The sequence below is a fragment of the Chanodichthys erythropterus genome, chromosome 12 (assembly GCF_024489055.1).
Source record: "Chanodichthys erythropterus isolate Z2021 chromosome 12, ASM2448905v1, whole genome shotgun sequence".
In the NCBI taxonomy this organism is placed as follows: domain Eukaryota; kingdom Metazoa; phylum Chordata; class Actinopteri; order Cypriniformes; family Xenocyprididae; genus Chanodichthys; species Chanodichthys erythropterus.
The window spans coordinates 56,100,723-56,244,901 of record NC_090232.1 but is presented as its reverse complement, the minus strand read 5'-3'; the positions used below and the strand labels follow the sequence as shown (position 1 = coordinate 56,244,901).

The window sequence follows — 144,179 nt, the reverse complement described above, 5'->3', positions numbered from 1 at the left end:
TGATTATCCTAAATGGCCTAGACCATGACTCTGATGCTTTTGAACAAGAATATTAGTTAGAAGTTCCTGTCTTGATGCTAAAAGTGTCTGCCCCCCCCAGGAAAACATAACCTACATAACAAAAGGGGACGTCCGAGACGCAATACTGAACCTGACTTTGACTGCTCTGGCTCCTAAATTCCCCCTCTTCCAAACGAGTGACTATGAGCTGTGGTTTCAAATCAATCTCGTGGTCCTGCTGGCCAGCTTCCGTCCTTCGGTTCTGGTGGTGATCCCCACCAACCTCACCTGCGACTCTTACAAAGCAATGTGAGAAATCTGTCTCCTTTGGTTTCACGTATTTACGCAGTCTGTAGAATTAAGCATTGAAAATCTGCATTCTGTATGCTTCTTTAGATTGAAAGGCCTGGAGAAGGCTTTGGCAGTTCTCCCATCTGACCTTAAAGAGGAGCTCAGGTCAAGCAAAGACCAACTTGGACAGTCACCACCACAAGGTATGGCATGACCAAAGTAAAACGAAAAGAATTCTGACAAAATGTATGTGAATGTAAGCCATATGCCATTGGCCGCCTCCTGACAGAAATCTCTTTTTTTCTTGCTTTCCCTTCAGGCTGCACGCCTCCTCTCCCAGTCGATTTCGTAAGTACTTTATTGTTTCAGGTGGCTTATGAGTTGAGTTGAAGCCCAAAAGAAGCTGTTCAATATTGTTTTCTCTTCTCTTCTTGCCTCATCTTTTCTCGCAATAGTGCGCCAGTTGCTCATCTTCTTTCATTTTAATAAACAGCTCCATCTCTAATAAATTCTGTCATTCATGATGTGCTACAGTTGGAATCATTGGCACTGCTGAGCCCTACCCAAGTAGCTGAACTCACACTGCGCTCTGGAGTATTGAACAACACCGATCAGATCAGCGCTGTGTTCGACCGACTGGAAAAAGGCGACGCTCGCAAGAACGTAGAGGAGTTTCTGACGGCACTGCGCGCAGCTCCTGAGGCAAGTCAACTCAAGTGAAAGTGTCGGACAGAGATCTCACTGATGCCATGGAGAACAGCCCAAAGTATGGTACTCTCTTACAGTGCCAGGTTTTGTGTTTCCGCAGATACCTGATATCACCCCTGCTGTGAGAGACGTGATGATGAACCGAACCTTCATAATCATCCAACTGAAGATCCAGGATTTTGAGGCCGCTACCTTGACTGAGTGGTTCACTGCGAAGCTCGTCCCTATCCTCCCCAGTTTCACCGCAGAAATGCTGGTTACTGCCACTGCTGACACAAGCTGCGCCAGCTACCGTGTGATGTGAGTGCCTGAACTTGGAGACAGGAAGTTTGTAGATCTGCACCAATACATCCACATAAATCACCCTCTGTGGCTTTCTGTTGCAGCGTTAAAGGACTGGGATCTGTGTTCCCTAAAATGACACTCATCAGGACGCAGGAGATAACCAAAGTCCTGGTGGAGCGCCTGAAGACATTTGCCGCCCAGTTTAGCAGTCCAGGTAGGCCTTCCAGAGCATGTTTTTGCTGCGTCCCGCTATTGCCAGGATAGAGTGCGTTGCAGTGTGTTTTTTCAGCTTACGGCTCACTGTAGTTGTGCGTCAACTTCATAACGGTGCTGGGATGCAGACTGATCTTCCTCCACCCCTGTCTTTACAAACAGATTGCAGACAGAACATTAGCAGCGATGCTAAATGGCTTGACGCCAACTTGGGCCCGTTCAGCACTGTGGCCAGTTACTCAGACCTTAAGGACTTGAACATCAGCGGGGTAAAACACCTACCTTCTGTTATGTTTCTGTTGTCACACAGCTTTAAGAGAGCCTTTGATTGGCACAGGTACTTGTGCTTAGTGTTGGACAGACAGCGGAGCGCTGACAGTCATGTGCTGTTTCCTTGGTATTTGTTCACCTTAGCTGGCAGCTCTGGAAAACCTGTCACCTGATCAGAAAGCAGAGCTGCTGTTGGATCCGTCCACCTCTGCTCTCGAAAATGTGACCGTGGTGACGGAGGTGTTGAGCAGCATCCTACAATCCCCAGATGAGAAGCAGCTTGAGGAATTCTTTGAAAAATTTGTGGAGGTCAGCAAGGAGGTGAGTCGTTTTTAGTTTTGCTTTCTTTTGTTTTCGATGAACCTGATTATCCTAAATGGCCTAGACCATGACTCTGATGCTTTTGAACAAGAATATTAGTTAGAAGTTCCTGTCTTGATGCTAAAAGTGTCTGCCCCCCCCAGGAAAACATAACCTACATAACAAAAGGGGACGTCCGAGACGCAATACTGAACCTGACTTTGACTGCTCTGGCTCCTAAATTCCCCCTCTTCCAAACGAGTGACTATGAGCTGTGGTTTCAAATCAATCTCGTGGTCCTGCTGGCCAGCTTCCGTCCTTCGGTTCTGGTGGTGATCCCCACCAACCTCACCTGCGACTCTTACAAAGCAATGTGAGAAATCTGTCTCCTTTGGTTTCACGTATTTACGCAGTCTGTAGAATTAAGCATTGAAAATCTGCATTCTGTATGCTTCTTTAGATTGAAAGGCCTGGAGAAGGCTTTGGCAGTTCTCCCATCTGACCTTAAAGAGGAGCTCAGGTCAAGCAAAGACCAACTTGGACAGTCACCACCACAAGGTATGGCATGACCAAAGTAAAACGAAAAGAATTCTGACAAAATGTATGTGAATGTAAGCCATATGCCATTGGCCGCCTCCTGACAGAAATCTCTTTTTTTCTTGCTTTCCCTTCAGGCTGCACGCCTCCTCTCCCAGTCGATTTCGTAAGTACTTTATTGTTTCAGGTGGCTTATGAGTTGAGTTGAAGCCCAAAAGAAGCTGTTCAATATTGTTTTCTCTTCTCTTCTTGCCTCATCTTTTCTCGCAATAGTGCGCCAGTTGCTCATCTTCTTTCATTTTAATAAACAGCTCCATCTCTAATAAATTCTGTCATTCATGATGTGCTACAGTTGGAATCATTGGCACTGCTGAGCCCTACCCAAGTAGCTGAACTCACACTGCGCTCTGGAGTATTGAACAACACCGATCAGATCAGCGCTGTGTTCGACCGACTGGAAAAAGGCGACGCTCGCAAGAACGTAGAGGAGTTTCTGACGGCACTGCGCGCAGCTCCTGAGGCAAGTCAACTCAAGTGAAAGTGTCGGACAGAGATCTCACTGATGCCATGGAGAACAGCCCAAAGTATGGTACTCTCTTACAGTGCCAGGTTTTGTGTTTCCGCAGATACCTGATATCACCCCTGCTGTGAGAGACGTGATGATGAACCGAACCTTCATAATCATCCAACTGAAGATCCAGGATTTTGAGGCCGCTACCTTGACTGAGTGGTTCACTGCGAAGCTCGTCCCTATCCTCCCCAGTTTCACCGCAGAAATGCTGGTTACTGCCACTGCTGACACAAGCTGCGCCAGCTACCGTGTGATGTGAGTGCCTGAACTTGGAGACAGGAAGTTTGTAGATCTGCACCAATACATCCACATAAATCACCCTCTGTGGCTTTCTGTTGCAGCGTTAAAGGACTGGGATCTGTGTTCCCTAAAATGACACTCATCAGGACGCAGGAGATAACCAAAGTCCTGGTGGAGCGCCTGAAGACATTTGCCGCCCAGTTTAGCAGTCCAGGTAGGCCTTCCAGAGCATGTTTTTGCTGCGTCCCGCTATTGCCAGGATAGAGTGCGTTGCAGTGTGTTTTTTCAGCTTACGGCTCACTGTAGTTGTGCGTCAACTTCATAACGGTGCTGGGATGCAGACTGATCTTCCTCCACCCCTGTCTTTACAAACAGATTGCAGACAGAACATTAGCAGCGATGCTAAATGGCTTGACGCCAACTTGGGCCCGTTCAGCACTGTGGCCAGTTACTCAGACCTTAAGGACTTGAACATCAGCGGGGTAAAACACCTACCTTCTGTTATGTTTCTGTTGTCACACAGCTTTAAGAGAGCCTTTGATTGGCACAGGTACTTGTGCTTAGTGTTGGACAGACAGCGGAGCGCTGACAGTCATGTGCTGTTTCCTTGGTATTTGTTCACCTTAGCTGGCAGCTCTGGAAAACCTGTCACCTGATCAGAAAGCAGAGCTGCTGTTGGATCCGTCCACCTCTGCTCTCGAAAATGTGACAGTGGTGACGGAGGTGTTGAGCAGCATCCTACAATCCCCAGATGAGAAGCAGCTTGAGGAATTCTTTGAAAAATTTGTGGAGGTCAGCAAGGAGGTGAGTCGTTTTTAGTTTTGCTTTCTTTTGTTTTCGATGAACCTGATTATCCTAAATGGCCTAGACCATGACTCTGATGCTTTTGAACAAGAATATTAGTTAGAAGTTCCTGTCTTGATGCTAAAAGTGTCTGCCCCCCCCCAGGAAAACATAACCTACATAACAAAAGGGGACGTCCGAGACGCAATACTGAACCTGACTTTGACTGCTCTGGCTCCTAAATTCCCCCTCTTCCAAACGAGTGACTATGAGCTGTGGTTTCAAATCAATCTCGTGGTCCTGCTGGCCAGCTTCCGTCCTTCGGTTCTGGTGGTGATCCCCACCAACCTCACCTGCGACTCTTACAAAGCAATGTGAGAAATCTGTCTCCTTTGGTTTCACGTATTTACGCAGTCTGTAGAATTAAGCATTGAAAATCTGCATTCTGTATGCTTCTTTAGATTGAAAGGCCTGGAGAAGGCTTTGGCAGTTCTCCCATCTGACCTTAAAGAGGAGCTCAGGTCAAGCAAAGACCAACTTGGACAGTCACCACCACAAGGTATGGCATGACCAAAGTAAAACGAAAAGAATTCTGACAAAATGTATGTGAATGTAAGCCATATGCCATTGGCCGCCTCCTGACAGAAATCTCTTTTTTTCTTGCTTTCCCTTCAGGCTGCACGCCTCCTCTCCCAGTCGATTTCGTAAGTACTTTATTGTTTCAGGTGGCTTATGAGTTGAGTTGAAGCCCAAAAGAAGCTGTTCAATATTGTTTTCTCTTCTCTTCTTGCCTCATCTTTTCTCGCAATAGTGCGCCAGTTGCTCATCTTCTTTCATTTTAATAAACAGCTCCATCTCTAATAAATTCTGTCATTCATGATGTGCTACAGTTGGAATCATTGGCACTGCTGAGCCCTACCCAAGTAGCTGAACTCACACTGCGCTCTGGAGTATTGAACAACACCGATCAGATCAGCGCTGTGTTCGACCGACTGGAAAAAGGCGACGCTCGCAAGAACGTAGAGGAGTTTCTGACGGCACTGCGCGCAGCTCCTGAGGCAAGTCAACTCAAGTGAAAGTGTCGGACAGAGATCTCACTGATGCCATGGAGAACAGCCCAAAGTATGGTACTCTCTTACAGTGCCAGGTTTTGTGTTTCCGCAGATACCTGATATCACCCCTGCTGTGAGAGACGTGATGATGAACCGAACCTTCATAATCATCCAACTGAAGATCCAGGATTTTGAGGCCGCTACCTTGACTGAGTGGTTCACTGCGAAGCTCGTCCCTATCCTCCCCAGTTTCACCGCAGAAATGCTGGTTACTGCCACTGCTGACACAAGCTGCGCCAGCTACCGTGTGATGTGAGTGCCTGAACTTGGAGACAGGAAGTTTGTAGATCTGCACCAATACATCCACATAAATCACCCTCTGTGGCTTTCTGTTGCAGCGTTAAAGGACTGGGATCTGTGTTCCCTAAAATGACACTCATCAGGACGCAGGAGATAACCAAAGTCCTGGTGGAGCGCCTGAAGACATTTGCCGCCCAGTTTAGCAGTCCAGGTAGGCCTTCCAGAGCATGTTTTTGCTGCGTCCCGCTATTGCCAGGATAGAGTGCGTTGCAGTGTGTTTTTTCAGCTTACGGCTCACTGTAGTTGTGCGTCAACTTCATAACGGTGCTGGGATGCAGACTGATCTTCCTCCACCCCTGTCTTTACAAACAGATTGCAGACAGAACATTAGCAGCGATGCTAAATGGCTTGACGCCAACTTGGGCCCGTTCAGCACTGTGGCCAGTTACTCAGACCTTAAGGACTTGAACATCAGCGGGGTAAAACACCTACCTTCTGTTATGTTTCTGTTGTCACACAGCTTTAAGAGAGCCTTTGATTGGCACAGGTACTTGTGCTTAGTGTTGGACAGACAGCGGAGCGCTGACAGTCATGTGCTGTTTCCTTGGTATTTGTTCACCTTAGCTGGCAGCTCTGGAAAACCTGTCACCTGATCAGAAAGCAGAGCTGCTGTTGGATCCGTCCACCTCTGCTCTCGAAAATGTGACAGTGGTGACGGAGGTGTTGAGCAGCATCCTACAATCCCCAGATGAGAAGCAGCTTGAGGAATTCTTTGAAAAATTTGTGGAGGTCAGCAAGGAGGTGAGTCGTTTTTAGTTTTGCTTTCTTTTGTTTTCGATGAACCTGATTATCCTAAATGGCCTAGACCATGACTCTGATGCTTTTGAACAAGAATATTAGTTAGAAGTTCCTGTCTTGATGCTAAAAGTGTCTGCCCCCCCCCCAGGAAAACATAACCTACATAACAAAAGGGGACGTCCGAGACGCAATACTGAACCTGACTTTGACTGCTCTGGCTCCTAAATTCCCCCTCTTCCAAACGAGTGACTATGAGCTGTGGTTTCAAATCAATCTCGTGGTCCTGCTGGCCAGCTTCCGTCCTTCGGTTCTGGTGGTGATCCCCACCAACCTCACCTGCGACTCTTACAAAGCAATGTGAGAAATCTGTCTCCTTTGGTTTCACGTATTTACGCAGTCTGTAGAATTAAGCATTGAAAATCTGCATTCTGTATGCTTCTTTAGATTGAAAGGCCTGGAGAAGGCTTTGGCAGTTCTCCCATCTGACCTTAAAGAGGAGCTCAGGTCAAGCAAAGACCAACTTGGACAGTCACCACCACAAGGTATGGCATGACCAAAGTAAAACGAAAAGAATTCTGACAAAATGTATGTGAATGTAAGCCATATGCCATTGGCCGCCTCCTGACAGAAATCTCTTTTTTTCTTGCTTTCCCTTCAGGCTGCACGCCTCCTCTCCCAGTCGATTTCGTAAGTACTTTATTGTTTCAGGTGGCTTATGAGTTGAGTTGAAGCCCAAAAGAAGCTGTTCAATATTGTTTTCTCTTCTCTTCTTGCCTCATCTTTTCTCGCAATAGTGCGCCAGTTGCTCATCTTCTTTCATTTTAATAAACAGCTCCATCTCTAATAAATTCTGTCATTCATGATGTGCTACAGTTGGAATCATTGGCACTGCTGAGCCCTACCCAAGTAGCTGAACTCACACTGCGCTCTGGAGTATTGAACAACACCGATCAGATCAGCGCTGTGTTCGACCGACTGGAAAAAGGCGACGCTCGCAAGAACGTAGAGGAGTTTCTGACGGCACTGCGCGCAGCTCCTGAGGCAAGTCAACTCAAGTGAAAGTGTCGGACAGAGATCTCACTGATGCCATGGAGAACAGCCCAAAGTATGGTACTCTCTTACAGTGCCAGGTTTTGTGTTTCCGCAGATACCTGATATCACCCCTGCTGTGAGAGACGTGATGATGAACCGAACCTTCATAATCATCCAACTGAAGATCCAGGATTTTGAGGCCGCTACCTTGACTGAGTGGTTCACTGCGAAGCTCGTCCCTATCCTCCCCAGTTTCACCGCAGAAATGCTGGTTACTGCCACTGCTGACACAAGCTGCGCCAGCTACCGTGTGATGTGAGTGCCTGAACTTGGAGACAGGAAGTTTGTAGATCTGCACCAATACATCCACATAAATCACCCTCTGTGGCTTTCTGTTGCAGCGTTAAAGGACTGGGATCTGTGTTCCCTAAAATGACACTCATCAGGACGCAGGAGATAACCAAAGTCCTGGTGGAGCGCCTGAAGACATTTGCCGCCCAGTTTAGCAGTCCAGGTAGGCCTTCCAGAGCATGCTTTTGCTGCGTCCCGCTATTGCCAGGATAGAGTGCGTTGCAGTGTGTTTTTTCAGCTTACGGCTCACTGTAGTTGTGCGTCAACTTCATAACGGTGCTGGGATGCAGACTGATCTTCCTCCACCCCTGTCTTTACAAACAGATTGCAGACAGAACATTAGCAGCGATGCTAAATGGCTTGACGCCAACTTGGGCCCGTTCAGCACTGTGGCCAGTTACTCAGACCTTAAGGACTTGAACATCAGCGGGGTAAAACACCTACCTTCTGTTATGTTTCTGTTGTCACACAGCTTTAAGAGAGCCTTTGATTGGCACAGGTACTTGTGCTTAGTGTTGGACAGACAGCGGAGCGCTGACAGTCATGTGCTGTTTCCTTGGTATTTGTTCACCTTAGCTGGCAGCTCTGGAAAACCTGTCACCTGATCAGAAAGCAGAGCTGCTGTTGGATCCGTCCACCTCTGCTCTCGAAAATGTGACCGTGGTGACGGAGGTGTTGAGCAGCATCCTACAATCCCCAGATGAGAAGCAGCTTGAGGAATTCTTTGAAAAATTTGTGGAGGTCAGCAAGGAGGTGAGTCGTTTTTAGTTTTGCTTTCTTTTGTTTTCGATGAACCTGATTATCCTAAATGGCCTAGACCATGACTCTGATGCTTTTGAACAAGAATATTAGTTAGAAGTTCCTGTCTTGATGCTAAAAGTGTCTGCCCCCCCCCCCAGGAAAACATAACCTACATAACAAAAGGGGACGTCCGAGACGCAATACTGAACCTGACTTTGACTGCTCTGGCTCCTAAATTCCCCCTCTTCCAAACGAGTGACTATGAGCTGTGGTTTCAAATCAATCTCGTGGTCCTGCTGGCCAGCTTCCGTCCTTCGGTTCTGGTGGTGATCCCCACCAACCTCACCTGCGACTCTTACAAAGCAATGTGAGAAATCTGTCTCCTTTGGTTTCACGTATTTACGCAGTCTGTAGAATTAAGCATTGAAAATCTGCATTCTGTATGCTTCTTTAGATTGAAAGGCCTGGAGAAGGCTTTGGCAGTTCTCCCATCTGACCTTAAAGAGGAGCTCAGGTCAAGCAAAGACCAACTTGGACAGTCACCACCACAAGGTATGGCATGACCAAAGTAAAACGAAAAGAATTCTGACAAAATGTATGTGAATGTAAGCCATATGCCATTGGCCGCCTCCTGACAGAAATCTCTTTTTTTCTTGCTTTCCCTTCAGGCTGCACGCCTCCTCTCCCAGTCGATTTCGTAAGTACTTTATTGTTTCAGGTGGCTTATGAGTTGAGTTGAAGCCCAAAAGAAGCTGTTCAATATTGTTTTCTCTTCTCTTCTTGCCTCATCTTTTCTCGCAATAGTGCGCCAGTTGCTCATCTTCTTTCATTTTAATAAACAGCTCCATCTCTAATAAATTCTGTCATTCATGATGTGCTACAGTTGGAATCATTGGCACTGCTGAGCCCTACCCAAGTAGCTGAACTCACACTGCGCTCTGGAGTATTGAACAACACCGATCAGATCAGCGCTGTGTTCGACCGACTGGAAAAAGGCGACGCTCGCAAGAACGTAGAGGAGTTTCTGACGGCACTGCGCGCAGCTCCTGAGGCAAGTCAACTCAAGTGAAAGTGTCGGACAGAGATCTCACTGATGCCATGGAGAACAGCCCAAAGTATGGTACTCTCTTACAGTGCCAGGTTTTGTGTTTCCGCAGATACCTGATATCACCCCTGCTGTGAGAGACGTGATGATGAACCGAACCTTCATAATCATCCAACTGAAGATCCAGGATTTTGAGGCCGCTACCTTGACTGAGTGGTTCACTGCGAAGCTCGTCCCTATCCTCCCCAGTTTCACCGCAGAAATGCTGGTTACTGCCACTGCTGACACAAGCTGCGCCAGCTACCGTGTGATGTGAGTGCCTGAACTTGGAGACAGGAAGTTTGTAGATCTGCACCAATACATCCACATAAATCACCCTCTGTGGCTTTCTGTTGCAGCGTTAAAGGACTGGGATCTGTGTTCCCTAAAATGACACTCATCAGGACGCAGGAGATAACCAAAGTCCTGGTGGAGCGCCTGAAGACATTTGCCGCCCAGTTTAGCAGTCCAGGTAGGCCTTCCAGAGCATGTTTTTGCTGCGTCCCGCTATTGCCAGGATAGAGTGCGTTGCAGTGTGTTTTTTCAGCTTACGGCTCACTGTAGTTGTGCGTCAACTTCATAACGGTGCTGGGATGCAGACTGATCTTCCTCCACCCCTGTCTTTACAAACAGATTGCAGACAGAACATTAGCAGCGATGCTAAATGGCTTGACGCCAACTTGGGCCCGTTCAGCACTGTGGCCAGTTACTCAGACCTTAAGGACTTGAACATCAGCGGGGTAAAACACCTACCTTCTGTTATGTTTCTGTTGTCACACAGCTTTAAGAGAGCCTTTGATTGGCACAGGTACTTGTGCTTAGTGTTGGACAGACAGCGGAGCGCTGACAGTCATGTGCTGTTTCCTTGGTATTTGTTCACCTTAGCTGGCAGCTCTGGAAAACCTGTCACCTGATCAGAAAGCAGAGCTGCTGTTGGATCCGTCCACCTCTGCTCTCGAAAATGTGACAGTGGTGACGGAGGTGTTGAGCAGCATCCTACAATCCCCAGATGAGAAGCAGCTTGAGGAATTCTTTGAAAAATTTGTGGAGGTCAGCAAGGAGGTGAGTCGTTTTTAGTTTTGCTTTCTTTTGTTTTCGATGAACCTGATTATCCTAAATGGCCTAGACCATGACTCTGATGCATTTGAACAAGAATATTAGTTAGAAGTTCCTGTCTTGATGCTAAAAGTGTCTGCCCCCCCCCCCAGGAAAACATAACCTACATAACAAAAGGGGACGTCCGAGACGCAATACTGAACCTGACTTTGACTGCTCTGGCTCCTAAATTCCCCCTCTTCCAAACGAGTGACTATGAGCTGTGGTTTCAAATCAATCTCGTGGTCCTGCTGGCCAGCTTCCGTCCTTCGGTTCTGGTGGTGATCCCCACCAACCTCACCTGCGACTCTTACAAAGCAATGTGAGAAATCTGTCTCCTTTGGTTTCACGTATTTACGCAGTCTGTAGAATTAAGCATTGAAAATCTGCATTCTGTATGCTTCTTTAGATTGAAAGGCCTGGAGAAGGCTTTGGCAGTTCTCCCATCTGACCTTAAAGAGGAGCTCAGGTCAAGCAAAGACCAACTTGGACAGTCACCACCACAAGGTATGGCATGACCAAAGTAAAACGAAAAGAATTCTGACAAAATGTATGTGAATGTAAGCCAAATGCCATTGGCCGCCTCCTGACAGAAATCTCTTTTTTTCTTGCTTTCCCTTCAGGCTGCACGCCTCCTCTCCCAGTCGATTTCGTAAGTACTTTATTGTTTCAGGTGGCTTATGAGTTGAGTTGAAGCCCAAAAGAAGCTGTTCAATATTGTTTTCTCTTCTCTTCTTGCCTCATCTTTTCTCGCAATAGTGCGCCAGTTGCTCATCTTCTTTCATTTTAATAAACAGCTCCATCTCTAATAAATTCTGTCATTCATGATGTGCTACAGTTGGAATCATTGGCACTGCTGAGCCCTACCCAAGTAGCTGAACTCACACTGCGCTCTGGAGTATTGAACAACACCGATCAGATCAGCGCTGTGTTCGACCGACTGGAAAAAGGCGACGCTCGCAAGAACGTAGAGGAGTTTCTGACGGCACTGCGCGCAGCTCCTGAGGCAAGTCAACTCAAGTGAAAGTGTCGGACAGAGATCTCACTGATGCCATGGAGAACAGCCCAAAGTATGGTACTCTCTTACAGTGCCAGGTTTTGTGTTTCCGCAGATACCTGATATCACCCCTGCTGTGAGAGACGTGATGATGAACCGAACCTTCATAATCATCCAACTGAAGATCCAGGATTTTGAGGCCACTACCTTGACTGAGTGGTTCACTGCGAAGCTCGTCCCTATCCTCCCCAGTTTCACCGCAGAAATGCTGGTTACTGCCACTGCTGACATAAGCTGCGCCAGCTACCGTGTGATGTGAGTGCCTGAACTTGGAGACAGGAAGTTTGTAGATCTGCACCAATACATCCACATAAATCACCCTCTGTGGCTTTCTGTTGCAGCGTTAAAGGACTGGGATCTGTGTTCCCTAAAATGACACTCATCAGGACGCAGGAGATAACCAAAGTCCTGGTGGAGCGCCTGAAGACATTTGCCGCCCAGTTTAGCAGTCCAGGTAGGCCTTCCAGAGCATGCTTTTGCTGCGTCCCGCTATTGCCAGGATAGAGTGCGTTGCAGTGTGTTTTTTCAGCTTACGGCTCACTGTAGTTGTGCGTCAACTTCATAACGGTGCTGGGATGCAGACTGATCTTCCTCCACCCCTGTCTTTACAAACAGATTGCAGACAGAACATTAGCATCGATGCTAAATGGCTTGACGCCAACTTGGGCCCGTTCAGCACTGTGGCCAGTTACTCAGACCTTAAGGACTTGAACATCAGCGGGGTAAAACACCTACCTTCTGTTATGTTTCTGTTGTCACACAGCTTTAAGATAGCCTTTGATTGGCACAGGTACTTGTGCTTAGTGTTGGACAGACAGCGGAGCGCTGACAGTCATGTGCTGTTTCCTTGGTATTTGTTCACCTTAGCTGGCAGCTCTGGAAAACCTGTCACCTGATCAGAAAGCAGAGCTGCTGTTGGATCCGTCCACCTCTGCTCTCGAAAATGTGACCGTGGTGACGGAGGTGTTGAGCAGCATCCTACAATCCCCAGATGAGAAGCAGCTTGAGGAATTCTTTGAAAAATTTGTGGAGGTCAGCAAGGAGGTGAGTCGTTTTTAGTTTTGCTTTCTTTTGTTTTCGATGAACCTGATTATCCTAAATGGCCTAGACCATGACTCTGATGCTTTTGAACAAGAATATTAGTTAGAAGTTCCTGTCTTGATGCTAAAAGTGTCTGCCCCCCCCCAGGAAAACATAACCTACATAACAAAAGGGGACGTCCGAGACGCAATACTGAACCTGACTTTGACTGCTCTGGCTCCTAAATTCCCCCTCTTCCAAACGAGTGACTATGAGCTGTGGTTTCAAATCAATCTCGTGGTCCTGCTGGCCAGCTTCCGTCCTTCGGTTCTGGTGGTGATCCCCACCAACCTCACCTGCGACTCTTACAAAGCAATGTGAGAAATCTGTCTCCTTTGGTTTCACGTATTTACGCAGTCTGTAGAATTAAGCATTGAAAATCTGCATTCTGTATGCTTCTTTAGATTGAAAGGCCTGGAGAAGGCTTTGGCAGTTCTCCCATCTGACCTTAAAGAGGAGCTCAGGTCAAGCAAAGACCAACTTGGACAGTCACCACCACAAGGTATGGCATGACCAAAGTAAAACGAAAAGAATTCTGACAAAATGTATGTGAATGTAAGCCATATGCCATTGGCCGCCTCCTGACAGAAATCTCTTTTTTTCTTGCCTTCCCTTCAGGCTGCACGCCTCCTCTCCCCGTCGATTTCGTAAGTACTTTATTGCTTCAGGTGGCTTATGAGTTGAGTTGAAGCCCAAGAGAAGCTGCTCAATATTGTTTTCTCTTCTCTTCTTGCCTCATCTTTTCTCGCAATAGTGCGCCAGTTGCTCATCTTCTTTCATTTTAATAAACAGCTCCATCTCTAATAAATTCTGTCATTCATGATGTGCTACAGTTGGAATCATTGGCACTGCTGAGCCCTACCCAAGTAGCTGAACTCACACTGCGCTCTGGAGTATTGAACAACACCGATCAGATCAGCGCTGTGTTCGACCGACTGGAAAAAGGCGACGCTCGCAAGAACGTAGAGGAGTTTCTGACGGCACTGCGCGCAGCTCCTGAGGCAAGTCAATTCAAGTGAAAGTGTCGGACAGAGATCTCACTGATGCCATGGAGAACAGCCCAAAGTATGGTACTCTCTTACAGTGCCAGGTTTTGTGTTTCCGCAGATACCTGATATCACCCCTGCTGTGAGAGACGTGATGATGAACCGAACCTTCATAATCATCCAACTGAAGATCCAGGATTTTGAGGCCGCTACCTTGACTGAGTGGTTCACTGCGAAGCTCGTCCCTATCCTCCCCAGTTTCACCGCAGAAATGCTGGTTACTGCCACTGCTGACACAAGCTGCGCCAGCTACCGTGTGATGTGAGTGCCTGAACTTGGAGACAGGAAGTTTGTAGATCTGCACCAATACATCCACATAAATCACCCTCTGTGGCTTTCTGTTGCAGCGTTAAAGGACTGGGATCTGTGTTCCCTAAAATGACACTCATCAGGACGCAGGAGATAACCAAAGTCCTGGTGGAGCGCCTGAAGACATTTGCCGCCCAGTTTAGCAGTCCAGGTAGGCCTTCCAGAGCATGCTTTTGCTGCGTCCCGCTATTGCCAGGATAGAGTGCGTTGCAGTGTGTTTTTTCAGCTTACGGCTCACTGTAGTTGTGCGTCAACTTCATAACGGTGCTGGGATGCAGACTGATCTTCCTCCACCCCTGTCTTTACAAACAGATTGCAGACAGAACATTAGCAGCGATGCTAAATGGCTTGACGCCAACTTGGGCCCGTTCAGCACTGTGGCCAGTTACTCAGACCTTAAGGACTTGAACATCAGCGGGGTAAAACACCTACCTTCTGTTATGTTTCTGTTGTCACACAGCTTTAAGAGAGCCTTTGATTGGCACAGGTACTTGTGCTTAGTGTTGGACAGACAGCGGAGCGCTGACAGTCATGTGCTGTTTCCTTGGTATTTGTTCACCTTAGCTGGCAGCTCTGGAAAACCTGTCACCTGATCAGAAAGCAGAGCTGCTGTTGGATCCGTCCACCTCTGCTCTCGAAAATGTGACCGTGGTGACGGAGGTGTTGAGCAGCATCCTACAATCCCCAGATGAGAAGCAGCTTGAGGAATTCTTTGAAAAATTTGTGGAGGTCAGCAAGGAGGTGAGTCGTTTTTAGTTTTGCTTTCTTTTGTTTTCGATGAACCTGATTATCCTAAATGGCCTAGACCATGACTCTGATGCTTTTGAACAAGAATATTAGTTAGAAGTTCCTGTCTTGATGCTAAAAGTGTCTGCCCCCCCCCCCCAGGAAAACATAACCTACATAACAAAAGGGGACGTCCGAGACGCAATACTGAACCTGACTTTGACTGCTCTGGCTCCTAAATTCCCCCTCTTCCAAACGAGTGACTATGAGCTGTGGTTTCAAATCAATCTCGTGGTCCTGCTGGCCAGCTTCCGTCCTTCGGTTCTGGTGGTGATCCCCACCAACCTCACCTGCGACTCTTACAAAGCAATGTGAGAAATCTGTCTCCTTTGGTTTCACGTATTTACGCAGTCTGTAGAATTAAGCATTGAAAATCTGCATTCTGTATGCTTCTTTAGATTGAAAGGCCTGGAGAAGGCTTTGGCAGTTCTCCCATCTGACCTTAAAGAGGAGCTCAGGTCAAGCAAAGACCAACTTGGACAGTCACCACCACAAGGTATGGCATGACCAAAGTAAAACGAAAAGAATTCTGACAAAATGTATGTGAATGTAAGCCATATGCCATTGGCCGCCTCCTGACAGAAATCTCTTTTTTTCTTGCCTTTCCCTTCAGGCTGCACGCCTCCTCTCCCAGTCGATTTCGTAAGTACTTTATTGTTTCAGGTGGCTTATGAGTTGAGTTGAAGCCCAAGAGAAGCTGTTCAATATTGTTTTCTCTTCTCTTCTTGCCTCATCTTTTCTCGCAATAGTGCGCCAGTTGCTCATCTTCTTTCATTTTAATAAACAGCTCCATCTCTAATAAATTCTGTCATTCATGATGTGCTACAGTTGGAATCATTGGCACTGCTGAGCCCTACCCAAGTAGCTGAACTCACACTGCGCTCTGGAGTATTGAACAACACCGATCAGATCAGCGCTGTGTTCGACCGACTGGAAAAAGGCGACGCTCGCAAGAACGTAGAGGAGTTTCTGACGGCACTGCGCGCAGCTCCTGAGGCAAGTCAACTCAAGTGAAAGTGTCGGACAGAGATCTCACTGATGCCATGGAGAACAGCCCAAAGTATGGTACTCTCTTACAGTGCCAGGTTTTGTGTTTCCGCAGATACCTGATATCACCCCTGCTGTGAGAGACGTGATGATGAACCGAACCTTCATAATCATCCAACTGAAGATCCAGGATTTTGAGGCCGCTACCTTGACTGAGTGGTTCACTGCGAAGCTCGTCCCTATCCTCCCCAGTTTCACCGCAGAAATGCTGGTTACTGCCACTGCTGACACAAGCTGCGCCAGCTACCGTGTGATGTGAGTGCCTGAACTTGGAGACAGGAAGTTTGTAGATCTGCACCAATACATCCACATAAATCACCCTCTGTGGCTTTCTGTTGCAGCGTTAAAGGACTGGGATCTGTGTTCCCTAAAATGACACTCATCAGGACGCAGGAGATAACCAAAGTCCTGGTGGAGCGCCTGAAGACATTTGCCGCCCAGTTTAGCAGTCCAGGTAGGCCTTCCAGAGCATGCTTTTGCTGCGTCCCGCTATTGCCAGGATAGAGTGCGTTGCAGTGTGTTTTTTCAGCTTACGGCTCACTGTAGTTGTGCGTCAACTTCATAACGGTGCTGGGATGCAGACTGATCTTCCTCCACCCCTGTCTTTACAAACAGATTGCAGACAGAACATTAGCAGCGATGCTAAATGGCTTGACGCCAACTTGGGCCCGTTCAGCACTGTGGCCAGTTACTCAGACCTTAAGGACTTGAACATCAGCGGGGTAAAACACCTACCTTCTGTTATGTTTCTGTTGTCACACAGCTTTAAGAGAGCCTTTGATTGGCACAGGTACTTGTGCTTAGTGTTGGACAGACAGCGGAGCGCTGACAGTCATGTGCTGTTTCCTTGGTATTTGTTCACCTTAGCTGGCAGCTCTGGAAAACCTGTCACCTGATCAGAAAGCAGAGCTGCTGTTGGATCCGTCCACCTCTGCTCTCGAAAATGTGACCGTGGTGACGGAGGTGTTGAGCAGCATCCTACAATCCCCAGATGAGAAGCAGCTTGAGGAATTCTTTGAAAAATTTGTGGAGGTCAGCAAGGAGGTGAGTCGTTTTTAGTTTTGCTTTCTTTTGTTTTCGATGAACCTGATTATCCTAAATGGCCTAGACCATGACTCTGATGCTTTTGAACAAGAATATTAGTTAGAAGTTCCTGTCTTGATGCTAAAAGTGTCTGCCCCCCCCCCAGGAAAACATAACCTACATAACAAAAGGGGACGTCCGAGACGCAATACTGAACCTGACTTTGACTGCTCTGGCTCCTAAATTCCCCCTCTTCCAAACGAGTGACTATGAGCTGTGGTTTCAAATCAATCTCGTGGTCCTGCTGGCCAGCTTCCGTCCTTCGGTTCTGGTGGTGATCCCCACCAACCTCACCTGCGACTCTTACAAAGCAATGTGAGAAATCTGTCTCCTTTGGTTTCACGTATTTACGCAGTCTGTAGAATTAAGCATTGAAAATCTGCATTCTGTATGCTTCTTTAGATTGAAAGGCCTGGAGAAGGCTTTGGCAGTTCTCCCATCTGACCTTAAAGAGGAGCTCAGGTCAAGCAAAGACCAACTTGGACAGTCACCACCACAAGGTATGGCATGACCAAAGTAAAACGAAAAGAATTCTGACAAAATGTATGTGAATGTAAGCCATATGCCATTGGCCGCCTCCTGACAGAAATCTCTTTTTTTCTTGCTTTCCCTTCAGGCTGCACGCCTCCTCTCCCAGTCGATTTCGTAAGTACTTTATTGTTTCAGGTGGCTTATGAGTTGAGTTGAAGCCCAAAAGAAGCTGTTCAATATTGTTTTCTCTTCTCTTCTTGCCTCATCTTTTCTCGCAATAGTGCGCCAGTTGCTCATCTTCTTTCATTTTAATAAACAGCTCCATCTCTAATAAATTCTGTCATTCATGATGTGCTACAGTTGGAATCATTGGCACTGCTGAGCCCTACCCAAGTAGCTGAACTCACACTGCGCTCTGGAGTATTGAACAACACCGATCAGATCAGCGCTGTGTTCGACCGACTGGAAAAAGGCGACGCTCGCAAGAACGTAGAGGAGTTTCTGACGGCACTGCGCGCAGCTCCTGAGGCAAGTCAACTCAAGTGAAAGTGTCGGACAGAGATCTCACTGATGCCATGGAGAACAGCCCAAAGTATGGTACTCTCTTACAGTGCCAGGTTTTGTGTTTCCGCAGATACCTGATATCACCCCTGCTGTGAGAGACGTGATGATGAACCGAACCTTCATAATCATCCAACTGAAGATCCAGGATTTTGAGGCCGCTACCTTGACTGAGTGGTTCACTGCGAAGCTCGTCCCTATCCTCCCCAGTTTCACCGCAGAAATGCTGGTTACTGCCACTGCTGACACAAGCTGCGCCAGCTACCGTGTGATGTGAGTGCCTGAACTTGGAGACAGGAAGTTTGTAGATCTGCACCAATACATCCACATAAATCACCCTCTGTGGCTTTCTGTTGCAGCGTTAAAGGACTGGGATCTGTGTTCCCTAAAATGACACTCATCAGGACGCAGGAGATAACCAAAGTCCTGGTGGAGCGCCTGAAGACATTTGCCGCCCAGTTTAGCAGTCCAGGTAGGCCTTCCAGAGCATGCTTTTGCTGCGTCCCGCTATTGCCAGGATAGAGTGCGTTGCAGTGTGTTTTTTCAGCTTACGGCTCACTGTAGTTGTGCGTCAACTTCATAACGGTGCTGGGATGCAGACTGATCTTCCTCCACCCCTGTCTTTACAAACAGATTGCAGACAGAACATTAGCAGCGATGCTAAATGGCTTGACGCCAACTTGGGCCCGTTCAGCACTGTGGCCAGTTACTCAGACCTTAAGGACTTGAACATCAGCGGGGTAAAACACCTACCTTCTGTTATGTTTCTGTTGTCACACAGCTTTAAGAGAGCCTTTGATTGGCACAGGTACTTGTGCTTAGTGTTGGACAGACAGCGGAGCGCTGACAGTCATGTGCTGTTTCCTTGGTATTTGTTCACCTTAGCTGGCAGCTCTGGAAAACCTGTCACCTGATCAGAAAGCAGAGCTGCTGTTGGATCCGTCCACCTCTGCTCTCGAAAATGTGACCGTGGTGACGGAGGTGTTGAGCAGCATCCTACAATCCCCAGATGAGAAGCAGCTTGAGGAATTCTTTGAAAAATTTGTGGAGGTCAGCAAGGAGGTGAGTCGTTTTTAGTTTTGCTTTCTTTTGTTTTCGATGAACCTGATTATCCTAAATGGCCTAGACCATGACTCTGATGCTTTTGAACAAGAATATTAGTTAGAAGTTCCTGTCTTGATGCTAAAAGTGTCTGCCCCCCCCCAGGAAAACATAACCTACATAACAAAAGGGGACGTCCGAGACGCAATACTGAACCTGACTTTGACTGCTCTGGCTCCTAAATTCCCCCTCTTCCAAACGAGTGACTATGAGCTGTGGTTTCAAATCAATCTCGTGGTCCTGCTGGCCAGCTTCCGTCCTTCGGTTCTGGTGGTGATCCCCACCAACCTCACCTGCGACTCTTACAAAGCAATGTGAGAAATCTGTCTCCTTTGGTTTCACGTATTTACGCAGTCTGTAGAATTAAGCATTGAAAATCTGCATTCTGTATGCTTCTTTAGATTGAAAGGCCTGGAGAAGGCTTTGGCAGTTCTCCCATCTGACCTTAAAGAGGAGCTCAGGTCAAGCAAAGACCAACTTGGACAGTCACCACCACAAGGTATGGCATGACCAAAGTAAAACGAAAAGAATTCTGACAAAATGTATGTGAATGTAAGCCATATGCCATTGGCCGCCTCCTGACAGAAATCTCTTTTTTTCTTGCTTTCCCTTCAGGCTGCACGCCTCCTCTCCCAGTCGATTTCGTAAGTACTTTATTGTTTCAGGTGGCTTATGAGTTGAGTTGAAGCCCAAAAGAAGCTGTTCAATATTGTTTTCTCTTCTCTTCTTGCCTCATCTTTTCTCGCAATAGTGCGCCAGTTGCTCATCTTCTTTCATTTTAATAAACAGCTCCATCTCTAATAAATTCTGTCATTCATGATGTGCTACAGTTGGAATCATTGGCACTGCTGAGCCCTACCCAAGTAGCTGAACTCACACTGCGCTCTGGAGTATTGAACAACACCGATCAGATCAGCGCTGTGTTCGACCGACTGGAAAAAGGCGACGCTCGCAAGAACGTAGAGGAGTTTCTGACGGCACTGCGCGCAGCTCCTGAGGCAAGTCAACTCAAGTGAAAGTGTCGGACAGAGATCTCACTGATGCCATGGAGAACAGCCCAAAGTATGGTACTCTCTTACAGTGCCAGGTTTTGTGTTTCCGCAGATACCTGATATCACCCCTGCTGTGAGAGACGTGATGATGAACCGAACCTTCATAATCATCCAACTGAAGATCCAGGATTTTGAGGCCGCTACCTTGACTGAGTGGTTCACTGCGAAGCTCGTCCCTATCCTCCCCAGTTTCACCGCAGAAATGCTGGTTACTGCCACTGCTGACACAAGCTGCGCCAGCTACCGTGTGATGTGAGTGCCTGAACTTGGAGACAGGAAGTTTGTAGATCTGCACCAATACATCCACATAAATCACCCTCTGTGGCTTTCTGTTGCAGCGTTAAAGGACTGGGATCTGTGTTCCCTAAAATGACACTCATCAGGACGCAGGAGATAACCAAAGTCCTGGTGGAGCGCCTGAAGACATTTGCCGCCCAGTTTAGCAGTCCAGGTAGGCCTTCCAGAGCATGTTTTTGCTGCGTCCCGCTATTGCCAGGATAGAGTGCGTTGCAGTGTGTTTTTTCAGCTTACGGCTCACTGTAGTTGTGCGTCAACTTCATAACGGTGCTGGGATGCAGACTGATCTTCCTCCACCCCTGTCTTTACAAACAGATTGCAGACAGAACATTAGCAGCGATGCTAAATGGCTTGACGCCAACTTGGGCCCGTTCAGCACTGTGGCCAGTTACTCAGACCTTAAGGACTTGAACATCAGCGGGGTAAAACACCTACCTTCTGTTATGTTTCTGTTGTCACACAGCTTTAAGAGAGCCTTTGATTGGCACAGGTACTTGTGCTTAGTGTTGGACAGACAGCGGAGCGCTGACAGTCATGTGCTGTTTCCTTGGTATTTGTTCACCTTAGCTGGCAGCTCTGGAAAACCTGTCACCTGATCAGAAAGCAGAGCTGCTGTTGGATCCGTCCACCTCTGCTCTCGAAAATGTGACAGTGGTGACGGAGGTGTTGAGCAGCATCCTACAATCCCCAGATGAGAAGCAGCTTGAGGAATTCTTTGAAAAATTTGTGGAGGTCAGCAAGGAGGTGAGTCGTTTTTAGTTTTGCTTTCTTTTGTTTTCGATGAACCTGATTATCCTAAATGGCCTAGACCATGACTCTGATGCTTTTGAACAAGAATATTAGTTAGAAGTTCCTGTCTTGATGCTAAAAGTGTCTGCCCCCCCCCCCCAGGAAAACATAACCTACATAACAAAAGGGGACGTCCGAGACGCAATACTGAACCTGACTTTGACTGCTCTGGCTCCTAAATTCCCCCTCTTCCAAACGAGTGACTATGAGCTGTGGTTTCAAATCAATCTCGTGGTCCTGCTGGCCAGCTTCCGTCCTTCGGTTCTGGTGGTGATCCCCACCAACCTCACCTGCGACTCTTACAAAGCAATGTGAGAAATCTGTCTCCTTTGGTTTCACGTATTTACGCAGTCTGTAGAATTAAGCATTGAAAATCTGCATTCTGTATGCTTCTTTAGATTGAAAGGCCTGGAGAAGGCTTTGGCAGTTCTCCCATCTGACCTTAAAGAGGAGCTCAGGTCAAGCAAAGACCAACTTGGACAGTCACCACCACAAGGTATGGCATGACCAAAGTAAAACGAAAAGAATTCTGACAAAATGTATGTGAATGTAAGCCATATGCCATTGGCCGCCTCCTGACAGAAATCTCTTTTTTTCTTGCTTTCCCTTCAGGCTGCACGCCTCCTCTCCCAGTCGATTTCGTAAGTACTTTATTGTTTCAGGTGGCTTATGAGTTGAGTTGAAGCCCAAAAGAAGCTGTTCAATATTGTTTTCTCTTCTCTTCTTGCCTCATCTTTTCTCGCAATAGTGCGCCAGTTGCTCATCTTCTTTCATTTTAATAAACAGCTCCATCTCTAATAAATTCTGTCATTCATGATGTGCTACAGTTGGAATCATTGGCACTGCTGAGCCCTACCCAAGTAGCTGAACTCACACTGCGCTCTGGAGTATTGAACAACACCGATCAGATCAGCGCTGTGTTCGACCGACTGGAAAAAGGCGACGCTCGCAAGAACGTAGAGGAGTTTCTGACGGCACTGCGCGCAGCTCCTGAGGCAAGTCAACTCAAGTGAAAGTGTCGGACAGAGATCTCACTGATGCCATGGAGAACAGCCCAAAGTATGGTACTCTCTTACAGTGCCAGGTTTTGTGTTTCCGCAGATACCTGATATCACCCCTGCTGTGAGAGACGTGATGATGAACCGAACCTTCATAATCATCCAACTGAAGATCCAGGATTTTGAGGCCGCTACCTTGACTGAGTGGTTCACTGCGAAGCTCGTCCCTATCCTCCCCAGTTTCACCGCAGAAATGCTGGTTACTGCCACTGCTGACACAAGCTGCGCCAGCTACCGTGTGATGTGAGTGCCTGAACTTGGAGACAGGAAGTTTGTAGATCTGCACCAATACATCCACATAAATCACCCTCTGTGGCTTTCTGTTGCAGCGTTAAAGGACTGGGATCTGTGTTCCCTAAAATGACACTCATCAGGACGCAGGAGATAACCAAAGTCCTGGTGGAGCGCCTGAAGACATTTGCCGCCCAGTTTAGCAGTCCAGGTAGGCCTTCCAGAGCATGTTTTTGCTGCGTCCCGCTATTGCCAGGATAGAGTGCGTTGCAGTGTGTTTTTTCAGCTTACGGCTCACTGTAGTTGTGCGTCAACTTCATAACGGTGCTGGGATGCAGACTGATCTTCCTCCACCCCTGTCTTTACAAACAGATTGCAGACAGAACATTAGCAGCGATGCTAAATGGCTTGACGCCAACTTGGGCCCGTTCAGCACTGTGGCCAGTTACTCAGACCTTAAGGACTTGAACATCAGCGGGGTAAAACACCTACCTTCTGTTATGTTTCTGTTGTCACACAGCTTTAAGAGAGCCTTTGATTGGCACAGGTACTTGTGCTTAGTGTTGGACAGACAGCGGAGCGCTGACAGTCATGTGCTGTTTCCTTGGTATTTGTTCACCTTAGCTGGCAGCTCTGGAAAACCTGTCACCTGATCAGAAAGCAGAGCTGCTGTTGGATCCGTCCACCTCTGCTCTCGAAAATGTGACAGTGGTGACGGAGGTGTTGAGCAGCATCCTACAATCCCCAGATGAGAAGCAGCTTGAGGAATTCTTTGAAAAATTTGTGGAGGTCAGCAAGGAGGTGAGTCGTTTTTAGTTTTGCTTTCTTTTGTTTTCGATGAACCTGATTATCCTAAATGGCCTAGACCATGACTCTGATGCTTTTGAACAAGAATATTAGTTAGAAGTTCCTGTCTTGATGCTAAAAGTGTCTGCCCCCCCCCCCCCCCAGGAAAACATAACCTACATAACAAAAGGGGACGTCCGAGACGCAATACTGAACCTGACTTTGACTGCTCTGGCTCCTAAATTCCCCCTCTTCCAAACGAGTGACTATGAGCTGTGGTTTCAAATCAATCTCGTGGTCCTGCTGGCCAGCTTCCGTCCTTCGGTTCTGGTGGTGATCCCCACCAACCTCACCTGCGACTCTTACAAAGCAATGTGAGAAATCTGTCTCCTTTGGTTTCACGTATTTACGCAGTCTGTAGAATTAAGCATTGAAAATCTGCATTCTGTATGCTTCTTTAGATTGAAAGGCCTGGAGAAGGCTTTGGCAGTTCTCCCATCTGACCTTAAAGAGGAGCTCAGGTCAAGCAAAGACCAACTTGGACAGTCACCACCACAAGGTATGGCATGACCAAAGTAAAACGAAAAGAATTCTGACAAAATGTATGTGAATGTAAGCCATATGCCATTGGCCGCCTCCTGACAGAAATCTCTTTTTTTCTTGCCTTCCCTTCAGGCTGCACGCCTCCTCTCCCCGTCGATTTCGTAAGTACTTTATTGTTTCAGGTGGCTTATGAGTTGAGTTGAAGCCCAAGAGAAGCTGCTCAATATTGTTTTCTCTTCTCTTCTTGCCTCATCTTTTCTCGCAATAGTGCGCCAGTTGCTCATCTTCTTTCATTTTAATAAACAGCTCCATCTCTAATAAATTCTGTCATTCATGATGTGCTACAGTTGGAATCATTGGCACTGCTGAGCCCTACCCAAGTAGCTGAACTCACACTGCGCTCTGGAGTATTGAACAACACCGATCAGATCAGCGCTGTGTTCGACCGACTGGAAAAAGGCGACGCTCGCAAGAACGTAGAGGAGTTTCTGACGGCACTGCGCGCAGCTCCTGAGGCAAGTCAATTCAAGTGAAAGTGTCGGACAGAGATCTCACTGATGCCATGGAGAACAGCCCAAAGTATGGTACTCTCTTACAGTGCCAGGTTTTGTGTTTCCGCAGATACCTGATATCACCCCTGCTGTGAGAGACGTGATGATGAACCGAACCTTCATAATCATCCAACTGAAGATCCAGGATTTTGAGGCCGCTACCTTGACTGAGTGGTTCACTGCGAAGCTCGTCCCTATCCTCCCCAGTTTCACCGCAGAAATGCTGGTTACTGCCACTGCTGACATAAGCTGCGCCAGCTACCGTGTGATGTGAGTGCCTGAACTTGGAGACAGGAAGTTTGTAGATCTGCACCAATACATCCACATAAATCACCCTCTGTGGCTTTCTGTTGCAGCGTTAAAGGACTGGGATCTGTGTTCCCTAAAATGACACTCATCAGGACGCAGGAGATAACCAAAGTCCTGGTGGAGCGCCTGAAAACATTTGCCGCCCAGTTTAGCAGTCCAGGTAGGCCTTCCAGAGCATGCTTTTGCTGCGTCCCGCTATTGCCAGGATAGAGTGCGTTGCAGTGTGTTTTTTCAGCTTACGGCTCACTGTAGTTGTGCGTCAACTTCATAACGGTGCTGGGATGCAGACTGATCTTCCTCCACCCCTGTCTTTACAAACAGATTGCAGACAGAACATTAGCAGCGATGCTAAATGGCTTGACGCCAACTTGGGCCCGTTCAGCACTGTGGCCAGTTACTCAGACCTTAAGGACTTGAACATCAGCGGGGTAAAACACCTACCTTCTTTTATGTTTCTGTTGTCACACAGCTTTAAGAGAGCCTTTGATTGGCACAGGTACTTGTGCTTAGTGTTGGACAGACAGCGGAGCACTGACAGTCATGTGCTGTTTCCTTGGTATTTGTTCACCTTAGCTGGCAGCTCTGGAAAACCTGTCACCTGATCAGAAAGCAGAGCTGCTGTTGGATCCGTCCACCTCTGCTCTCGAAAATGTGACCGTGGTGACGGAGGTGTTGAGCAGCATCCTACAATCCCCAGATGAGAAGCAGCTTGAGGAATTCTTTGAAAAATTTGTGGAGGTCAGCAAGGAGGTGAGTCGTTTTTAGTTTTGCTTTCTTTTGTTTTCGATGAACCTGATTATCCTAAATGGCCTAGACCATGACTCTGATGCTTTTGAACAAGAATCTTACATATTCATATAATGTGTGTGTTTTGTTTTAGTTTTTTTGGATAAATAAATGTTGATTCAGATGTACTCAGTGCCCAGTGCAGTGTCTATTAAAAAGTATATGTGAATGTGTCAACATTGTGCTTTGATTTCAGAGAAACATATCAAGCATCAACACTGCTGTTAGCAGCATCATTCTGAACATGACATTGATGGATCTGGTGACCAGATTTGACACCTTCGACCCGCAGACGTTTGCTCTGTGGTTCCAGACTTACCTGCACTTGTTCCTCCCTGGGATCGGTCCAGATAGTCTTTCTGTTATCCCTAAGAACATCAGCTGTGATTCTTACAGAGAAATGTGAGCACTACCTTTGCAACATTGAGTCCTTCCTTAGTCAAGCAGAAAAATGTCTATTTCAGAAAAATTAAGGCAGTGTTGGGCAACGGCTTTGAAATTGAGTTAGACATGAAGTTCAGACATCAGTGCAATGGACAGGGTCAGTCTGCCATTTTTAGAACTGTCACTTTCTAAAAATCTTTCATTTTTGGTCCTTTAAATTCACAAAGTGCACAGAAATAAACAGTGAGTCTTCACTGTGCTTGTCAAGTTACAACCTTCTCATTTATTTAAAGAAGTTAATTAACTAGATACATTAATGCTTCATTATTTTTTTTATTTTTTTTTAATTATGTAATGGTCATATTATTTCATAAAATTCAGGATAGTATTGGAAATGCTTGTTTAAAAAGAGAGAATGTGTCCACTGTCTTTTCTGGTCTATTTGCAGTGATACAGTACTGCTCAAAAGTTTGGGTTCATGGTGTTTTAAATGAAGTCTCTTATTCTCACCAAGGCTGCAATTATTTAATAAAAAATATTGAGAAATATTAAAATTTAAAAGAACTGTTTTCATTTTGAATATCTTTTAAATGGTAATTTATTTATGTGATGGAAAAGCTCCATTACTTGATTCTCCAGAAATCATTTAAATATGCTAATTTGCCACCCAAATAACATGTATTATTATTATTATTATCAAAGTCCCTTTAAGACAAGTCATTTCACTCGGCGGCCATGTTTGAAACGCCTCTCGGGCATCCTGGGCATCATGCAATCTCTTTGAATGGGGAAACATCAAATTCTCCAAAACTGTTCACCAACCTTACGATTAAATTTCATATTTGAAATCACCAATGAAATCTAACAACAACCAGGTCATAAATGTAGTTTCTAAACGCTCAAATCATGACAAAAAAAAAAAAACAGTATTTTTCAGGCTGGATCAAGCTAATGCATATGCGCAGACCTAAATGTGCGTCTCTTCGGAGGCGCGCGTCTGACTGTTTCTATAGAAACCGGTGATTCTAACGGCCGCTGAAGTGTCGTGAAGACTTTACCAGTCGGCGATTGGCTCTTATTTAGAAGGCGGGACTTACACTTACTCCCATTCAAAACAATACGAGTGATGCGTCTTGTTATTCTATAGTCTTTGTTATTATCAATGATGAACTGGAACACAACAAAGCCTTTGAACCTTCCTTGACTTGAGATGGCAAAAGTTCACACATCCTTCACTCAAGTAGAAGTACAGATGTTTAAAAAGACTGGTAAAAGTTGAAGTACGGACTTCACTTTTTTACTCGAGTTAAAGTAAAGAAGTATGGGCTCTGACATGTACTTAAGTAAGAAGTAAGTATTACTACTACCTGTTTTAGAGCCCGTCCACACGGAGACGCGTTCAGCTGTATATTATATCTTATCGGTGTTTCGTCCAGACAGATCTGGCGTTTTGGGAGCCTTAAACAGCTATTTTTTGAAACCAGGTAAATCTGAAAACGACACCCTTGCATTTTCGTGTCTACAGTTAATCTGTGTATTTTGTGTAATACATAAGAACTTACAATAGCTAATGAATGCATCTGAACAACCACCATGTAGAGCAGATCCGGACAGGGACAAAATTTCAGGCTGGGGAATCTCACAACCATCCAGGCTACCTCTTAACCTATTATAAAATCATGTGAATATTTGTCTGCTAAATTACTATAACTTTACAATAGAAAATAATGATGTCCTTTAGCATACAGTATTTTTTCGTGATGATAGTAATGGGCTGCTACTGCTAACAGTCGCTAGCAGTTTAATGCTTAACTAAGTAATCAGACAAAACTACAATAGAGTATTTACAGATGAAACTGACCAGCAATTGAACTCTCTGCTCCACCCGGAGTCTTCTACTCCACTCTCGAGTCTCTCGCATTAATTACTGTGATCAAAACCCTGTTAGCTGAGGCGCAGAGCGCGCGCGAAGCGAATCGTAGCGGACAGTCAAGACTAACCGATTCATGATTTATTAGAGACGCCAGCATGGTTTGAAAATGTAATAAGTAGAAAGTACAGATATTTGTGTAAAAATGTAAGGAGTGAAAGTAAATTGTGAAGTAAAGTACTGATACCAGAAAAATCAACTTAAGTACAGTGATAACGAAGTATTTGTACTTCGTTACTTCCGATCTCTGTCCTTGGCATCTTAGTCTTTGTGTTTAGCAAAATACCTTTGTGTTTCTTCCATTCATTTCTGTATTTTTGTGTTTGTAGCGTGAAAGGCTGTGATAACGTGTTCAGCAGCCTCACAGTGATTCAGACTAAGGATGTCTACCGCTTCACACGTGACTATCTCTCCCACCAGCAGGGCCAAGGTACTGTGTGTGTGTGTGTGTGTGTGTCCAAATGTCCCCACAAGAATAGTAAAACCTGTCATTTTTGTTTTTGTGGGGACATTTTTGGTCCTGTTGGGTTAGGGGCTAGAATATGCAGTTTGTACAGTATAAAAGTCATTCTATGTCTATGTAATGTCCCCATAAAACATGAAACCCAGTGTTTGTGTCTGCGTGTGAGTGTAAGTCTGTGCATCTCATGGCTTTCTGATATTTAGGTCAGTCCTGTGTCCAGAGTATGAACAATGACTCTGACTGGCTGCTGAAGAATTTCGGCCAGTTCCGCATATTTGCCTCCTTTACTGAACTGATCAACTTGAAGGGAGACTTTGATGGGGTGAGCAGAGAAACTACAGCCTGTGTGCTGGAATACTCGTCTCTCTCAGTGTTTTAATGCCCGTCTCTCTCTCTGTCAGGTGAAAGTTGCATACTTGCTGACTCCGCCCCAGCTGGCTGAGCTTTGCTCCGCCCCTTCACGGCTCCGCGGACCGCAGGATGTTCACACAGTGATGAGGGCTATTGAAACACAGCGGCTTTCAGACTTCTTTGATGTTCTTTCTCCAAACATCCAAGTGCGTAATGGGATTTTTCTCAGTGACATGCAGATATTTATGTATTTTTCTAATGAGGCATTCCCTGTCGTGTCGTACAGGTGAACGAACTGAACTACTCTGTGGAGGTGAAGCAGGCGTTCCTCCAGACGGCGTTTGTGAAAGGCCAGCTGTCGTCTCCCTCGGTCAGTGATTCAGAGGTGTCAGTTTGGCTCACGGTTCGACTCAGACCTCTGCTGTCTGCTTTGAGCTCGGCAGGCGTTACAGAGTACTTTGACGCCGTCAGGACTCGAGGCTGCGGCGTCAGACAGGATGCGTAAGAGACCGACATTGAGCTCCGTTCTAGTGAGAGTTGTCATGGGGTTTACAGATGGTTCACTCATTCACTATGTTTGTGTGTTTGTGATGCAGTGTAAGTGTGCTGGACTCTTTAAGAGCGTCTCTGGATGAAAACACACAACGTCAGATCTATAACAACATCCAACAGTTACTCACAGGTACAACACACACTCGTTTCTCCATCTGTGGGCACTTTTGGACCCTTTGAAAGTAAACTCTGTTTTTCATCTGTTCATTGAGAATCTCAATGATGCTAAAATAACACTGGCATATTTTTTTTATTGTTAAGATTATTAAAAGGTAATTTAAGATCAGTAATCAAGCCCTGGCACAGAAAAGCTGAAGTTGAAGAAGCAGCTCTCGATGTTGTTTGTCCCTGCAGATCCGGAGCCTCTTCGCTGTTATGGCAGTGGGAGTTTCTACCTTTTCCTCAAGACTTTCTTCCTTCATTTCGGATTTCCGGACCTGAGCACCTTCCTGTCTCTGGTCCCTGTGGGCAGGAGGCCTGAGGTACCGCAGCGACGCTCCTCTCTCGTTCGCTCTCTTTGCATCGCAGCCCTCCTGACCTGTTTTCCTCCTGCAGGTGTTGAGCTCCATCTCTACAGCGGAGCTGAGCGAGTTTCTGCAGGCGCCGCAGACCCTCGGCGACGGATCGGGACTCTGTGATCTGCTCAGCCAGTACAACCGGACCACACAGTATCTGGAGAAGGTAGGGCATGCCAAATGATCTCTTTAAATAATCATGCTTTTTTCACGATTCGTTTGTGGGATTTCGCTGAGGTCACTTGCTGCTTATTCCCTTTATGGATCATTTTAGGCTTGACTGAAAGTGTACTTTATGTGAAGCACCAGAGTCCTTGTGTGAATCTGTGTGTCTGTGTCCCGCAGCAGCCGCTGGGGTCCGTGGCTTTGGGCCGGCAGGTGTTGTTCTGCGTCTGGCCTCAGGTTCTGAAGGTGGAGCTCCAGTCTGAGGTGGATCAGTGGTTCGATTCTCGACTCGTTCAGTACCTGCCGCTGCTCACCTCACAGTTCATCGGTCCAGCACAACTCCGCAACGCCACCTGCCTGCCGTACAAGAAACTGTAAGCCTGCAGGGTTAAACATCACAAAATACCTCCACACGAATGTCTCACTTTATACTAAGTGTGTGTGTGTGTGTGTGTGTGTGTGTGTTTAGTGTTTCAGTTCTTGGAAACAACTACAACTTCTCCAAAACTGATTTCACCCCAGAAGATGTTTACAGCTCCATGAAGGTGTATCTCACAAACGGTACGCATATGTACTTGGTTTATGTTTCATAGCTGTTGTGTGGAAATGAGTATGTGTGTGTATGTTAAAATGGTAATTGTGTGTGTGTGTGTGTGTGTGTGTGTGTGTATAGGTGGCTCTCCGCGGTGCTATGACGCCTCCGATCCTCAGCTGAACTCCACGAACTGGCTCGTCAGCTACATTGGCGTCTTCATCAGCTACGTCACTCTGTCCGACCTCAACTCTTTCGTGTCATCTGACCAGGTAACACACTTCCACGCTTTTATCCAAAGTGACTTTCAGATGATTCATCTTCACACACACATGCATGTCTGCACTTTCAAGAGAAGTGTTTCCAGTAACGGCGCTCTTGTTATTGTGTAGATCGGCGTGTTCTTGGAGAACCCGGAGAACCTTCAGCTGCTCAACAGCACCGTAACCTTCCAGTCCAGTGTAGCGAGCTACTATATCACACAGCTGTACATCCAGAACCCGTCCTTCAACCCCATCAGGTTCGTTTCACAGCGGATCACAGACATCAAGCACGACTAAAGCAGAGCAACTGTATATTCACACGTGTGTGTGTGTGTGTGTGTGTGTGTGTGTGTGTGTGTGTGTGTGTGTGTGTGTGTTGTACAGGTTGCCAGGCCAGTTCCTGTGTGGAATCCCGTCATTTGCGTTTGAGCTTCTGGGAACATCAGACAGTTTGTTGCTCATCCAACAAATCAACGTCTTCTGCAATGGAACCGAAAGCCCTGAGGTGATCAATCGATCGATTCTTTGATCAGTTTACTGTATTTGACCTGCAGCACTGACACATTTCCCATCATCCTCTGTTCAGATCACAGCTGCTCTCGCTGCCAATCTCCCCTCCATCTCCTCCTCCACCATCCAGCTGCTCGGCAGTCAGAGCGTCGGCCTGACGGAGGGTCAGATAGGCTCCGCCTCCTCTGATGTCATCAAGGGCGCGCTGTCGACTCTCAGTGCCGCTGAAGGCTGGAATCAGGGCCAAGCTAATGCAGTCATACAAACTCTCATTGAGTCTGACTTTCCAGTGAGTCTCAGTAACACCCACATGTCCGTAGGGTAAAGTTTGTAGGGTAAAGTTTGCAAAATGCACATAAACAACAGCACACTACCAGTGATCAGAATAGGAAAGTCTAAGTACAATAACAAGTATAAGACATTCGACAATGTCTATTATTTCTTTAAGATAAATAAAATAAATTAATAAAGAATCAGTTGCAGAGCCAAATGTGAAACACAGCAGTTTGGTACATGTTATACAATGTTATGAACACTAGATGTCCACACCGTACAACGCATTGAAAAGCTTTGAGGAAAACTATATATATATATATATATTTTTTTTTTAAGTAATAAAAATGACAAAAACACACACAAGAAAATTATAAAAACTTTAACTAAAGTTCCAATGGAAAATTTACAAATAAAAACTACCGTAATTCAAAGTATTAATAGTTCAGTTTCTGATTTTCATTTAAATTTAAAGTACTAAAATTACTACTAACTAAAACAAAAATGAATAAAAACTGTCTAGACATATTTAAAAAAAAATAATAATAAAAATGACAAAAACAAAAAATACTAAAACTTTAACTAAAATTAAAATAAAAAATGGAAAATATACTAATAAAAACTAATTCAAAATATTAATAGTTCAGTTTCTGATTTTCATTTAAATTTAAAGAACTAAAATTACTAAAACTAAAAAAACAACTGAAAAACTATATAGACATTATATTTTAAAAAACTAATAAAAATGACAAAAAAACAACAAAATTACTTAAAGGATTAGTTCACTTTAAATTTTCCTGATAATTTACTCTCCTCCATGTCATCCAAGATGTTCATGTCTTTCTTTCTTCGGTGGAAAAGAAATGAAGGTTTCTGAGGAAAACATTCCAGGATTTTTCTCCATATAGTGGACTTCACTGGGGTTCAACGGGTTGAAGGTCCAAATGTCAGTTTCAGTGCAGCTTCAAAGAGCTCTACATGATCCCAGACGAGGAATAAGAGTCTTATCCAGAGAAACCATCGGACATTGAACTAAATTGTCATATTCAATATGCTAGTGCAAGTATATAACAATTAGTTCAAAGTTTGACCTGTGGAGGGCAGTAATACACTTAGCAGTGTCTACACTGCTGGAATTCGAATAGAGAAGAAGAAGAGAGCTAGTTCAAGATGAGCATTTATTGTTAAAACGCATACATTTAAAAAAAAAAAAAATTAGTAAATGTCCAATGGTTTCTCTGGATAAGACTCTTATTCCTCATCTGGGATCATGTAGAGCTCTTTGAAGCTGCACTGAAACTGACATTTGGACCTTCAACCCGTTGAACCCCAGTGAAGTCCACTATATGGAGAAACATCCTGGAATGTTTTCCTTCATTTCTTTTCCACTGAAGAAAGAAAGACATGAACATCTTGGATGACATGGAGGAGAGTAAATTATCAGGAAATTTTAATTTGAAAGTGAACTAATCCTTTAAATGTTTCTCAAAATGGAAACTAAAGAAATAAAAACGAATTCAAAGTATTAATAGAAACTATAATAGCATATTAATGATAGCAGAATCAGACATGAGGACGAGTGACTCTTGTGTTTCGGAGTAAGTCTTCGGGATGTTTTGCAGATCGACTCTGGCTCTTCCCTGCTGTCTCTCGGGACGCTCGTCAAGGGCGTTCCGTCGGAAACCATCTCCAGCATCACACCTTCAGAGCTCCTGAGCATATCCAACAATCCCACCTTCATCAGCAACATCCTCTCGGCTCCGGTCATCCTGCAGCTCGTTTACGTCATGAAGGTGCCGCTCAGACGCCTTTAACATAGTAATGCTCAGCTCTTCATCTTCAGCCGCCTCTCAGACGCTCTGTCCTTTTGTCCCCAGATCGTGTCCTTCGATGAAACTAAAGTCATTGAGAATGTCCCGGATGCGCTGGCTGGATCGATCCCGCGGGTGTTGCTGGTTCCTCAGGAGTCAGTGAATGTAACCCTGATCAACCAGAAGCAGTGGACGCAGGAGCAGGTGCGACATGTTCCTGTTTCATTTGCTTTCATGATGATGGAAGAGGAAAAACATTGTAAAATATCCCAGAGCATTGCAGTTTGTTTGTGTGTGTATGCTGATTTCCGGTCATGTGGTTGGCTCATTAGGCGGTGATGCTGTTCGGCTCTGTGGCCAGTGTCAGTACGGATGCCGAGGAGTAAGTGACTCAGAGATATGAAGAGAGTGTCAGCTCATGGTTCCTACGGCAGGCGTTTACGAGTTTGTCTCCCTCTGCAGGCTGTCCGAGGAGCTGCTGCAGGGTTTCACCTGCACCTCCATCCAGAAGCTCAGTGAAGTGAAGGTCAAGCAGCTGGTCAGAGCCTGCCGACATCGGCCTGGACGCAAGAAGGTCCAGCTGAAGGAGAGTCAGGTACCGTGAGAGCAGAGCTGGACGTTGCTCACCCCTGTGTTTGCCAGGTTTCTGACCGTCGTCTTGTTGTTTTCCAGCTGATGTGCATGTACAACTTTGTGAAAGACGAGGCCTCGCCGAGCTTCACAGATTTACCTTCAGAAACGCTGCTTTACTACAGGCGAGTGACACATTTACGTTCATCCGTTTGCTTTTGTCTAAATGAGAATGATAGGGAAACAAGCATCGCTGTCATTATAATAGCAAGGAAAATGTATTTATAAAATTTACAAAAACAAGACAGAAACACTGAGGAAGAACATCATATTGAGCAGTGTGGTGAGAACATTCAAAATGGCAAATTCATAAATGTTCTCAAACAGGATGTTTGTTCTTTTATTTGTATTCATGGTCATTTGTTTTTGTGTTTTTGTTGGTCAGCTATGAGAAGGTGGCGAAGGCAAATTGCCGCTCGTATTTCAGCGCTGTAGGAACGGCAGATTACTCTGTTCTTTCCAGCGTCCTCGACAAACAGACGACTCTGTTCAACAACGCACGAGACTGTCTGGTGAGCAGCACACACACACACACACACACACTCTCAGTATCTGTCTTTCCACACCAGACTCTTGTAATCGTGCGCGTGTGTGTGTGTGTGTGTGTGTGTGTGATGTAGGGCATCTCGGGTCAGAGTCTGAGCAAAGATCAGGTGGAGGTTCTGGGGAATCTGTCGTGCACGCTGGACCCCGTCTACATCCAGAACTCTGATCCAACCATCATTGAGAGCCTGAAGAACTGCCACGACCTGTCCGAGGCTCAGATCGGTGCGGTGGAAGCGCTGCTGCTCACGGGAAACACGGCTTACGGGTGAGAGAAGTCAGGAGACGGAGAGTCTCGTGTTCTGCGTCAGTGAGGGTGAATAACAGACGCGAGTGTGTTTCTGCTCTCAGGAACTCTTCGGTGTGGGATCAGCAGACGCTGGAGCGATTGGACATCCTGCCGCTGTACTTCACTGAGGGCTTCTGGCAGCGCTTCAGCGCCGTACGGATGATTATTCTCTTCTCCTCACCTCTCTCTCTTGTGTTCCAGGTGTGTGTACCGCTGCTTTATTTCTGTGTGTGTGTGTTACAGTCTGTGAAGAGGAAGTACATGAAGGTGTTCATGCCGTCTTTGAGGACGAGAAATACAGAGAAGCCGAAACTAAAGAAACTCTTTAAGAACTGCAACGCCGAGTTAGACGCTAAAAGCAGAATCAGGCGCTCCGCAGGTAAAACACACACAGTGACATATATGACCGTGTAGATCGCTTCTGCCACAGAATACCGAATAATAGTTGAGTTGTGATGAACTCGGCATGATGACAGCATGTTGGATGTGTGTGTCGGTCAGTCTGCACTGCAGGAAACATCACTGAAGCCACCATCACTGACGCCTCCTTCCCGTTCGGCTACACTTCGGCTCAGTTCGACGCGTGTCTGGACGTCAGGGTCCTCCGGGATAACCTGGCCGCGGTCGCAGAGAAGGTGGACGACAACGATTTCCAGAGAGTGATTCTGAACAAGCTGAAGCAGGTGAGTCGTGTGCGTCTGAAGCGCGTCGGCTCAGATCAGTGTGTAATCCAGACGTGGGCCGGATCTGGGCCACACTATGTTTGGGAGTGCTGTCGTGAGCGAGCTTGTGTGACGCTGGCTTGTGTTTCAGGTGTATCCCGGCGGTCTGGCCGACAGCGTGCTGAAGGTGCTTGCGTCTGTTTCACGACAAGCCACGGTGGACGAAATCAGGACGTGGAACGTCACCACCATCGACACGTTAACCGCTCTGATGGACAAAAGCAACGGAGAATGGGATCGAGACAAGGTGTGTGTGTTTACTTGACTGTACTCAGGGATAAACTGGCTTCAGTGACCATATAAAATAAATGTGGAAACACTTTACGGTAACATATTTTTATTAAAGATTAGTAAATGGTGTTTGTTTTAGTCTGTAGACATTATAATGAGATTTATAAATGAACTGATGGAAGAACAGCTAAATAAACCTGTGTGTGTGTGTGTTGTAGAGTAAGGAGGTGATCCTCAGGTATCTGAGCGAGGCCGGACACACTTTAGGCACTAATGAACTGAACGTGATGGGCTCGAGCCTGTGCTCACTGAACGTCTCAACACTGCAGAGCATTAAAGCTGGAGACCTGAGGTACTGCGTCACACTCGAAGCCTCGCTCGTCACACACTTATTCAAGATCAGCTCAGTTCGTTCATTCATTCATGTCCATCTCTCTCTCTCTCTTCTCATGAGCAGCAATGCAAATGTTCTGGATCTTTCCTCATGTTCATATGAGCAGAAATCAGTTCTGTACGTCACTGCAAACTCATCATACAGAGCTCAACGCAACAACGGCCCGATTTACTACCACCTCATCAACCCTTACCTCGGTAACACACACACATTTTTACCATGTATATTCATCATTCAGTGCCCAATTCCACACAAGCAAAAGTGTTCATGCTAAAGTTAAGCCGCAGCAGCAGCATGTGCAGTAGTGATTTCACTACACAAAAGGACACTTTGGTCCCCTGTTAGATGGTAAATTGCAATTAGCAATATTTCATATTCTGATTATCTCTGAATATAGCAGATATATATATATATATATATATATATATATATATATATATATATATATATATATATATATATATATATATATATATATATATATATGTAGTGATGTTAAGAATGGGCAAAGCAACCAAACATGTGTCACACTTTACCATCTAACAGGGGACCAAAGGCATTTTGTTGCCAATTTCCACACTAAACTGTGCATGCTAAATGAGCAGTTTAAGCAGACACAAGTAATTTTTCTTGCAACTCAGTTTACTGTTGTACCCTGTTGTATTACTAAATATAATGCCATCCATACAAACCCACACACTTTAAAAGCCTTCTATGTCAAGGTCAAAGTTCAAAATTATGAGTTGACTGTTTTATTGAAAATCTTCAGTTGGTTCAATCAAAGTGCTTGTGTGAAAAGACATTCAGTTCACATAATTTGATTAAAGGATTAGTTCACTTTCAAATTAAATTTTCCTGATAATTTACTCTCCTCCATCTCATCCAAGATGTTCATGTCTTTCTTTCTTCAGTGGAAAAGAAATGAAGGTTTTTGATGAAAACATTCCAGGATTTTTCTCCATATAGTGGACTTCACTGGAGTTCAACGGGTTGAAGGTCCAAATGTCAGTTTCAGTGCAGCTTCAAAGAGCTTTAAACGATACCAGACAACGAATAAGAGTCTTATCTAGAGAAACCATCGGACAAAAACAAAAAAAAAAATAAAAAAATTATACAGTTTTTAACCATAAATGTTCATCTTGAACTGGTTCTCTTCTTCTTCTTCTCTATTAGAATTCCAGCAGTGTAGACACTGCTAAGTGTATTACTGCCCTCCACAGGTCAAAGTTTGAACTAATTGTTATATACTTGCACTAGCATATTGTAAATGACAATTTAGTTCAAACTTTGACCTGTGGAGGGCAGTAATACACTTAGCAGTGTCTACACTGCCGGAATACTAATAGAGAAGAAGAAGAGAGCTAGTTCAAGATGAGCATTTATTGTTAAAACTTATATAATTTTTATTATTATTATTTTTTTTTTTAGAAAATGAGCGATGGTTTCTCTAGATAAGACTCTTATTCCTCGTCTGGGATCATGTAGAGCTCTTTGAAGCTGCACTGAAACTGACATTTGGACCTTCAACCGTTTGGTGTCCAGTGAAGTCCACTATATGGAGAAACATCCTGGAATGTTTTCATCAAAAACCTTCATTTCTTTTTGACTGAAGAAAGAAAGAAATGAACATCTTGGATGACATGGAGGAGAGTAAATTATCAGGAAATTTTAATTAGAAAGTTAACTAATCCTTTAAGCCAGCTGAACACTTTCAGTGCAGCAAGTTTTATGTTTTTTACCTCTGTTGATGACAGTTGTATTTAATTTTATACTGGATGAGTATATATTTTGAAATACTTACTGTTTAAAACTTCATTTTTAAATAAAATTTCATATTAATGCAATGCAAAGTTTGAAACTAGTAAGTTTTAGGCTTTTTGGTGTGTGTGTGTGTGCAGGTGGAGCTCCGCGTGAGGACGTGAGAGCTTTGGCTTCTTATAACATCACTATGGACGTCAGCACCTTGAGAAGCCTTAGCTTACCTGTTGTCATGGTAACACTCTCTCTCTCTCTCACACACACACACACACACACACACACACACACACACACACACACACACACACACGTACAGCTCTGTGTTGGTCTCAGTCTGACTCTAGCTGTGTGTTTCAGAGTCTGGGTGTGTCTGATGTTCGGGCTCTGATGGGTTCGGCCGTGGCGGATCTGAAGGCGTTTGAGAACGACTCTGTGGTTCAGGCCTGGATCGCCTCACAGCCGCAGTCTCAGTTAGACACGCTGAATCTGGGTCTGCGCGGAGGCCGAGCCGATCCGAGCACGTCATCCGCTCCCGTCACCGGACAGACCAACATCACCGCCAATGGCAACAGCACGCAGACGCACGCTCTCAGCCAATCAGCTACGACTGTCGCTGCACAAGGTAGAGCCACGCCCCCTCTGATCCACTGAGTCACCATTTACCCCCAGAACAAACTGTCCAACACTAACGAATGACACTAATGATGAGTGTGTGTGTGTGTGTGTTTCAGGATCTGCGTCAGCGCTCCGTCTCGGTCCAGGCGTGTGGTTCATCGCGTCCTGCGTGTGGCTTCTGACTTTAACATGATACACGATCAATGAATCCAACATTAGCAAAAATCAATGAAATCACTGTCAAAAATCAAGCACTCCATTAGATCAATACCAGTAATCGATCATGTAATATCAGAAAGAACAATGTTAGGTCTTAATATCACTAATCTATTTTTGTTGATTTTATAATCGGCTCACATTTGTTTTGAAATGATTTTTAATTTAATGTTAATGATTGTATAACAAATATATGTTTAATTTAAGATTAAGAACACATTGTGTTTAATATAATGATTTTGTTTAATTTAATAATTAATATAATGATAGAATAACAAATTATCTTGTGCCTCAACTGTCACTGTAAAATTATTCATTAATCATTCACTGTTGCTGTAAATTATTCATTATTTTTTTGTCTTCAATAAAATGAACATGCATCTTTATGATTTCTTGATCAGTGTGTGAGTTGTGTATCAAAGTACCTGCGTTCCAGTGTTTGTGTAGAAGTGTACACAGATGTGAGCTGCATCTGTCTAAACCTCATTTAGGGGACGGACTCATTTATCAATGAGTATAAAAAAGTTTGTTTGTTTGTTTTTTAAAGGCGGGAAAAACTTTATTTTAAACTTACTTTATTTTTTATTAATTACTTACAGTCAGTAGATAAAACCATCAAAATAAAGTGTTACCAAAAATGTGTTGATAAATGCATAAAGTTAAGGTGAGGGCTATAGTGTTTATAACTAGATATAAAACGACAGAAGTCTATTAAATGCCTCCATTTACACAGCAGAGTAAACCTTAGTTTGAATGAACCTTGTAAAATATAACTCTTACAGTTGTGGTTTACTCAATATTGCTACAATATCTCTTAAAAAGTTGTTCCCCTCAAGGCATCTTTTCAACAAATATGAGAATGTGATACTTTATCTTAAGAAATATATTAAAATAAGAGCATTTGTTTTACATGATTCTGGTCAGCAGATTTTTTTGTTAGGGCACTTACAGTGATTATTTTGGTCGGTAATGTTGGACACTTTTCCAGGAGGATGATCGTCTGGTGTTGAGTTACAGATGTGCAGAAATTCCTTTGAATTTCAGTTTAATAATAAAAAGCTCAATTTTTAAAATTAAGAAATGATTTATTTGACACCATCTGAGATCAGTGGTTCTCGAATGTTTGTTTGAGCGAGAGGGACTCATATCTATGTCAAAGAAAGCTCTTTCTGAGGGCTTTGTTGGTTAATAACTCACTTATTAAACATTGTGCAGTATTTCATGTTTTATTTCTCTTTATCACTGGCTGATCTGAGTTAATCATTCGGTATAATCTGTATTATTTACAAGTCAAGTCAGCTTTATTTCTATAGTTCTTTATACAAAACAGCTTGTTTCAAAGCAGCTTCACTGTAATAAACGAGAAATGATGATCAATGATGCAAACTTCATCAAATATGAGACAGAACGAAGTTCTTAATCAGGTTCTGTACTGTTCACAGTTGAATAACAAATGTCAAACATCTCCAGAGGCTTCTATCTCGTGAGTCTCTGTATCTGCGTGCCTGTATTTTCATCAGTCGTCAGTGTTCTTCCTCTCATCCTCCTCCTCAGGTGGCCTGCGTGATCGTCCTCTCACTGTCTGTAAAGTGAGAAGCTCCACAGCCTGCACTGGGAAATAAATATGGGGTGACAATTTCCTAAAATCATATTTCACTGTGGGGAAACCTGAGAATACTGTGTTGAGGCGTGAGGAAAGCTTGCTGAAATCAGGAAACGCTGAAGCCCTGGAGCGCAGTGAAAGAGTCCACAAGCGAAACCTGTGAATCTGACGGATCTGGAGAGGAACGGCCTCAGATCCTCGTCTTCAAACGTATCAGCAGATATTTTTGGGGGGAAACAAGTCAAGATTTGTTTACTGTTTTTTTCCCCTGTTTTGATTATTTTGTGAATATTTACAAACAACAAAGACATGTTTCAAGATAAAATACTTTGGCATAATGTTATGTTTGAATTTACATATGAAATAATTTCATAAATATCTGAAGATTTAAAGCTGTTGAGATCATTAAAATACAATTGCCTGGCAATTTGTATATTCTCAAATGTCAGGGTGGCACAACTGCAAATATTTCATTATCATCTGACGGGGAAATAATGTTAAACCTGATACTGATCAACATCCAGAGGACCCTGATAGATCACTGTGGTGGAGTTGATCAAAGGGCTGTAGATATCTCTCAAATACTGATAAAAACAGCTCCTTTCATATTGTACTCGATCTGATCTAATCAAATCTGCTGTTGTTGGAAAACAAAAACAAAAACAATGACAGTTTGTCACTCTTTAACTCCAGTAAAGTATATTTCCTGTTATAACCAATAGTCTTAGTTCATACTATAACATACATCATTTTAATATTTTATTAAGACTACACTATTATATTATACATGATCTAAATGAGCACAGTATAGAATATAATATAGATTTATGCTGTATAATATTAAATTAAATGTCTAATCTTCCGTTCCAGATGAGGAGAGACGTCAGACAGATCTCACAGTTCAACTGGCTGACAGTAAAGTGTGAGAAAAGAAAGATAGACATTAAATTATATGAAAGGAAGAGTAATTACAACAACATAAATTGAATCAGCACTAATCCTAACCATGGTATTTACAATATGACTGTGAATGTTTGTTATTGAGTCTCTATATTAAGATGATACTCAAGAGAGTCAGAGTGAAGCTGTCTTCCTTTAATTTGATATTTAAAAACTGGATCATTTGTATTAACATTTGATTACTAAACACTATTATATTATACATGATCTAAATGAGCACAGTATAGAATATAATATAGATTTATGCTGTATAATATTAAATTAAATGTCTAATCTTCCGTTCCAGATGAGGAGAGACGTCAGACAGATCTCACAGTTCAACTGGCTGACAGTAAAGTGTGAGAAAAGAAAGATAGACATTAAATTATATGAAAGGAAGAGTAATTACAACAACATAAATTGAATCAGCACTAATCCTAACCATGGTATTTACAATATGACTGTGAATGTTTGTTATTGAGTCTCTATATTAAGATGATACTCAAGAGAGTCAGAGTGAAGCTGTCTTCCTTTAATTTGATATTTAAAAACTGGATCATTTGTATTAACATTTGATTACTAAAATCATTGTATCTGTTAACGTTATTTAATGAACTGAACTAACATGTACTGACAATGAACAGTTGTATTTTTATTAATTAACATTAGCAAAGGTTTATAATTACGGTTTATTTCGAGTCCACTGTAGACACTGTACTAACTATAACTAATTTCATCTACATCTCATCAGAGTATTAGTGTTGGGTTAGGGTTCGGGTTAGTAGATTAAGTTGATGTAGTTACTTAAAGTCAGCAGATTGTCTAAAGTGGACTATTGAAATAAAGTTTACTGTAACATACTGTATTGATCATTAATGTTACACTCCTTGCCGGGCTTTACAGTAAAATACTGGCGACACTGTTGTAATCTACAGTATGTTACTGTAAAGATACCATGCACTAAATTAAAACTTGTGTTACCTCATTTCATTTGCAGAAACCAACAGCCTCAATCTGTCAGACTGACATTTCAGTTTACAAACTAATTTTTATTATATGCTAATAACACATGCATATTATTACTATGAACTTATTTCTTTAGAGTTCAATAAAAAACATTTTGAATAAAAAGATTTTCACTGCATCAGCAACAACACAGTCACCATCTGTTAAAGAAAACAACATGCAGCATATCACCAATGTCTCTCAATCTTCTCCTGAACTTAAGCACAGGCTCGACTCTTCAGCACAATGGTGACACACAAAACTCAATTTTACAGTAAACTACTGGCAACTTTTTACACGTCAGTTTTTGTTTTTTTCTTTTGCTGCTTAAACTATTTGTGCAAATCACGTTTATCATGGCAGGAACAAATGTGGAGAAAAAATGGTTGAGTGCTGATAGTTATGTGTTGGTGAAGACCTAACATCACATCGTCTCTTGATTCGCTGAATTCATACTGTGTTTTATCCATAGTTACATTATTAACAGACTAATATTTTTCATTATTGCCACTGTGAAACTACAGCAAGAGTTCCAACAACAATCAGCTAAAAAGAGTTTATTTTTAAACACATGCACAAAAAAACAACAACAACAACAACAAAACAGCTGCAAAATCATATAGAGACACACAGATATCAAAAATCAGTGCTTAGTCCTACGCCTTCCCTATTCTCGCCAGTTTTGTTTTTTCCATAAGTAGAATAGGGAAGGCGTAGGACATTCAGCGTAAGCGTTTTGAAGAATGTGGAAAAGGAAAGTACGTTCAAGGCGTTATTTTGTGTTTATAAAGCATAAACGGTTGAGGGTTTTTTTCGAAAATGACAGATCGTTTCGATAGATAAGACCCTTATTCCTCGTCTGGTATTGTTTAAAGCTCTTTGAAGCTGCACTGAAACTGACATTTGGACCTTCAACCTGTTGGTAACCATTGAAATCCACTATAAGGAGAAAAATCCTGGAATGTTTTCCTCAAAAACCTTCATTTATTTTCAACTGAAGAAAGAAAGACATGAACATGGGTCACATGGGGGTCAGTAAATTATCAGGAAAAGTTTATTTAAAAGTGGACTAATCCTTTAACCCGCAGTATATTCCTTTAGGCTATTTTCTCGAAAATGGCAAATATTACCCAGAATGCATTGTTTTCTACAGTATATTACTGTTTTAATGGAAAATGGTTTGTAACTGTCAGAATTTGGCCGTTTTTCTACAGTGTAGTTAATGCTCTGCTAACTAATGGAAGTAGATAGGGTTAGGGTTAATACTGGAGCTGCAATCCATAGCGAGTCTAATTTACTGAAGATCAGAGGTGTAGAAAAGAATGCAGACGGCAGCTGGATAAACCGGTCTGTGGGTGTTTATTACAAGTTACAGGGTTTATGAAGCATTTCCTCATTTGATTATTACATATTCTGCGGTACAATTCCTTTGTCAGTCCCGTCTTATATTAGGTGCTATGTACTTACATAAATAATAATAACAATGTCGGTAACACTTCAGTATAGGGAACACATATAAACTATTAACTATGAATTTTCCCTCAATAAACTCCTAATTTACTGCTTATTAATAGTTAGGTTTTGGGTATGACTGAGAATGTAGAATAAGGCATTAATATGTGCTTAATGCGTACTAATAAACAGCCAATATTCTAGTAATATGCATGCTAGTTAAAAGACCCTAAAATAAAGTGTTACCCATATGTCCAATGTGCTTTTTGTGTTGATGTTGTATTGGAAACTCTTGCGCTGCTGTTGAGGAGGATACGGTAAGGATAGGACGGGTTTGCTGGATCAAGGGAAGAGTCAACAGATGGAATTAAAGGAATTTTTACAGACATGCAGGTATTTTAAACTGTAAGTACAAACACGTATGTACACGATCAGCGCATGGATTTAAATATTAGTAGTTAAAGAGACTTCATATAAAGTGTGATTGAGATTAATCCATTATCACCTGTGACCTGATTCTCTCTCTCTCTCTCTCTCTCTCTCTCTCTCTCGCTGTGGGCGGAGTCCAGTGAATGGCATTGGCTGCAGGACAGACTCACTCAGTTCAATTCTTCAGCTCTAACACACCTGACAGGTACAGTCACTGCTTTTCTCTGTTTATATAGCTGCGCTCGTCTGTGTTTGCAGGTGTGGTGTTCTGATGTTTTAACTGTGTGTGTGTGTGTGTGTGTTGTGCTGTTACTCTGGTAATACTCCTCTGAGAGTTTAGTGTGTTTAAATGACTGTGACACAGCAGGATTGACTCTGAATCGCTGTAAAATCTCATCTGTCATTGATCTTATATTCTACACTCAATCATATGATTAATTTGATACATTTCATATTTAATGGAAATATAGTTTTTCTTCATTTTTTAATATTTTCACAGATTTTAGTAGATTTGTTAAAAATGATGTCTTGGAAAGAATTGAAACACTGACAGGTTCAACACATGAGCTGATCGTGACGTTCAGTTATCTGAGATCTCATATCTGGAGAATTACCAGTCGTGACGGAGACGTCTGTGATTTGTTTTGTAATCGTCTTTCACGTGTCATCATGGGAATACGTGTGGCGTCTCAGTTATGTAAACCGGGAGCATTAAAGCAATGGGAGTTATACTGAAATCATGGGCACTTTTTGAAACATGCATTTTATTGGTAACACTTTACAAAATAGTTAACATGATCTAATAATGAACTTACACAGCATTTATTAATCTTTGTTAATGTTAATTTCAACATTTACTAATACATTATTAAAATCTTGTTAACATTAGTTAATGCACTGTCAACTAACATGAACAAACAATGAACAACTGTATTTTCATTAACTAACATTAACGAAGATTAGTAAATACAGTATCAAATGTATTGCAGCAGTAGAAGACAGAGAATCAAAAGTTAAATAAGAACACACGTTAACCACAATTATCAAAATGATCATGGAAGTCTTTCAAGTTTTAGTTTCTTTCCATATTTTACACACTATGAGTAATTTCTAGATAATGTTGCCGAGGTATAGTGTTGAAAATCCTCTCGTACAGAAGTGTCCAGAAGTGATGCCTGGCCTAAAGGAAATCTGGTATCCTCACCCTCTGTGCAAATATCATCAAAGATTTTGTAATCATGTTGTGTAGTCGGGCTTGGAGTCGCTTGCTTAATAACACAAAGAAACATGTCGAATTGTTTAACATAATTTTTGTCCAGGCTGTCATAGAAAGAAGTTATGATCACTTGCAAAAAACAAGAGAGAAACAACCACATATTAATAACTGATGATGATGTAGTCAATGTTTGCTGTTTCCTTTGTGTATAGTAAAATAAAACCTGTAATAATAATTCAGTCAAATAAATATGGAGAGATTTCTTTTTATCTCAATGTGACCTTCATGGAAAAATTAAGGATAAATAAATAAATCAAAATAAAATTACCTTAACCAAGTTTAGTGTTTCGTTTTTCTCTCATATTTAAAATATTGATATCATGGATTAATCAGGCTTGTAGGGTCATTGAACTCCAACATGGCCTCCGGACATCATCACATTTGGACACTGCTGTACATCACTCTCTTTTCAATCCAGCAATTTATATCTCTGAATATATGATCTGTCCACATATTACAGTTAGAGTTTATAATAAACATAAGATTTACAACTCTTTCCACTCTTCCTTCAACATCTGATGTTTTATATAAAGTGATGTGTTTCCTGTCCATCAAATCTGGAGATTATTACTCTTTGTACATCAGTCATTGATAACATATTTGTAGGAAATGATAAAACACCTAATTTTCTAGTTTGTACATTTAAAGTTTCATATCTTGGTGGTTTCCTTCTATCCCAAATAAACACGGACACTTATATGACATGAGAAATCAAGAAAATCCATCAGACCTTTCAATATTTCTCAAATTATTATTATAATTGTTATTATATAGTTTCATTATTTAGATTTCATTTGTTAACATGAATTAAAAATGAGCAATACTTTTGCAGCATTTATAACTCTTGGCTAATGTTAATCTCAACATTTAATAGTACATTTTTAGATCAAATGCTTACATTACACTGACATCAGTTAATGCACTGAACTAACATGAGCTTTTCTATTAACTAACATTAACATAAAAATGTATTGCTCATTGTCAGTTCATGTTAGTAAATGCATAAACTAATGAGTCCTTGTTGTGAAGTGTAATCGATTTATTTAATGAGATCTTGAAGAGTGGACTGGGTGTGATTCATCTGCCGAGCATGTTGTTGAGCGAACACCAGCAGTGATCCGTCGATCGACCAGTCGGACCAGCCGCGGTTCCACTGGCTCTATTGTGTTGCGTGAGGAATGACAGAGATGTGTGGGAGAATCCTTTGTGTTTGAAATCCAACACATGACGCCACACCGCCCACAGCTGCAGATCACGACACACATGACTTCAGCTCTGATGGATTTCTGCCATATTTTAATTCATATAACAGCTGAAACACATGCTTTGAAAATGCCCTTCATTTCATGAGTTCATGTGATTTATTTTGCTTAACTTGTTGTGTTGGTTATTATTCAATGGATTTTAAATATATACAGTACCTGTCAAAAGTTTGGAAGCATTACAATTTTTAAATGTTTTTGAAAGAGTCTCTTTTGCTCACCAAAGCTGCATTTATTTGATCAAAAATACAGTAAAAACAGTGTACAATGTAAACCAGCTGTTTTCTATGTGAATATACAGGTGCTGGTCATATAATTAGAAAATCATCAAAAAGTTGATTTATTTCACTAATTCCATTCAAAAAGTGAAACTTGTATATTATATTCATTCATTACACACAGACTGATATATTTCAAATGTTTATTTCTTTTCATTTTGATGATTATAACTGACAACTAAGGAAAATCCCAAATTCAGTATCTCAGAAAATTTGAATATTGTGAAAAGGTTCAATATTGAAGACACCTGGTACCACACTCTAATCAGCTAATTAACTCAAAACACCTGCAAAGGCCTTTAAATGGTCTCTCAGTCTAGTTCTGTAGGCTACACAATCATGGGGAAGACTGCTGACTTTACAGTTGTCCAAAAGACGACCATTGACACCTTGCACAAGGAGGGAAAGACACAAAGGTCATTGCAAAAGAGGCTGGCTGTTCACAGAGCTCTGTGTCCAAGCACATTAAGAGAGAGGCGAAGGGAAGGAAAACATGTGGTAGAAAAAAGTGTACAAGCAATAGGGATAACCGCACCCTGGAGAGGATTGTGGAACAAAACCCATTCAAAAATGTGGGGGAGATTCACAAAGAGTGGACTGCAGCTGGAGTCAGTGCTTCAAGAACCACTACGCACAGACGCATGCAAGACATGGGTTTCAGCTGTCGCATTCCTTGTGTCAAGCCACTCTTGAACAACAGACAGCGTCAGAAGCGTCTAAGGACAAAAAGGACTGGACTGCTGCTGAGTGGTCCAAAGTTATGTTCTCTGATGAAGTAAATTTTGCATTTCCTTTGGAAATCAGGGACCCAGAGTCTGGAGGAAGAGAGGAGAGGCACACAATCCACATTGCTTGAGGTCCAGTGTAAAGTTTCCACAGTCAGTGATGGTTTGGGGTGCCATGTCATCTGCTGGTGTTGGTCCACTGTGTTTTCTGAGGTCCAAGGTCAACACAGCCGTATACCAGGAAGTTTTAGAGCACTTCATACTTCCTGCTGCTGACCAACTTTATGGAGATGCAGATTTCATTTTCCAACAGGACTTGGCGCCTGCACACAGTGCCAAAGCTACCAGTACCTGGTTTAAGGACCATGGTATCCCTGTTCTTAATTGGCCAGCAAACTCGCCTGACCTTAACCCCACAGAAAATCTATGGGGTATTGTGAAGAGGAAGATGCGATATGCCAGACCCAACAATGCAGAAGAGCTGAAGGCCACTATCAGAGCAACCTGGGCTCTCATAACACCTGAGCAGTGCCACAGACTGATCGACTCCATGCCACGCCGCATCGCTGCAGTAATTCAGGCAAAAGGAGCCCCAACTAAGTATTGAGTGCTGTACATGCTCATACTTTTCATGTTCATACTTTTCAGTTGGCCAAGATTTCTAAAAATCCTTTCTTTGTATTAGTCTTAAGTAATATTCTAATTTTCTGAAATACTGAATTTGGGATTTTCCTAAGTTGTCAGTTATAATCATCAAAATGAAAAGAAATAAACATTTGAAATATATCAGTCTGTGTGTAATGAATGAATATAATATACAAGTTTCACTTTTTGAATGGAATTAGTGAAATAAATTGAATTAGTGAATAAATAAACTTTTTGATGATATTCTAATTATATGACCAGCACCTGTATATTCACATAGAAAACAGCTGGTTTACATTGTACACTGTTTTTACTGTATTTTTGATCAAATAAATGCAGCTTTCATGCAGCTACTGTTTTCTGTGTGAATATATTGTAAAGTGTAATTTATTCCTGTGATCAAAGCTGAATTTACAGCATCATTACTCCAGTCTTCAGTGTCATGTGATCCTTCAGAAATCATTCTAATATGATGATTTGATGCATTTATAGAAATATTTATGATTATTATCAATGTTGAAACATTTGTGGTAAGATTAAAAAAAAAAGAAATGAATACTTTTATTCATTAAGGATGCATTAAATTGATGAAAAAAGTGACAGTAAAGACATTTATAATGTTACAAAATATTTCTATTTAATAAATGCTTTAATAAATGTAATAAATAAAAATAAATGCTGTTCTTTTGAACTTTCTATTTATCAAAGAATCCAGAAGAATAAAATGTATGACGGTTTTCACACAAATCTGAACTGTTTTCAACATTGATAATAATCATAAATGTTTCTTGAGCAGCAAATCATCATATCAGAATGATTTCTGAAGGATCATGTGACACTGAAGACTGGAGTAATGATGCTGAAAATTCAGCTTTGATCACTGGAGAGACTTCTTTCAAAAACAAAAAAGTTGAATGTTTATCCAAACTATTCATTAATATATCATATCCTTTTCATTTCATTTTAATTATTATATTATATTATATTATATTATATTATATTATATTATATTATATTATATTATATTATATTATATTATATTATATTATATTATATTATATTATATTATATTATATTATATTATATTATATTATATGAACTAAAGTGTATGTGTGTGTGTGTGTGTGTGTGTGTGTGTGTGTGTGTGTGTGTGTGTGTGTGTGTGTGTGTGTGTGTCAGTTCAGGGTTGTGTTTGTTTTTGTTGTTCCTTAAAACATCTGCAAAATCTTGAAAATCCTGTCTTCAGTAATTACATTCAACAATCATTCTAGAGGCAGTAAATTAGCACTACATTCATCTGGCGTTTTGTTTGTTTCTCTCAGAGTTTAATATATTTCACATGAACGTCTCAAGAGGAGGAGAACTGTCTTCATGAGAACGCCTCTTATTTTCCCACTCCTGTGTGTGGGAGTGATGGCTTTCGGTGAGTCCACAGTCATCATTTATATCTGAACTGATTAATGAAACGACACACTGATCAAACAGTGCTAGTTTCATGTGTTGTGTCGCTCATCACTCCCTTTCTTCTCACAGAATAAAATCATACAGACATGCATTAAATACAACAGTGAAGCCCTGATCTCTCCATCCGAGTGTACTTTGCTATATCACTGACACTGTCTCTCTTTATGTCTGTCTCCGTTTTCAGGCAGCATATGTTCTGCAGTACAGACGTGAGTGAAACTCTTCAGATCTGCCCATTATATAACCTAAAGAAACTTTTGGGACAAAGAGCCCACACAGAATGCAGTCTTTCTTTTGTTTTATGCAGTTGTTGTGAAATGACTTTAACATTTCTGGCTTTCATTCATCACCGTGACCTATCGCTCACTTTCCATTCACTCTCTTGTATCTCTGAATTAATCTCTTCTCATTTCACGATTCACAGTCAAACCTGCAGAACGAGTGCTGGGCTTACAGCAGAACAATGCACTGATGTGAGTTCACACACACACACACACACACACACACACACACACACACACACCTATTTTTAGATTGTTCTTTGTTCAAGAATGTTGTTTGTTTTGGTAAGACAGCAGCTAAACACAAAAACTCACGATGAACTAAGCACTAATGTAACATGAGCAAAGCAGTATAAAAAACTCGAGTAGTTTTTATTTAACATTAAAAGAGCTAAAAATGACACAGTCCAAGACTAAATGATCTCAGAGGTGATACAAAGACTCGTTACTCGACATGTAAGCACAGAGACTGAAACATGAAACCAAAGGGAACATGATGGCTCATATTTAAATAAAAACAAACAATAATACAGGCGTGTAAACTTTGGAGGAAGCTAGCGAATGTCCTAGCGAAATCCGATCCGCACACTCCACGTTATACAGAACCGAACTGTTGTAAACTCATGTTCTCGATCTGTGCTGCTTCTGTCGCCTCAGATGGACGGCCCTACGCAGAGCTTCCTGACCTGTGCTGGCGTCCCATCAGAGCCTGACGCAGACCACATCCTGAACCTGAAGGGACTCATCAGCGCTGCTCTGGACGTCTACTCATTCATGGTACGCCAGCACACACAGACACACATATCCCATGAGCCTTCGCTGCTGAGGCTCTGCTGTGATGCTGTCTCTCTCGCAGCGCTCCAGTGCGTCCGGAGTTCCGGTCTTGGATCTGTCGGGAGGTGTCAGTTTGAACGAGGATCACGTGATCAGAGCGTGGCTGGACATCAAACTCACTCCTCTGCTGTCGTCCGTCTCCAGAAACTTCCTCACATGTCTCAGCAACAGAAACTTCAGCTGCAGCGCCTACCAGACTGTGTAAGAGCACGAGAAACTAGCAGAATATAATTAATGGCTTCATTTCATCGTGTAAATCACTGTTTGTGTGTGTGTGTATAGTGTCAAGGAGTTGAGTCAGCATTTCTCCGGTCTGGATCCAGTGAGACAGAAGTGGATCTATTCTTTCTTCATGTACCCGTTTCTCTCCAGAAACACATCCTCAGGTAACACTTCTACTCTTGGATGGAGTGTTGTTTGAAAGGTTTTGGGCATGTCTGATCGTGTGTTGTTGTAGGTTGTGTGGATCCAGAGGATAGCACCGAAGACTGGCTGATGAAGAACTTCGGCTCGTTCGCTGTCGTGGCTCAAGTGCGAGACTTCACGTCCATAAACATGCTCTTCAGCGGGGTAGGAACACTCCCTCCTGCATCTGATGCTCTCCTGAGGGTCATATGATGGCACCAGTTTAACTTCAATACTATGTCAATGTCCTGGAGATGTTCTGAGGTTCTTCCCTTTCTTGTCAGTTGGAGGTTTTGCACCTCTTGAGTCCAGAACAGAAGGCAGAGCTTCTCCTTCATCCGGAGGTGGTGGGCTTGACTAACAGCTCCCTCGACCTGGTGTTTCAGAGTTTGTTGTCCTCTCTGATGCCCTCTGAGGATCCATGGACTTCAAATAACAGCACACAGTATTATATGAGCACTCTTCCATCCTCTTCACCGCAAGACCCCCTCGGACAGGCAAGAAAGACAGTCTAATGGATGTAGATGACTAAATCTGTTTCAGTGCTTTAACAACACTTGATGTTTTACTAGTAAAATGACCTAAATATGACCCAATATCTATTGCGATGATTAATGTAGTATGTCTGTTGTGTGGCTGCAGGCACTGAATGGTTTCATGACGGCTTTTAGACCTGTCGGGAGCTTTGTGAGAGAATTTGTGTCCTTGACACAGCAGGTAACACACACACACACACACACACACACATTCACATTACAAACTTAAACTGAAAGTCCGGAGTTTGAGGAATTCTGCTTTGTATATCTGCTCTCTTCCTTAAGCAAAACTTGAGCGGCATGCGGAGCGCCACACTTTTGCAGGCCGTGATAAACCTGACGCTCGCCGAGATCGCCGCTCCTTTCAAGCAGAATCCCACCCAAGAGCAGCAGGTGGTTTCTTTTGACCCCATGAACATTAATGACTGGTTCACGCATGTGGTTTCTCCCATACTCCGGCGGTTCCTTCCTGACAACCAGATAGAAATCCACCCCAACCTCACAGCTGTCTTCCATAACCAGTTGTGAGTTTTCCATGCTAGAACACAGTCACAGTTATCCACAAACACATCTCATAGAGTAAGGAGAACATTCTGATGTGGTTTGGGGTGTTTTCTTTAGCTACATCGAGACAGGGATGGGACCTGGAGCCCAGAATGAAAGTCAGGACATCTGCAGCGTCTTTATTGATAATAGAACATGTGGGGTGAGCTGAAAGAACTTATCATTCCAAGCATCTTCTCTGCTGGTATGGCATTATGTTTTCATATCATATCTCACACAATGTGTTTGTATGTCTTTCTAGCTCACTGACTTGGTGGAACATGTGGCCACTGTCCTGCACTGTGCAGCTCGATCAAACCTCACGCTCAATGAGGAGACGCTCTTGAATGTTCTCCTGCATCTCTCCCAGAACCTCAACGCTCTACTGCAGCAGCTCTCCATGACTGTAAGAGCGACCAGATTCTTATAAACCAGTGCTCTTAAGGAGGAGCATTGTTTAAACCTTATCTGCTTTTGATACCATTTCTGTTTGCATGTTGTTCCTTGCCACTTTCGCAGAACTTCAGTTCCCAGAGTTCCCCCTTCAGTGACATTCTGGACCAAATCGTTGATGACACCTTCACGATGAGCAACCTGCAGGATGAGTCGTTTGTTAGATTGTGGTTCCAGGTCAAGTTAAAGCCTCTTCTCTCCACCCTGACTCCAGAATATCTCACGTGCCTCAGTCACAAAGAGTTCAGCTGCCAAACCTTCCAGATACTGTACGTCCACCGCACGCATTCTCACCTGAACGCTGACGTCATTTGATGACCTCTATTCTCAACTGTCCTGACTTTCATTCATTACTTTCAGTATTTCAGAGCTCAGTGACAACATGTTCCTGTTGTCAGAAGGAGCGGAGAATGTTTATAAGTATTTCATCTTCTCTTTCCTGAGCCGACAAAATGTTTCAGGTACATCTGTCCATTCATCCATCCATTCATGTGTCCATCCATCGACCTATCTATCAATCCATCTAAAAATATATCAACATGTTTTCAGGTGGCTGCCCTGCTGAGAACAGCAGCATCTGGGTTACTCTGAATCTTGGTGAATTTTCACAGTTTTCAACATTGAGGGAAATGTACCAGCTGAACCCACACTTCAACGCTGTGAGTTACACTTAAAAACTTGTTTTATTACATTTCTACAACAAAGATTTAGATCTATGCTTGACCTTCTCATGTGCTTGATGAATTGGATTTCTGGTTATTTTCGATGTTTTTATGCATGCCCTGTACTTCAGCGTCTGTCTGTCAAATGAAATGTTCTCTTTGTGTATTTCAGATAGATGCACTGGTGGTTCTCTCCCCCAGACAGACAGCTGAACTGATAGTTGAGGATTTTGCAGGTCTCCCAGAGAAAAACGTCATCATAAACATGGTCTTTGATCACATCTTGGTTTCACCTGAAGACCGTGGTCTACTTGAGATGCTCGGATATCTCATTGTACTCGCTGGCGAGGTAAGAGCATCTCCGCCAAAGACTGTCTGTCTGTGGACAGATTTCAGCACATATAAAAGGTTTGAAGTAAGCTGAATTGTTTCTTGTTCTCTGTCAATGTCAGATGGGTTTGGAGTGCTCATCATACCAACAGATGTAAGTAATACACAAAAGCTCACATGTTTCTACTACTGTTTCTGAACTGCTTCAGTCAAGACCCAGTTTCACATGATCTCTCTTCCAGAGTTCAGAGGCTGCAGGAATCTGCGGTTCCTCCACACATGATGCAGCCCATCAAGGACATCATCGATCAGCTGGAACAGATGGCACCTGCTGGTACGCACAAACTAAGCAAATAATAATAGCAAATGTCTGAACAACTTAGTTTCTAAAGTATAGTTAGGTTTAACACACGCATCTCTAAATTATATTTCTGAGATTTTACTGTTGTGTGTTTTTTTAACAGGCTGTTTTCCTCCACTTGTTACGGTAAGAAACACAAGTTTATTGGATTGATATTTTTACTAACATGAAAAGTACTTCATAATCTATTATTGTTTTGTGCTCATATCCTTTGCAGTGTATTTCAACACCATTCAATGGTAAGTACTATATTACTGTAAAGTTTTACAAAAGATAATTATTTGTCATTTTCTGTTTTTCTTATTTTCCTTTTCTTTTACTTTTACAGAAACCTCAATTTGTGATGGAATCAGCAGGTAGTGTTTAGATTTTTTTTTTTTTTTTTACTCAATGAAAATAAAACTCATGTCAAGTAAATCAAATTCATGAGAAGAGTTTATCTACCCCACAGTAATGAGACTCTCCTGTCCGCTGGTCTCGTGAGCGCCCCCTGTAGTATTGACCTGCAGCAGTACGCTTGCTCTTCGGTAAGAAGCCGACAAGCAGAAAACTCTATTAAAATGAGCTGATACTGATGACTGTGTGGGAGTCTACGTCCCCCCAGAGAGCAAATGTGCAGCACTTTCTGGAATATTTCTGGATGTTTCCTGAACGTTGATGACCACTGATGAAATCTTTTGTGTTTGTAGCTCACAGGCATCACTGCTGAAAAACTGGCTGAACTTCTGAAGTGTCAACTATCCAGCAGCAGCAGTTACTCCAAGGAGATCTGGAAGTTGCTTTTCACCAAAACAAACAATGTTCTCGATGGAGCCCTCGTCATCTTTTCCAGCACCGCAGCAAATATGGTAAATAAGCCTTGTGCAAATCTGCTCTAGTGTTCATTGGAAGATTGACTGAGAATGTGACAGTAATTCCTCCTCATTACATCATCAGTCTCAGCCAATCAGAGGGGATGTCATGTCCCAAGTGCTGGATGTGATTGGGGAGCTGAGATTGGAGCGCATCATTCCTGACCAATGGAGTAACGTTACGTTCATCAGCATGTTGTTGGGTCAATATCTGAAGCCGTTTTTACCGTACGCATCACCATCCCTACTGCAGTGCACTAGCAGCAAAAACCTCAGCTGCCAAACTTACCAGAACATGTAAGAAAAGTTTTCCTCAACAATAGATCAAGACTATCATGAGTTGATAAGATGCTTTGTTCAACATTATTTCCAACCCTATCTCAGTCTGGCAGAGGTCCCGCTTCTCAATGAGACGCAAGGAAGAAACCTGGTGGGATTTTTCATCTTGCCCTTCCTCAGTAGAAACGCAACAGGTGAGGTGGAGGTTTGCAGAGCTTTAATGCAGAATGTCACTCATGTTGAGGTTCTGGAGATCATGAAGGTGATTTTACTGTGTGGTGTGTCAGATGCGGGCTGTGTGTCGAGTGCTAACAACAACACTGACTGGCTGCTGAAGAACTTTGGCTCGTTCGCTCAGTTTGTGGCTCTTAAAGATCTGCTCTCCATCAACGGACAATTTGATCCCGTATGTATCTTCACATGTGATATAAACAGAGATGACAAGAAGGTTTAATATCCACCACCATCATGCATTTTATCAGTAGGACTTTTCCACTCAGTGTTGCTTTCTTGTTCTTCTGTGTGTCTTTAGTTGGAGACCCTGGTCTATCTGTCTCCGGTGCAGATGGTTGGACTGATGGTTGAAGATCTACCTGGTCTTCCACAGAAGGAAGTTATCATCAATAAAGTGTTTGATCATCTGTTCATGTCTCCTGTGGATCGAGGACTTCCTAAAGTTCTTGAAAACCTGCTCTCACAGACGGTAAAAATATTGGGATGTTTTAAACTGTAGATGCCCATCCAGAAGGCAATTTTAGGCATTATGAGTGCGCTCTTGACCGTAAGTCTGTTACCAACAGTAGGCAGCAAAATTATGTCTTAATCAATTTAATGCCAAAATGATGTGTCTCATTAAACAATTTTAGAGTAAACTGTGGCAAGTTCACTCAGAGAAATATCAATTATAAATACATATTAATCAGTTCAAAAAAGTATTAATCAAACTTGTCCCAAGTAATAAATGAACTGCCTCTTGCACTCTTTGTGTGTGTTGTGTATGTTTTGTGCTCGTTCGAGGGTTGAATCATTAGCTTAGCAACATGCTAACATCTGACTGTATTGGAAGTGCAAGTGTTAGTCGAGTCTTTCTTCACGTATTGTTTGAAGAGCACTAATTGTGTGGCGCTTTAGTGAACAGAGTTACTGGCCCGAGTTTTTCAGATCAGTCACTTATTTCAATTAGAAAGTCGCTGCTTATGTAGACAGTAAGGCTGCTCACTAGGGTTTGGAGCCAGCCTGTTTGGCTTTTACATGTGCGTTATCTGACATGTGATTGTAGGGTAAATGCGCCGTGGTCAAAGAAGCCAGTTTGATGAATCAGAAATGTGATGATGACACTGATACATGTTTGTGTTTCCACAGACCGTAATACAGTGCAGCTCCCTCACACTGATGTAAGTGTACTTGAGCCTCTGGTGTCACATTATTGAGTCTCTGGTGTCTCTCGTGCTGAAATCTCCTCTAATCCTGTGTGTCTTTCTCAGTTTTGAGAGGCTGATTCAGGCTCTACCTTTCCTGCCGTCAGAATTGCAGACTCTGGTCTTCCACACAACTGGAGAACTCAAGCAGAATGCAGGGAGAGGTGATTCTCAGTCTTTGTGTCTTCATCATCTCTCACTGTTGACTACACTAGCAGATCGACATGTTTCTCAGTATTTCTACTGGAATTATTGATCAAATGTGTGTCTTATTTTCAGGCTGCTCACTTCCTGAACCTCCAACAGTAAGAGATTATTTTTAACACAATTTTCCTAATGAACCTCTTTCAGTCCTAAAAGATTTCTTACCTTTATTCACTTTTTAAAACCTACTCAACAAAGCTTTTATATACATAGTACTTGAAAACATGTATTTACATTTGCTTTTTATCTTGCTTTGCCATGTTTGTCTGTTTCAGTGTCTGATCACTCCCATGAATGGTAAGTGCATTTATGCTCTAAGTTTGATTCTGATGTGAACTAATCAGGGTTTCTTGTTTAGTCCAAAAGAATGTTGTGAAAAGCTAAACTTGCATCCTTCCACTACCAACTGTCTGTAATCACTGAACCCAACGTTGTAGTAATCTCTGTCCAGACGCTCCCTATTGAGTGTGCTACATTGGCAGCTGTTGTCTGTACATATCTATTGGCGGCCCTAGAGCCCAGTCATATGAATAATAAGTACACTAACCAATATGACGGGTGTCTTCACACCTTCATACTCAGCTCTGTATTATGGCAATTGCGAGTAGACTGTTGGACAAGCACACTGAAACTCAGGCACTAAAACGTTTTTAACAATTTAAGGATATTATCAGATTCAATCATTTCAGTTTTACATTTCCAAAGGGTCAAGCACAGTAGTTTTTAACTCTAGTAGATGTTTGGCCAGAAATTTAAAAACAAGATTTGTTCCCCACTGGATATTGCTAAGAGGGACTTATTGACCAGACAGTGCTGAACGAGACTTGAGACTCAAAGTCACTCACTGTCGCCACCTACTGCTGTAACCATGTAGCCAACAGGAAGAAACAATGATCAAATCTGCCATCAAGTGTGAACAAGATTTGTTGGTCAAGTTTATACTTTTAAATTCTCTTAACCTTCTTGAGTCTTACATTGGGATTTACAGGATTTGCACTGAGTTATGAGTCCAGTAGCACTAATCAATGTTTTCTGATGAATTTAACAGCTACCAGAGTTTGTTCAGGAGTAAACAGGTACGAGCAAATACTCTTTTCTGAACTTTGACACTGTGACATCATCTATGAGATAGGAAGTGCTCATGTAATTCTGATGTCTTCCACAGTAATGAGACTCTCCTGTCCGCTGGTCTCGTGAGCACCCCCTGTAGTATTGACCTGCAGCAGTACGCTTGCTCTTCGGTAAGAAGCCGACAAGCAGAAAACTCTATTAAAATGAGCTGATACTGATGACTGTGTGGGAGTCTACGTCCCCCCAGAGAGCAAATGTGCAGCACTTTCTGGAATATTTCTGGATGTTTCCTGAACGTTGATGACCACTGATGAAATCTTTTGTGTTTGTAGCTCACAGGCATCACTGCTGAAAAACTGGCTGAACTTCTGAAGTGTCAACTATCCAGCAGCAGCAGTTACTCCAAGGAGATCTGGAAGTTGCTTTTCACCAAAACAAACAATGTTCTCGATGGAGCCCTCGTCATCTTTTCCAGCACCGCAGCAAATATGGTAAATAAGCCTTGTGCAAATCTGCTCTAGTGTTCATTGGAAGATTGACTGAGAATGTGACAGTAATTCCTCCTCATTACATCATCAGTCTCAGCCAATCAGAGGGGATGTCATGTCCCAAGTGCTGGATGTGATTGGGGAGCTGAGATTGGAGCGCATCATTCCTGACCAATGGAGTAACGTTACGTTCATCAGCATGTTGTTGGGTCAATATCTGAAGCCGTTTTTACCGTACGCATCACCATCCCTACTGCAGTGCACTAGCAGCAAAAACCTCAGCTGCCAAACTTACCAGAACATGTAAGAAAAGCTTTCCTCAACAATAGATCAAGACTATCATGAGTTGATAAGATGCTTTGTTCAACATTATTTCCAACCCTATCTCAGTCTGGCAGAGGTCCCGCTTCTCAATGAGACGCAAGGAAGAAACCTGGTGGGATTTTTCATCTTGCCCTTCCTCAGTAGAAACGCAACAGGTGAGGTGGAGGTTTGCAGAGCTTTAATGCAGAATGTCACTCATGTTGAGGTTCTGGAGATCATGAAGGTGATTTTACTGTGTGGTGTGTCAGATGCGGGCTGTGTGTCGAGTGCTAACAACAACACTGACTGGCTGCTGAAGAACTTTGGCTTGTTCGCTCAGTTTGTGGCTCTTAAAGATCTGCTCTCCATCAACGGACAATTTGATCCCGTATGTATCTTCACATGTGATATAAACAGAGATGACAAGAAGGTTTAATATCCACCACCATCATGCATTTTATCAGTAGGACTTTTCCACTCAGTGTTGCTTTCTTGTTCTTCTGTGTGTCTTTAGTTGGAGACCCTGGTCTATCTGTCTCCGGTGCAGATGGTTGGACTGATGGTTGAAGATCTACCTGGTCTTCCACAGAAGGAAGTTATCATCAATAAAGTGTTTGATCATCTGCTCATGTCTCCTGTGGATCGAGGACTTCCTGGTGTTCTTGAAAACCTGCTCTCACAGACGGTAAAAATATTGGGATGTTTTAAACTGTAGATGCCCATCCAGAAGGCAATTTTAGGCATTATGAGTGCGCTCTTGACCGTAAGTCTGTTACCAACAGTAGGCAGCAAAATTATGTCTTAATCAATTTAATGCCAAAATGATGTGTCTCATTAAACAATTTTAGAGTAAACTGTGGCAAGTTCACTCAGAGAAATATCAATTATAAATACATATTAATCAGTTCAAAAAAGTATTAATCAAACTTGTCCCAAGTAATAAATGAACTGCCTCTTGCACTCTTTGTGTGTGTTGTGTATGTTTTGTGCTCGTTCGAGGGTTGAATCATTAGCTTAGCAACATGCTAACATCTGACTGTATTGGAAGTGCAAGTGTTAGTCGAGTCTTTCTTCACGTATTGTTTGAAGAGCACTAATTGTGTGGCGCTTTAGTGAACAGAGTTACTGGCCCGAGTTTTTCAGATCAGTCACTTATTTCAATTAGAAAGTCGCTGCTTATGTAGACAGTAAGGCTGCTCACTAGGGTTTGGAGCCAGCCTGTTTGGCTTTTACATGTGCGTTATCTGACATGTGATTGTAGGGTAAATGCGCCGTGGTCAAAGAAGCCAGTTTGATGAATCAGAAATGTGATGATGACACTGATACATGTTTGTGTTTCCACAGACCGTAATACAGTGCAGCTCCCTCACACTGATGTAAGTGTACTTGAGCCTCTGGTGTCACATTATTGAGTCTCTGGTGTCTCTCGTGCTGAAATCTCCTCTAATCCTGTGTGTCTTTCTCAGTTTTGAGCAGCTGATTCAGGCTCTACCTTTCCTGCCGTCAGAATTGCAGACTCTGGTCTTCCACACAACTGGAGAACTCAAGCAGAATGCAGGGAGAGGTGATTCTCAGTCTTTGTGTCTTCATCATCTCTCACTGTTGACTACACTAGCAGATCGACATGTTTCTCAGTATTTCTACTGGAATTATTGATCAAATGTGTGTCTTATTTTCAGGCTGCTCACTTCCTGAACCTCCAACAGTAAGAGATTATTTTTAACACAATTTTCCTAATGAACCTCTTTCAGTCCTAAAAGATTTCTTACCTTTATTCACTTTTTAAAACCTACTCAACAAAGCTTTTATATACATAGTACTTGAAAACATGTATTTACATTTGCTTTTTATCTTGCTTTGCCATGTTTGTCTGTTTCAGTGTCTGATCACTCCCATGAATGGTAAGTGCATTTATGCTCTAAGTTTGATTCTGATGTGAACTAATCAGGGTTTCTTGTTTAGTCCAAAAGAATGTTGTGAAAAGCTAAACTTGCATCCTTCCACTACCAACTGTCTGTAATCACTGAACCCAACGTTGTAGTAATCTCTGTCCAGACGCTCCCTATTGAGTGTGCTACATTGGCAGCTGTTGTCTGTACATATCTATTGGCGGCCCTAGAGCCCAGTCATATGAATAATAAGTACACTAACCAATATGACGGGTGTCTTCACACCTTCATACTCAGCTCTGTATTATGGCAATTGCGAGTAGACTGTTGGACAAGCACACTGAAACTCAGGCACTAAAACGTTTTTAACAATTTAAGGATATTATCAGATTCAATCATTTCAGTTTTACATTTCCAAAGGGTCAAGCACAGTAGTTTTTAACTCTAGTAGATGTTTGGCCAGAAATTTAAAAACAAGATTTGTTCCCCACTGGATATTGCTAAGAGGGACTTATTGACCAGACAGTGCTGAACGAGACTTGAGACTCAAAGTCACTCACTGTCGCCACCTACTGCTGTAACCATGTAGCCAACAGGAAGAAACAATGATCAAATCTGCCATCAAGTGTGAACAAGATTTGTTGGTCAAGTTTATTCTTTTAAATTCTCTTAACCTTCTTGAGTCTTACATTGGGATTTACAGGATTTGCACTGAGTTATGAGTCCAGTAGCACTAATCAATGTTTTCTGATGAATTTAACAGCTACCAGAGTTTGTTCAGGAGTAAACAGGTACGAGCAAATACTCTTTTCTGAACTTTGACACTGTGACATCATCTATGAGATAGGAAGTGCTCATGTAATTCTGATGTCTTCCACAGTAATGAGACTCTCCTGTCCGCTGGTCTCGTGAGCGCCCCCTGTAGTATTGACCTGCAGCAGTACGCTTGCTCTTCGGTAAGAAGCCGACAAGCAGAAAACTCTATTAAAATGAGCTGATACTGATGACTGTGTGGGAGTCTACGTCCCCCCAGAGAGCAAATGTGCAGCACTTTCTGGAATATTTCTGGATGTTTCCTGAACGTTGATGACCACTGATGAAATCTTTTGTGTTTGTAGCTCACAGGCATCACTGCTGAAAAACTGGCTGAACTTCTGAAGTGTCAACTATCCAGCAGCAGCAGTTACTCCAAGGAGATCTGGAAGTTGCTTTTCACCAAAACAAACAATGTTCTCGATGGAGCCCTCGTCATCTTTTCCAGCACCACAGCAAATATGGTAAATAAGCCTTGTGCAAATCTGCTCTAGTGTTCATTGGAAGATTGACTGAGAATGTGACAGTAATTCCTCCTCATTACATCATCAGTCTCAGCCAATCAGAGGGGATGTCATGTCCCAAGTGCTGGATGTGATTGGGGAGCTGAGATTGGAGCGCATCATTCCTGACCAATGGAGTAACGTTACGTTCATCAGCATGTTGTTGGGTCAATATCTGAAGCCGTTTTTACCGTACGCATCACCATCCCTACTGCAGTGCACTAGCAGCAAAAACCTCAGCTGCCAAACTTACCAGAACATGTAAGAAAAGCTTTCCTCAACAATAGATCAAGACTATCATGAGTTGATAAGATGCTTTGTTCAACATTATTTCCAACCCTATCTCAGTCTGGCAGAGGTCCCACTTCTCAATGAGACGCAAGGAAGAAACCTGGTGGGATTTTTCATCCTGCCCTTCCTCAGTAGAAACGCAACAGGTGAGGTGGAGGTTTGCAGAGCTTTAATGCAGAATGTCACTCATGTTGAGGTTCTGGAGATCATGAAGGTGATTTTACTGTGTGGTGTGTCAGATGCGGGCTGTGTGTCGAGTGCTAACAACAACACTGACTGGCTGCTGAAGAACTTTGGCTTGTTCGCTCAGTTTGTGGCTCTTAAAGATCTGCTCTCCATCAACGGACAATTTGATCCCGTATGTATCTTCACATGTGATATAAACAGAGATGACAAGAAGGTTTAATATCCACCACCATCATGCATTTTATCAGTAGGACTTTTCCACTCAGTGTTGCTTTCTTGTTCTTCTGTGTGTCTTTAGTTGGAGACCCTGGTCTATCTGTCTCCGGTGCAGATGGTTGGACTGATGGTTGAAGATCTACCTGGTCTTCCACAGAAGGAAGTTATCATCAATAAAGTGTTTGATCATTTGCTCGTGTCTCCTGTGGATCGAGGACTTCCTGGTGTTCTTGAAAACCTGCTCTCACAGACGGTAAAAATATTGGGATGTTTAAAACTGTAGATGCCCATCCAGAAGGCAATTTTAGGCATTATGAGTGCGCTCTTGACTGTAAGTCTGTTACCAACAGTAGGCAGCAAAATTATGTCTTAATCAATTTAATGCCAAAATGATGTGTCTCATTAAACAATTTTAGAGTAAACTGTGGCAAGTTCACTCAGAGAAATATATATTATAAATACGTATTAATCAGTTCAAAAAAGTATTAATCAAACTTGTCCCAAGTAATAAATGAACTGCCTCTTGCACTCTTTGTGTGTGTTGTGTATGTTTTGTGCTCGTTCGAGGGTTGAATCATTAGCTTAGCAACATGCTAACATCTGACTGTATTGGAAGTGCAAGTGTTAGTCGAGTCTTTCTTCACGTATTGTTTGAAGAGCACTAATTGTGTGGCGCTTTAGTGAACAGAGTTACTGGCCCGAGTTTTTCAGATCAGTCACTTATTTCAATTAGAAAGTCGCTGCTTATGTAGACAGTAAGGCTGCTCACTAGGGTTTGGAGCCAGCCTGTTTGGCTTTTACATGTGCGTTATCTGACATGTGATTGTAGGGTAAATGCGCCGTGGTCAAAGAAGCCAGTTTGATGAATCAGAAATGTGATGATGACACTGATACATGTTTGTGTTTCCACAGACCGTAATACAGTGCAGCTCCCTCACACTGATGTAAGTGTACTTGAGCCTCTGGTGTCACATTATTGAGTCTCTGGTGTCTCTTGTGCTGAAATCTCCTCTAATCCTGTGTGTCTTTCTCAGTTTTGAGCAGCTGATTCAGGCTCTACCTTTCCTGCCGTCAGAATTGCAGACTCTGGTCTTCCACACAACTGGAGAACTCAAGCAGAATGCAGGGAGAGGTGATTCTCAGTCTTTGTGTCTTCATCATCTCTCACTGTTGACTACACTAGCAGATCGACATGTTTCTCAGTATTTCTACTGGAATTATTGATCAAATGTGTGTCTTATTTTCAGGCTGCTCACTTCCTGAACCTCCAACAGTAAGAGATTATTTTTAACAGTTTTCCTTCTCAAACTCTTTCAGTCCTACAGGAATCCTCTCTATGCTTCGCTCCTTAAAACTTTTTAATATAACTGAAAGCATACAGAGATATTTAAAACAAAAAAAAACATGTTTTACATCTTGTCTATTATTTTGTTCTATCTTTTTTCTTCTGTTTCAGTGTCTGGGCACACCTGTGAATGGTAAGTGAATTTGTACACCTTGCCATTTTCTAAAAACTAAACACGTATTATTCCACTAGCCATCATCCATAAGCCCTAAACCCAGCTGTGCTCAGATGCCCTCCCTATTTAGTGTGCTACGCTGACAGCTGTAGTCTGTACAGATCTATAGAAAGTCCTAGAGCCCATCCAGAGGAACTATAATAACTACATAAACCATTTCAATAGGGGCCTACAGACATTCAGTTCTCAGCTCCATACAACGTTAAATGCGAGTAGCCTGTTGACAAGCAAACTGAAACAGATAAATAGCTTAAATATATAATTAAATCCATTTATTAATGTTTCTAACTTTCCAAAAGGTAATGCCCAGTAGTTTCAAAGACTAGTAGGTTTTGGAGATTTAGATTTTAGAGAGAATTGACACAAGATTTGTCCAGCATTGAGTGTTCAGGTGGAGTTATTGACCAACCAGTGCTGAACGAGACTCAAGACTCAAAATCACTCACTGGCCGTCGCCTACTGCTGCAATCAGGAGAATAGCTACTTTCCCAGTTCTCAACATTCCCAGGGTACGACGTTCCAAGAGCTCAACATTCCAAGGGTTTAATCTTACCTGGGCTCCATGTTCCTGTTTTAGAAGAACCCCAATCCTGGGAACATAGGACCCTTTGTCATGTGATGATTATTTGTCCTATATATCTATGAATCATAAGTCCTGGGAACATAGGAATGACTCCCTCTATGCATGTAGTCAAAGAAGAAACTGAATGAATCTGTGAACAAATTTGAGCAAGATTTGTTGGTCAAATTTCTACTTGTATTACTTTGTCTTAACCTTCTTGATTGTTATATTATAATCCAAGGGTGTTGTAATGAGTTATATTGAAATCCAGAAGCACTAATCAATGTTTTCTGATGAATTTAACAGCTACCAGAGTTTGTTCAGGAGTAAACAGGTACGAGCAAATACTCTTTTCTGAACTTTGACACTGTGACATCATCTATGAGATAGGAAGTGCTCATGTAATTCTGATGTCTTCCACAGTAATGAGACTCTCCTGTCCGCTGGTCTCGTGAGCGCCCCCTGTAGTATTGACCTGCAGCAGTACGCTTGCTCTTCGGTAAGAAGCCGACAAGCAGAAAACTCTATTAAAATGAGCTGATACTGATGACTGTGTGGGAGTCTACGTCCCCCCAGAGAGCAAATGTGCAGCACTTTCTGGAATATTTCTGGATGTTTCCTGAACGTTGATGACCACTGATGAAATCTTTTGTGTTTGTAGCTCACAGGCATCACTGCTGAAAAACTGGCTGAACTTCTGAAGTGTCAACTATCCAGCAGCAGCAGTTACTCCAAGGAGATCTGGAAGTTGCTTTTCACCAAAACAAACAATGTTCTCGATGGAGCCCTCGTCATCTTTTCCAGCACCACAGCAAATATGGTAAATAAGCCTTGTGCAAATCTGCTCTAGTGTTCATTGGAAGATTGACTGAGAATGTGACAGTAATTCCTCCTCATTACATCATCAGTCTCAGCCAATCAGAGGGGATGTCATGTCCCAAGTGCTGGATGTGATTGGGGAGCTGAGATTGGAGCGCATCATTCCTGACCAATGGAGTAACGTTACGTTCATCAGCATGTTGTTGGGTCAATATCTGAAGCCGTTTTTACCGTACGCATCACCATCCCTACTGCAGTGCACTAGCAGCAAAAACCTCAGCTGCCAAACTTACCAGAACATGTAAGAAAAGTTTTCCTCAACAATAGATCAAGACTATCATGAGTTGATAAGATGCTTTGTTCAACATTATTTCCAACCCTATCTCAGTCTGGCAGAGGTCCCGCTTCTCAATGAGACGCAAGGAAGAAACCTGGTGGGATTTTTCATCCTGCCCTTCCTCAGTAGAAACGCAACAGGTGAGGTGGAGGTTTGCAGAGCTTTAATGCAGAATGTCACTCATGTTGAGGTTCTGGAGATCATGAAGGTGATTTTACTGTGTGGTGTGTCAGATGCGGGCTGTGTGTCGAGTGCTAACAACAACACTGACTGGCTGCTGAAGAACTTTGGCTCGTTCGCTCAGTTTGTGGCTCTTAAAGATCTGCTCTCCATCAACGGACAATTTGATCCCGTATGTATCTTCACATGTGATATAAACAGAGATGACAAGAAGGTTTAATATCCACCACCATCATGCATTTTATCAGTAGGACTTTTCCACTCAGTGTTGCTTTCTTGTTCTTCTGTGTGTCTTTAGTTGGAGACCCTGGTCTATCTGTCTCCGGTGCAGATGGTTGGACTGATGGTTGAAGATCTACCTGGTCTTCCACAGAAGGAAGTTATCATCAGTAAAGTGTTTGATCATTTGCTCGTGTCTCCTGTGGATCGAGGACTTCCTAAAGTTCTTGAGCTCCTGTATGTTTCCTCCACAACGGTAAGAACTGTTTCAGAGTTATGGTTGGAAGTCTTTGGCAATTTCTAGAACCATGTAAGAAGTTTCCTGTATTTGATCCCATTGTAATTTCATAGTTCTTCTTTCCTATTATTCATTCAATCAAGCTAACTTTATGTTTCTTCACTTGGCTGTGTTATTGCTGCTTCGAGTTATATTCCTATAAAACGAAATAAATTAGGTTAATTTCTATGCATACTGGTTTTCTTTTCTAGAGTCCACTCAGCTGTCAAACCAACCAGATAATGTAAGTGTTTGTTTATCAATAACCAAGAGAGACCGAGACATCAATGGTAGGATCTTCTTGACTCCTTCTTTCCTGTTGTAAATCAGCTTCAAGCAACTTGACCACATCTTGAGATCTTCAGCGGGTGATTTGGAGCCCGTCATCTGGGCGAGTGTTTATAACTTGAGCCTCACGGCGCCTACAGGTCAGCACAGTGCGATCTGTGTTCCTCTAAACCATCGTGTCTGTTTCCCATGTTCCTTAACGCTATTTCTGACTTTCTCGCAGGTTGCTCTCTACTCCCAGTTGTGCATGAGGTAAGTCTGTTATTTAAAATGAATCACTTTTTATGTTTACAGCATAAACAAGCATTTTCTTTTAAAAAAAAAAAACAGTCTGTTCTGTACATTTCACACTGTATTTGTCTTTTCCTCCACAGTGTCCTTTGACTCCATACAACGGTAGTCAGCGATTCCTGTTCATCACTATCACTACATGATCATGTAAGTGTGCAGTAATGTGTTGTGTGTCTGTGTATGTGATGTTTTCCTCTGTTTGTTTGTATTTCAGAGACTCAAGTTTGCAGTGGAGTGGACAGGTAGAGTGAAGTTTTGATAACTGCTTTATTTTTCAGCTTTTTTCTCCTTGACTGAATAATCATGTCCTCTCCGTCCTCAGTTCTGCATTACAGCTCTTCCTGAACAAAGGAGATGCTGCAAAGAGTCTTTGTGACTTCAGTATCGCAGAATACGCGTGTACCCCGGTAATCAGACATGACTCAATCCCAGAATGCACCTCTCTGATCAGGCATGAGACAGTTGTGTCAACAGTGGTGTTTTGATGTGCTTCAGGTGCTGAATGTCAGTGTGGAGCAGCTGCTGTCTGTACTGGACTGTCATCTGACTGCTGATGTCATCAGCTCACCTGGCAGCTGGAAGCTCCTCCTGACCAGAGTCTCAAACCTGCTGGACGGCGCCCTCATCAGGCTCTCCAACAGGGTACCACACAGCTGCATTTGCTACTCAGAATCACTAAAGAGCTCAGTTTTTTTGCACACAGTCGAACTCACAGCCTTGTTTGACTCATGTGCAGTATTGAGCACACAATCTCTACAACCCATGCACACATCTTTGTGTTCTTTCTTGCCTTTGTTGTACAAATGAGGGTACTTTCTAACCTCTTCGCACAACCTCTCGTCTAAGTATGCCTCCACTGTCGCTGTAGCTTGCATGTGTTCTGGTCTGTGCTGTTTATGCAGTTTTTTTTGACCGCCTTGTGAAGCGACGCTCCCAGGGCACGGTTGCCACCTTGTGGATAAACGAATTACTGCAAAACAAATAAACAAGTATGTGCGGATACAAAAATCCAGCGGTGCACGTACAGCGGTAATGATGCAGTTCACCCTCACGTACGTGTAAAAAGGACTTTAGGTTGCAAAACACGATTTTGACGACATTCCATGAAGTACTGTTATCCATAATCTTGCACTTATGTCTACATTTATACTTATTAAACTTAATAAGTTATATTTATTGCTATTTGCACTTTGGTTAGAGGCTAACTGCATTCATAGTCTCTGTACCCAGCTACCAAAAATATGTTCCAAGAAAGTTTTCCTAATGTTTTCCTAATGTCCGAAATCTTTCAGATGTCCAGGATGTTTTTACAGTGTTTTTTACTTGGTGTGCGTATGCTAAGGGGACATTCCATTTTAATTCTTCAAACATTTTGGGAATGTTACTTTTGAATGTTCTCTGAATGTTCTGAAACAAGAAGAACAAGAACATTTAGAAAAATGTCAGATGAATGTCCAACAAAAACATTTCAGAATAAAAAAAATACATTTGTAAATAACGTTTTTGTGCTAACATTTTGAGAACATTATTAAAGACCAGATAACTTTGAAAGAACATTTATTTAATGTTACTAGTATAAAATTAGTCCATAACTTTGGGAGAACGTTAGCTAAAGTTCTGAGAACGTTCCCTGTTAGTTGCGATAAGTAACACAGATAAATCTCAGCTCATTTCTTCAGTGTTTTCATGCACACATGAACTGAGAGGCTCAAAATGACTGTAAACATCACAGAAATCATACATTTATACATTCTGAAATATGAACATTGGTTTGGAAACTTTGCAGGTCATTTGAGTGTATGTTGAGTACTTCTTCTGTACTTCTTTCCTCGTGTTGACGAATGCTGCACTATTCTCTCTGTTCAGTCAGCGTGGTGGAGCAGCAGCTCCGGCTCCGTCGTTCTGGATGTTCTGCGAGAACTACGACTGGACAGACTCACGGACGATGGCAGCGTCGTGCTGTGGCTCGGCGAGCGTCTCCAACCGTTCCTGCCGTTGGCTTCGAAGACGTTCCTGCAGTGTCTGCGCAGCAAGAACTTCAGCTGTCAGAACTTCCAGACAGTGTAAACGGCCCAGATCTTCCTCACAATACACCTGTTTTCTGATTAGCTGTGAATTTATGATGAATCTTTATGTCAGTGGAGTCTCTGTGTTATTGACATATGCATGTGTGTGTGTGTGTGTGTGTGATGAAGGGTTGAGGCGTTCAATGCCGGATTTCTCCATATGAATGACCTTCAGCGCCAAATGACAGTGACAGACTTCATCGTACCGTTCCTGTCGAGTCAGCCCGCAGGTATTGAACAGACGCTCACTCCTGTGTTTCGCTCACCTGTCCTGGTCAGATTAGCTCATCAATGACGTTCTGCAGTGATGTGATGGGTTTAAGTTCTTGTGTGTGTGTGTTCACGCAGGTGCGGCGTGTGTGTCTGACGACAGCTCTCAGTGGCTCATCCGTAACTTTGGCCAGTTTTCTGCTCTCGTCCCTCTGAATCTGCTGATCTCGCTCAACACACAGTTCAGCCCGGTACAGGCGAAGATGCGTTCACACTGCAAAACAATCACTGTATTCATCAATGCCTCTGCAACACACTTGAGGAGCAAAACTGAGTAACTCTTTTTTAGGTTCACGTTTGTGAACAGAAGTATCATCAGATCCTCTCTTCCGACACAGTATCTTCCACGGTTTTGCTTCTCAAGTACATGTTTAGATATTTTCCTGAAAAGCAAGGCAGAGATGTTTTGAACCGTAGAAGAGTTTTAACTTTATATTCTCTCTTCTGCTTCCAGCTGAGCAGCCTGCTCTCTCTCTCTCCAGAGCAGTTAGTTGGGCTGATGTTTGACGACGTTCCAGGTCTTCCAGAGAAATCCGTCGTCATCAATGCCGTGTTCGATCACCTGATCGCATATCCACAGGAACTGAGGATCGCATCTACGCTTCAATACCTGGTTCAGTTGTCAAAGACGGTAAAAGGGTTTTTCGGCACTCTCTTACAGCTCTTTCTCATGTCTGTCCAGTCATTAACATCTGGACGTGTTTCTTTCAGAGGAACATCTCCTGTGCGTCGTATCAGATCATGTGAGTGTGTTGTCACGTGCTGCGTGTGCTTCATGTGTTGAATGTGTGCTCTCACGCTCACACGTCTGTCTGTCTGTTTGCTAGTTTCCACCGTCTGGACCACATGATGGTCAGCATGTCTGTGAATCTGGAGACGGCGATTCTGAGGAGCAAATCGGCTCTTCTGCAGCAAGTCCCGTCGGGTGAGACACAATCACGACTGTTTTAAAGTCACATAGTCGGCTGAATTGGGCTCAGTGTGTTCCTCAGTAACGTGCTTCACACACTCATCAGCGTGTCTTTTCTGTCTCAGGTTGTGAGAGCTCCAGCAGACAGGTGAGTGTTGAAGATGCTTTGGTTACGGTTAGGTTTAAGCTGATGATTTAATCTCATTTGATGCTCACGTGCGTCTCTTCTGTCTCTCTCAGTGTGGCGTGACTACAGTCAGCGGTTAGTACTCCTCTCTGAGTTGTGATTTCTGTGTGTAATCGTGCGATATGTGAGCTGAACTCTCTCTCTGTCTCTCCCTCAGAAACGGCAGTGTGCAGGACTGTCAACAGGTGAAAACATATTTTGAACTCAAATAATGTTCGATTAATCAAAAGGAAAAAAATCTGCAATAAGTAACATTTAGAAGAATGTCCCAACAGAAAAACGATATATAAACAATGTTTTTGTGCGAACGTTCTAAGAACATTATAAAAACCAGATGACTTTGAACGAACGTTAATGGAAGAACGTTTGATCCTAACCTTGCCACAACATTCAAAGAATGTTCCCTGTTATCCGGGAAATGAGGCACATCTATCTTCTGATTGGCGGTGACTGGAGTATCTGTGTTGTGATTGGTCGTTTGAGGCATATCTGTGGTACTCATCAGTGCGTGTGTTACAGCTCTGGTCTCTCGGCGTATCTCGCCTCGTCTCATGACGGCAGTCGGCTCTGTCAGTTCAGCGTCACACAGTACGCTTGTGCAGAGGTACACGAACGCTTCCGTACACACAGACCTGTGAACACACACTCTCTCTCTCTCTGTAAACATGTGTTTGTGTGTGTGTTGTGTTCAGCTGACAGTTCTGAGCGCGCAGGATCTGGTGACGGTGTTGTTATGCAGTCTCAGTCTGAACGGAGACGTGTCCATTGAGACGTGGAAGCTCTTCACGCAGAAGGTCAACCCTGTGCTGGGTCCAGCGCTCGACCTGCTCGCCAACACGGTACACGACAACACACTCGCCTCAGTCTTCAGTCCAGATCAGGATGCTTCCACATGAATCCAGATAGACCTGAAACCCATATATTCTCCATGTTTTGGCCTTCCATCCAAAATCGAGATGTCTGTGGAGAATGGCAACAGTGTATGTTATGAAGTAATACTAACAAATAGCATGAACTGTGTTTGTCTCTGTCAGAGGCTGAATAAGTCCCTCCCCTCGGTGTCATTCTTGGATATGATTGGAGAGGTCACTCTGAGTTCCTTCAGCTCCACCAACCTGAGAGACGCTTCCTTCGTCCAGCGCTGGTTTGGCTCCAGGCTCCGCCCGTTTTTACCGTACGCCTCCGAGGCGTTCCTGTCCTGTCTCTCCACCAGAGACTTCAGCTGCGACACCTTCAGGATCGTGTGAGTTTACATCACACACACACACACACGTGTTACGCGGCGTTGCAGCTCTAAGACTTCGTCTCTTCCGCAGTGTCCAGAGCTTCGGTCAGAGTTTTGACATCATGTCCAACGATACTCAAGCTAACGTCTACGTTGACTTCATCAAGGTCTACCTCTCTCAGAACATCACTGCAGGTTGGGCTCTCAGAAACGAACAGATAAACACACGGGTTTCTGGCGAAGGCTCAGCTGTGATGTGTTGCTCTGTGTTTAGGGTGTGTGGGCGTCTCTCAGAACAGCTCTGATTGGCTGATCAGCAGCTTTGGGCGTTTCTCTGTCTTCACAACAGTGACCGAACTGCAGATGCTCAACCCCAGCTTCAGTGTGGTACGAACACACACACACACAGTCATTCAGCATATAGATGTTCTCGTGTGTTCACCCGTGTGTGTGTGTCTGTTCAGTTGGACACTCTGAGTCTGCTGACCCTGAATCAGTTAGTGGAGGTTTCCAGCACTCCTGGAGTCCTGTCCAGCGCCGCCGCCGTCGATCATCTGCTGCTCAACGTGCCGGACACACAGTTCACCACTTTCTTCACATCTCTCTCGGAGTCGCTACAGGTGACACACACACCCCTAACCAATTCTGTTTATCACTATCTGTGTTTTTGTGCTGCACGAATGTGGAATAATGTGTTTTTCCCCTAATAACATAAAGAAAATCAAATCTGGCTTTTTATCCAATTAAATTATTATTCATAGAAATCATTGGCTGATTAACCCATAATCAGTATAAACTAGGTTGCATGCCCAGATTGTCTGTCTGTGTTCTGATTGGCTGTGGTCTGTGTCTGTCAGATGCAGGACGTCGTTCTCCCTCCTCCAGTGCAGGGCGCGTTTCTGACGCAGGTGTTTGGCCGGGCCAATCTGACCACGTTATCAGATAATGATCTGAAGATCTGGATCCTGGACATACTGCCTCCGTTCATAACCAGCATTTCAGTCCAGCACGTGACGACTTACTTCAGCGTCGTCCAGCAGCGGCCCTGTCCCATCAGCCAGCAGGCGTAAGACTCACGGACACACACTGTGAACTCACTCACAATTCCGGGAATTTTCAAAACGGGAAACTTTCAATGGGAATATATGGGAATTAACAGGAATTAATGTGAAAAAACAGGGAATTTGCCTTTAAGATGGTACTTAAATGTAGTTGAAAAACATCTTGCAGCATAAGTTTGTTTAAACCAACCATATTTAATGCAATTAACAAGATAAAGAACAAGCAAAGAACAGCACATTTGATCAAAAATACAGAAAAAACAGTAATATTGTGAAACATAACTACAATTTAAAATAATGGTTTTCGATTTTGATATACATAAAAATACAATTTATTCCTGTGATCAAAGCTGAATTTTCAGCATCATTACTCCAGTCTTCAGTGTCACATGATCCTTCAGAAATCATTCTCAAACGGTTGTGCTGCTTAATATTTTATATAACCTATGATACTTTTTTCAGGATTGTTTGGTGAATAAAAAGTTACAGAATAGCATTTATTCACACCATTCAAAATTTCTATTTTGAATAAATTCTGTTCTTTTTTAACTTTTTATTAATCAGTGAATCCTGAAAAATAGTGTTACAGGTTCCAAAAAAATATTCCGCAGCACAACTGTTTCTAACATTGATAATAACTGAGTACCAAATCAGCATATTAGACTAATTTCTGAAGGATCATGTGACACTGAAATAAATAACACAACAATTGCTGCAATAAAAATATATTTATTTTAACATATTTACTAAATTAGCAAAAAATAAATAACTGTTATTTCATGTTATGACCAAACAAAATGTTTATATTTATGTTTTTATATGATAAATTGTATATAAATATTATAAATTTATATAAATTTCCCAAAATTTCTAATGAATTCCCATAAATTCCTATAAATTCCTGTTAAGTGTCCAAATTGGAACATTTCCAAAATTCCCCAGGTTAAGTTCCGGTGGAAACTTTCCGCCCCTTTGCAACCCTAGTCCTCACTGACGCTTGTTCTTACAGGGTGCAGATGCTGAGCTCGTCCAGCTCCACCTTCCAGCCTGCAACGCAAGATCAGATCTATCAGCAGATCCTCAGCTCTCTCACAGGTGTCCGTCCATCCGTCCCTCCGTGCATCCATGTGTTTATCACTCCATCCACTCATCCTTCTGTCTCCACAGGCCCCACCCCGCTGCGCTGCTATGGCAACCAGAGCTACTACGCTTTCCTGACGTCATCCTTCCAGAGTTTCCAGTTCCCGAATCTGACCACCTTCCTGTCCCTGATGCCACCCGCCCGTGTGCCAGAGGTCAGACACGTCAGGCCGTCTCCATCTGCCGATTACAGATCACATCCAATGAATAAATCAAGTGTTGAAGGAATGGAGTGTTCTGCTGTTGTTTGACGCGTGTGTCGCCTCACAGCTGATGGAGTCGATGTCTCCAGTGGAGGTCAGCAGTCTCCTGAACCGCCCGAACGCCGTGGACGATGTTACCAAAATCTGCCAGCTCTTCACAAACTACCCAAAGACACCCCAGTACTTACAGACGGTACGGACATCTTACACTCATTTGAGATAGTTTTGTCAGATAATATCTTATTATCAGCTGGTCATGTTTAATGAATATGCATTACTCTCATTTACTGTGAAATGGCCAGAGCAGCAAATGAGTCTGTGTGTCTGTGTCCCGCAGCAGCCGCTGGGGTCCGTGGCTTTGGGCCGGCAGGTGTTGTCCTGCGTCTGGCCTCAGGTTCTGAAGGTGCAGGTCCAGTCTGAGGTGGATCAGTGGTTCGATTCTCGACTCGTTCAGTACCTGCCGCTGCTCACCTCACAGTTCATCGGTCCGGACGTCATGCAATATTCCTCCTGTCTCTCCTTCAAGAAGTTGTGAGTAGCACGTTTTCAACATTATGATAATAAGTGAAGCGGTGTTGTGCAGCAATTAACAGATACAAGCCTAAAGGTGATATAATAATCAATCATTACTGCTTAGGTAAAAAATTCAACTGTTAAAACATGGAATAAGGTACCACGAATCAGTGGATTTGACATTAATATGGATGTATTATCAGTCATAAAGTAACCATTAAAAAAATTCTTATCATTCAAAAAATATACTGTATGTCAGCCATTTATATCAGTGTGATTCAGAACCATTGTTGCCCACTAGAGGGAGCCACAGGGTAGCAAATCCTTTAAGATCTGTTTAAAGACTGTTAAATATAAAATTACCTACAAAATTGTTCAATAAATTTACATTGATTTATTTTTGTTAACTGGCGACATATATGCAATTGACACTGAATCACGTTTTATATTTGTGTAATTTATTTTGTTCAACTCAATCAGAGTTTCTTTGTTGTGATCTTACACGATTTTAAATGAATAGTTTCACAAATAATTCAGCATCACTCAAGTAACATCATAGATAGTAATACTCAAATTCACCACAAGGGGTCATTATAACAGTATAAGCTCCAAACTCAGATTTCACAGGAATATTAAAACGAAAATTTCAGCAAACTAAAATAAAGTGTCAATTCTTCGAAATTTAAAATTATTCCAAATGTTGTAAACAATACAAACACGGTAGTGGCACCCTACACATAAACACAAAACCCACCGTCAGCATTTTCATCACGTGAATTGAAATACTACTATACGAAAATGCACATCATTCTCGCACATTATGCACATGAACATCACATTGCACACGTACCGAATTCTGTTTTACCGAGAACTCATAACACCCCTCACATGCAACTGCACACAATCTTTGATCATCTCGAACCCTAAACATAAAACACACGCTACATAAACACGATGAAATGAACACAGACTATTACCGAATGTTTTTTTTTTTCTCCATTTTAACACTTGTTTGCCACCTGATGTCACCTGTTGGAGTTTGGGTTCCTTGCCGCTGTCGCCTTTGGCTTGCTTAGTTGGGGACACTTGACATTTGACTTGACATTTGATATTCAACAGTTTTCTTGACATTTATTCAACAGTGCTTTGATCTGCCTGCATTGACACTATTCTTGAAGAGCTGCTGTGCAGCCAAAATTTATGCACCAGTTATCAATGTAAAGCTGCTTTGACACAATCTGCATTGTAAAAAGCGCCATATAAATAAAGGTGACTTGACTATTAGACCAAATTAAATGATTATCATCACATTCACTCATACAGATCATGGAGGTTGATTCAAGATTAGATCAAAGACTATAAAATAACACAAGACACATCACTTGAATTGTTTTGAATGGGAGAAAGCGCAATGCGCAATATGGCGGAATATGTAAAAAAAAAAGTCATTGCGTCACTGCAGCAGCTGTTAGAAGCTCCGGTTCTGATAGAAACAGTCAAACGCACGCCTCCGAAATGAGACGCAAGAGACGCGCATTTAGAACTGCACATGCGCATTAGCCTGATCCAGCCTGAAAAATACAGTTTTTTTTTTATGATTTTAGCGTTTAGAAAAAAAATTACAAGACAGATATTGTAAGATTTTATTGGTGATTTCAAATATGAAGTTTAATCGAAAGCTTGGCGAACATCTTTGGAGAATTTGATGTTTCCACATTCAGAGAGATAGGAGCTACACTAGTTGAATGCCCAAGAGATGCCGTTTCAAAGATGGCCGCCGAGTGAAATGACTTGTCTAAAAGTGACTTTGATTAGATTGGTCTCTCATGCTCTGCTAAGCCATCTGTCTTAAAATCGCACGCTTAGCGTGTCATCATAACTTTGCTTGCTGATGAAGGAAAGATCTCATCAGAACTATTTCACCCTAAAATAAATCTGCTGATTACAGATTCTCTGTGTTTCTCTGTTTAGTGTTTCAGTAATGTCTAAATACAACTTCAGCACAGTAGAGTTTTCTCAGAGTGACGTCTACAATACCATCCTGGTCTACCTGAACACCTGTGAGTTACTGTTGATGGATTGCATGATTGATTCTGCTGTCTAGTAATAAAGAGGATTCGTTGGTGAACCGTGTTTGTCATGTGTTCCTCAGCTTCAGCTCCTAAATGTTATAACACCTCGAACCCCGATCTCAACTCCACCGCCTGGTTCGTAGACTACATCTCCGTCTTCTTGAGCTTCATCACTCTGGACGACCTGCTTCTCTTTGGCTCGATTCAGGTGTGACAACACTCTACCAGTTCAAAACGCTGTCCTCATTTATTCACTTGTGTCTTTCCAAACCTGTATGACTGTTTTCCTTTTCGGAACTCAATGACGTGTTTCTTTTTCAGCCATTCATGGTGAACCTGGAGAACCTGCAGCTCTTTAGCCAGATCAGCGTTCCTGATGATGTCATGGACTTCTACGTGACTGCACTGTTCGAGCAGAATCCGTCCTTCAGCGCCTACTAGTGAGAGACACCAATAATAACTAACCTTAATCGCATCTCACTAAACTACATTCTTGAAAATAAAGGTTCCTAAAGGAACAGTGCCACAGAAGAACCATTTTGGGCTCCTCAAAGAACCTTTCAGTGATTAGTTCTTAAAATAACCATTTATTTTCTTTGTGTGAAGAAACTTTTTCAACTATAAAGAACCTTTTGTGCGATGGAAAGATTCCATTGATGTTAAAGTTCTTCGTGGAACCATCAATGCCAATAAAGAACCTTTATATTTAAGAGTGTACCATTTGAAATATCCCTCTGCTGAAAAGACTGCTCTGGTTTGATGGTTTTAGAGAAGTTTTGGCCACTTGTCTGTGAGACCATCTAAACCAGCTTAGACCAGCAAACCAACGAAGGCTGGTTGCAGCTGTTGTTTCAGCAGAAATGTGAGATTTGAAGCTACAAAAGACGCCCCGATGAATAGCTTTAATGTGGTGTTTGCGTGTCTGTAGTCTGCCTGTGAAGTTCCGCTGCTTGGCTCCTGCGAGCTCCTTCATTCAGTTGACTCCAGAGGAGGTGAAGAACGTCTCTTCCAGCATCCATGAGAGCTGCACCAACATCCAACCCGACGTATGTACAGGAGTGTGTGTGTGTGTGTCTTCTGAAATAAGCTCTTTACAAGCTAAATGTGTGTGTGCGCAGGTGTTGGCAGCTGTGGCGAGCAGCGCGGAGGTTCTGACGGTGAACACCATTCAGGATCTGGGTCAGTCGTGCACGGGTTTGAGCACAGCTCAGATCAGCAGCGCCGGAGGGAACGTGCTGCTCAACTCGCTGTCTGTGCTCAGTCAGGTACAGGGCTGGAACCTCGATCAGGCCATGATGATCATACAGACCCTGCTGTCATCTGGAGATTTCCAGGTACAAACCGCCAGCGACGCTTCAAACCAACGCTGACATAACTGTGGCTCAGAGGAACTCAGTAGTGGTGTTTCATTCCTGAGTGGATCAGTGTTGTTGAACAAATTCAGTTTCTCATACAGTTAATCGATGATTCAGTGACTCAAACATACAGACAGGATGACTGTTGTATGAGTTTAGATGTACTAACACACACCTGTGTCTCTGTCTACGGCAGATTAATAGTGCGGACAGTCTGGAGAATTTGGGTTCATTGATTATTGGTGTTCAAACATCAATCATCAACGTAATCTCAGGAAATGTGTGGCTTCAGGCTGTGAAATCCCAATCGTTCTTGGCCAGTGTCACCGGCGCATCCATTATTGTCCAACAGAACATCGTCAGCCAGGTAACACACACACACACACACACACACACACACACACACAAGTACATCTCAGGTTTGTCTCGTGACGCCTCTCTCTGTCTCTCTTTAGATCATTGCCGTGAACAGCTCGTCTGACGGCGTCATCACAAACGTTCCTGACCTGATGGCGACGGAGATCCCACGCAACTTCCTGCTGGGCGTGTCGTCCTCATCCGTGGAGATGATCAATCAGAAGAAATGGAAACACGAGCAGGTGCGTCAGGCTGAGAAATCACTCTTACAAGAAAAAGAGTTCTGTCAGGAGCTTCATCTGTAGAGCACTTTATGGGTTCCCATCAAGGCATCATTTTATGGAATTAGTTTTAACTAATTAATTTTGTTTAAAAAAAAAAAAAAAAAACGTTTTATGAATTAAACAGCTCATAAACATGCCATTAGACATGAAAGAATTGTGCAATTATTTAAAGAGCACCTATTATGCTGTTTTCATGCTTGAATGTTTAAATACACATTACTTTTCCCATATTTGTCATTAGCTATGTTTCCATCCTCCTATTTTTATGCAAGTTTGGGATATCATAATTTGTTCTCTTTGACTCACTGGATGGAAACAGTGCTTTATTTGCAACTGTTTTATGCAATATTCCAAGTCAAATTCACAACTTTGGATGGAAACAGAGCGTTACTGACAGACTGGGAAGAGATACCTGTTTAGTTCCTGTCTCTATGAAGCCCCTCCTTCTAAAAAAAGCACCAAATGCTCTGATTGCTCGGCTGGAGCAGTGTGTTGTGATTGGCCAAGCGCCTTGTGCGTGTTTGGGAAATGTCCCACCCCTTAACGTAACCGCCAGTTTCAACACACCACTAACTAACTCAACCAGACCCCGCTCCTTTATTTTGCATATTAATTATTTAAAGGGATGGTTGATTATGATTTCACTTTTTTAACTTTAGTTAGTGTGTAATGTTGGTTTGATCATAAACAACATCTGCAAAGTTACGACACTCAAAGTGAAAGAGAAGCAAGGGAAGTTTTTTGTCTTGTAAAGAATTCTTTAAGGACTACAACAAACAGCTTGTAGGGACTACAATGAGCTTCTTCCTGGGTTGGTGACATCACAAACCCTAAAATTTACATAAACGCACAACAAAGGGGGCGGGGCCATGTTTGGTTGCTTTATAGAAGAGGAAGAGTTGTTGTAGTCGAGTGTTGTTCATTTTACGCCGGACTGCTTCACAAACGAGGGTCAATTCAACACAAAAGATGAACATGACGGCACATGCTAGTGGATGAGTTGAATCAACTCCACAGCAACTACATCAATTTATCCACTAACCATTCAGAAACGTCTAAAAGTTGTAACTTCTTCCTGAGTCTCTCCATCAGTGTCGACTCCGGTTTGAACAATGTAAGGCTGAACACTTTCCTCATTTTGGCTGCGTGAGATTCTCCAGCTTTGTTGTTGTTGAGCTGTTAAAGCTCCGCCCTCTTCTGGAGCAGCAGCTCATTTGCATTTAAAGGGACACACACAAAAACGGCGTGTTTTTGCTCACACCCAAATAGAGGTAAATTTGACAAGCTATAATAAATGATCTGTGGGGGATTTTGAGCTGAAACTTCACACACACATTCTGGAGACACCAGAGACTTTATTACATCTTGTGAAAAGGGGCTCTCCCTTATTTAAAAGAGGAATATTGTGACGTGTTTGTTCCTGGAAGAAAACTCAAGACTACTATGGAGGTGTTTCAGGGAGTTCAGAAATATATAGAGAATAACTCCCAGTGGAGGCACTTTGCAGAGCTTTTTCATGCTCAGACAGCAGCATTACACACTAAAGAATGATGAACATGGACAAGAGCACAACAGGTCCTCTTTTACACATTCCTCAGGATATAACAGAACCCCACTGAACCGTTTTTTCTAAGAGTGCATGTTATTTTCTATTAGAAACGTAAATGACATGAAATTCTCTTCCTCTCAGGCCGTTTTGCTCTTTGAAAGCGTCGCCGCGGAGTTCAGTGACCCAGACGCGTGAGTGAAGACAGTTATTATTACCATCATTAGTCAGGCTGGCTGGTGAGGTTTTAGTTTTGACCATATGTTGGTGTTTGTGTAGCATGTCTTTCCAGGTGCTGCAGGGTTTCACCTGTTCACGAATCCAGAGCTTCAGCACCAGTAAAGTCATGAGTCTGATCCGCGGCTGCCGGCGGCGAGTCAACCAGACGCTCGTCCTGCAGGAGTCTCAGGTGAACACTGATAAACAAATGTTGTCATTTACAGTCAGAGACTCATGAAGCGTTTATAAAGGAACAAAATGTGTATCAGGTTTTCAGAAATGACCTCACCTGATGTGTTGATGTGTGTGTATGATTGTCCTTCAGCTGACCTGCATGTACAACTACATCAAGAGCGCTGACCTGAACGCCTTCTCGCAGTACCCTCCCGAAGTGCTCATCTACTACAAGTACGTCGGCAGGATTATTTGTGCTCATGGAGGAGTTCGTGAAGACTGGCTCCTCACACAGCTGTCGCTCTGTTTGTTTGTGTTGCAGTTACTCTATGATTGACAGATCTCTCTGCCGCTCGTACTTTGCTTCGCTGGGAAAGGCCGACTTCTCAGTGCTGTCCAGCACTCTGTCCTTCAAGAAACAAATCCTGTTCAACAGCGCCACAGAGTGTCTGGTGAGCGCAAACACGCACGAATCACATGACACACAACCTCATATTTGAGCTTTCCATATTCATTCATAGACTTCAAAAATATTTAGGTCAAAATGTAAAATTTATGTATTTGAATTGCATGTAAAATCATGTCTTTCAGGGAATCTCCGGGTTCAACGTCACTCAGGAGCAGATGGATGTTCTGGGCAGCATGTGCTGCTTCCTGAGCACCGACTACATTCAGAACTCGGACCCGTACCTGCTGGAGAAGCTCAAACAGTGTCCGGATCTATCGGCTCAGCAGATCTCTGCGGTCGAGAGCGTCCTACTCAGAGGAAACACGGTCTATGGGTACAAACTCACTCACTCACACATCACACACACACAAATCAATGCATGAGCACAGACTGATGTGAGATGTTCCTCTCAGATCTTCAAACAGCTGGAACAGAACCACTCTGGAGAACCTGGGGATCCTTCCGCTGTACGTTACCGCCAACATATGGAGCAAATTCAAACAGGTACGAGAGCGTCTGGAGAAACACGCGGCTGTTTGTGAATTTCACTGATAACTCTGTGTGTGTGTTAGGAAATCAAGCAGAGGTTTCTCAAGACGTTTATCCGTGACCTGAGGAATACCAACAAGGCTTCAGAGATGAAGATCCTCAACATGATGAACGAGGTCAACAAAATCTCACGAGTCAGAATCAAGAGATCCGCTGGTGAGAAATCCCACAAAAACATTATTACAATATTCACCAAGCAAAAACAACAGGACATAAACACAAGCGTCTGTTATACGAGGGTCGTGTAGTCTCTTGGTTTGCACTTTTACTTTGAAATGATCACACTGACCCAACTTTACTATAATCACAACAGTAATATTTCTGAAGCTTTCATTCGCGTGTTCTTCTCTCATCTCCTGTAGAAACGAAGTGTACTGAAGCAGAAATAACGCAGGTTCAGGTTTACAGCGACATGTTTCCGTTTGCCTACGACGTGACGCAGTTTAACGCCTGTTTGATCGTCCAAACGCTGAAGGACAACCTGGAGGCCATCACTGACCGAGTGTACGACAGGAGCTACCAGCGGATCGTGCTGGACAAACTCTACCAGGTAACGACACACACCTGAACCCTGCTGTGACTGCGCTGTCAATCACAGGGTTGCCATAGAGACGCCATGTGTTTCCCGCCCCCCACAGGCGTATCCCGACGGACTGCCTGACGAGGTGCTGCAGGTTTTAGGCTCCACCTCCCGCGCAGCCACACCTGATGATGTCAGAAAGTGGAACGTGAAGAAGATCGACACACTCGCGTCCCTGATGAACACACGCAACGGAGACTGGAACGCCGAAATGGTACAGTGTGTGTGTGTGTGTGTGTGTGTGTGTGTGTGTGTGTGTGTGAATCATCCCAGCTAATATGTTCTAAGAACGTTTTGGTAACATTATGTTATGACAATGTGATTTAGAAATACATTTTTGAGAACATTATTAAAGACCATAACTTTGAACACACGTTTTCATACTATTATAAACATTGAATTTCCAATAGTTTGCTGTTGTTCCATCTAATTAGGTTCTTTTTCGACTGTGAAACAATGACTGGGCCACCTTGTGGACAAACTAATTAGTGCAAATAAATCTGGCTGTGTGTGTACCACACTGATGATGAAACTGATTTTCAGGCTCCCTGTATGCAAACACTAGAGTACACATAAAAGCTGAAGTATACTTTGGGCTTCAGCAGGACCAAACGTCATGAAGTCGGTCTGGTTCTGCTGGTTCTTCACAGTGTGTGTGTGATTCTCTCTCTCAGGTCCAGCTGCTGGTCAGTAAGTATCTCAGTGTGAGTGGAAACACTCTCGGCACTAATGAGATGAACGCGCTGGGAGGAACGAACCTGTGTGCGCTGACCACGAGTGTGCTGAGCAACATCACGGCCGCCAGCTTGGAGTGAGTACACACACACACACACACACACGCACACACACACACACACACACACACACACACACACACACACACACACACACACTCACACACACACACACCCTCTCAGAAAGTGAGAACTGGCCTAATGGACACTTTTCTTATATTGTCCTCACTCCAATAGTATAAAACTTAACAAAGATAAGTATATAACTACATCTTTGTTTTTGTATCTTTGTTGGGAGTTCTGTTGTTGTGTTAATAATATATTCCATCCCTGAAACTGTCACAGAAACCTTTTAGAGTTTTTGCATATTAAATCATTATTTAGTGTTTTTAATCATCCTTTTTCTTCATGGAGACTGTTGGTTGATCTCCACAATGTGGATGATTTCAGGTTTTGGGCTGTGGGGGGACTTTTGCACAAATGTAGGTTAAACCTGTAGACTCATATGTGTGTGTATGTGTTTGTGTGTGTGTGTGTGTGTGTGTGTGTGTGTGTGTGTGTGTGTGTGTGTGTGTGTGTGTGTGTGTGTGTGTGTATGTGTGTGTGTTTCAGGCGAGCTTCTGCTCTCTCTTTGACCAACTGCAGCTCAGAGAAGAAGTCGATTCTGTTCAGTATCGCTCTGAACGCATTCAGCACAAAAAACACACGCAGTACAAACACCGTCAGCATCCCGACGTACCAGCTGCTGCAGAACTACCTCGGTAACGACACATTCACATAGACACACATAGACGTCACACTGCTGCTGTCAGGCTGAACTTGAGTGTGTGTGTGTGTGTGTGTGCAGGTGGTGCTGATTCGACATTCATTAGTAAACTTGCGAACTCCGCTGTGAATATGGACGTGCCGACCTTCATAAGTCTGCAGCAGAGCGTCATCAACGTGAGTCTGTGATTCATGTCTGATGATGGTGTGTCACTAAAATCACCAGTGCATCAGAAAACATTCACATTAATGCACTTTTACACACTTCACACTTCACATGTACACACTTGAGAAAGCAAATGAAGCTCTCAACTTTAATATTTCAGTGTCATTGAAAATTCATAGAAATATGATGTATTTAAAAAGTAATTAATCGTGATAAAATGGATGTGTTTGTGTAGGTGCTGAAAGTGACTGATGTGAAGAGTCTGCTGGGGGTGAACGTAGGAGATCTGAAGACGTATGAAAGCACAGCACAGGTACAGGAGTGGATCAGGCTTCAGCCGCAGTCGGATCTCGAGACGCTGCAGATCGGCCTGACGGGCGGCAGGAACGCCTCTGACACCACCGCGACCACTGCGGCCACCGCGGCCAACGCGACCAGCACCACTAAAGGCCCGTCAGTCGCCGCCACCACAGGTAACCCTCACGCGCTCACCAACCGGCCCACATCTGGTACATGTGGATTACATGTTGACCGGATCTGGGCCGACACTATGTTGCTGTCAGGGAACACACCCAAAACTGCGAATTTAACTCCTGCGCAAATCTGCAATATGGCATAAAACATTAGTGGATAAAGCAGCATTTCCTTCCCATGTGTTCAAAAGAACAAAGTCGTTACATACACACTAAATACACATAGTCACACAATGCTGATGTTGTTAACATTAACAATCTGAGAACACGGTATAACAATAATAATAATTTGCACGGTTTGACGTGATCACATCTCAATATCTGCGTGTCTCTCTGCAGCCGCTGCATCCCCAGTTTGGGCACCGGTCTGTCTGCAGCTGCTCCTATTGGCTGTTACCATGACAACACTGCAGCTGCTGCACTGATGACATCATCAGCTGAATGGCACACTGTGATAATCTCTCTCTGTCTGTCTCTGTCTAGTATTTAAAAGAGTTTCTGCACTTTCGCCTGTAATGCACTTTCACTTTTCATGAAGTGTCATGAACTGTTTCTGTGTGGAATTGATGAATAAATCACATTTGATTCAAACTGAAACACGCATTTATCAGGATCTTATGTCATTTACTGCTAATGTTTCAGAGAGAAAGAAACATAAATAAAGGTTGCTGCGGTCACATCTGATTCACTCGCATCAACACTGTTAAAATTTAACCCAAATACAGTTAGTTAAAATAAATGAAAACTGTCTCAATGAACGATATTTAAAAAAAAACTTGTAATAGAAAATGTACTTTTGTGTATGTAAACTCTTGTAAACCTTGCAACATGTCTATCAACACACAACCTCAGGTTACTCCACAAGAACTGAAGCTGTTATGTGTAAAATCTTTGTATGGATAAAAGCATATATGACAGATGATTGTCTTTGTTGTCATTTTCACACATTTCCTTATATGTTCAAATAAAATATATATATATTTGTTCTCTTTAATCATTCAATGAATTTTATTTCAAATCCTACATACCTTTTTCTTCACATTGAAGAGTTCAGTATGAGTGGGTAGAAGATATAATGTACTGGGCTTTTAAGACACACATGAATTCCTGGAGTGCTTTATATTTTCTCAATTGGCGGCAAGCAGTGCTGAGGAGAGCTAGTGTTTTATGTCCATTAGAGTCAAAGGTAATCATGAGAAGAAATGTCATTCAAATACTATAAAGTATTATACAAGTACTATATAGCCTATAGTATTATGAAATTTTAACAAATTGCATCTAAAGCTCTGAACGAAAGATTGCACAAATGAGTTGTATATCGTTTGTTCTCTTTGCTCATCTTTTACTACAGGTGTCAGAGAGTGAGAAAACCACAAAAATGTTCATAAAAACATTTATTTCTAATTAGATACAGGTATGTGATGTTATCCATGTTATGTCTTTAAATCGGTTAATTTGGTTAGTCCCTTTAGTATGTGTTGTGTCATGTAAAATACTTTGAGCAGGGATGCACAAACGGTGATAAAGGTGCCTGGGGAAAAAAGCCACAAAAATGTACCCATAAAAAGCATTTATTCCATGATTAATAATGCTTGATTTTTTCAGGACTTCAATGATAAGGTGAGCGATGATAACAGTGTCATTGTCACGCATTGTTGTAGAAGCAGGTGATGACAAAGAAGGTAAGGCTAAAAGTTTTTAATAACACGCCCAAAAGGTAAATTCAACAAATACAAATGAAATAGTGTTGTGGCAAATTCGATGTCCCTTCAGTTCTGAACTCAAAGAAAACTCTCAAAACTGGGACCTGGAGATTCGACTCTAACTTTATTGTCAAGCAACAAAGTGAGATGCCAGCTGTATATCTGATCATCTCACTCACAACTCAAACTCTTTTCCCTTTCTCTTCCTGGAATCTCCCAAGTACTCTACAACACCTTCACCACAGTTACTTCATTAACCGGCTAGCTTGTTCTCTTTGTAAGGGTGACTGACTGCTAACTAATTTACATATTTTGCCTTACTCCTGTGACGTCCCCCAGCCTATTAAACCTATTGGTGCAGGATGCGGGGCTTCTAATTGGTTCACACCCATTAATTATGAACCGTATAAAAATGGTGTTGATAAGAAGCTCAAAGAGACGCTGATGAAAGATGTGAAAGACGCACTTTATGAGTTGGGTGTTTTAGAGGTAAGAGCTCAAGCTATTAATCCTGATGGGTTAGGGTTAGGTTTAACCTCTCCTCTTTATGATGCCGATCAAAATGCAAAGTTCAGTGAGATGTCTTTGCAAGAGAAACGGTTATGTGTTGATGCGGAAAAACTTCGTGCCGAGCGTGATGCATGTGCACTGAAAGAGAAGGAGTTAGAAAAGGATTTTGAGTTTAAGAAATTACAACAGCAATTGGAGATGCGTAAAATTGAGTTACAATTTGAAAAGAGAGACAAGAACGAGAGTTTCAGTTAAAGAAACTTGAGTTAGAACTGCAAAAGCAGTTGAAATTCCTGTTCAAGCTTCATCTGATGAATTCGTGCACGCTGCACCTGTGTTTGACGTTTATAAAAACATTCGATTAGTGCCGCTGTTTTTAGAGAAGGAAGTGGAGAAGTATTTCCAACATTTTAAAACGCGTTGCAGAGTCGTTGAAATGGCCAAAAGAATTTTGGACCTTACTGTTGCAGTGTGTTTTAGTGGGGCGAGCACAAGAGGTGTATTCAGCGCTGACTATTGAACAAAGTGGTAATTATGAAATCGTTAAGTCTGCTATTTTGCATGTTTATGAATTGGCACCTGAGGCATACCGCCAGAAATTTAGGAGTCATGTTAAATTTGAGAAGTGCACTTATCTTGAGTTTGCTAGAGAGAAATAGAACCTGTTTGATCGCTGGTGTTCTTCTGTAAAAATTACAACAAAAGAACAGCTTAGAGAGCTAATTCTTCTAGAAGAGTTCAAAAATTGTGTTCCAAGTGCTGTTGCTATGTATCTCAATGAACACAAAGTGACTAAATTGTCTGATGCTGCTCTAATGGCAGATGAATTTGTCCTTACTCATCAAGGTTCTGTTCATTTAAATGAGCTGACTAGGTCAAAGTTGAGCATCTCTGTTAAAAATAGAAAGGTGGTTGCACGGCCGAATGTTGTGTCAAATTTTGTTGACAATACTTCGGTAACAAGCACAAAAGGTGAGATGGTTTGCTTTTATTGTAGAAAGCCAGGACATAAAATCTCAGACTGTGCTGTTCTCAAAAAATTTCTACGTCAAGTGTAAACCATAGTCCTAACAAGCAGATTGGGCAGGTGAATGTCACTGTAAAGGAGAAAGTTAAAAACAGTGACTTTGGACCATTTCTCACTGATGGAAGTGTTTCCTTGCCTGACTCTGATGAAAAGGTTCCTGTTCGTATCCTTCGTGATACTGGGGCGGGACAGTTGTTTTTGCTGGAAGGACTTTTGCCTCTGTCTGAACATACTGCCACTGGGTCTCATGTGTTGGTTCGAGGGCTTGAAATGGACTACATGGATGTTCATCTACACCGCATTCATCTTAATTCCAGACTTGTGTCAGGTGACGTGGTTGTAGGAGTTCGTGCAATGCTTCCTATCCCTGGTGTTACTTTTATACTTGCCAATGACTTAGCTGGGGGGAATGTTTGGGAGAAGTCAGATTGTGGTGTTCCACCTATAGTAGTTCCTGTTGTGGATGAATTGAATGGATCTTCTAACTGTCCTAATTTATCTCCTGCTTGTGTAATAACTCGAGCAATGGCCAAGAGACAAATGTTTGATGAAACAGAAAATGTTCTTACTGATACTTTTCTTGCTTCTGTAAATTTCTCTCAACCAGGACCCAGTACTGTGTGTACTGAAGTTAAAGGTGTGAACCCTATGCATGAGTTACCGTCTGATGCTGAACACAAGATGAATAAGCCTGACTCAATGTCTGAAAGTCCATTTATGTGTGATGACCATGTTAACACTTGTCCTTTATCTTCACTTTATAGTGTGACTCGAGAAGAATTAATATCAGCACAGCACGCAGATGTCATCACTCCTTTTGAACACTTGATTGTCGACTGTGTTGGTCCTCTACCACGATCTAAAGCTGGGCATGCTTATTTACTTACTGTAATGTGCCAGTCTACATGTTATCCTGCAGCTTATCCATTGAGATCGATTACAACTAAATCAATTTTAAAGGCTTTAACAAGTTTTTTGTCTATCTTTGGCATCCCAAAAACCATTCAGTCTGATCAGGGCTCAAATTTTATGTCCAGACAATTTTCTAAAGCCATGCAACAACTCAAAGTTAAACACAACATCTCGAGTGCCTATCACCCTCAGAGTCAGGGAGGGCTGGAAAGATTCCATCAGACTCTTAAGTCACTTTTGAGATCGTATTGTGTTGAACTTGATTGTGACTGGGAGGATGGACTTCCTTGGATGCTGTTAGCTGTTTGTGAGGTTGTTCAAGAGAGCACAGGTTTTAGTCCTAATGAGTTAGTGTTTGGACATACTGTCAGGGGCCCTATTGCTGTCTTGGCAGATGCATGGAAAACATCTAATCCACCTGAGAACGTCCTAGACTACGTGAGTAACTTTCGTTATAGACTTTATGAAGCCAGAAATATTGCTCTAAGAAAATTAGGTAAGTCTCAAGGAAAGATGCAGAGGTTGTATGATCATAATGTTAAGTCCAGGAATTTTCAAGTAGGAGATAAAGTGCCCGCTTTGCTACCTGTTCTGAGTAGTCCATTTCAGGCTAGGTTCACTGGACCTTATACGATAGCGAAGTGTTATCCTAACAACAACTATCTTTTAAACACGCCTGATCGTAGAAAGAAAGTACAGGTTTATCATGTTAATTTATTAAAATCATATGTGACTCATGTACCTTCTTTGTCTATTGCTGTTGTGACAACTACTGAACTTCTAGATCCGAGTGTCTCTACAGTATCCGTAGATGTGGTTGACGATCCGGAGGAGATTAAAGGTCCTTCTCGGGGAGAAGTGGAAGGGCACCTCAACAATTCTGAGGCTCTAGCTAATTTAGCCGGTTATCTGTCTCATTTGTGTGAACCAGAGAAGACCAGTTCATTCCCCTCACTCTTTTCTGATGTTCCTACCCAAACTCATGTCATTGAACATGACATTGATGGCTCAACCCGTAAAACAACATCCATACCGTGCAAATCCTCTAAAAAGGAAGTTTCTTCAGAAAGAGGTGGATTATTTACTTGCTCATAATTTAGCAGAACCTAGTTTCAGTTCTTGGAGCTCTCCCTGCATTTTGGAGAGTAAATCTGATCATTCCTATCGTTTCTGTACTGACTACAGGAAGCTTAACTCTTTGACAAAACCTGATTGTTTCCCTCTTCCCAGAATCGATGACTGTGTAGATCGTTTGGGCTCTGCTCAGTTTGTTAGTAAATTCGATCTTCTAAAAGGCTATTGGCAGGTGCCCTTGACCTCACGTGCCAAAGAACTATCTGCTTTTATTACACCTGATAGCTTTCTACAGTACACCGTTATGCCTTTTGGAGTTCGAAATGCTCCTGCTACTTTTCAGCGGTTAGTAAATCGAGTGTTGTCTGGTTTGAGGGGATGTGAAGCTTACCTGGATGATATCGTTTTGTACAGTTCTTCATGGTTAGAACATCTGGCACAAATTAGAGAGCTTTTTGAGTGTTTGGCTAAGGCTAACTTGACTATAAATCTTGCCAAATGTGAATTTGTCAAGGCCACTGTGATCTATTTGGGTAAGGTGGTTGGCCGGGGGTGTGTGAAATCCATCAGCGCTAAAGTTGACGCTATCTGTAGTTTTCCTGTTCCAGCTACCCGTCGCGAGTTACGACGCTTTCTTGGGATGGTATGTTACTACAGAGGCTTTTGTCGGAACTTTGCGACTGTTGTTTCCCCTTTGACCGATTTGTTGAGCCCAAAGACACCTTTCACATGGTCACAACAGTGTCAGTGTGCCTTTGAAAATGCTAAGTCCCTCTTAGCCAATGCTCCTGTGCTGAAGTCGCCTCAGTTTGAAAAACCTTTTTTCCTTGCTATCGATGCTAGCACTTACGGCGCTGCGCTGTTCTTTCGCAAGATGTAAATGGGATTGAGCATCCGGTCAGTTATTTTTCAAAAAAGTTCAATCGTCACCATGTATTCTACCGTGGAGAAAGAGGCTTTAGCCCTCGTTTTAGCTGTTCAACACTTCGAGGTCTACTTGAGTCCAGTCTGTGGTCCCATTGTAGTATACACAGACCACAACCCATTAACATTTTTAGATCGAATGCATGGTAAGAACCAAAGAATTCTGAGATGGAGTCTAACTCTGCAACCTTTTCATTTGCAGATTAAACACATCTGTGGCAAGGATAACTTGATAGTCGATGCTCTATCTCGTGCGTAAGATATCCCAGTAGTGTCGGAAATCTTCTTTCCTCTCTCTTCTCTCTCTTTTCCAATATTTTTTTTTTCCCTCCATCCTTTCTTCTGTTCTCTCTATTTCTTCTCTCTAATGTCCTAGGGCCCAGGATTCCGGGAGTGAAGTGGAGTGGGATTACGGAGATAAGTATTGTTGTAATTTAAATTTCTGTTTGCACTGCAAATGGTTTTGTTTTCTCTTTTGTCGGTTCTTTAGGGAACCTCCTTTTGGAATGGGAGGTGTGACGTCCCCCAGCCTATTAAACCTATTGGTGCAGGATGCGGGGCTTCTAATTGGTTCACACCCATTAATTATGAACCGTATAAAGATGGTGTTGTATTCCCAGAGAGGAAGCACTCTCTGGGGAACATTCCTCAGGGGTGACTCATTTTATTTGTGTTGACTTGGTGCATGTAGCATAATTCTTTTGTTATTCTTTTGTTTTGTTTCTGATATACCCCTAGATATTCTGTTCATTATTTTTGCTTGTATAATTGGTTGAACTTAATAAATCTTTTTTGGAAAATTTGATTTTGTGGTCTAAGCCCTCTTTTATGTTGCGGCTTATAACGAGTGGGTCGTAACACTCCCTAATTGTGGAATTCTGCCAATGATGGTCATTTCTCATAGGCAAAATTAAACATTTTAAGACTAAACAGACTGCAAGAAAACTGTCTTAAATTTTACAATATTAAGCCTTAAAGGACAAATTTAATAATTTAATTGATGGGGTCTTAATTACAACAATAAAAGTTAGCATGATATTTTAGCCATACTGATGTCTAGAGAGAAAGTCCCTTTTTCTGTGGATTAAAGTCCTGCTCAGATGTATTACAGTAGCTATTTTCTGTGTAAATAAAAGGAAACAAACCTAAATGGTTCTTGCAATAATATGTTAAATTATCCATCATATTCCTACCTAAATTTAACATTTGCACTGGACAAAATATTTAGCACTGCCTTTTATGCTTAACTTGAACAAACAAACAAACAAACAAATCATTTAAAATATGAAATAAATGTCATAAAAAACAATCTTGTTCCTTATATAATTTTTGCTATATGGAATGCCAAAACTTTGAAGCTCGATATCTCAAAACTGCTCAGAACACAGATATCCTTATAATTCCAAGGGGATGAAATGTATAAAATTCCCAGACAGCAGGTGACTGTGCAGCATCCATTTACAAACAGGCAAATCCACGTTACTGTCACATCCTTTTACTGCTCTAATACAGATTCAGTCCAGACCCGGCATTCAGTGGGCGGGAACAACAGCAAAACAGATTCGGGCAACAACCACGGGAAATTAACTTTCAATTCAATTCAATTCACATTTATTTGTATAACACTTTTCATGATACATACCGTTTCAAAGCAGCTTTACAGAGAATGCATGTCAACATTACAATTTAGAGAATGCAGTTAGCTAATAATGTAATAAATTAGACAATTAATTTACAATTACTGTTAGCAGTTTAACTGAAGGTAGAAGCAATGAGCAATGAACACACATTTTTTTCTGGAGTGTTACAAGACAAGACAGCAAAAATCAGTATTGTACCTCAAAAACTTCAAGGTAAATCACGGAGTGGTCAAACTGTACTAATAATTAACTTCATACTGATTATGTTGTGTACCCATTATCCTGTTGAAAAAAAAAACCTACATACAGGTGCTGGTCATATAATTAGAATATCATCAAAAAGTTGATTTATTTCACTAATTCCATTCAAAAAGTGAAGCTTGTATATTATATTCATTCATTACACACAGACTGATATATTTCAAATGTTTATTTCTTTTAATTTTGATGATTATAACTGACAGCTAAGGAAAATCCCAATTTCAGTATCTCAGAAAATTAGAATATTGTGAAAAGGTTCAATATTGAAGACACCTGGTGCCACACTCTAATCAGCTAATTAACTCAAAACACCTGCAAAGGCCTTTAAATGGTCTCTCAGTCTAGTTCTGTAGGCTACACAATCATGGGGAAGACTGCTGACTTGACAGTTGTCCAAAAGACGACCATTGACACCTTGCACAAGGAGGGAAAGACACAAAAGGTCATTGCAAAAGAGGCTGGCTGTTCACAGAGCTCTGTGTTCAAGCACATTTATAGAGAGGCGAAGGGAAGAAAAAGATGTGGTAGAAAAAAGTGTACAAGCAATAGGGATAACCGCACCCTGGAGAGGATTGTGAAACAAAACCCATTCAAAAATGTGGGGGAGATTCACAAAGAGTGGACTGCAGCTGGAGTCAGTGCTTCAAGAACCACTACACACAGACATATGCAAGACATGGGTTTCAGCTGTTGCATTCCTTGTGTCAAGCCACTCTTGAACAACAGACAGCGTCAGAGTCTGGAGGAAGAGAGGAGAGGCACACAATCCTCATTGCTTGAGGTCCAGTGTAAAGTTTCCACAGTCAGTGATGGTTTGGGGTGCCATGTCATCTGCTGGTGTTGGTCCACTGTGTTTTCTGAGGTCCAAGGTCAACGCAGCTGTATACCGGGAAGTTTTAGAGCACTTCATGCTTCCTGCTGCTGACCAACTTTATGGAGATGCAGATTTCATTTTCCAACAGAACTTGGCGCCTGCACACAGTGCCAAAGCTACCAGTACCTGGTTTAAGGACCATGGTATCCCTGTTCTTAATTGGCCAGCAAACTCGCCTGACTTTAACCCCATAGAAAATCTATGGTGTATTGTGAAGAGGAAGATGCGATATGCCAGACCCAACAATGCAGAAGAGCTGAAGGCCACTATCAGAGCAACCTGGGCTCTCATAACACCTGAGCAGTGCCACAGACTGATCGACTCCATGCCACGCCGCATTGCTGCAGTAATTCAGGCAAAAGGAGCCCCAACTAAGCATTGAGTGCTGTACATGCTCATACTTTTCATGTTCATACTTTTCAGTTGGCCAAGATTTCTAAAAATCCTTTCTTTGTACTGGTCTTAAGTAATATTCTAATTTTCTGAGATACTGAATTTGGGATTTTCCTTAGTTGTCAGTTATAATCATCAAAATTAAAAGAAATAAACATTTGAAATATATCAGTCTGTGTGTAATGAATGAATATAATATACGTTTACATTTTTGAATGGAATTAGTGAAATAAATCAACTTTTTGATGATATTCTAATTATATGACCAGCACCTGTATGCTGGATAGGAATGTTTTGAAACATGGAAGCTGGTTTGAGCTGGTTTATGCTGGTTTTTGGCTGGTCATGACCTAGTTTAAGCTGGCCAAGTGCTGATCCTAAGCTGGTCCTGAGCTGAAGCTAGATGCTTAGAACCAGCACTTGACCAGCTTAAACCAGCATCAACAGATCCACCAGTGTCATGACAACCATATAATATGGAGAACTTTGATGAACAACTATGGTGATATTCAAAAGCTTCTTGCTGCAAAGCATGCTGGGTCCAAAATCAATCTGGGTATATTGTCAATGCGGCATGAATAAATTATGCAGCTGAATTGCCTGATTATTTTATTTAATTCTTACTGTCTGCCTTTATTTTTGCTGTTGTTTTTGTGTTAATTTTTTGGATTGTGTTTTATCATGTTTTTTGTTGATGGTCACCATTGTAGAGATTCAGACGCTGATTCTTGATGTCTTTGTTTAGCTAAATGATGCCATAGTAAGTGAGTTAGACCATAAAAGTTGAGCTGTCTGTAGAAGCGCAATGTCTTGACGGATCCGAATCCAGCACAAATGAATCAGTGTGTTGAATCTGCTGTTCGGAGCGCCAGAGTCACCTGATTTCAGCCGTTGGCAGTTTGACACGCGATCTGAATCATGATTGGACACACTGATTCATTTGTGCTCCGAAGCTTCCTGAAGCAGTGTTTTGAAATCGGCCATCACTAAATAAGTTACTTTGTTTTTTTTTGGCGCTCCAAAAATATTCTCGCCGTTTTATAATATTAATATTGAACCACTGTACTCACATGAACCGATTTAAATATGTTTTTAGTACCTTTATGGATCTTGAGAGAGGAAATGTCATTGCTGGCTATGCAAGCCTCACTGAGCCATCAGATTTGAACTAAAATATCTTAATTTGTGTTCCGAAGATTAATGAAGGTCTTACGGGTGTGGAACTGCATGAGGGTAAGTAATAAATGAAAGAATTTTCATTTTGGGGTGAACTAACCCTTTAAATTCTTGTTGTTTTCTAATTCAAAATTAATTCCTTATAATCTTCTTTCAATTACTACTTCCCAAAGATTGAGTTTGTGTCTCAGTACAGGTATCTCTGGATTTTAATTGATGATGCTCTCTTCTTTGGCCCTCATGTTCAGCAACTAGTGAAAAGATTGAAAGTAAATCTGTGTTTTTATTTTAGAATTACATCCTGCCTTTCTTTCGAGGCTAAAAAGAAGCTTGTTGCCACCACTTTTATGTCTGCACTGGACTTTGGTAATGTTATATAAATGCATGCATATTCTCAGTGTTTACATGCTTTGGACATGGTTTACAACAAATTTTCAAGGTTTGTAACAAATTTTAAAAACACTCATCATTGTGTGTTGCATGCTTGGGTTGAATAGTCTGCTTTGTCCACTGTTTACTAAAACACTGCCATGTTCTTATTTATTAATCTATATGGTCTTAAGAATCTCTATCTGGGAATGCTTTCTTCATATCTTCATACCTACATCTGTAAAAAACACATTGGTAATTATAACCTTCGGTCCCAGGAATTTTTCTTGGTATCTGTTCCAGTGGTGTGCACTGAATTAGGGGGAAAAGGCATTTAAATTTGCTGCTCCCTCTACCTGGAATAATTTGCAAATTAAGTTGAATCTTAGAGAGCTGGTGTCATTGCATTTTTAAAAGATTTTGAAAGAATTGGAAACAGAAACATCAGGTTGTAGATGTGTCTGATTTAGTCATATATTAATACCCCTTTATCATTGTATATATTTTTTATTTGATTTAACTTGCTTGTGTGTATATACATCTACAGATGGATTATGATGGGCTATCTGTTAAACCCATGTGAACTGTGTTGCTGTCATCTTGATCTTGGCCAGGACACTCTTGCAAAAGAGATTTTTATTTCTCTGTGTGCTTATTTTCTGGTAAAATAAAGATTATATTAATAAAAAATAATAAAACTAATATAATAGCAAACCTGCCACTCTGTAAAGTCTCACAGTAACAGCATCCAGTCACACTTCTCAACACAGATTCTACAGACAAACTTAAAATCCGCCTGGATGATCAGGATATGGCTTTGTCTTTAGAACACCTTTTTTTTCTTCTGTTCTTATATATAATGCAAATATTTCATCCATGTTTGGACCCGGAAAGAAATTCCAGGTATCTGAAATCAACAAGAGAAAAACTGTATAAAACACAACAACTGTGTGTGTGTGTGTGTGTGTGTGTGTGTGTGTGTGTGTTTACCTACCTTCTGGTAACTTTAGTGAACACTTGACCTCTCCTTCATGATCCACACTATTAACACACAGACACACAAACATGTCAGATTCTTCTCATAACACAATTAAAGCATTTGAGGAAATGAAGAGTTACTACTTTAACTCTAAAAGGACTTTCTTCAGTGTTTTGCTCAAGAGTTTAAATGAATAAACCACCTAAAAACATGTGATTGATACTTAGAATGCTCTGTTCAAAGTCTTCGTCATTAGTCAGGAACCAGGGTGTGCTCTTTGATACCAATCTTTCATTTGAAAGTCACATTTCTGGCTCATTTCTGGCAACCACATTCTTCCATCTTAAAAAATATATCTAAACTATGACATGCTCTCAACGACAAATGCGGAACAGGCCTCAAGGCTAGATTATTGTAATGCTCTACTGGGTGATTGCCCTCCATGCTTAATAAACAAACTACAGCTGGTCCAAAATGCAGCAGCTAGAGTTCTTACAAGAACCAGGAAGTACGACCATATTAGACTTGTTCTTTCAACAATGCATTGGGTCCCTATTAAACATTGTATATATTTTAAAGTCTTGCTAATTACTTACAAAGCACTAAATGGTCCTGGCCATATCCAGATCAGATGGAGGATCTGTACCTAGACACGACCACAGCACATCTCTGAAATGGCAGCTAGATTGTGTCAACTATCCCCTGTAAAGGCCTCATCGACATGAAAGCCAGTGGCACAGATCCTAAACAATACCATTTCCATACCAGCATTATGAATCCGATCTTCAACCTCATGGAACTGGAATAAATATTTTGAATGTTTCGATCCCAATCTGATTTATGACCCGTAACGCTGCCTGAATCATAGTCATGTACTGTTAGTTGCTGGCCAGAGGAGAACTATTAATTATTTTCATTAATATATAAAAATAATCTTATTTGAAATCCAAAAAATTGATAGACAGGTGATTGACATATGTTCCTTCACTGCTGCAGGACACAGAAAAGATTGTATTGACAGACAAGACAAGAGAAATTGTGATACCAGGTTAAAACAGGGTCTCATACTTGAGTATCTGAAGTGAGCAGTCTGGATCATCCAGTTTTTCAGTGAGCTGCTTGACTCCTGATTGTCCTGGTTTATTGTAGCTCAGATCCAGCTCTCTCAGATGTGATGAGTTTGAACTCAGGGCTGAAGACACATAATCACAGCCTTCCTCTGTCACCATACAGCCTGATAAACTACAGACACATAGAGTCAGATCAACCAGAGCAAATTTAGTGAATAGTTTTCTAGTTTATAGATACCTCAGTATCTGCAGCTGACAGTTTGGACTCCTTAGCCCATCAGAGAGCTGCTTCACTCCTGAATCCTGCAGGTCATTGTCACTCAGGTCCAGCTCTCTCAGGACACAGTTTGAGGAATGTAGAGCTGATGACAAACTCTCACAACACTCAGCAGTGAGTTTACAATCAGAAAGACTGAAAAAGAGCAGAACACAAGAGCAGTCGGATCATCTCCAAACACACATCAACATTATGGTCCGCTGACTGTACATTAACTCTTATATGTTCCTTAAAGAGATAGTTCACCCAAAAATGATAATTCTATCATCATTTACTCACCCTCAAGTTGTTCCAAATCTGCATAAGTTTTTTTGTTCTGTTGAACACAAAGGAAGATATTTTGAAGAAAGTTTGTAACCAGGCCACTTTGGGGTTAGGAAAAAAACTACTATGGAAGTCAATGGTGCCCCGAAACTGTTCAGTTTAACACATTCTTCAAAATCTCTTTATTTATTTTCAACAGAACAAAGAAAATTATACAGATTTTGAACAACTTGAGAGTGAGTAAATGATGATGGAATTTTCATTTTTGGGTGAACTATCCCTTTAATACCTCAGTATCTGCAGCTGACAGTTTGGACTCTTCAGTCCATCAGAGAGCAGCTTCACTCCTGAATTATACAGGTCATTGTCACTCAGATCCAGTTCTTTCAAGACACAGTTTGAAGATTGAAGAGCTGATGACAAACTCTCACAACACTGACCAGTGAGACGACAGAATTGCAATCTAAATAGAAAAAAAAGATTTTTTTTATTATAGTTTCATTGCTTTGATAATTATTAGTTTTCTCTTAATAAACATGAAATCTGCCACACTTTGATATACAGTATTATACGTTCTTTTTAAGTGTCTTTTATTCTGTAGATCTTCCTTATTCCTGTTTTCTGTTTCCTTCATTCTCCTTCAATTGTCTCCAACTGTCCTTTGTTTTGCCATTAGTTTTATACTCCCTTCAAAAGGGGTCTGATATATTGTAATTTCAGTTCTTAGCATTTAAATAACCAAGCAAATATTTACAAGCGCAAAACTCAGAAATTTAGTTGCCAAGATGTTGGAAGTGTCGTGAATGTGAATTCTAAAAATAGATCAGATGTTCTCATCTGGTTTGGTCATTTGACTCACATTTTCCCATGATCATTAAGCTGTGGCCCAGTTTTTTAGGAATTTAACCTGATTCCTAAAAAGTTCTAAAAATTAATGTAATAAATTTGCTTTTAGAAACCAAGCAAATTTATTTAAAAAAAATAGTTGCCCCACACACAAGTAATGTCCCACTTTACTTAATATATACATAAATTGTAAGAATATAAAGGATACTGATGAATAAACAGTATAAGGTAAGGCTATTAAACAGCATTCACAAATTAGTTTTTGTTAATACAATAAAGTTATTAAGTTGATATGAGCCACCACAGTCATTTAAAAATATACAAAATAACAAAAGTGAAAATAAAGTACAATTTTGGAACTATGGAATGGAAAAAAAAAACAGTTACCATGACTAGTATAAAAATGTTAATAAAACATGGACAGTGATCCTGATAAACACCATACCTGCATGCAAATTCTTCCCAGCTAATATACAAACTACCAGTTATGTAATTTAGTGATACTTTTTGGTAATTTCATGACTAACTAATTGACAATATTGTAATTAAATGTGTATTTTATTTATGAAGTGACATACAGCACATGTCTGCGCGTGTGCAATTGGAGAGTGCGCACTACAAACATAGTATAATGTCTGACAGAACTGGAAAGTTTTTATATCATAACAGGTTACAAAATAATGTTAAGAATAATGACACTGACTCAACAGATACTGAATCAAGTCAATGTGTTTTTCACAGGCATTCTTTACTTAAACTGTCTGACAGAAGTTTCAAAAATTCATTGCATTTTTTTAAAAATAAATAAATAAATAAAAGCCTTGCATCAGAAAAACATAGAATTATGTTTGTTGTTGTTTGACTTACACACTGCGTGACCCACTCAAACAGACTTGCGACCCACTTTTGGGTGGTGGTAGGGCTGTCACAATATTAGATTTTTCACACCATGGTTATTGTGGCCAAACAATATCACAATATCGATATATCGCGATATTTATAGAATCCTTGGGGGGAAAAATTTATCGGTCTAAATAATTTTTACTTTGTTTATTTAGTTTTTCTCTTTCAGGGTTGCTACACATTTTTTAAAGGGGTGGTTCAATGGGATTTCACTTTTTTAACTTTAGTTTGTGTGTAATGTTGCTGCTTGAGCATAAACAGTATCTGTAAAGTTACAGTGCTGAAAGTTCAATGCAAATGGAGATATTGTCTTTTAAAGTTGTGGCAGTTTATTGCCTACAAAAATGGCCGGTTTGGACTACAACAAGCTTCTTTCTGGGTTGGTGACATCATAAACCCTTGCAATTAACATAAACACTTCCCCCGGAAACACGCAACAAAGTGGGCGAGGCCATGTGGCGCAGTATAATGGAAGCGGAAGAGTTGTTTACACCGAACGCGAGCTGCGCGATGCGTCAAAAGATAATAGAACACATTATAATCTGTTATAATCTGTTATATTTTCTATACTGGATACGATGCTGAAGACAGCTTCCAGAATCTACACGAGTTCAATGCTGGATTTGCACAAAGGCTTTTACTGAAAGATGAAACAGTTCCTACTTTAAAAGCAGAAGCTGCTGTTTATTGGCTTCAAACTGTAAGTACATTTTATTGTTTGTACATGTCTTTTAAACGTAATATTATAGTTTTTTTAATGCATCAAGGACATATACAAAGAGCACCTCATTTTTGCTAGTCAGTTAACTAGGTTCTAGTGCAACAAACACCAACAAACGTCTATGTTTATAGACAAACAGTTGTTCATAAACGATACCTTTACAAAAATGGGACTACTCAGTCATGTCACACTGTATATTTAAACAGCAGTGACAGCATATCTAAACACTTTGACACAAATACAAAATGAAATACCATTCATAAACATCCTTTAAAAGCCGCGATTGCAGAGTTTCTGCTTTACCCTCTTCATCTGGGTCTGATTCGGCTCAGTTTGATACAGCAATATAGGCGCTATTATTTACATTTCCTCTGAAGCGCTAACTACAAATGGTAAGGGGTGTGGGGTGTGGCATTTCCGGATGCTTAAGCGAATCACGATACACTGGGCCAGCTACCAACCTGCTAACCAATCTGAGCACATTGCATATTTCGGAGGGAGTGGCTTCATAGAAGCAGGAAGTCAAACGAGCCGTTCATATGACAGTGGAAACAGAGATGTAGAATAAAGCTCAAATATATGAAAAATACAGCGTTTTCAAAAAAAACTATGCATTAAGACATGTTAAACTGTGCCCCCAAAACACAATCAAGCCTAGAAAAAAAAAAAACACTGAACCACCCCTTTAAAGTCAAATTTAAGGCTTTTTAAGACCTGAAGAAATAAAAATTAATACTACCATAGTAGCCTAAACATTATGGCTCTTACCAATCAGATGAAATCATTATCAACAAAATCCATCTTTGCAATACAGAGGTGACACAGAATGAGAAGTGGCATTAATATATTTACACAGCATTTACAATCTGTCTACATAAATTAAAATTAATATTTACATTTTTATTTAATATTTAAATAATTTTTTGCAATTTTAACTTTTTAATTAAAATGTCCCTTACATATGAAACTAAACTGCCAGTAGGTATCAGCAAGTCACTGTCTTAATGAGTGAGTGAGTCAAACGATTTGTTCAAATGACTGATTCATTCAGGAACAAAGCTCAGATTAATTCGTTCTAAACGCAGATTCAGTCAGAATAACAAAAACATTTCTGTTGCACAGATGCTCTGTTCAGCTGTTCATAATTTTGAAATTTTCGTTGGCAAAATAAAGAAAAGAAAACAATATTAACAATACTGTGTCTAAAATGTAACTCACATTGTTCATTTAACAAGTTGAAGGAACATTGCATTTGTGCCGATTTGGGGAAAACAGCACTTTTGCTCGTGTGATATTGTAAAACAACTACATCTTATATGATATAATGACAAAAAATTGTCGGGGCAAAAAATGCCAGTGTATCTTGAATTTTGAGGGCATATAACTGCATGCATAGCTACATCACGCTGAATAAGACGAGTAAAGAAAACACGATACTTAAAATAATCACCCTTTATTTAAATACGTGAACACAGAAAATAGCTGTTAACAGGTTAATATAACATTTCCCATTCCATGACTAGTAAAATAATCGCAACTTACTCTCTGTAAAATGGAATAATCTGCAGGGTGATGGACACGGAGGTGGGTAAAAAGGTTGGTGGTGTTGCCACCCTTCACGCTGACTGTAGCTATAGGCAAATCTTGTGGATTGGGCTGTCTAAGGAGCCAAAAAACTCCTATACTGTCGAGCTTACTTAACTTTTTTCGGGTGCAGACAGAGACTCTCACTCTCTTGCTCGGAATAGCTGCGCACTGCGTCTTCTTCTTGTTTGACAGGCGTCAGCATTAAAGTGAAATACTGCCACCTGAGAGCTCAACCTGGTACTGGCGCTGGAGTATTTACATGTCATGATATCATAAGCGTCCTATTCATTTTAAATATTGTGGTTATCGCCAATACCGGTATAATCGTCACACCCTAAATTAACACAATATCGATATTTCATGCTTTGAATATCACGGTTATCATCAATATCGGTATATTGCGACACCCCTAGGTGGTGGCATTCTAAAGTTTGTATCTTGCCCTTCTCACTAACTGTTCCATGCTCCCTATGGCCAGAATATGTCGTGCTGAAATGGGACACTGGTGTTAGGGAAACGTTTTATGTTTTATGTTATGCTTACTTCAGTGCATTTCACAATCCATGTTTGCACTTACACTCTGATGGTGTTCCCCATATTGTCAAAACCAAAACCCATCCCAAGACCCAAGACATTTCCTGTCTATGTAAACTCTATGACACAGATGTTAAACGGAATCTCTCCTTGAACCAGTTACATAAAATCTTAAATGTTAAAAATATAATATAATATTAATATTTTATTTTATAATATAATAATAATATAATATTTTTCACATTGTTTTTTAAAACTGAATACTCAACTCTCTAGAACAACTCTGTCTTCTCCTTTACCCTGCTGGGTGGGATGGGGAACAGGTTTGTTCATTTACAACCCAATAACACCTCCTTTCAATATATAATATGATCACTGCCACCAATCCTGCTAAAATTAATTTTGTTGTCATATATTGTTGAATTATACAACTGTAAAATACCTCAGTTTCTCCAGCTGGCAGCTTGAACTCTTCAGTCCATCAGAGAGCAACTTCACTCCTGAATCTTGCAAGTTATTGAAGCTCAGGTGCAGATCTCTGAGGAAGCAGTTTGCAGACTGTAGAACTGATAACAGCATTTGATAATCCTGACTAGTCAGATTAGAGCCACCAAAACTGAAAGAGATTAAATACAGCACAATACTGTAAGCAGGTGACACACATGAGGATACTTGTTACAGTGTGGGACTAAATTGGGACACAAATCAAAAGATCAATTTGACCTTTGTAGCTATCAGTCTCTGCTCTCATCCTTTTCTGCTGAAATTCATGCTGCTAAATCCTCCTATTTCCACAACAAAATCAACAGCGCTTCAAACACACGCACACTTTTCAAATCATTCAACTCTCTCCTCTGTCCCCCTCCACCACCACCCACCTCATCCCTTACTGCTGATAATTTTGCTACATTTTTCACTGACAAAACATCTACCATCAGCAGTCAGTTCTCCACTCCACACACACAGGAACTCAGACCAACCACACACACAGCCACACACCTCCTCTCTTCATTTTCCCCCCTCACTGAGACAGAAGTATCCAAACTTCTCCTCTCCAATCATCCTACTACCTGCCCTCTAGATCCCATCCCCACACACCTTCTACAAGCCATCGCTCCCACACTTTTACCAGCACTGACACACATCATCAACACATCTCTCCAAACTGGCACTTTCCCTAACACATTCAAACAGGCTCGGGTAACCCCACTGCTTAAGAAACCCACATTAAACACGTCTCTTGTAGACAGCTACAGACCTGTTTCTCTCCTACCATTCATAGGAAAAACACTTGAACGAGTTGTTTTCAACCAGGTGTCATCTTTCCTCTCACACAGCAACCAATTGGATGTCAATCAATCTGGTTTCAAGAGTGGCCACTCGACTGAGACTGCACTGCTGTCGGTCACTGAATCCCTGCGGATTGCAAAGGCTGATTCCAAATCATCAGTCCTCATTCTGCTCGATCTATCAGCTGCCTTTGACACAGTGAATCATCAGATCCTCCTGTCCACCCTCTCATCACTGGGCATCACAGGTACTCCACTTCTCTGGTTTGAATCCTATCTCACAGGAAGGTCTTTCAGGGTTGCCTGGAGAGGGGAGGTATCCAAAGCTCATCAGCTGACCACGGGTGTTCCTCAGGGTTCAGTTCTTGGACCCCTACTCTTCTCCATTTACACTACATCACTTGGTCCCATCATTCAGGCACATGGTTTCTCCTACCATTGCTATGCTGATGACACACAACTCTTCCTTTCATTCCATCCAGACGATCCCACAGTAGCTGCTCGAATCTCAAGCTGTCTGGCGGACATCTCGGCATGGATGAAAGAACATCATCTACAGCTCAACCTGGCTAAGACTGAGCTTCTCGTCTTCCCTGCCAATCCGACTCTAAATCACGATTTCAGCATCCAGCTAGGCACATCCTCAATTACCCAATCAAATTCGGCCAGAAATCTTGGAGTAATCCTTGATGATCAACTGACCTTCAAAGACCACATTGCAATGACAGCTCGGTCATGCAGATTTGCACTATACAACATCAGGAAAATCAGGCCCTTTCTAACAGAACATGCAACACAACTTCTGGTCCAGGCTCTGGTCATTTCTAGGCTTGATTACTGCAATGCACTTCTGGCTGGACTGCCATCATGCACAATCAAGCCTCTACAAATGATTCAGAACGCAGCAGCACGTCTCGTCTTCAACGAGCCCAAAAGAGCCCACGTCACGCCTCTCTTCATCTCTCTTCACTGGCTACCACTTGCTTCTCGCATCAAATTCAAGGCGTTGACGCTTGCTTACAGATCTACCACAGGCTCAGCACCCTCCTACTTCCACTCACTCTTACGAGTCTACACTCCTACCAGAAACCTGCGCTCATTAAAGGAGCGAAGGCTTGTGGTACCATCACAGAGAGGCACAAAATCACTTTCCAGAACATTCTCATTCACTGTCCCTTGCTGGTGGAATGATCTTCCTGCCTTCATCCGGAATGCGGAATCCCTGGCAATATTCAAAAGACAGCTGAAAACCCATCTCTTTCGTGAGCACTTAACCTCATCTTAAAAAAAAAAAAAAAAAAAAAAAAAAAACCTTCTTATTCCTATCCTTTCACTTCCTCTAATCCCTCTATATTGTAGCTTGGGATAATCTGAGCACTGCCCATAACTTGTATTATGAGCACTTCTTGTCTATTTGCCTCGTCATAACGACTCGCTTGTTGTATTCCTCACTTGTAAGTCGCTTTGGATAAAAGCGTCTGCCAAATGAATAAATGTAAATGTAAATTAACTCTCTGGAGTCGGGTAACACGCCGGCATGTTTTGCATGACTTAATATACTCCGTCATTTCTTGTCATAGAGACATAAGTAATATATCAATTGAAACTATAGAATGTCTTCTTTTATTTGTGTACACTCAGAGTAAAAACACAATGTTGTGCTTTTTGTAAAATAAGGAAAACTAACATGAAGCGTGATCTCTCGTCTCCCTCTGCACGAACTCCAATCTGATAGTTCTCAGAAAATGAACTGTAACTTAGTGAATACTAATGACAAAAAAATTAGACTTGTGTCTAAAGAAACGTTGAAATGTCAGGTTTTAAAACAACCATTCTGTCTTTATGTAATCTGTATGAAAAGAGAGCAATGTCAGAAGTCCATGATTCAGCTCATTATCCACTAATGTGGCCACGCCCACGGAGCCAGCGCTATTCTGAGGCAAATTCTGAGGCAATACTTGTATACATCATCTCAATCGTGTATTTATTGTCTTGAAAATTGTTTATCTGGATGTTAAAGCCATGGTTAGCGACCTCTAGAAGACATGCCATTAGTTCCTGTTCTTCTTTATATGAATTTGTGGACTAACTGTGCACAGAGTGCCCTCCGGCTGCAAGTATGAATTGAAAACACAGTATCCAGTACTCATAGTGATGATAATAAATATTGAATAAATATTACTCCTCTGTATAAAAAATTGACATAAACATATAAGAATCCATCAATATTCCTCCAAATGTGCATTCTTTTAAGCTAAAAGCCTATATGAAATGCCACAGAGGTGACATAATTGTTCAGACACTTTGCATCACAGAAATACATTATATTTTAAAGTATATAATAGAATACCATTATTTTAAATTGTAACAATATTTCACAGTATTGCTGTTTATGATGAGCTGAGACATGATCACAGATGTTTTTTTCACAGCCTCATTAATATGCAAGTCATTTCAGGTCATTATTATGTGATTCTTTTGTCTTCTCAGGTGTAAATGGCCCATTATTCATGATGATTCACGCCTCCACGCATACTGTGTTTCTTGACAAAAAGCATCTTACAAAAACTAAATCAATATATTGTTTTATATGAACGAGTAAGCAGGATAATTTTTTTGTAAGTAGTTGTTATTACACAATCTGTTTAAACACTCACTTGGCTTTTCTGCAGTTGATCACAGCTGGTATCAGCCTTCTTCTACCCTCATCTGTTGTCTTGTATTTCATGAGGTTCAGCTCATCCAACACCTCCTTTGACATCTGAAGAATGTAGGTGATTGTTGAGCAGTGAGCAGGAGAGAGTTTCTTCATTGAGTGATAGTCTGATTTCACAAACTCCTGAATCTCTGTGGACAGAGTCTGATCTTTGACTTCCAGCAGGCAGAGGAACAAATTGATGGATCTTTCAGTTGAGACATGATCATGTTCCTTGATCTTCCCTTTAATGTACTGTGTGGTTTTCCTGATGCTCTCTGAGCTGTTCACTATGTGTGTCAGTAGATCCTGTAAGAGTCTCTGATTGGACTCCAGTGAGATGCCCAGCAGGAACCGCAGGAACAGATCCAAATGTCCATTTTTACTCTTGAGAGATTTATTTACTGCTGTTTTTAGCAGCACACACAGAGAGACTTTAAGAAACTGCAGTAACTCTTTGTTAATGACATGTGAATAAAACACATGGAAAGCAGCGAGAAACTCCTGAAAGCTCAGATGAATGAAGCTGTAGACTTTGCTCTGATGAATCACAGATTCCTCCATAAAGATCTCAGTGCAAATCCCAGAATACACTGAGGCGTCAGTGACATCTATGCCGCTCTCTCTCAGGTCCTCCTCATAGAACATCACATTGCCCTTCATCAGCTGCTTGAAAGCCACTTCAGCAAGTTTCACAATCACTTTTCTGTTGGACCTGAGCAGTTCTTTTGTTTTTTTCTCTTCATACTTCTGATTCCTCATGTTGATCTGAATCAGCAGGAAGTGGATGTACATTTCAGTCAGAGTTTGAGGGATTTCTGTACTCAGATCTTCTTGCAGGAGCTTTTGAAGCACAGTGGATGAGATCCAGCAGAAGACGGGTATGTGGCACATGATGTTGAGGCTTCTTGCTCTTCTGATGTGTGAGATGATTCTGCTGGCTTGATGCTCGTCACTGATTCTCTTCCTGAAATATTCCTCCTTCTGAGGCTCATTGAATCCCTGAATCTCTGTCAGACGGTTGATGTATTCGGAGGGGATCTGATTGGCTGCTGCTGGTCTGGAGGTGATCCAGATGAGAGCAGAGGGAAGCAGATCTCCTTTCATGAGGTTTGACATCAACATACCCACTGATGAAGTCTCAGTAACATTAGAAATTTCCTGAGTATCTGAAAACATCAGTGTGATTCTGCTTTCATCCAGACCATCAAAGATGAACACAACTTTACAATCCTCATAAATCTTTGAGTCCAGATCTTGAAGTTCAGGATGAAAGTCCAGCAGAAGTCTGTGAAGACTGTACTGATGATCTCGGATCAAGTTCAGCTCTCGAAATGGAAGCACAAACATGAAATCTACATCCTGATTGGCTTTTCCCTCGGCCCAGTCCAGAATGAACTTCTGCACTGAGATGGTTTTTCCGATTCCAGCGATGCCTTTAGTAAGAACAGTCTTGATTTGGTCCTTCTCCTCACATCCTGGTTCAGGTGAGGATTTAAAGATGTCATTGCAGTCGATTAGAGTGTCTTGTGAGTGTTGTGTTCTGGCTGTTTTCTCCATCTGTAAAACCTCATGTTCTTCATTCACTCCTTCACTCTCTCCCTCTATGATGTAGAGCTGTGTGTAGATCCTGTTCAGGAGGGTTTCATTCTCTTGGAGTTTCAGTCCCTCAAATAATCTCTCATACTTGTTCTTCAAGCTGATTTTGTGCCTGTCTTTGACTCGCTGTTGTTCATCATTTACTGATTGAGAAGAATCCTGGTCTCCAATCTGTTCATCTCTAATTGGTAACAAAATTCAAACATAAAACATCTTTGTGAATAAAACATCCAAGGAACAACACATTTAAGACAGAAGTTTCAGTTTAGCAGATTATATAAAACTTATATGAAACATTTGTACATTAAAGTACAACATATATTCTGGAATATAAGTTATGTTGATGTAATGTAATGTAATTTAAAGTCTCTTAGTTTCCTGTTCTAGTTGGGGTTTAAAATAGAGATAGACTGATAATAATTTTTTTTATAACCGATACAGATGTGGAATACTTATGTGGCTGATAATCAATATGCAGAACCAATATTTATGTATTGTTTACTTCACACAGTGATAACAACATCACTGGACACAAAATAAGTAAATGCTGAAAGTTAATATACTTTCATGTTAAATTTTATCTTCATATTACAACAATGAAAACACTGAATCTAGGAATTGAATCATATTTAATTTTCATGTCATGATAATTGCTGAAGCTTTGACAACAATAAAAAGGGTTGCCATACTATCAGGTTTAATATCTTTTTTCTTATAATAAAAATAACTTTGAACATTTAAACACAATAAAGCAATACTACGGTGACTGGGAGGGGACTGTTACATGACGTCGGTGTAGCAAGGAACAAGGACGAAGGAGAATACATAGAGTAGTTTTTAATGACAAAACAGGCAGGTATACACAAAGCACAGTCAACATCAACGAGAACAGAACAGAAGTGAATGGAAACACAGGGTATATATACACAAATCAAACAAAGGAACTAATGAGGGCGATAATGAGACAGACAGAAACTATGGTCAAACTGAGGAAGACAACGGTGAACATGTAACAGGGACATGTTCGGTTCATTTAGTTTTGTCGTGGCCACAACATAAATCGTAGGAACGTGATAATATGTTGTGGCCATGAGATCATTTTTTCAAGGTAACGAAATCCTTACAGCAACAACACTGATATTAACATTAGGCAAAATAAATTGATAAAGTCTAATGTTTTCAAATGGAGAACGTAAATAAATCACACTCATTCCAATATGTTCTGTTTAATTCATGTAAAGTTACATCTTTAGTGGGACATTACTTGATGGATTACGTGACTCAATGACTTCATCTCTACTTTTTAGCGACAAGCTTAAAGGTGCCGTAGAACGTCTTTTTAAAAGATGTAATTTCAGCTAAAAGTTTCAGCTCAAAATACCCCATAGATATTTTTTATTAATTTTTTTAACTGCCTATTTTGAGCCATAATTATATATGCACCGATTCCTTGCACAGCCCCTTTAAATCTCGTGCTTCCGTTCCCTCCCTTGGAGCTCGTGCTTGCCTTAACCAGCATAAACAAAGTTTACACTGCTAATGTAACCCTTAAAATGGATCTTTACAAATATCTGTAAAGATCTGCATGACGAACAAAGACTGTTCGTCATGCAGCATGTCTAATCACGTAAGTATAGTATTTATTTGGATGTTTACATTTGATTCTGAATGAGTTTGATGTTGCTCCGTGGCTAAAGCTAACACACTGCTGGAGAGATTTATAAAGAATGAAGTTGTGTTTATGCATTATACAGACTGCAAGTGTTTAAAAAATGAAAATAACAACGGCTCTTGTCTTCGTTAATACAGTAAGAAACAATGGTAACTTTAACCACATTTAACTGTACATTAGCAAAATGCTAACGAAACATTTAGAAAGACAATTTACAAATATCACTAAAAATATCATGTTATCATGGATCATGTCAGTTATTATTGTTCCATCTGCCATCATCTGCTTACCTAGTCTGATGATTTAGCTGTGCACAGATCCAGACATTAATACTGGCTGCCCTTGTCTAATGGCTTGAACATGAGCTGGCATATGCAAATATGTGACCAATCACGGAAAGTAGGGACACAAGTCGGTTCTGGGGCATTTTGAGTTATTCACAGATTCTGAAAGTGTAGTCTCAAAGCTTTCCAACAATGTGTAACACATGGAAATCTGATAATATTTGGAGAAGTTGTGGCCATTTGAAGGTAGGCACTCAAAAAAGCTCTAAAGAGAGAAATTGGCCTCTAAAGTTTGTGCAGTTTTCACCTGTTCTCACCTCTTGGGAGTGAACAATAGGGCTCATTTACATCTGATTTAGATAAGCCATACCCCCTGTAAAGCTGCATGGACCGCATACTATTAATAATAAAGGTTAATGTGCATTATAAATGTCAGTAATTTATCTTTTTTGATTTTTATAAAAATGATTTAGAGGCTGAAAATGATTTAGAGATAACATGTTGCAAGACACTCCTTTAAAATCTGTCCATCATTTTTAATGTTATTATTTTAATGTTTAGGTAAAGAAAAAGTGCATATTGATGCTAATTTTATTTGTTATTTGCTGGTTTTCTACATAAAACTTGGTGAATTGATTTCGTTCTGTAGAATTAGGACTTTTTGTGATAACCGTCATCATTTTGGTCACTATAATCATGAAATGAAATTTTCTCACCTGAGAAGACAAAAGAATCACATAAAAATGACCTGAAATGACTTGCATAATAATGAGACCTTTCAGTCAGGTAGGCTGTGAAAAAACCCTCTGTGATGTGATCATGTCTCAAGCTCATCATGGTGTATATCAAACATACAGAAAAAACAGCAATACTGTGAAATATTATTACAATTTAAAATAATGGTATTATATACTTTAAAATATAGCCTAATGTATTTCTGTGATGCAAAGTGTCTGAACAATTATGTTACCTCTGTGGCATTTCATATAGGTTTTTAGCTTAAAAGCATGCACATTTGGAGAAATATTGATGGATTCTCATATGTTTATGTCAATTTTCTATACAGAGGAGTAATATTTATTCAATATCTATTGTCATCACTATGAGTGCTGGATTCTGTGTTTTCAATTCATACTTGCAGCCGGAGGGCGCTATATACACCTTTAGTCCACAAATTCATCTAAAGAAGAGCAGGAACCAGGAACTAACGGCATGTCTTCTAGAGGTCACTAACCATGGCTTTAAAGGTGACCTATTATGCCCTATTTCACAAGATGTAAAATAAGTCTCTGATGTCCCCAGAGTGTGTATGTGAAGTTTTAGCTCAAAATACCCCACAGATAATTTTTTATATCATGTTAAAATTGCTACTTTTGGTGGTTGAGCAAAAACAAGCCGTTTCAGTGCGGTCCTTTAAAATACAAATGAGCTGCTGTGATCTGGCTAAGAAGGCGGAGCTTCAAGAGCTGATTCTCCGGTGACAGGATTCAGTCAGGACCTACAATCTATGGTCAGGACACACTATAATGTAAGAAACTGCTAATATATGATGCATGGAGGTAGAACAGGTATAGTTTAGATCAATTACGGTTATATCTTATATTGTCTTCTTGTTTTTAATCTACTGTAGTACAGGCCTGTTGTACCATCCGAATGATGGCCAAAACTTTACCGATGAGTTTTATGACGTTTATTGTACTTCACAGAAAAGATGAAGCATCCATTTTCACTCTAGAAAATCACTGTAAGAGCTTAATAAAACATTGCAAGTGTGCATTAAAATATTATCCATAAACTGTCTCTCTCTTTCCCTTGTATTATCATCACCAACATTAAAATAACACAGAAACACTCCTTACAACTAACAGTAAACAAATATATAAAGACCTTATGCCTTTCGTCAGTGCAGCAATGGCGGACTCGCTGTAAAGAACTCGCTCAGGGCGGGTCTATGTTCAAACTTCAGTGTCAGTCAACACTGTGGGCGGGGCATGTGGCTTTTGTGACGTCACACTGCCAGGGATCTGGAAACGGCTTGTTCTGAAACACTGTTTATGATTTATGGGGATTAAAAAAAAGGAGTGGGTGGATTTTTATCACGATAGGGTGGTTGTGTACACACACTGCCAATACACATTTATGTTCAAACACCAGGCAAAAGTGATTTTTGCATAATAGGTCCCCTTTAACATCCAGATAAACACTTTTCAAGATAACAAATACACGATTGAGACGATGTATGCATGTATTGACTCTGAATTTGCGTCTGAATAGCGCTGGCTCCGTGGGCGTGGCCGCATTAGCAGATAATGAGCTGAATCATGGACTTCTGACATGGCTCTCTTTTCATACAGATTACATAAACACAGAATGTTTGTTTTCGATTTGACTTACACGATTTACCTGACATTTCAACGTTTCTTTAGACATAAATCTAATGTTTTTGTGATTAGTATTCACTAAGTTACAGTTCATTTTCTGAGAACTATCGTTCAGAGGGAGACGAGAGATCACGCTTCATGTTAGTTTTCTTTATTTTACAAAAAGCACAACATTTTGTTTTTACTCTGAGTGTACACAAATAAGAGAAGATATTCTATAGTTTCAATTGATATATTACTTATGTCTCTATGACAAAAAATGACGGAGTATTTTAAGTCTGTTTTGCTGCAATGTGAAAAAAATCCTGCAAAACGCGCCGGCGTGTTACCCGACTCCAGAGAGATAATGTCTTATTATGCCGCTTTCATCGTCGCTCAGATCATCTTCAAAATCAGTGAGAGCTTGTTCATAAGCATCCGGTTTGTCGAAGAAGTACTTCAAAAGTACTTCTTCGTGATCTCAACTAACAGATTCTGTAAAAAAAAAACCAAAATCACCAATTTTGAAAAAAACCCGCTTCTTTCTCATTTTACTCGATAGTTGTGCTGCCGACTTGTGTCACTGGTTTCCATGACGGGTCACATATTGGGGCGTACATATTAATGACCCCGATTGTTACGTAACAGTCAGTGTTATGAGATTCGCCTGTTCTTTGTAGGTCTTTTAAACAAATGAGATTTATATAAGAAGGAGGAAACACTGGAGTTTGAGACTCACTGTATGTCATTTCCATGTACTGAACTCTTGTTATTTAACTATGCCAAGATAAATTCAATTTTTAATTCTAGGGCACCTTTAATTTGTGCATTAATGGCTATGTTAAAGCAAAACAAGTTATGTCTCCCTTCAGAAGCAGATGGCGCCATTTATTGGTGGAGCTGATATTACAAAACCAATATCCGATAATAGAAAAAAGATTAAATATAGGGAAAACTTAACAAAACTTGAGCTGTATAATCACACTTTTGTCATCTATAGAGCCACTTTATAAATATTTTTTTAAAAATGCAAATTTTGACTCAACATGACTTATAGTCCGGTGTGACTTATTTTCCTGAAAATACTGTCATGGCTTTTCTGACATTGCAACTACAAATTTTTGTCTTAGGTCTGTATATATTTGTACAACATACATTCATTAGATTTATGTTGCTGGAGATGAAACTCTCTGACTCTTCCTCCTGCTGACTCTAAGATATAATAATTCATGCACATCTTTACACTGTAATTAACACAACATAATTAGTTAGAAAAATCTGTTATGTTGTATGAGTCGGTCTATTGTCTCCAGTACTGGACGGTGTCTCACCTGGGGTCAGAGGTTACTGCTCCTTCACTAAATTTAACAGGAGGATCCATTGATTGATTGCTCTTCAGAGACACACAGCTGGCTTCTGGAGATGAAGATGTCTGACTCCCCCTGCTGGAAATACTAAGATATAATAATTAATATAAATCTTAACACAGTAAGTAACATAATTAGTCCAGATATTCTGTTTCTGTTGTATGAGTCAGTCTATCGTTTCCAGTACTGGACGGTGTCTCACCTGGGGTCAGAGGTCACTGCTCCTTCACTGAATTTAACAGGAGGATCCATTGATTGATTGCTCTTCAGAGACACACAGCTGACTTCTGGAGATGAAGATCTCTGACTAATAATGAGAAGAGATATGATTATTCATGAACATTGTCTCATGTCTTCATGTCTATTGTCTCCAGTACTGGACATTGTCTCACCTGGGGTCAGAGGTCACTGAATCCATGGGATTATTCATGGATCTGTCACTCTTCAGAGACTCACTGCTGGGTTCTGGAGATGCTGCTCTCTTTCTCAAAGACTGACATTTTCCCTTTTATATGAGAGCATTACATTAATATCACATTTAGCAGATACTTTAATTTGAAGTTATTTACAGTGTATTCAAGCTAAACATTTCAGCACATGTTTCCTGTGAACATAAATGATATGAACATAATGAAGGCATCATTCAATCATAAATGAAATGGACTCAAACATATTTCACTTGTAATTCAGTAGACTAGTTAGTTTACATAGCTTCAGTGGAAATACATTTACGTTTTTGCTTTACACAATAATTTCACTAAAGATTAAAAAAAACCCAACATTCTAAGATCAAATCATAAGGGAGTGTCAGAGAGATGGAATATTGCTTTATATAACATTTCTTTAAGCACTTTATTTTAGATTTTCATAGATCAACAGAGACGGATATCAAACTAACCCTGTTATATTTACTTTTAACTTTCACTTTCGATATCTTTTCATGAGCGTCATAGTTTTGTTAATTTCAGTTCTGTGTTTGATGTGATCTTATAAAGACTTAGAACAACATTCTAAAACAACATTACATTACATGATTTTGATGATAGTTGATCTTGCCGTGATATACGATTCTTTATGGGTCCGGCGTCTTTTCTTCTTCTTTTGAATTTAATGGAGTTTTGTCAAACCAGCTTTGGTGCATTTCCTCCACCTACTGGAATGGAATGTGAAGCATTGATGTAGAAGGAATGGAACAAAAATAACTTCTAAATTCTTCTAATCAAACATGCTTTTCTTTAAGTATTCTAATAAAGCTTTGGTCACTTTTGAATTATTGTTCTTTAATGTTAGCCTTTTTATTCCAACAGATACAGTGTTAACTTCTTCTAAGAGCTCAGATCTGTCGTTATTGTAACCAACACATTTTAGAAGAACATGTTCGACTGTTTCTGGTGATCCATATTTGCAGCACAATCCTGTATTTTGTTTACCAATTTTAAAAAAGTGATTTGATTCAAAGCTGTGTATCCAATATGAAGTTGGGAAATTATAGTGTCATCCCTTCTTTTGCCACAAACTTCTCTCACATTTCCTCCATCTTTATTTCATATAAATGTCTTCCCTTTGCTTCCTGTGTCCACAACTCTTGCCATCTCTTCTTAATTATATTTTTGATTAACCCCTTTATTTCAAGATTCCCTAGAGGAACATTAACATTTATTCTTGAATACATCTTTCCCACAAGTGAATAAGCACTACTTTAAATCATTAACCACGCTTTGCAGTCCTAAACTTTTACAGTGTGAATCGATGCAGTGATAGAATGTTAATGGCTAGATGCATAGCATTTATTCATTTGCTTTGGACAGTCATGGAAATGCAGTGCTTTGTATAAACAGTAGATTCAGCATTTGAGGAGAAAAATTTAATGGTGACAGAAAATGTGACATTAGGGGTGAAGAAGAGACTTACTAGTATAGTCCAAAAAGTCAGTTCATGATAAACTTGATAGTTCAGTCAGCACTATATAATATGAGGATTCATATTTCATATTTTAAAAACTTAATAAATGCACATTTATTTGTATCAAGTTAAACATTTCTTACCTATGAATTTTTTTTAAACATAACATGAAATGCATGTTTATACGTTAACTCCAACTGTCCTGCCATATCTTAGATTTAAAATGAATCGCAAGAACTTGACCATAAATGAATAAATTACTACCTTGAAGTGGCCATCGCATGTTCCCTTCACTAACGGACTTATGGAAGGGCCCTTCAGGAAGGGATTTAGCTGTTCACTTCCATTTGGAATGCCTCTGCAAATGGTGAACCCTTCCCAAACCAGCCTTCAAGGGAGCAAAAATGCTCAGTGTGAAACATCAGCTTATGAATACCAAGGATTATTATTATTATTATTATTTTTCATTATGTGATGGTACATTTTAATTTCATACAGCAGTGTCCTTTTTGTTTGTTTACATGTTGCTTAATAAAGTTACATTTAGGGGAAAAAAAACAATCTCAGTCAATCTACTTTCATTAAAATAACAGCAGCTTCAAATTTGTTAAAATACTCAAATACTCTAGTCCAGTGGTAACCAACCATTTTAAGCCCAAGATCCCTGACCGCGACATTTATGAAAGACAAGATCTACCTATTGAAGAACTGTTAGAAAAAACAGCCCATATTGTATTTAGTAATATTTTATGGCCAATTCAGGTTCTTATTTATTTATTGTTACAAGCAAATTGTCTGATTCTGATACTTCAGCGTCTCTGACCTCTCTCTGACCTCTTGTTAATGGCTGTTTACAGACTCAGGCATGATGTGGGCTATTTATTATCTTTATCACTGTCCCAGTAGCTCCTGAAAATAACAGAAACATTGATACAAAAATACAGTACAAAAACTGGAGAAATGTAATGTCTTTTTGTACTCATAATTCTGTTATTTCCAGGAGCTACTGGGACAGTCGATCACAATCGACTGGTTGGTGACCACTGATCTAGTCTAACAATATGACTTAATTTATTCAGAGGAATCATCTATTAAAGTTTAACGCAATATCTCTAGATATCTAAACTATTGTATCATAATAATGTCTAATAAATGCATTGAAACCAGAATTTATTTGTGATCATATTCTGAGAACAGATGCTTAGACTTCTACACGTTCTGACAAGAACAAGATTAAAACATTATAATCGGCCTGGTTTTTCAAACATTCATCTCTCAAAATGCACATGAAAGCATGTGATACTACCATACTGACAGAAAGAAATGAGCTGAACAGCCTTATTTACAGCTAATGTTAACCTGGCATACACATAACACATTATCAATTTATAATTTCAAATCCGTTAAAGGGTTATTAGGCTGCATAAATTAGGTCAACCGGAACCGGGAACACTTCCTATAACACCAGATGTACTCATTACATCAGAACAAGAATGGCATCTACGCTAATATTAGTCTTTCTGTTTATCCCGAGGTTTGCCGCAGTGATCCAGATCCGGGCCGTATCCAGGTGAGATCGAGGACCTGCGCCTTGACACGACCACAACGCAGCCCTGAAGTATCAGCAGAGATTGAGTCGACTAGATCATCCATTGTGAAGACATCATCGACATGACAGCCAGTAGCACAGTTCCTTAACAGACCGTCCATACCGGCGTGATGAATACGATCCTCAACTGGATGGAAATGAAATAAATACTTTGAATGTTGCGATCCTATCAGACTTATGATAGCAACCTGATTCGTAACAAAGCACATGTTCACCAGAGGAGAACTGGCCCCCCGACTGAGCCTGATTTCTCCCAAGGTTTTTTATTTAACACCTGTTGGAGTTTGGGTTCCTTGCCGCTGTCGCCTTTGGCTTGCTTAGTTGGGGACACTTGATATTCAACAATGTTTTTGACCCTGTACCCTATGTCAGCATAACTGATGTTAAGAAAGTGTTTCAAAATGTCAATCCTAGAAAGGCCATGAGTCCGGATGGTATTTAGCGGAAGGGTACTTAGGGATTGTGAGGAGCAGCTAGCAGGGGTTTTCTGCAACATCTTAAACCTCTCACTGTCAACATGCACTGTACCTGATTGCCTCAATCTGCCATCATTGTGCCTGTTTCTCACATTAGCAGCTTCATGCAAATAATAATATTTTAATTAATATTTTTCTTATTTACTATATTTTACTGTTAAGTTCTTCTTTGTTCTTCTTTCTTATGTTTGTATTTGTCTGTATACATGTTTTTATGTGGATGTACCACTGAGGAGAAGCACAAAATTTTGCTGCATAGTTGTGCAATGAAAATAAATTATTCTATTCTATTCTAGATTAAACCTTAATTCTTACTGGTGCAACGCAACCTCTCTAACTCTTTTTTTATACAGTAAACGACTGCACTAGAGATTACAGTGCGTACGGCATTTAAGCAGTGTTCGTCTGATTTCACAAACTCATCAAAGTCTCTGGACAGAGTATAATCTTTCACTTCCAGCAGACAGAAGAACAGATTGCAGGATTGACCAAATGAGTATACCACATGAAAACCATCTGGATTTTTGATCTTCTCTTTAATGTACTGTGTGGTTCTCCTGATGCTCTCTGAGCTGTTCTCTGTGTGTGTCAGTAGATCCTGTAAGAGTCTCTGATTGGACTCCAGTGAGATGCCCAGCAGGAACCGCAGGAACAGATCCAACCGTCTATTCTTACTCTTGAGGGCTTTATCTACTGCTGATCTTAGTAGATCATACAAAGAGGCTTGATTAAATCCATAACATCTTAATTCATGCAGTGGTTCATTGTTCTTTGTTAAATAGCTGTAAAACACATAGAAAGCAGCGAGAAACTCCTGAAAGCTCAGATGAATGAAGCTGTAGACTCTCCTCTGATGAATCACAGATTCCTCCATAAAGATCTCAGTGCAAATCCCAGAATACACTGAGGCGTCAGTGACATCTATGCCGCTCTCTCTCAGGTCCTCCTCATAGAACATCACATTGCCCTTCATCAGCTGTTTGAAAGCCACTTCAGCAAGTTTCACAATCACTTCTCTGTTGGACTGCAGGAGTTTCTCTGGATCTCTCTCTTCATACTTCTGATTCCTTATGTTGATCTGAATCAGCAGGAAGTGGATGTACATTTCAGTCAGAGTTTGAGGGATTTCTGCACTCAGATCTTCTTTCAGGAGCTTCTGAAGCACAGTGGATGAGATCCAGCAGAAGACGGGTATGTGACACATGATGTGGAGGCTACTTGTTCTTCTGATGTGTGAGATGATTCTGCAGGCTTGATGCTCATCACTGATTCTCTTCCTTATATATTCCTCCATCTGAAGCTCTTTGAATCCCTGAATCTCTGTCAGATGGTTGATGTATTCGGAGGGGATCTGATTGGCTGCTGCTGGTCTGGAGGTGATCCAGATGAGAGCAGAGGGAAGCAGCTCTCCTGTCATGAGGTTTGACATCAACACACCCACTGATGAAGTCTCAGTCACATCAGAAACTTTCTCATCATCTGAAAACATCAGTGTGATTCTGCTTTCATCCAGACCATCAAAGATGAACACAACTTTACACTCCTCATAAATCTTTGAGTCCAGATCTTGAAGTTCAGGATGAAAGTCCAGCAGAAGTCTGTGAAGACTGTACTGATGATCTTGGATCAAGTTCAGCTCTCGAAATGGAAGCACAAACATGAAATCTACATCCTGATTGTCTTTTCCCTCGGCCCAGTCCAGAATGAACTTCTGCACAGAGACGGTTTTTCCAATTCCAGCGATGCCTTTAGTAAGAACAGTCTTGATTTGGTCTTTCTCCTCACATCCTGGTTCAGGTGAGGCTTTAAAGATGTCATTGCAGTCGATTGGAGTTTCTTTTGAGGGTTGTGTTCTGGCCATTTTGTCCATCTGTAAAAACTCATGTTCCTCATTGACTCCTTTACTCTCTCCATCTATCATGTAGAGCTGTGTGTAGATCCTGTTCAGGAGGGTTTCATTCTCCTGGAGGTTCAGTCCCTCAAATAATCTTTCATTCTTGTATTTCATGCTGGTTTTGTGTCGGTCTTTGAACCTCTGTAGTTCATCATTCACTGGTTGAGGACAATCCTGGTCTCCAGTCCGATCATCTCTGTTCACACTGCAGAAACAATACATTTTTTTTTTTTTAAAAAATGAAGAATTGAATGTATGAATAAAATCAAAATGTAAATAACATAGTGGTGCATCCAAAATGGTCAATGATTATGACAGTCTATATTCATATTTCTTATATTAATTATTCTTAATATATTATTGATTTCTTAAATCATTAATATATTTTGTACTATATGCTTTGATATGTTTAATTATTTCCAGCTGTTCATCAGAGTTGTTTTACAGATATAAAGTTTACCAGTTTATTAAGCACCCCCATAGAAAAAAAGAATGTATATATTTGTTTACTGTTAGTGTCAGCAGATAGACAAGGAACACAGAGGTAAGTGATGTAAAAAAAAAAGGCAGGTTTATTGAAAGCAGACGAATGATCAACACAGCAGAGAAAGCAGTCCAGGTAAGTGGGTTTGGTATGGGAAAGTCTTGGTACAGCTTATCTGTTACTGATGCAGTCTTTGTCCTTTCCAGGTGATTCAGCAAGCAACGAGTTAAGAAGCAACGGAGAGCATGGACTGAGGAGAGCCAGGGCGGTACAGGAACTACAGGTGAGTAGCACAGGTAAGACGATCCAGGAACACAACAAAGTAAGGTTGAGACCAGACAGTGAGTGAATGGGTAAAGTGCAGTATATATGGGGCTAGAGCTGATTGCTGACAGGTGGAGGGAATCAGTAGTTGGGTGATTGGGATCTGGTGAATGTGGTGAATGTGGTAAGTGATGACGGTGGTGACTGAGTGCGTGACTGAGTTGTCTCCTTGACAGTTAGTTGTAACAAGTGTTTTGTGTAATTCGATTGCTCTGTATGTTAATGCAAGCGAAAGAGAGAATTTATGTACAAGACTTTAGCGGAAATTGTTGCATGTTGAACACAGTGGATGGGCCCTCTAGATATGAACTGCAGTGTGGCTCTCATGTTAACACTTTACTGACCAAACTGCCTGCCAGCTATAGAGACTCATTCATAGAATACGGTCTCAACCAGCAGATAATTGTGAGTGGTAGTTCCAGGACCTACACATTGAAAGAGCTTGCAGAGTGGCTGGAAAGGAATAAGGAATTCTCAGGCAATTCAGATATCTCAAGGGCAATGGGGCCAGGGCAAGCAGAACTTTTGACAAGAGCCTAAACCCATTTATCATCCTCAAGCCAAGGCCGCCATGATTCTCACCAGCAGCGAACAACATGCAGCCAACAGTCCGCCCACTGCACCCCCTCCAGACACTAAAGTGGCAGCTACAACTTAAAATGGGATCACTTTAAGCCCTTTTATCCATACTGCAACAACCATGAACACTACCTCAAAGCATGTGCAGTTTTTTGCAAGTTGAACCATACTCAAAGAGGAAGTTGGATTAAAGAGCACAATAAATGCTGGAGATCTGGATGAGGCCACAAATCCGACAGCTGTATGCTAAAGAGTGTTTGTTCTACATGTGGGGGACTCCAACTGCCTGTGGGGGACTAAACCTGCCTGTTCTGCATGAAGTTGCAGTTGCTGTGGAGAATCAAAGCATACTCATGTTGAGCACCGCCAATTCTCAAGTGTATCTGGATCAAGCCAGTCACTCAGGCATAGTCCTGCTGAAGGTAGTCCCAGTGAGACTTTGCAGTGGCAAAAGGTTCCTGGACACCCATGCAGTGTTAGACAATGGGTCTGAAAGAATGATCATACAGCCAGCAGCAGTTAAGCATTTGCATTTAGAGGGACCTGAAGAAGTGTTGGCTCTTCAAAAAATAAGACACAAGCTTGTTCAGCTGAGAGGAACCACAGTTTGTTTTGAGGTATCAGCTTTGCCACAACTAAGTGTAAAGCACCGGATTCAGCACACGTTTACGTTTCTTGTCCCACAGACACACTGAAGAGCAGATATGAGAACCTCAGGGACATTCCCTTGCAAAAGTTCACTAAAGTGCAGCCTTTACTACTACTCATCGGATTAGATTATCCTCAGCTGATTGCACCGAACTGTCTGATTCGTCTAGGTCCCCTTGGTAGTTCAATAGCTGTGCACACATGACTGGACTGGGCTGTGCAAGTGCCCACAACCTTTCTCCAACAACCTGTAAAAGTAAGCTGATGCCTCCACACTACAATCCTCGTGCCTGCTCAAGAGCTACTTCAACATGTTAAGCAGTTGTGGCAGCTTGAGCTAAGAAGTAATCTGCTCCAGGCAAGATAAAGCCACACTTGAGATGTTGGAGGAGAAATGGTATGTGTTACAGTTGATGATGTAACTTGCTATGCTACCTCACTACTTCATAAGTGAGATGCAGCTAAACTCCAGGCACCCCCAATGCTGTCATGGCTCTTTTAAGAGCACAGAACATTGCCTGATTAAAAATACTGAGCTTGCAGAAGTGTATAACAAAGAAATACACAAACTGGAGGAATCAGGTTATACTGTAAAGATAACCAACGCTAAAGCAGCCAAATACAGTGATTCATGGTACATTCCTCACCACATTTGTGCTTGCTAGGGGTTCTACTCAGGTTCAGAGAGCATGCCGTTGGTACAAAAGGTGACATCCAAGCTATGTTTACCAGATCAGGCTGGTGCCTGAAGACTGGCCACTGAGGGAAGGGAATGCACACCTGATATCTATGAATGAAGTGTTGCCATTTGGGACCACTTGTAGCCCATGCTGTGGTACATAATTCCTCCAGAATACACATCAGAGACAACACTGAGGGCAATGAAGATGTAGCTGAATTAGTCCAACAGTCTTTTTATGTGGCAATTGCTTACAGCCTCTTTAATCTCAGCATTATGCTAAGCAGCCAACCGTGTTGGTAACTGGGCACTCTGATATAAGGCAATGGGCTAGCAAGGTTCAAGAGGTTATTACACATCTACCCGCTGAAGCCAAATCTTTGAACTGTGAGCAATGGCTTTCTGCAAACAAAACTGAGCAGCAAGAGTCGATCTTCGGCCTAGTGTGGCACTGTACCCCGGACACTTTAGGCTATAAACACATGCCTGTATCAGCTACTGGTGAAACCTCATTGAGAGCTCTTGCAGTATTATCCGGGGCTCAGCTTGCCAAAACATTGTACACAGAGCTTACTCTTAACATCAGACAGACAATCATGTGGTCTGATTCAATCACTGTACTCCACTGGATACAGTCCGAGTCATGCAACTACAAAGTGTTTGTTGGCACGGGAGTCACAGAGATTCAAAACCTTGTGGGAAATATGTGGACTCCTGCTGACGATATCACCCGCTGTAAGACCCTCACAGATCTATCCCATCCCTGACATGGAATCAAGGTCCAGCATTTATGCCCACTGGCCTGTTCACCCTTCAGTACCAATTGAGGATTCAGAAGAACTTCACAAATCTTCATTTTGCATTAATGTCTCAGTCAGTGCAAATCATGGGATGACCTCATAATGAAGACATATCAGTCCCTGCATGGGGTGGCAACTTGGCATAGAAACTGAAACAGCTGTGTTCCAACACGCACAGTGCTAGAGCTTCCGACAAGAAGTGCATGCCTTTAAAGCCCATAAACCTGTGAATTTGAACATTTGCTTAAGAACCTTTGCTCTCATGTGGGATCCTCATCTTAACCTGATTCGAGTGGGCGGTACATCTGCAATCCTGCCAGAAGATGCACTTCACTTTATTTTACTGGCACCAAAACACCCCATAACAAAACTTTGATAACCGCCTAATGTACGCAAGTCTTGAAAGAGTCTTTGCAGAGTTAAGATGAACATATTGGCTTCTCAGAGGCGGTCGACCTGCTCTGCAACATGGATGCAGATTCCTTTCTGTTAGCCCTCAGACTCTTCATAGCAAGGAGAGAAAAGCCCTTTGAGCTCATCTGTGACAAAGGCACCAACTTAAGAGGGGAAAATATGAGCTCTCAGAAGCATTTGCCGAATGGAGCCAGCCCTTCAAGAGAAACTAGCCATACAAAAAATTTCCTTCACATTCAATTTACCTCACTCACCACATATCGGATTAAATTTGCTAAGGCCTCCCTCCAAGTTGTTCTGAAGGATCATACCATTTCTGAGGAAGAGGTAGAAGGCATCTTGGATTCGAAATCCCTAGAATGCGTCTTGTCTGATGTGGCAGATCCAGACCCCATTACTCGTTATTTGCGGCTTATGGGGCGGCGGTACGCTTCCCTACCTCAGGCCGTGTATAGACCCAGCAACTTACTTGGACAGTGACACTATAGACACAGCCAGGTGACCGCTGACCACTTCTGGACTCAGTTCCTTTCAGAACTACTTACCCAGTCTTCAGTTTCGACAGAAGACATCATGCAAATCTAGCTGTTGACCAGATTGAATTGATTGTGGACTCTTAGCTTCCCAGACCCCAATGGCCTGTCGGTAAGGTAACCAGAGTCCTGCCAAGTGACAATGGTGCAATCAGAGCTGCTGAAGTAGATGTCAATGGCAATACATACACTATATTGCCAAAAGTTTTGGGACGCTTACCTTTACGTGCACATGAACTTTAATGACATCCCATTCTTAATCAGTAGGGTTTAATATGAAGTTATAGCTTTGTAGCTATTACAGCTTCAACTCTTCTGGGAAGGCTTTCCACAAGGTTTAGGAGTGTGTTTATGGGAATTTTTGAACATTCTTCTAGAAGCGCATTTGTGAGGTCAGGCAGTGATATTGGACGAGAAGGCCTGGCTCGCAGTCTCCGCTCTAATTCATCCCAAAGGTGTTCTGTCGGGTTGAGGTCAGGACTCTGCCAGACAAGTTCCTCCACACCAAACTCGCTCATCCATATCTTTATGGACCTTGCTTTGTGCACTGGTGCACAGTCATGTTGGAACAGGAAGGGGCCATCCCCAAACTGTTCCCACAAAGTTGGTAGCATGAAATTGTCCAAAATGTCTTGGTATGCTGAAGCATTAAGAGTTCCTTTCATTGGAACTAAGGGTCAAGCCCAACCCCTGAAAAACACCCCACACCATAATCCCCCCTCCACCAAACTTTACACTTGGCAAGTACCGTTGTGACACTGTCACACAAAATGCATGTTTTACCGCTCTATTTATTACAGTGATTTTATGTATAATAGAGTTTTAATTGGTTTACATGTGTTTTAGTCCATTTTATTCCTCTTAACATTTTAAGTGTGTATGTCTTTAAGAGATGAATGGTTGGCCTGTCATGTGACCAGTCACATGACAGGAGGCAGGAAAAATATCTGTATAAAGAGAGCAGCATGGCAAACAAACAAAAAACTCACTAACAGTCAACAACACACCTGGATTGCGGAGTTTCCATTTTGCGGACTTACCTCTCCAGTCACAACTTTTGGATTATCACTACTTGGACATTTGTACATACCCTGGTGGACACTCACATTGGGACTTTATCAGCACACTAGGATTCTTGGACTGTTTTAGGGTATGGTACTTGGGACTGTATGCTTTTAACAGACTGATTTTTTCTAGTTTTATTGTGTTGTTTTGAAGTTCCTGTGAATATTGTAAATACACAATTCTTATTTAACTTTATCACTGTTTTATGTCTCATTCTTTTAACCACTAACAAACTCACACAGTAAAATCTGACCCCATTTTAAATCTTGTGACACAACCGATTTGGCTGATTGTTACACCGTTCTCCTGGCAACCGCCAAACCCAGACTTGTCCATCGGATTGCCAGACAGAGAAGCATGATTGGTCACTCCAGAGAACACGTCTCCACTGCTCTAGAGTCCAGTGACGGCGTGCTTTACACCACTGCATCCGACGCTTTTCATTGCATCGGTGATGTAAGGCTTGGATGCAGCTGCTCGGCCATGGAAACCCATTCCATGAAGCTCTCTATGCACTGTTCTTGAGCTAATCTGAAGGCCACATGAAGTTTGGAGGTCTGTGACTCTGCAGAAAGTTGGAGCTTCTGCGCACTGTGCATGCGCTGACCCCGCTCTGTGATTTTACATGGCCTACCACTTTGTGGATGAGTTGCTGTTGTTCCCATTTGCTTCCACTTTGTTATAATACCACTAACAGTTCACCATGGAATATGTAGTAGTGAGGAAATTTCAAGAGTTTGGAGGGGTGTCCCAATACCTTTGGCAATATATTGTATGTTCACCCTGTTGCTAAACTTATTGTGTTACCTGAAATGCCTAAATATTAGCTTGCAGCAACAGTAGTAAAGCTGGGACATTTTGTGAACTTTCTGAATTTCTGGTGTAAATTTGTGGGGCGGCTGTACAAAATTCTCCATTCTAACACTAGAGGGTAGCACAATATTGTTGATCATGCTCTAGGTTTTCTCTGATTTATGCATTCGCGACTCATCTGATGTTTGCAAAAAAGTTTCGGTTCGGGAGCACCCAGTAACGTACTTATTTGAAGTCGCCTAGCTTTTGTTTTATTCATTTAAAGCCTGTTTTACTTGTGTGGTGCTGTTGTGCTGTCATAGCCAAATAAGTAACAATAATAATTATAATTGTATATATGTTTTACAGAGAATAAAAAAGAATTATTTAGCTAATCTTACCTCAGAATTTTTTTCATTATAGCGTACAAGCAACAGTAGTAATATTGATGAAGCAACCCAGGCATTTGTTATAAAAGTGTTTGTTTATTTCCATAGATCTGTTGCATGTCATAATTTGGTAAAGCAAGGAGTCATTACATGTTTAATCAGCATATCAGTCTATTATACAGAGTGCACAGGACTGCGTTGATTATATATATACACTGAACAAAATTATAACAAAATTATAAACACTTTTGTTTTTCCCCATTTTTCATGAGCTGAACTCAAAGCATTTTAGAGTGGCCTTTTATTGTGGCCAGCCTAAGGCACACCTGTGCAATAATCATGCTATCTAATCACATATGCCAAACCTGTGAGGTGGATGGATTATCTCAGCAAAGGAGAAGTTCTCACTAACACAGATTTAGACAGATTTGTGAACAATATTTGAGAGAAATAGGCCTTTTGTGTACACAGAAAAAGTCTTAGATCTTTGAGTTCAGCTCATGAAAAATGGGGGCAAAAACAAAAGTGTTGCGTTTATAATTTTGTTCAGTGTTTATATTCAAATTGTATACAGTTTTAATTTATTGGTGTAGAGCAGGGCTATTCAAAGTCCAGCCCATCAATCATCTTCCATTCATTTTAGCAGTTATTAAGTGTGTCCCGTATTTCTGTCAACTGAACCGGCGATACCAATCATTCATGAATTAATCATTCTTTCGTCTCAATTCTTTCTTTTTTTTTAATTCGCCAAATGCACTTGCATAACGATCTGAAATGATTTGAATTAGTTTGGACCGCTCTGTCACTGAATCATCTCAAGTTGTTTCTCGGTCAGTAACAACAAACAGCGCTGTTTTCAAGTGTTTCACTAGTTTAACTATTGAAACTATGTTATAGCCATTTATGTTACAATATATTTATTAGCTGGGTAGGGGAATACATAAAATTCATGTCTTTGTGAAGGTGTGTTTAGTTTTACTTGCGTTTAGGCATTTTTTTTATAGGCCTGAATAACGTATCTTAATATAATATTATATGGCAGTGATAGTGAGCAGCCATGAATGGCTTTACCTGTGGTTACCAAGTCTCACTGTCAGAATATTTTCATTTAAGCCTATAATAATTATAAATAAAATAATTCTTACCAATAAGGGCTACTTTAACACTGTTGCAGCGGGGTGATTTTCATGTCCACGGGTTGAAGCAACCCCAAATAACATGATAATTAGCCCCTGGAATGCGAATTTTACCAGGGGAACCTTGACAAAAATTTTTACCAGGAGATCCCCTTGTAATGCAATTGGGCTAGATTTGAGTAGCAATTGGGCGAATTTTGTTGTGAAAACCTGGCAACGTGTCTCACCTGGGGTCAGAGGTCACTGCTCCTTCACCAAATTTAACAGGAGGATCCATTGATTGATTGCTCTTCAGAGACACACAGCTGGCTTCTGGAGATGAACATCTCTGACTCTTCCTCCTGGTGACTCTAAGATATAATAATTCATGCACATCTTTTCACTGTAATTAACACAACATAATTAGTTTAGATTATCTCTAATGTTGTATGAGTCAGTCTATTGTCTCCAGTACTGGACGGTGTCTCACCTGGGGTCAGAGGTCACTTCTCCTTCACTAAATTTAACAGGAGGATCCATTGATTGATTGCTCTTCAGAGACACACAGCTGGCTTCTGGAGATAAAGATCTCTGACTTCCTCTGCTGGAAACACTAAGATATAATATTTCATATAAATCTGAACACTAAGTAATAGGCATGAAATATCGGTATCATGTTAATTTAGGGTGTGAAAATATACCGGTATTGGCGATAACCACGATATTTAAAATGAATAGGACGCTTATGATATCATGACATGTAAATACTCCAGCACCAGTACCTGGTTGAGCTCTCATGGCAGTATTACACTTTAATGCTGACGCCTGTCAAACAAGACAGCTATTCCGAGCGGGAGAGTGAGAGGCTCTGTCCACACCCGAAAAAAGTAAAGTAAGATCGACAGTATAGGAGTTTTTCTGCTTCCAAGAAAACAGCTCCTTAGACAGCCCAATCCGCAGGATTTGCCTAGCTACAGTCAGTGTGAAGGGTGGCAACACCACCAACCTTTTTACCTCCGTGTACATCACCCTGCGGATTACGCCATTTTACAGAGAGTACGTTTATTTTCATTTAACATTTCCCATTCCATGGAAATTGCCCTCAAAATTCAAGATACACAGGCATTTTTGCCCCCATGATTTTTTGTCATTATATCATATTATAAGATGTAGCTGTACTACAATATCACACAAGCAAGAGTGCCGTTTTCCCCAAATCAGCACAAACGCTATGTTCCTTCAACTTATTGTTAAATGAACAATGTGAGTTACATTTTAGACACAGTATTGTTAATATTGGTTTTTTCCTTTATTTGGCCAACGAAAATTTCAATATTATGAACAGCAGAACAAAGTCCCCGTGTAACAGAAATGTTTTAGTTATACTGACTGAATCTGCGTTTAGAACGAATCAGTTTATTGATTAAATGACCCATTAAATAAAGATGGTCACATGCTTGCTTCCTGAATGAATCTGTCATTTGAACAAATCGGTTGAATGAATGACTCACTCATTAAGACAGTGACTTGCTGCCACCTACTGGCAGTTTAGTTTCATATTTAAAGTACATTTTAATTTAAAGTTAAAATTAGAAAAAAAATCCATATTTAAAGGTGCCCTAGAACTTCTTTTTAAAAGATGTAATATAAGTCTAAGGTGTCCCTTGAATGTGTCTTTGAAGTTTCAGCTCAAAATACCCCATAGATTTTTTTTAATTAATTTTTTTAACTGCCTATTTTGGGGCATAATTAACTATGCACCGATATATAGGTTGCGGCCCCTTTAATTCTCGTGCTCCCCCTCCCCCGGAGCTCGTGCTTTCCTTGAACAGCATAAACACAGTTTACACAGCTAATATAACCCTCAAAATGGATCTTTACAAGATGTTCGTCATGCATGCTGCTTGCATACATCGGATCATGTAAGTATAGTATTTATTTGGATGTTTACATTTGATTCTGAATGAGTTTGATGGTGCTCCGTGGCTAAAGCTAACATTACACACTGTTGGAGAGATTTATAAAGAATGAAGTTGTGTTTATGAATTATACAGACTGCAAGTGTTTAATAATGAAAATAGCGACGGCTCTTGTCTCCGTGAATACAGTAATAAACGATGGTAACTTTAACCACATTTAACAGTACATTAGCAACATGCTAACGAAACATTTAGAAAGACAATTTACAAATATCACTAAAAATATCATGATATCATGGATCATGTCAGTTATTATTGCTCCATCTGCCATTTTTCGCTATTGTTCTTGCTTGCTTACCTAGTCTGATGATTCAGCTGTGCACAGATCCAGACGTTAATACTGGCTGCCCTTGTGTAATGCCTTGATCATGGGCTGGCATATGCAAATATTGGGGGTGTACATATTAATGATCCCGACTGTTACGTAACAGTCGGTGTTATGTTGAGATTCGCCTGTTCTTCAGAGGTCTTTTAAACAAATGAGATTTATATAAGAAGGAGGAAACAATGGAGTTTGAGACTCACTGTATGTCATTTCCATGTACTGAACACTTGTTATTCAACTATGCCAAGATAAATTCAATTTTCAATTCTAGGGCACCTTTAAATATTGAATTAAATTTACGTTGACAAATTGTAAATGCTGTGTAAAAATATTAATGCCACTTCTCATTCTGTGTCACCTCTGTATTGCAAAGATGGATTTTGTTGACAATGATTTCATTTGATTGGTAACAGCCATAATGTATAAACTACTAGGCTACCAAGGCTAGTATTAATTTTTATTTCTTCAGGTCTTAAAAAACCTTAAATTTGACTTTAAAAAATGTGCAGCAACCCGGAAAAAGAAAAACTAATTCAACAAAGTAAAATTATTTAGACTGATAAATTTTTCCCCAAGGATTCTATAGATATCACCATATATCAATATTGTGTAATCTTTTGGCCACAATAACCGTGGTGTGAAAAATCTAATATTGTGACAGCCCTAGTAACATAATTACTCCAGATATTCTGTTTCTGTGGTGTGAGTCAGTCTATTGTCTCCAGAACTGGACGGTGTCTCACCTGGGGTCAGAGGTCACTGCTCCTTCACTAAATTTAACAGGAGGATCCATTGATTGATTGCTCTTAAGAGACACACAGCTGGCTTCTGGAGATGAAGATCTCTCCCGCTCCCTCATTTCAAAGTCTGACATCTTCCCTTTATATGGAAACACGGAGAGCATTACATTAATATCACATTTAGCAGATGCTTTAAGTGATTTACAGTATATGCAAGCTAAACATTTCAGTTCCCTGTGAACACAATATATAACACAACAAAAGCATCATATAAATCGAATTTAACAGAAGACTAGTTCGCCTAAACATAGCCTTAGTGGAAATATATTTACTAATCAATTAACCTAGAAAATCCAACATTGTGATGTCAAATCATGAGGGAGTGACAGAGAGATGGAATATCGCTTTATATAACATCTCTTTAATGACTTACAATCATCATCGATCAAACTTTCACTTTCAATATGAGGGTTAAAGCTTTTGTTCTTTTCAGATTGGTAGTAGCATTTCATATGATCTTAAAACATGACAATATTAAACGATGACTGACTGAACTTACTGTGATATATGATCCTTTATATGGGTCCTTTCTCTTTTTTAACATTCAGTGTCTTTGCAGAACTAACAGAAAGTTGGAACTCAAGGAACTTCATCGGGCGCTCGAGCAGCGTTGCCAGGTTTTCCCACGGAATTAAAATTTGGAATTCAGGGGCTAAATCTCACGTTATTTGGAGTCGATTCAACCCGTAGACATGAAAAACAACCCGTGGCAACAGTGTAAAGAGAGCCCCTGAAGGACCTGTAATGTGGGAGCAAAGTCTAAAGGTGCGGCCCCTGGAATAGGCCCTAAAACTTTATCTGTTAGGGTTTAAAGAACTGTTCACAAACATATAACATGCTAGAAACATAATCACACACACACACAGTGTTTTTAAAGGAATAACTGGACTGACAACAGAATATTAATTTCAAAGTCTTGTTTTTTCAGTATATGATAGTAATATTTAATTTCACACAGCAGTGTCCTTTCTGTTAGTTCACATGTTGCTTAATAAAGTTACACTGAGAACACTAAAACAAGCTCAATTTACAGTGTCATTAAAATATTAAATGAGTTCAAAGACTCTAAATCATAAATAAATTGTAATATAATGCAATTTATTCAACTGAATCATCTATATAGTGCTATGACAGCAATGTCGACTCCAGATATCCCAACTATTTTCAAAAAGTGAATCTTTGAAACGGAAAACAGAAGCTGTGGTGATGATTTCAGGTTTGTTCTTGAGTGTGTTTCTTCTGATGGGTCTGAAATCCCCCTAAATAAGCGAATCTCTCGCCGCAGATGGAGCAGCGGTAAGGCTTCTCTCCTGTGTGAACTCGCTCATGGACCTTCAGGACGTCGGATCGAGCGAAGGTCTTGTCGCACAGAGAGCACTTGAACGGCCGTTCTCCCGTGTGGATCCTCTGGTGCTTCTGTAGGGTTGAGATCTGACTGAAACTCTTCCCGCAGACGCAGCAGTCGTGAAGCTTTTCCCCCGTGTGCAGATGCTGATGAACCCGGTAATGCCGCGGGTCGGAGAAGCTCTTCCCGCAGTCGGAGCACAGGTACGGTCTCTCTCCGGTGTGGATCCTCTCATGACACTGCAGATGGGAAGCCTGTCGGAATCGTTTCTCGCAGTGTTTGCACTGATACGGCTTCTCCTCGGTGTGTGTTCTGTGGTGCGTCTTCAGAGCCGTTGAGTTCCCGAAGGTTTTCCCACATTCGCTGCACTGGTACGGCCTCTCTCCGGTGTGAATGCGCACATGCTTCTTCAGATGGGGTTTGTGGCTGAAGCTCTTCTCGCAGTGAGGGCACTTGTACGGCTTTTCTCCCGTGTGGATTCTCATATGAGCATCAAGATTCCCTTTAGCGCTGAAACACCTGTCGCACTCGCTGCAGCGGAAAGGCTTTTCGCCGATGTGCGTCTTCATGTGAACTTTCAGACTAGACGCCACGGAAAACTGCTTCCCGCACTGTTCGCAGCGAAACTCCTTGTGCTCTTTGGAATGACGTCTCCTCTCTTCCGAGGAAGGAAAGCTGATGTCGCATCTCCTGCAGTCTTTCTGTTCTGCTTGTGTTCTCTCGTGTCCTGCTAAATTCATCTGTGAGCTCAACGTTTGACCGCAGGAAAAACTCTTGACCGTCAGTCGCTCGGATGATGTCGAGGCCGTTTCTTCATCTGAATGGAACAAAACGATACTGAAGTGTAATGAAATGTAGTGCCTCCTTCAGGAATCACACATAAATTCAGTCTATATTAGGCTAGCAGAGCTCCAGACATGACATGCAGACAAAAACATATGTTGTGGAAATTAACTAATTGAATGACTAATGAATGACATTCAACTAAAGGTAGAAAGAAGGAAGAAACACACCTGGAGGAGTATCCTCATCATCATCATTATTCCCTTCATCCTCCTCCTCATTATAATCACCATCATTAGTATTCTGATCTTCATCCTCCTCCTCCTCGTGTCTCTGTTGTTGTTCCTCTGCTGTGTTTTTTTCTCCTCTGCTCTCTATCAGGTTCCTGCAGTCCACCAGTTTGACGGAGCACATCTTCAGCGGCGTCTGCAGCATCTGCTGTTCTCCAGCGTTACAGTCAGAGGTTTGATCAGCGGATCCATGATCCTGAGCGTCAGTATAACACAGTAAAGTGAGGCTGAGCTCTGAGTCCTGTGTGTCTCTGGATCTCCAGACTGAATCCTGAGCTTCTGTCCCGTCAGTCACACACACTGAAACCTTCTCCAGATCCTGACAAACACAAATAAACAACAACCTGTTGATATTAGCCTCATTACTCAGCAGTTATCTCTAGTGGTTATATTGGTGATTAGATTAGCATATTTTGAGATGTGCGTAAGAAGTGAGAAGCTAACAAAACTTTGGTTTGATTGAGCTGAAGGATGAAATGAGCTGCTCAAACCTCTCTGTTGGGTTTGTCTCCTCTTTCTCTCAGCTTTGCCTCCAGTGACGCCACCTCTTTCTTCAGCTGACAGATTTCACTGATGAAATCCTCAATATCCAGCATGGACAGATCAGTTCCTACTGATTTACAGCAGATCACATCCATCTGCGCTTTCATGCTCAACATCTGAACACAAACATAACATCATTTTGTTTTTTACCGTAATGATAAAACTCAAAATGAGAGCAGAACTACACAGAAATTATCTGTTAATAAATAAAATGACTTTATATTTCAAGTAAATGATGTTCTTTAAAACTTTCTATCCATGTTTTCAACATTGATAATAATCATAAATGTTACTGAGCATCAAATCATCATATCAGAATGATTTCTGAAGGATCATGTGACACTGAAGACTGGAGTAATGATGCTGAAAATTCAGCTTTGATCACAGGAATAAATTACACTTTACTATATATTCACATAGAAAACAGCTGATTTACATTATAATAATATTTCACAGTTCTTACTGTATTTTTGATCAAATAAATGCAGTTGATGAGACATTTCAAACACTTTAACAAATCTTAATTTTACCTATAGCGGGGCATGTTGTCACAGCCGTAGCTGCTGTTTAACGTCACTGACTAGAGAAGAACACTTTCTAGAGCAGCAAAAAAAGTAATCTTCCACAGTGTATGCATGTAAAAAGTGTCATATTTAATCACTGTCAGCAATAATTTACACCGTAATACAGCTGTGAAAAACAGTTCATGAAACAGCAACAATGAAAAACAAACAAAAAACCTTGATTTGAATGAATCTGTATCAAAGAGAGCAGAGTGTGTGTGTGACTATAGAAGATTCTGGAGTAAGGAGAGTTCATGTTTGAGATCAAGGTCCTGCTTTTCTCAGATTAATCGCAGGCGAGCCAGTCCAGGCGGCAGCCGTCCGTCTCCAGCGTGGGTTTTGGGTGGCAGTGTGACGGGTCTGGTGAAGGGCTGCGGGGCGGATCGGGAGCATCATGGGTCGGGTCCGAGCCGTTGGACGCAGGAGCGACCGGACAGTCCGTGACGAGACCCGGTTGGTCGGACACATTTGGGTTGAGAGGGAAAACCCCACAGGCTTTGAACCCGGCCGTGATGTTGTCCGCAGTGGCCGCCTGTGGCAGCGCCGTCGCAGCGATTCCCGGAATATGATGGATGGTGACGCTCCTCCCCGGGCTTCCCAGCATCCAGCTGTCGATGGCCGCGTTGATGCACTGCTTGAGCGGGCCGCAAACCGAGCGCTCCAGGTGCGGCGGGAAGGACAGCGCCACCACGCCGTTGGCTTTGGCGAAGTTGAGGCCGTCGATGGACAGGTGCGAGACGTGGATGTCCAGGAGCAGGAGGCAGGGTCTCTGCGCGGAGCATTTGGTCTGTCGCACGAAATGCCGTAAGAAGTCGAGGAACTGCTCCTCCCGCATCCATCCGCTGATATGTGCGCCGCCGGAGCTTCCGGTGGGCGCGCCCGTGAGGAAGTGCTCCCTAAACTGCACCCGAGGGAACACGAAATAGGGCGGGATCCTGCCGCCGCTGGCCGAGACGGCACAGACGACACTCACGAGGGGCCCGCGGTCGGGAGACGTCACAGATCCCGTCTGCTTCCTGGTCACCACTCGATCCGGCCTCTGGGACGTTGTGATTCCCGTTTCGTCCATGATCCAGATGTCCTCGGGCTTGAAACAGTGGCGCTCCATCAGCGCCTTCAGTTTCCCGTAAAACATCTCTTTGTTAAAGGCTCTCGCTAGACTCGCCGGCTCAGGCGTCCTGACGGACAGCAGCGGGTGTCGCTTTAAAAACGCGGCGAACCAGTCGGCGCTGGCCTGTTTGTTCTCCTTCCAGGACGGAGGCATCTGCAGCTGTTGGCCTTTGGCCAGTTGGTACGAGAGTTTCCGGATGGCCTTCGGCGGGAGCGCGTGATAAACGTCGGATGCCATCAACACGTAGGAGACCAGCTCCGCCTCCAGCTCCGGGCTAAAGACTTGCCTGGCGCCGATGAAGCCCACCGTGCAGCTGGGATGCTCCGCGCTTCCCTCCACCTCCTCGCGGGGGATCTTGGTGCAGTAGCGGGCGAGCGTGCGATAGTTGATCCCGAACTCCTCCGCGGCGCCGCGGATGGTCTTCTTGAACACCAGCACCTGCCGGACGGCCTTCAGCATGGTCTCCGGCGCCGTACTCGCCCGGTTGGTCTTCCTTTTATACGTTCTCACCATGACTGCGCTGAAAAGGGAAGAAACGGCTCGTTTTTATATAAATGTATACGAAATTACAAATTAAATATGCTGGACTTTTTATAACCTAACCTCTACTGAGCATGTGCGGAGTAATCACTATTTTTCCATTTAATATATTCACTAGTATACTGACACATCAGCGAGTCAAGCATAGCATTTCTTCTTTGCAATAATAATAACAACAATAACAAAGATGTCTGACCTTGTGAGCAGCTTCTCTGTGTCCGTCACAGTCTTCGGCTGATCTTCAGAGTGGTCATGTGACCCCGGTCCTGCCGCCACTTAACAGACACAACGAAAACCAGTTCAACCCAGTCCGCAGAGGACATAACCTGCCACCTAACTAGTGCTAACTCTAGTCCAGTGGTTCCCAACCACATTCCTGGAGTACCCCCAACACTACACATCAAGCACACCTGAATCAAGTCATCAATTCATTAGCAGAGACTCCAAGACCAGAAATGGGTGTGTCAGACAAAGGAGACATGGAAAATGTGCAGTGTTGGGGGTACTCCAGGAATGTGGTTGGGAACCACTGCTCTAGTCCACAGCAGGGGTCGAGAAAAGTAATGTTAAATATCAATACATAAGATGTCAGATATATTTATTAGTGAATATTAACTGACAGGATATATTCAAGCTAACAAATATTATGGGAACAGTGATGTGCAATGTTTCCAAAATGTTAGAACATTATTTAAAAAGTTACATTAATGTTAAAGGTGCAGTATGTAAGATTTCTGTCTGCTAGAGGCCTATTGAAAACAAAGGCGTAGCTTGATGACGGCAAGTTTGAGAGCTGAATCTTGGGACATGTGGTCTCCACCTCATCAGACGGTGCAAAAGAATAGGGATTGGACTCAGGAAGAAATCATGTTCATGGATGTGGTTATTAACGTTACTGTTGTATGAAGCAGAGCAGGAGCGAGTGTTGTGGAGCTGAACGAGGAGCTGGAGCGATTGATCAACACACGCCTCACGAGCAGCGGGACTTTTATTATGACACAGTCACTTTTCCGGTCATGAGTATGAGGTAACGCAGCTCTGTTTATCATATTAGATACATTTGAGAGTGTTGAAAATGATGTTATAACGTTACTCTGTGCGTTCGCTCAGCGGCTGCTGTGAGACACTGTTACACACTGCAGTAAGATAGATCCATTTTACAATATCAGATTAAATGCTGGATGATTGTGTTGATAAATTACCCTTTTAACCCTAACCCTAACCCATGCAATTCATTTTTAAACTGTATGATGGAGAAAATGCTGTATTACTGTTACTAAAAATAAAGCTGCATCTGATTATGCTATGTTAGCTACTTCACAAAATAGTGTTTTTCTCTGAGGATGGTAAAGCATGAGACTCGCAAAAAATCAAGAAAATTAGATTAAAACAATAAGACTAAACGTGTTGAGCTATATAACAATAATTAATTTTCTGTCTATAAATATATCAAAACACTTGTTCCCTTGTCTATTAAAACATGTAAATATTAAAGCATCTTTGGTGTTTACATGGTTTCTACAAAATAAACCGGAAACCGAGGGTAACGCAGGTGTGACGCCATTGACAGGCGACTCCTCACACGTCCCGGAGTCTTGGGTAAAATTGCAATTTTCGCACGATTTACAAATAGTTGCAAACATTTGGGATATTTTACTGCAAAAATATTACATATTGCACCTTTAACACAACATTCTCATAACCTTATTTTTACTCACAAATATAACATTATTTTTAATATTCTAAGAAGGTTAACCTTCAGCAAATATGAGTAACATCAAGTTGTTCCAAGAACATTTTCTGTCAAAATTATGAGCGTTTTCAAGTAAAAACATCATACAGACGCTCGAAGATCCTGTTTTCCTTCAACATCATGAGAACAAATATCATTAATGTTGTAAGAACGTTCTATAAATGTTATTTTTAGAGCATTTTATCTGAACATAACATTTACAAAACATTGTTGGAAACGCAAGGGATTGTCACGTGACTTTTTAGGGGGGAGATACTCTTGTCTATGAAGCAAAGTTCAACCTTTCTGTTAAAATTTACCTTTGTTACATAAATTACTCTGAATGCATGTCAGTGTGTTTAATGTTCATCTGTTACCAACACATACCTTAACAGATATTCACATATTAGAGTTTATAGGGGCAAAATTCACACAGATGTGTTTGAAATACAAAAGATTTGTTTAGTATTCATCTGGACTGCAGCTTTGACTAAGTGTGACAACTAGCCCCGATCACTTCTACAGTACTGCTCCATCATTCACACATTTGCGCTCAGTCGCTGGATTAATAAATTAATAAATGTGAGAAATTAAACGCGACTCTCTGACTTCTGCTCGATTCTCCTGAAACTGTGAATGAAACCGCCCGTTAAAGAACAACGACATGCCGCGAGAATCGCTCTGTTCACGGCCATTAAAGCACTGAAGCGATAAAAACATCAATCATATTAGAATATCATAAACAGATAAATAGAGAAACACGCACCAGCGGAGCGTTGAAGCCGCGATGACTCGATCTTCCGCGGGATCACACAGTCACAGCGCCCTCTGCTGCCCCGGAGGAACCGATCTTCACAGATTATTCCCAAGAAGACATCAGAAGTTACTCCTCCATCTGGACAAAGGCGTTGTGCTCAAAACATTTCCAGCACTTTTCCAAACGGACTCAGCAGACACAGTTCACAGTTTTTGGCAATATAATGTCTGTAGGACACTGTATGTGATCGCATTGTTACTGGCTGCAGTCCATAAAGTTGGCTTGATGATGGACGTGCGAAATTCGCAAATTTAGGGACCGTCTCTAAAGTAACAAACGACAAACATACGTGTACACGTTTCTAACTTTTATAGCATTTGAGGAGAATGACAGTCACAAAACCACCTGTAAAGTGTTCGTGTAGGTGTTTCATTGGGGTGGCTCAGAAATCTTCATTATTTCAACATAAAATGAGTTTGACTAAAATATACTGGACTTTTTGCTGCCTACAATACAGTCAATTACTTGATTGTAGTTGAGATAGTAGTGAATTAGATCATGGAATACTGTGTGAATTTGACCTTTAATTCCTCACGTCCACAATAGTATCCAAACGGGTTCACACTAAAGTTCAGCTTGCTCAGTAGGTTTGTTCTGATTTTCTCAACAATCACGTGGTTCTGGTTGACGCGCGAAATTCCGGTGGAGGGCAAGCAGTGAAAATTAGAATGGAAGAGATGGAGAAAAGTCCTTTCTTTGCTGGTTTAGAAAGGTATAAACAGAAAATCACAACATATGTTGGACGGGATCCTTATGCTATGAAGAGGAGCGACTTTTCCGCTGAATTAAAAGACTTTCCTGCCATCGAGGAGGCAGATATAGAGGATGTGAAGCTGCCGTCACGCTGCGTTCAGTTCCAGTCTGGGTTTGTTTATATCGCGCTGCCTTTCTACTAGTGAAATTAGAGCAGTATTTTGATTTTCTGTCATGTTTGTGAAAAATGTCGCCATTGTAGGTCATTTATGCTGAATCGGGAATTGTAATAGGAACTCTCGTTCGTGGAAAAAAAGGACGGTAATTTTTCGCCTTAAAAGGTGAGGGAAGACGACTAGCAAATAATGTCACTAAATAAACCCACTGCCTTTCACTCAGAATAATCACATAGTTTGCTGAGTTTTGTATTTGGTTTTTGTGTAATAATTAACATTATGTTTTAGAGTATGATCACTCGGCTTGTGAATGATTATAACTTGCACACAGCCACTTCAAAACTGTTCACGAGCTTCTATGGCAGTGGTCTCAAACTCAATTCCTGGAGGGCCACAGCTCTGCACAGTTTTGCTCCAAAACTAATCAAACACACCTGATCCAGCTAATCAAGATCTTCAGGATTACTAGAAACTTCCAAGCAGGTGTGAGTTGGAGATGGTTGGAGCTAAACTTTGCAGAACTGTGGTCCTCCAGGAATTGAGTTTGAGACCACTGTTCTATGGGTTTGATTTTGGTTGTCATTGGTTGAAATAAATACAAAAATACAGCGTGTCTGTGTCCTGAACGTGACCCTCGATCCGATTCTCCTCCGTGGTCATATGGGAAAGTGAATATTGACTAAAACAACATTTAAACCAATTACATTTACACGATTCCAACAAATAAATGGATCGACTTCTGTTAGCTTGTTGAACACATTTATTTTATTTGGACATTTTCTACCATACGACGGCTGAAGCAGCAGCGCGTGACACATTCTCATGGTACCAGATCAACATTGTGAACAGAATACTACAAAACTGAAGTGAAAATACCAAATTATAATTAAATAGGATAAAATATCTTCTCCTCCCTGCAAACGATAGCATGAATGTGAATATTTAACCAAGTCAAAAAGGTAAGCAAGTATCCTTATTCATTTACGTTAAGTATCAGCAGACGCAAAACGCTATAAAAGGCGACAACTTTTAAAATTAAAAAACGAAATAAGTTATAAAAAACGGTATAAGTTATGTAAACGATATAAACACCTTCTGGGTTCTCTATTTTATCGATTTGGGCAAACATAAATGACGCAAACAATGCAAATTTTGAGTTTTTGATAGGATTCCCATATAGAAAAATCAGTCCCTGCCCTCCAGACTCATTCACGCTGTTGCTGTGATGTCATGTGCAAACAACCTATAGCTTGTTCTCCACTGTTGCATCTTCATGGATGAGACATGCAGATAATTACTGTAGTTTTGGATTTTATACAATCAGTGGTCTTAAACAATTCTGAGTTTGTTTCAAAAACTTAGCAGCGCGTTTCTCTCAGCTGCGTAACACAAAAACCACCCAAACGCTGGGTTGTTACGTATGACCCAGGAGCTGGGTGACACAAAAACGACCCAAATGCTGGGTTGTTCCGTCTGACCTAGGAGCTGCGTAACACAAAATCGACCCAAATGCTGGGTTGTTACGCCTGACCCAGGATCTGGGTAACACAAAATCTACCCAAATGCTCGGTTGTTACGTCTGACCCAGGAGCTGGGTAAAACAAAAACTACCCAAACACTGGGTTGTTCCGTCTGACCCAGGATCTGGGTAACACAAAAACCACTCAAACGCTGGGTTGTTACGTCTGACCCAGGAGCTGCGTAACACAAAATCGACCCAAACGCTGGGTTGTTACGCCTGACCCAGGAGCTGAGTAACACAAAATCGACCCAAACGCTGGGTTGTTACGTCTGACCCAGGATCTGGGTAACACAAAATCTACCCAAACGCTGGGTTGTTCCGTCTGACCCAGGAGCTGCGAAACACAAAATCGACCCAAACGCTGGGTTGTTACGTCTGACCCAGGAGCTGCGTAACACAAAATCGACCCAAACGCTGGGTTGTTCCGTCTGACCCAGGAGCTGCGTAATACAAAATCGACCCAAATGCTGGGTTGTTCCGTCTGACCCAGGAGCTGCGTAACACAAAATCGACCCAAATGCTGGGTTGTTCCGTCTGACCCAGGAGCTGCGTAACACAAAATCGACCCAAATGCTGGGTTGTTCTGTCTGACCCAGGAGCTGCGAAACACAAAATCGACCCAAACGCTGGGTTGTTCCGTCTGACCCAGGAGCTGCGTAATACAAAATCGACCCAAATGCTGGGTTGTTACGTCTGACCCAGGAGCTGCGTAACACAAAAAACACCCTAATGCTGGGTTGTTACGTCTGACCCAGGAGCTGGGTAACACCAAAACGACCCAAACGCTGGGTTGTTACGTCTGACCGAGGAGCTGGGTAACACAAAAACTACCCAAACGCTGGGTTGTTACGTATGACCCAGGATCTGGGTAACACAAAATCTACCCAAATGCTGGGTTGTTCTGTCTGACCCAGGAGCTGCGAAACACAAAATCGACCCAAACGCTGGGTTGTTCCGTCTGACCCAGGAGCTGCGTAACACAAAATCGACCCAAATGCTGGGTTGTTCCGTCTGACCCAGGAGCTGCGTAACACAAAATCGACCCAAACGCTGGGTTGTTCCGTCTGACCCAGGAGCTGCGTAACACAAAATCGACCCAAATGCTGGGTTGTTACGTCTGACCCAGGAGCTGCGTAACACAAAAAACACCCTAATGCTGGGTTGTTACATCTGACCCAGGAGCTGGGTAACACCAAAACGACCCAAACACTGGGTTGTTCCGTCTGACCCAGGATCTGGGTAACACAAAAACCACTCAAACGCTGGGTTGTTACGTCTGACCCAGGAGCTGGGTAACACAAAAACTACCCAAATGCTGGGTTGTTACGTATGACCCAGGATCTGGGTAACACAAAAACTACCCAAATGCTGGGTTGTTACGTCTGACCCAGGAGCTGGGTAACACAAAAACTACCCAAACGCTGGGTTGTTACGTGTGACCCAGGAGCTGGGTAACACAAAAACTACTCAAACGCTGGGTTGTTACGTCTGACCCAGGAGCTGGGTAACACAAAACTACCCAAACGCTGGGTTGTTACGTATGACCCAGGATCTGGGTGACACAAAAACTACCCAAATGTTGGGTTGTTACGTCTGACCCAGGAGCTGCATAACACAAAATCGACCCAAACGCTGGGTTGTTCCGTCTGACCCAGGAGCTGGGTAACACAAAAAACACCCAAACGCTGGGTTGTTCCGTCTGACCAAGGAGCTGGGTAACACAAAAACTACCCAAACGCTGGGTTGTTATGTCTGACCCAGGAGCTGGGTAACACAAAAACTACCCAAACGCTGGGTTGTTACGTCTGACCCAGGAGCTGGGTAACACAAAAACCACTCAAACGCTGGGTTGTTACGTCTGACCCAGGAGCTGGGTAACACAAAAACTACCCAAATGCTGGGTTGTTACGTCTGACCCAGGAGCTGGGTAACACAAAAACTACCCAAACGCTGGGTTGTTACGTCTGACCCAGGAGCTGGGTAACACAAAATCTACCCAAATACTGGGTTGTTATGTCTGACCCAGGAGCTGGGTAACACAAAAAACACCCAAATGCTGGGTTGTTACGTCTGACCAAGGAGCTGGGTAACACAAAAACTACCCAAATGCTGGGTTGTTACATCTGACCCAGGAGCTGGGTAACACAAAAACTACCCAAATGCTGGGTTGTTACGTCTGACCCAGGAGCTGGGTAAGACAAAAACTACCCAAACGCTGGGTTGTTACGTCTGACCCAGGAGCTGGGTAAAACAAAAACTACCCAAATGCTGGGTTGTTACGTCTGACCCAGGAGCTGGGTAAAACAAAAACTACCCAAATGCTGGGTTGTTACGTCTGACCCAGGAGCTGGGTAACACAAAAACTACCCAAATGCTGGGTTGTTACGTCTGACCCAGGAGCTGGGTAACACAAAAACTACCCAAATGCTGGGTTGTTACGTCTGACCCAGGAGCTGGGTAACACAAAATCTACCCAAATGCTGGGTTGTTATGTCTGACCCAGGAGCTGGGTAACACGAAAACCACCCAAATGCTGGGTTGTTACGTCTGACCCAGGAGCTGGGTAACCCAAAATCTACCCAAATGCTGGGTTATTATGTCTGACCCAGGAGCTGGGTAACACAAAAACTACCCAAATGCTGGGTTGTTACGTCTGACCCAGGAGCTGGGTAACACAAAAACCACCCAAATGCTGGGTTGTTATGTCTGACCCAGGAGCTGGGTAACACAAAAACCACCCAAATGCTGGGTTGTTATGTCTGACCCAGGAGCTGGGTAACACAAAAACTACCCAAAAACTGGAAAAAAAACCCCAAAAGGCTCAACCCAGGACTATATAATAACCCAATATGTTTTAGAGTGTATACATGAGTAAAGGTTTTCTTGTGCATTCTAGGGTTATATATCAAAACATCTAAAAGGTTTGCATCATTCCTGACACTTAGATGAACTCTTTACAGTTGGTTGTGTGTGACTGAGTCATTCAGGTTAGAAACGTGTCTACCAATGTCATTTGTCCCTTTAGAGACGGTCTCTAAATGTGCAAATATCAAACATCAAGCCAGCTTTATGAGAACAGCACACTCTGGCCCACATAAACTAGTAAAGAAGAGGTTGCTGCCCTATGAACGATGATTATGGCCAATCATGAACATCACACATGATGCAGATAACTGTGATCTTGTTGCTCTTGCTGAGAGCAAAACTGCAGTGAACTCATATTCCCTTTGACTGGTTTATAAAGGGTTACGCTATGATGCTTTGAAGTGACCGCAGGTTCGAATCCCAATCCGCCGTCTCCCTCTATCTTCCACCTGAAGTCTGAAGCTTACGTGCTGACACCAGTCATATCTCATTCATCTGCTGTGTAAAAGTCAAGCAATCTTATCAGACATCATTAGTGTCCCTTTATAATAATAAA

At 41.6% G+C, this 144,179-nt stretch overlaps 5 protein-coding genes across 9 annotated transcripts; 1 reads left to right on the top strand and 4 right to left on the bottom strand.

Moving 5' to 3' along the window:
• The first annotated feature begins 49,674 nt into the window (after positions 1 to 49,674).
• Positions 49,675 to 85,520, top strand: mslnb (mesothelin b). The gene is made up of 108 exons (XM_067405011.1): positions 49,675 to 49,778; positions 50,004 to 50,028; positions 50,244 to 50,292; positions 50,758 to 50,877; positions 50,957 to 51,135; positions 51,217 to 51,320; positions 51,392 to 51,504; positions 51,624 to 51,836; positions 51,982 to 52,056; positions 52,161 to 52,399; positions 52,497 to 52,581; positions 52,681 to 52,824; positions 52,938 to 53,140; positions 53,232 to 53,332; positions 53,421 to 53,530; positions 53,706 to 53,882; positions 53,986 to 54,017; positions 54,106 to 54,197; positions 54,328 to 54,350; positions 54,442 to 54,463; positions 54,553 to 54,580; positions 54,676 to 54,751; positions 54,914 to 55,072; positions 55,161 to 55,372; positions 55,460 to 55,548; positions 55,642 to 55,760; positions 55,887 to 56,057; positions 56,717 to 56,748; positions 56,839 to 56,936; positions 57,052 to 57,077; positions 57,252 to 57,273; positions 58,025 to 58,052; positions 58,142 to 58,217; positions 58,380 to 58,538; positions 58,627 to 58,838; positions 58,926 to 59,014; positions 59,108 to 59,226; positions 59,353 to 59,523; positions 60,183 to 60,214; positions 60,305 to 60,402; positions 60,518 to 60,543; positions 60,718 to 60,739; positions 61,491 to 61,518; positions 61,608 to 61,683; positions 61,846 to 62,004; positions 62,093 to 62,304; positions 62,392 to 62,480; positions 62,574 to 62,692; positions 62,819 to 62,989; positions 63,649 to 63,680; positions 63,771 to 63,868; positions 63,984 to 64,009; positions 64,193 to 64,214; positions 65,125 to 65,152; positions 65,242 to 65,317; positions 65,480 to 65,638; positions 65,727 to 65,938; positions 66,026 to 66,114; positions 66,208 to 66,326; positions 66,453 to 66,629; positions 66,863 to 66,894; positions 66,981 to 67,078; positions 67,162 to 67,190; positions 67,313 to 67,334; positions 67,444 to 67,471; positions 67,552 to 67,636; positions 67,725 to 67,871; positions 69,096 to 69,292; positions 69,425 to 69,525; positions 69,644 to 69,756; positions 70,020 to 70,196; positions 70,277 to 70,308; positions 70,393 to 70,490; positions 70,601 to 70,623; positions 70,716 to 70,737; positions 70,820 to 70,847; positions 71,182 to 71,266; positions 71,355 to 71,501; positions 71,697 to 71,905; positions 71,979 to 72,082; positions 72,162 to 72,274; positions 72,352 to 72,507; positions 72,745 to 72,953; positions 73,958 to 74,043; positions 74,116 to 74,243; positions 74,359 to 74,484; positions 74,629 to 74,822; positions 76,776 to 76,864; positions 76,957 to 77,084; positions 77,198 to 77,316; positions 77,805 to 77,922; positions 77,995 to 78,210; positions 78,428 to 78,598; positions 78,687 to 78,830; positions 80,563 to 80,612; positions 80,698 to 80,827; positions 80,963 to 81,045; positions 81,134 to 81,263; positions 81,403 to 81,593; positions 81,673 to 81,763; positions 81,832 to 81,964; positions 82,171 to 82,358; positions 82,447 to 82,602; positions 83,063 to 83,199; positions 83,735 to 83,883; positions 83,970 to 84,064; positions 84,289 to 84,526; positions 84,866 to 85,520. Exons 1-108 carry the CDS (start codon positions 49,727 to 49,729, stop codon positions 84,949 to 84,951), a joined length of 11,745 nt encoding a protein of 3,914 aa, XP_067261112.1. The 5' UTR covers positions 49,675 to 49,726; the 3' UTR covers positions 84,952 to 85,520.
• An 8,582-nt stretch (positions 85,521 to 94,102) lies between these two features.
• LOC137032640 (NACHT, LRR and PYD domains-containing protein 12-like) lies at positions 94,103 to 114,931 on the bottom strand. 4 transcript variants are annotated; one of them, XM_067404488.1, is made up of 11 exons: positions 114,867 to 114,931; positions 114,229 to 114,341; positions 114,039 to 114,143; positions 113,801 to 113,923; positions 106,517 to 108,334; positions 103,013 to 103,186; positions 98,269 to 98,442; positions 97,677 to 97,850; positions 97,437 to 97,610; positions 96,384 to 96,430; positions 94,103 to 96,296 (listed from the first exon to the last, which is right to left on the bottom strand). In XM_067404488.1, exons 2-11 carry the CDS (start codon positions 114,264 to 114,266, stop codon positions 96,175 to 96,177), a joined length of 2,949 nt encoding a protein of 982 aa, XP_067260589.1. In that variant the 5' UTR covers positions 114,267 to 114,341; positions 114,867 to 114,931; the 3' UTR covers positions 94,103 to 96,174. The 4 variants fall into 4 exon arrangements, 3 of the variants coding, with proteins under 3 accessions (XP_067260589.1, XP_067260590.1, XP_067260592.1); XR_010896731.1 differs by having other exon boundaries at positions 96,204 to 96,296; positions 97,437 to 97,560; XM_067404489.1 differs by lacking the exon at positions 103,013 to 103,186.
• Positions 114,932 to 115,793: 862 nt separating this feature from the next.
• On the bottom strand, positions 115,794 to 131,400 carry LOC137032520 (protein NLRC3-like). 2 transcript variants are annotated; one of them, XM_067404283.1, is made up of 5 exons: positions 131,143 to 131,400; positions 130,587 to 130,722; positions 128,030 to 128,152; positions 127,788 to 127,910; positions 115,794 to 119,922 (listed from the first exon to the last, which is right to left on the bottom strand). In XM_067404283.1, the coding sequence occupies exons 2-5, from the start codon at positions 130,715 to 130,717 to the stop codon at positions 118,128 to 118,130; spliced, it is 2,172 nt and encodes a 723-aa protein (XP_067260384.1). In that variant the 5' UTR covers positions 130,718 to 130,722; positions 131,143 to 131,400; the 3' UTR covers positions 115,794 to 118,127. The 2 variants fall into 2 exon arrangements, with proteins under 2 accessions (XP_067260384.1, XP_067260385.1); XM_067404284.1 differs by having other exon boundaries at positions 128,030 to 128,140.
• Positions 131,401 to 131,565: 165 nt separating this feature from the next.
• Positions 131,566 to 133,851, bottom strand: LOC137032177 (zinc finger protein 25-like). The gene is made up of 3 exons (XM_067403807.1): positions 133,553 to 133,851; positions 133,002 to 133,380; positions 131,566 to 132,805 (listed from the first exon to the last, which is right to left on the bottom strand). Exons 1-3 carry the CDS (start codon positions 133,718 to 133,720, stop codon positions 131,856 to 131,858), a joined length of 1,497 nt encoding a protein of 498 aa, XP_067259908.1. The 5' UTR covers positions 133,721 to 133,851; the 3' UTR covers positions 131,566 to 131,855.
• LOC137032178 (uncharacterized) lies at positions 133,592 to 138,350 on the bottom strand. The gene is made up of 4 exons (XM_067403808.1): positions 138,317 to 138,350; positions 136,015 to 136,093; positions 134,135 to 135,798; positions 133,592 to 133,720 (listed from the first exon to the last, which is right to left on the bottom strand). The coding sequence occupies exon 3, from the start codon at positions 135,789 to 135,791 to the stop codon at positions 134,454 to 134,456; it is 1,338 nt and encodes a 445-aa protein (XP_067259909.1). The 5' UTR covers positions 135,792 to 135,798; positions 136,015 to 136,093; positions 138,317 to 138,350; the 3' UTR covers positions 133,592 to 133,720; positions 134,135 to 134,453.
• Positions 138,351 to 144,179: the final 5,829 nt, after the last annotated feature.

Coding starts and splice junctions, on each gene's coding strand:
- mslnb (XM_067405011.1), top strand. CDS start 49,727: ATGAGAACGCCTCTTATTTTCCCACTCCTGTGTGTGGGAGTGATGGCT. Junction 56,749..56,838: donor TGCAGCTCCCTCACACTGAT/GTAAGTGTACTT, acceptor TGTCTTTCTCAG/TTTTGAGAGGCTGATTCAGG. Junction 81,594..81,672: donor AGAGGAAACACGGTCTATGG/GTACAAACTCAC, acceptor TGTTCCTCTCAG/ATCTTCAAACAGCTGGAACA.
- LOC137032640 (XM_067404488.1), bottom strand. CDS start 114,266: ATGAATAATCCCATGGATTCAGTGACCTCTGACCCCAG. Junction 113,924..114,038: donor GCAGTGACCTCTGACCCCAG/GTGAGACACCGT, acceptor ATTATATCTTAG/TATTTCCAGCAGGGGGAGTC. Junction 97,851..98,268: donor TGTCAGCTGCAGATACTGAG/GTATTAAAGGGA, acceptor GCTCTTTTTCAG/TCTTTCTGATTGTAAACTCA.
- LOC137032520 (XM_067404283.1), bottom strand. CDS start 130,717: ATGTCAGACTTTGAAATGAGGGAGCGGGAGAGATCTTCATCTCCAGAA. Junction 128,153..130,586: donor GCAGTGACCTCTGACCCCAG/GTGAGACACCGT, acceptor ATTATATCTTAG/TGTTTCCAGCAGAGGAAGTC. Junction 119,923..127,787: donor GCAGTGACCTCTGACCCCAG/GTGAGACACGTT, acceptor TTGTTTCTGCAG/TGTGAACAGAGATGATCGGA.
- LOC137032177 (XM_067403807.1), bottom strand. CDS start 133,720: ATGTTGAGCATGAAAGCGCAGATGGATGTGATCTGCTGTAAATCAGTA. Junction 133,381..133,552: donor GAGACAAACCCAACAGAGAG/GTTTGAGCAGCT, acceptor TGTGTTTGTCAG/GATCTGGAGAAGGTTTCAGT. Junction 132,806..133,001: donor TGATGAGGATACTCCTCCAG/GTGTGTTTCTTC, acceptor TGTTCCATTCAG/ATGAAGAAACGGCCTCGACA.
- LOC137032178 (XM_067403808.1), bottom strand. CDS start 135,791: ATGGTGAGAACGTATAAAAGGAAGACCAACCGGGCGAGTACGGCGCCG.